The sequence below is a fragment of the Bombina bombina genome, chromosome 1 (assembly GCF_027579735.1).
Source record: "Bombina bombina isolate aBomBom1 chromosome 1, aBomBom1.pri, whole genome shotgun sequence".
Taxonomy (NCBI): domain Eukaryota; kingdom Metazoa; phylum Chordata; class Amphibia; order Anura; family Bombinatoridae; genus Bombina; species Bombina bombina.
The window spans coordinates 96,167,520-96,311,698 of record NC_069499.1 but is presented as its reverse complement, the minus strand read 5'-3'; the positions used below and the strand labels follow the sequence as shown (position 1 = coordinate 96,311,698).

General features: G+C 39.3%; 1 protein-coding gene across 5 annotated transcripts; it reads right to left on the bottom strand.

Moving 5' to 3' along the window:
* Nucleotides 1-40,175: 40,175 nt before the first annotated feature.
* SPC25 (SPC25 component of NDC80 kinetochore complex) lies at nt 40,176-112,754 on the bottom strand. Of its 5 annotated transcripts, none has more exons than XM_053697525.1 (8): nt 112,670-112,749; nt 66,568-66,764; nt 63,706-63,863; nt 62,751-62,816; nt 55,785-55,931; nt 55,593-55,697; nt 41,894-41,992; nt 40,176-40,446 (listed from the first exon to the last, which is right to left on the bottom strand). In XM_053697525.1, exons 3-8 carry the CDS (start codon nt 63,854-63,856, stop codon nt 40,316-40,318), a joined length of 699 nt encoding a protein of 232 aa, XP_053553500.1. In that variant the 5' UTR covers nt 63,857-63,863; nt 66,568-66,764; nt 112,670-112,749; the 3' UTR covers nt 40,176-40,315. The 5 variants fall into 5 exon arrangements, with proteins under 5 accessions (XP_053553500.1, XP_053553502.1, XP_053553503.1 ...); XM_053697527.1 differs by having other exon boundaries at nt 112,674-112,734; XM_053697528.1 differs by lacking the exon at nt 112,670-112,749 and adding an exon at nt 92,336-92,353.
* Between the last annotated feature and the right edge of the window lie 31,425 nt (nt 112,755-144,179).

The window sequence follows — 144,179 nt, the reverse complement described above, 5'->3', positions numbered from 1 at the left end:
CAACTATCTGACAAATTAGAGGACCTGGACAATCGAGGGCGCAGGAACAACCTGCGAATCAGGGGGGTCTCGGAATCTGTACATCCCCCTGCAATAGAAGGATATTTGCAGAGTTTGTTCCGTACCCTGAAAGGCACCCCTTCCTCTCCAGAGATAATGTTGGAATGCGCTCACAGAGCGCTTAGGGCGAAACCACCCCCCAAAGCGCCCCCCAGAGACATCATTGTCCGTTTCCTTAATTACAAAGACAAGGAAGAAATTTTAAGGTACACCCGTACCAATCACCCGGTACAACATGCGGGTGAGGAGCTCCAGATATTTTCAGACCTATCCCCAACAACCTTACAGAAAAGGAGAGACATGGGACACATAACAACTAATCTGAGGGCCCACAAGGTCCCTTACCGCTGGGGCTTCCCAGTCTCTATAGTGGCAACACATAACAATAAGACAGCAATATACAAAGCAGGAGAAGATGTCCAATCATTCTACGACTGCCTAGCATTGGAAAACTTGCAGCATACCCAGGATGTGACCCCTGGGTCCTCCAGCCGGGCCTCCTAGTCTATGAGACTCTGGTTTAACATTTGCTCTGAGAAGATTTCTGGTTTACCCGCCCAACTTGTTTAACCAAAATGTTACTCAACCCGTAGTTAGAATATTGTTTAGTTAAGCTAATTGCTGAGTTTAAATGTTTGAGAGGTGGTTCCGGGACATTGGGTAAGCTCCTCTTTACACTTATGTTTTCATTGCTATGTATCTCTCCCTAATTTTCAGGATCAAAATAACTGCATGTCAGTGCTGAGAACTAACTGTTAACAATAATTAACTGGCTGATAATTTTCAACTCACTCACCCTGCCAGTCTATTCAAAATGTTATTTAACCTGTTGATATAATGTTATTTAGCTTACTAAACTATCTGTGGCCTTCTAGAAATATCCCTCTTGGCACTGGCGCACTTAATGTCATCTTCCTGATTAGCTGCAATGTCATAACGTTAATATGTACAATGTTTAAATTTAGAGGTGTATAACTGACTTGCGATCACCCACGGCACCTTCCTTGCATTCACTCATACAATGCTTTATCTCTGTGAAATTGGAGGAACGTGGCATCAGAGGGTTGTTACTGAGACTTAAAGGCTAACAATAGTTAACTGGCTGGCAATTTTTCAGTACGCCCATCTTACCAGACTATCCAAATCCTTATTCAACTAGTTGATACACTGCTATTTAGATTAATAAACTACTGTACCCTAGCAGTTAGACAATATCTGTTGGCCACTAGAAATATCCCTTCCGGTACTGACATACCTACTACCATCTCCCTGATTACTTACAATACCCCGATGTTAGTGTGTTCAGTGCTGAGATTTAGATGTATATAATTGGTTTGCGGGCACCTATTGCATCTCACCCCCACCATCTACCCCCCCCTTCATCTGAATCACCCCACCCTACCCTACCTCATCCTCCTCCATCCATGCCCCACTGTTCTGTGCCTACTGTACGACAACTCTTGAAAACGTGGAAAATCCGCCACCAAGAGTTATTATATATTTCAATTGTTGCATTTGCCTGGGGGTTACAACCCCAATTTCTTTTGTTTGTTACTTGTTATTTAGAAGGTTACTAAATCTATGTAGACAACCATTAACGGACCTTCCGTGTTTTGTTTGTTCGCTACAAGACACCTGCTTCACTTACTCTTTACCTCTAATCTATAACTCCTACTTTTCCCTTTCCCCTTCACCCATCCTCCCCCTCCAAAACTTTCTCCTCCTCCCTTTTTTTTTTTTTTTCTTTCTTTCAGAATGAACCACCAATATAGCAAGTTCGGATCTCACGGCCTCACATTAACCACTATTAATGCCAAAGGTTTGAACAACCCAGGTAAGCGGTCTATAGCTTTCAGAGCCCTAAAGAATTTACATAGCCATATACTCTTCTTCCAAGAGACACATTTCCGCAGGGGCAGGGAGCCAAAGTGGTTTAACGCCCAATATCCCACAGCCCTGTTTGCGTCAGGCCTCTCTAAAAAGGGGGGAGTGGGGATACTGATACACCATTCAGTCCCATTAAAAATTGCACATGTGGAAAAGGACACAGAGGGCAGATACCTGTTGATAACGGGAACATTATATGATCACCCGATCACCCTTATTACTCTCTATAGCCCGAACACAGAACAGCACCTATTCTTGCACAAGATTGCGAGGCTCATTTTGGACTTCGCGAAGGGACCAGTGTTCCTTTCGGGTGATTTTAACATATCCATGGAAGCGTCATTAGACACATCCAATGGGTCAGACAGTACCCCTACTAAAACTCTCAAATCAGTCAAATACACAATCTCAAGTCTCGCCCTACACGATATTTGGAGGACACTACATCCATCAACTAGGGACTACACATACTACTCCCCTCCACATAACAAATACTCTAGAATAGATTATTTTCTTACGGACTCTATCGGACTTGATATGGTAACATCTTGCACTATAGGCCCGATTACTTGGTCAGACCACCCCCGGTCACATGTGAAGTTCAGTGGCCCGATCTTCCGCCCACGACATATATATGGAGACTTGACGATACACTACTAGACAACCCTGCAATAAGCTCTGAAATCCAAAAATCCCTTACAGATTATCTACGACATAACGACCCCTCGCAGACCTCAATAATAAACTTTTGGGAGTCCCATAAGTGTGTTATCCGGGGAGAATTCCTTAAACACAGAGCCCGCCTTAACAGACAGTACAGACTAAAATGCACCCAACTTTTGAACACTGTTACACAGCTTGAAGCGGCACACAAAAATGCCCCATGGGACATGGAGGCTAAGAATAAATTAGAAGACACTAAGAGGGAACTTCAGGCCCACCTAAGAGAGTCCTTTCAGCGTAAATTTTTAGCAATAAAACAACAGTACTATGAGGGAGGCAATAAACCGAGGAAACTGCTAGCTAGAGCGACCCGTAGAAAACAGCTCAAAACATATATTCACAGTCTCCAGAACCCTGATGGCACAACATTGAAAAGTAGCAAACAAATTGCAAATTCTTTCCACACGTATTACAAAGCATTATATAATATCCCACACAAGCTTAACCATGGGGAATGCGCAGTCACAACAGACGCTAAAATCCAGCTCATAGATCAATACTTAACAGACCTTGAACTACCAAGACTAGACCCCGATCAAAAGAACAGCTTAGACGAGCCCATCACTGCCTTAGAGCTTTCTAAAGCCCTTAAAGACTTCCCCAGCGGTAAATGCCCAGGCCCAGATGGCTACTCACTAAAATACTATAAATTCTACAGTAAAACACTAAGCCCACTGCTGCTTCAATTGTTCAACAGCCTGATAACAGAGCCCATTTTGGCTGGCACAATGCTCGAAGCACATATCTCACTTATACCCAAACCCGGTAAGCCCCCTACCTCCCCAGCGAATTTTAGACCCATATGCTTGCTGAACATGGACATCAAAATTTTAGCAAAAATTTTAGCGAATCGCCTCAATAAGTATATCCCTTCTCTTGTCTCTTCTGACCAAGTGGACTTTGTGCCCGGTAGGGAGGCAAGAGACAACACCACCAAAGTCTTTCAAATTATTAATTTTGCCCAAACTGAAAGAGTACCAATGGCCCTTCTAGCGACTGATGCGGAGAAGGCCTTCGACCGGGTCGATTGGCTCTTCCTGCGTCGAGTCATGTCAACAATGAATATCGGTCCAGCTTTCACCAACATGGCATTTGCATTATACTCTGCCCCGAACGCACGTATTAGAGTGAACGGTATTCTGTCGGATAGATTTGACATTTCCAATGGGACCCGACAGGGTTGCCCCCTATCCCCCTTATTATTCGCTCTCTCGATAGAAGCGCTTGCTCAAAAGGTTAGAAATAATGCAAACATCAAGGGAGTACACATTGGAAATGAGGAACACAAACAGGCCTTATACGCCGATGATGTTCTCTATACACTCACGAATATTGAAACATCTGTCCCTGAACTCCTGAAAGAGATTAATGAGTATGGCAAGCTATCTAATTTTCACCTAAACTTAACTAAATCAGAGCTTCTTAATATAAATGCCCCTACAGAACATATAGACTTCCTGTCCAATAGCTATAAGATGACAATAGCTCCCACCAAATTGAAATACCTTGGTATATATCTTTCTGCAAGCCCCTCTGACATTATTAAAAACAATTACTTGACCCTACGTAAAGAGATAGTCAATGACCTGTCCTCTTGGAGTAATAAATCACTTTCATGGTTAGGGAAGATAGGCCTCATTAAAATGAATATTCTACCACGAATATTGTATGTAATGCAAACATTCCCGATTCGACTACCAAACGACTTCCTGCCCCATCTCCAAAGCACCATAGAACAGTTTATATTGAAGGGTACGAGACCGAGAATACCCAGAAGGACACTGTATCTCCCTAGAGACAAGGGAGGACTTGGCTTCCCAGACCTAGCCTCTTATAGGAGGGCCATTTTTTTACAAAGACTGACTGAATGGTCTCAGAACACCATGCAAAAAAAATGGGTCGGAATAGACGGGCAAATTCTACAACTAAATAATGTTGGATCCTTGGCGTGGATCACTACAAATAAATGCCCCAGGCCAATACAAAAATACTACATAATACATGAAACACTGACTGTGTGGGACAAATTGATAGCTACGAGTCCACACATGTCGTCCCCTGTCTCGCCAATGCTTCCCATAATAGAAAACCCAGAGTTACCATACTATGAATTCAGTAGACGCGTGAGCTCTCCCTACAGATTAAGAGTAGGAATCTTGCATTACGCACAAGAGGGTGGCAGATTACTATCACAGCAAAAACTACGAGAACAGATTGGCCCTGTTTTCTCCTCCTGGTTAAGATACCACCAACTTTCTCATTTCTTACTCACCCACAAACAAAAACACAATTTTCTTAGAAACCTGACGCCTTTCGAATCCCTATGCACCGAAAACACTCCACCTAAAAGACTGATCTCAAAGATATACAAACTCTTACTCATTCCACCAGACATTCAGTTGCCTACATATACTAGGGTATGGAATAGAGAGCTTAGCAGTGTAGTTGAGGAGGACGATTGGCTTAGAGCCTTTGCCCTGACCAAGAGGTCATCGGTATCAGCCACTGTACAGGAGATACACCTTAAACTATTGACCAGATGGTATTATACCCCTGCAAAACTTCATCAGCTCTTTCCTGCGGTTAGTGCCACATGTTGGAGGGGGTGAGGAGAACAGGGTTCCATTGTCCACATATGGTGGTCTTGCCCCAGCCTCTCCAGTTTCTGGGAGGCGGTTATGAAGGAAATATCAGAAAAATTGAACACAACCATACCCAACACCCCCGAGACCCTGCTATTCTTACATCTCCCCAGTATCAAAGCCACACATAGCCGCGCTCTCCTTTTACTTATGCTTACCGGTGCGAAGAAGCTTATCCCCAGATTGTGGAAGTCAAAAGAAGTACCTGCTTTGGCTGATTGGCGTGCCGCTGTCAATGACCTATTGGTTATGGAAAAACTGCATTATTTCAAGTGTAACCAAATGGTGACATATGAACTAATGATGGCCGTTTGGTCTCCTGCCCCAGCGTGAAATTTAAGGGAGTCTATCCCTCTCTCTGAAGGCTATGTCCAGACCCTTGCTATTCCCTATTTTTTTTTTCTTTTTCTTTCTCCCCTCTTTCCCCCACCCACCCACCCACAACTTCTTACTCTTCTACCTTTCCCAAGAGTGTCTTGATAGATTGAGACGGTATATCACGTATTATTTTATATTACATAAAGAATTGACCAACAAATAATTATTAAAATGTCAAGCTTTCCATCTTTGTACTAAGATTTTTGTAATGTGGTTCTGCGCGTTGCGCTCCCACAAATTGTTTTCTTTGTATTATTGCTCAATGTACAATGTCTTTATTTATTTCCAATAAAGCTTGTTTTGAAAAAAAAAAAAAATAATAAAAAAAAATATTTGCTATGGAGTTATCCATTACTGGCGTCAATTGTTGCATAGTAACAAGCATTGGCGCGCTAGAAGTACTAGGGGTCTCCTGCGTGGGCAAAACTGGTGTAGACACAGAAGGAGATGATGTAGAACTATGTCTACTCCCTTCATCTGATGAATCATCTTGGGCAACTTTACTATCTGTGGCAGTACTGTCCTTACTTTGTTTGGACGCTATGACACAATTATCACACAATTTTGAAGGGGGAGACACATTGGCTTCCATACATACAGAACATAGTTTATCTGAAGGCACAGACATGTTAAACAGGCTTAAACTTGTCAATAAAGTACAAAAACCGTTTTAAAACAAAACCGTTACTGTCTCTTTAAATTTTAAACAGGGCACACTTTATTACTGAATATGTGAAAAACTATGAAGGAATTGTTCAAATTTAACCAAATTTTCACCACAGTGTCTTAAAGCATTCAAAGCATTGCACCCCAAATCTTAGACCTTTAACCCTTAAAATGACTTTACCAAACCCAGGGGGGAATACGATACCAAATGAAGCCTTCTAGGAACCTTTTCAACTACTTTCAGACCCACACACATGCAACTGCATGTCCTGCTCTCAAAAGTAACTGCGCAATAATGGCGCGAAAATGAGGCTCTGCCTACTACAGAGAAGGCCCTTCCTGACTGGGAAGGTGTCTAAACCAGTGCCTGACGTAAAAAAACGTTCCCCAAAGTTTATAAAGTGTGAATTTCAACATCAAGCTGTATAAAATGCCCAAATAAAGCAATCGATCTAGCCAATAAAAGTGTCTACCAGTTTTATAGCCCATATTAAGCCCTTTATTCTGTTTGAGACTAAGAAAATGGCTTACCGGTCCCCATGAGGGGAAATGACAGCCTTCCAGCATTACACAGTCTTGTTAGAAATATGGCTAGTCATACCTTAAGCAGAAAAGTCTGCCAACTGTTTCCCCCAACTGAAGTTATCTCATCTCAACAGTCCTATGTGGAAACAGCAAACGATTTTAGTTACTGCTGCTAAAATCATACTCCTCTCACAAACAGAACTCTTCATCTTTTTCTGTTTCAGAGTAAATAGTACATACCAGTACTATTTTAAAATAACAAACTCTTGATAGTAGAATAAAAAACTACAACTAAACACCACATACTCTTCACCATCTCCGTGGAGATGCTGCTTGTTCAGCGGCAAAGAGAATGACTGGGGTGGGCGGAGCCTAGGAGGGACTATATGGACAGCTTTTGCTGTGATCTTTGCCATTTCCTGTTGGGGAAGAGAATATTCCCACAAGTTATGGATGACGCCGTGGACCGGACACACCAATGTTGGAGAAAATCTATCTTATTCACAGTAAAAGTTCACCCTGTTAGTACAATGAGATTTTAAGATCTTTAACAGCTAAATACCCAACCAATACAATTCTAACAGCGCTAATTTAAACAATAGGACAGTCTATACTTTTTTACCAAGCTCATAAAAGATTACCTTTAAAGCTAGCCTGATTTACAATATCCTTTCATTCAAAATGAACACAACGAGACTAAAATATCACAGCTACTAATCTCCAGAAATACAATTCTAATTAGGGTACTAAAGTACATGTATTCTTACAGTGGACAAATGCTTTAAATGAATTCCTTAGCATACAAAAATAAACTTTTAACACTACACAGGCTTATGAAATATTAACTTGAAATACAAACTGCTTCTTTAAATCTGCTTAACTACAATTTCTTAATACATTACCAAAAAGAGTACCAAATCGATATCCAAAATTCCTTGATAGGAATATTTTCACCTCAGAAAATACCAATAAGTATAATTTGCAGTCAATTTGGCTTGAGTAAATGGTATTTCACGCCCAACAGGAACCAGTTACAAGTTTAGCTCAGCAGAAATCTGTCTTTTCTCTATCTTGCATTAAGCTTATATAAGTTTTTCAATCACTGGTGAGTTTGGAAACGCCCAAGCGGAAACCTTGTCTCGGATTGGCCCTCGTGCTTGTCCCTGCTGATTGGTTCACCTTGTGAATGTATGTTGTCAAGGAGATGCATCCTTGCAACAACCAATCATCTCTTGGCTGCAATTCTCGCATCATAACATCGGGTGGCAGCAGACACACAACACAGCAATACATTTAAACATTTCTAGCATTGAAAAAAAAATATTTCTTCAAACTATGTAATAACTGTCATAATTTCCTTACATCAATAAGTTCTATGTTTATATGTAAAGGTAGCCCTCAGTTTACGCTGGGGTTAGGTTCCAGAAGGAATGGTTGTAAATCGAAACCATTGTAAATTGAAACCCAGTTTATAATGTAAGTCAATAGGAAGTGAGGGAGATAGGTTCCAGGCCCCTCTCAAAATTGTCATAAGTAACACCTAATACATTCTTTTTAAAGCTTTGAAATGAAGACTTTAAATGTTTAACAGCATTATAAACCTAATAAAATAATCACACAACACAGAATATATAATTAAACTAAGTTAAATGAACAAAAACATTTGCTAAACAGCATTATAAACCTAATAAAATAATCACACAACACAGACTTCACTTGCATTTTTCTGCAAACAGTTCTTTCTATGCATTCCAATCTGGACTGATTTATAGACAGGAAGATCTTGTTCCTTTGAAATCTACTCAATAGCTCAGGTCTGGTTAAACTGATTAATTTCAGCTTGCTTGACTTTGCTGCAACACAAGCGGACAGCTCCACCTATTGGCTATTTTAATAAATGCACTGCTTCTCAATGCTTTTCAATAGCAGTCACATGACTGGAAAAAAAAGGTTGTTATTCTGAAACGGCGTAAATTGAACCGTTGTAAAACGAGGGCCACCTGTACTGTATTATATCACATTATTTATTCTGATCAATTTGACATGAAACACAGTATGCCTTTAGCATTATACTATATTAAAGCAATTTAATACTATTAATTATTTTTAAATTAATGGCATTTATACATCTGTTATATTTGTGTTCACACAAATATAGCATGTTTCACATTTCTGTGCATTTCTCCCTGGATACATGAATCCTGTCTGAGTAGATCTGAAACAAAAATAAGTGTAATTAATTATTTCTTTCCAGGTCCACAAATATCTATTCATATTCTTAAAAACACAGAGGTTGACATATTTTATGCTTTCAAAATAAATATATATATATATATACACATTCACTTCTATGCAGTATCTTGTATTTATCTTTTTTTTTTTTTTAGCTCCATCTGGAAAATAGGAAAGCATGTTATATATCATCCAAACATGGGATTATCACAATTGCTATTCAATCTATACAGATTTCAATCTATCTCCCAGATATATATTCAATATAGTCTGGGGCATTATTTGATATGTTTATCTGCAAAATTATCAATGTAGTTATTATTTCTTTTTCAAAATGTATTTATCTTTATTTATGCTGTCTTTTAGCAATGGTTCCCAAGAGAGAGGGGCCATTTAACAGGCAGCCATGATTTCCTTAATATGCCTGTATCTTCAGCTCTTTTCCCCAGACACTTCGTCTTCATACACTGCGTGGGGCAGAGAGTGTTATGCAATGTTGCATACTAAATGGGGAAGAGCTGAACATGAGTTTGCACTTCCAATTAAGAGCAAATGTTGCCTTTCGAATAACTTTACATGCTCAGTGGAGGAGAGTTTAAACATGATTGAAGTCAGTTTGTCTGAAAGAAATGAATCATTTTCTACTGACCAGTCAGATTTGAATAAATATATATGTTTAATAACCTTAAAATATATGATTAAAATATATATATTTATTAACCTTACAGATACATTGACATAAATCCCCCTTCCAATTTTAAATAGATGTAGGACACATGTATTTAAATTGGCTTGAAGTCAATGGTATTCGGTTCGGATATTGATCGTACACACCATAGACAGTCTTATATGTAGATAGTCTGTCACTTTTGAGCCTTCATGTTTATCAGCTAGTCATCTTTAAACTACAGTAGGTCTTTAGTGCATTTGGGGATATGACACTTCATTCTCCCTCTATGCCTTGTAGTTGGGATCTGGGATGACATGCCCGCAATTGATTGATATGGACCCATTTATCTATGAAACTTTCATTTTTGGGGATCCTTATTTTATAGGCCACTGGAGATATTTTGTCAGCAATGACAAAAGGACCTTTCCATGAGGGAAGAAATTTACTTTCCCTAACCTGGTCTCTTCCAAAGTTATAAAGATAAACTTTATCATTTATTTCATATTCTTTTTTGGACGTTTTGAGATCATAATAGGTTTTAGTGGCAGTTGCAGCTATTTCTAAATTCCTTTGAGCAAATGCAAAGGCATATTGCAGGTGCTTTCTTAGGTTCTCCACATATTGATGTGTATTGGCAGCGTTTATCAAGTTTTGGTCTGATGTACGGTACAGCAGATGCTGAGGTAGAACGATTCTTCTACCAGTCATCAGTTCAAAAGGTGACATCTTGGTAGCACTACTTGGAGTTGCTCTTAATGCCATTAGGACTAGAGGTAGTTTTCTATCCCAGTCTTTACCCATTTCACTCACAAACTTTTTGAGGATTTTCACAATGGACTGGTTGTAACACTCTACAACACCACTTGAGGCAGCTCTATAAGCAATATGGAGCTTTCTTTTTACCCCTAGTATTTTCCACATTTTGGTCATCACTTCGCTAGTGAAGTGGGTTCCCCGTTCTGATTCGATTCTTTGGGGCAAACCAAATCTGGAAAATACATGGTTGATGAGCAATGCTGCACTCTACCTATTTAGTGAACAGACATGTCACGGTTAACATGTATTTGTTACCTCTTGATGACCTAGTTAAAGAACCAATAAAATCAATTTGTATATCTGACCATGGCATTACCATCCCCCTTTTCTGCAATGGCGCTCTATGTGTTGGCGCAGTGGGTTGAAACTGTGGACAGATTAGACACCCTTGACAGTAGGTTTGAACATCTTTCAACATGTGTGGCCAAAAAGCATAATCACGCAATATTTCATACGTGAGTTTGGCACCACGATGAACAGATGTGGGAGCATCATGGGCATGTTGAAGCATTAGACCTCTGAACTTGGTGGGCACTACCCATTGCTGAATGGGTAACAAACAAACCATCCTGTAACTTGAATTGTGATCTGGAATTTATTAAGATTCTAAGATCTTCTTTGTCAATACAGTCATCTTTTGATATGGGGTTGCTTTCTGGATCTTCTATGTGTTTATAGAAGATGCCTACAATGGGGTCTTCTTTTTGACTAGCGATCAGGTCCTCACTAGGCGAATCCTGACTCCATTGTACCAGGTTAGGTTCACTCTGTTGTTTTGCCTGGTTCCTGGTAATGGCTTCTACCTGAATTGTACACATTAAGTGGTCAATATTAAGGAGTTCTCCAGTTATGGCTCCTTGTTTGGCTAAAGAATCCGCAAGATCATTGCCTTCCTTATCTGGGCCTAGAACCCTGGAGTGACCCTTGGTCTTTTTCCAGTGTATGGTTAAATCGTTGGATACCACCAGATTATCAATCTCGCAGAACAACTTGCCATGCTTGACTGGTTTGTTATTGCTTTTCTGCATGCCATTTCTTTTCCAAGTTGGCAGGTATTCAACAAAACTGTCACGCACATAATTTGAGTCAGTTATGATCACAAATTCATGAATACCATGTTCAATAGCCATTTCAATGGTTTTGAAAACAGCAGTTAGTTCTGCAACTTGACTGGATCTTGGTCAAATGTTGAAATCTACAGATATATTTGAGAATCCATTTGTCCACGTTATACCAATGCCAGCGACTAATCTGCGCTCATTATCAATAGTGGCATGGTAAGAACAACCATCAACATATACCCAAGGTAATGTTTGACAATGGTTCTCATTGTACATTTTATATGGGGAAAGCAATTGCTCCTCCAGAAAATCATCTTCTGATAATTCTTCCCTAGGATCTCTAGCAGTACAGTAGTACAGTAGCTCAGCAACTGGATTGTTTTTATTCTGCTTGTAGTGAATTTCTAATGGCCAGCCTTGTAAGGAAAGAGTCCACGCTGTTATGCGGCTATTTGACAAGTTCCCATTTCTTATTCTCTTTCAAATATAGCAAAGGCTGGTGGGACGTTTCTACAATAATTTTCTCGCCCTGTATATAGGTGCGGAAATTTTGTAGAGCCCATACAGTAGATAAAAGGTCTTTTTCGCAATCGCTAAACTTTATTTCTACTGGGGATAGATTTTTGCTCGCAAAAGCAATGGATTTGTTTAAATTATCATGCTTTTGGTATAAAACAGCACTCATGCTTACATCTGTGTACCCTGTTTCTAAGTAGAAAGGTTAACCACCTTCAGGGTATGCTAAACAAGGTGCTTGTGTGAGTTTTCTCTTCAGCTCTTTGATGGCTGTCTCTTGAGACTCACTCCTGTGCCATTTCACATCCTTCTTTAGAAGAAGTAGTAGTGGTTTAGCTAATTCTGCATAATTATCAATGGATTTGCGAGAATAATTCGTCATACTCAGGAATGATCTCAATTCCTTTAAGTTAGTTGGGTTTTTAGAATTTACTATAGCTTCCACCTTTAACCCTTCAGAAGTAACTTCATGTCCCAAGAAGTTTACACGAGTGTGGCACCATTGAGCTTTTTGTAGGGCTAATTTGACACCTGCCCTTTTAAGTTGGCTGAGGACGTGTTTAAGCTCTGCGATGTGTTTTTCAAAGTCTGTGCTTTTGATTAAAACATCATCAACATAAGATAAGGTCCCCGTTTCCAGTGCATCAGGCATAGCCTGATGCATGAATATAGCAAATTCATGTCCAGAATTTATGTATCCAAAAGGAAGTCTCTTAAAAGCATACTGGACCTTTTGGAATGAGAATGCCAGCTTATACTGGTCCTCCTCATGTACCTTTATGGTCCAATATCCCTGCACAAAATCAATTGCAGTGAATATTTTAGATCCCTGCATCTGCGCTAGGCACTGGTCAATATATGGCACAGGCCAGCCAGACATGTACACTCGTTTGTTTAGCTGTCTTAAATCAGCACACAAACGCCATTGTCCATTGGGCCTAAGAACACCTAAAAACATAATTTATGTAAGAACTTACCTGATAAATTCATTTCTTTCATATTAGCAAGAGTCCATGAGCTAGTGACGTATGGGATATACATTCCTACCAGGAGGGGCAAAGTTTCCCAAACCTTAAAATGCCTATAAATACACCCCTCACCACACCCACAATTCAGTTTAACGAATAGCCAAGAAGTGGGGTGATAAGAAAAAAGTGCGAAAGCATATAAAATAAGGAATTGGAATAATTGTGCTTTATACAAAAAAATCATAACCACCACAAAAAAAGGGCGGGCCTCATGGACTCTTGCTAATATGAAAGAAATGAATTTATCAGGTAAGTTCTTACATAAATTATGTTTTCTTTCATGTAATTAGCAAGAGTCCATGAGCTAGTGACGTATGGGATAATGACTACCCAAGATGTGGATCTTTCCACACAAGAGTCACTAGAGAGGGAGGGATAAAATAAAGACAGCCAATTCCTGCTGAAAATAATCCACACCCAAAATAAAGTTTAATGAAAAACATAAGCAGAAGATTCAAACTGAAACCACTGCCAGAAGTACTTTTCTACCAAAAACTGCTTCAGAAGAAGAAAACACATCAAAATGGTAGAATTTAGAAAAAGTATGCAAAGAGGACCAAGTTGCTGCTTTGCAAATCTGATCAATCGAAGATTCATTCCTAAACGCCCAGGAAGTAGAAACTGAACTAGTAGAATGAACTGTAATCCTTAGAGGCGGAGTTTTACCCGACTCGACATAAGCATGATGAAATAAAGATTTCAACCAAGATGCCAAAGAAATGGCAGAAGCTTTCTGGCCTTTTCTAGAACCGGAAAAGATAACAAATAAACTAGAAGTCTTACGGAAAGACTTAGTAGCTTCAACATAATATTTCAAAGCTCTAACAACATCCAAAGAATGCAACGATTTCTCCCTAGAATTCTTAGGATTAGGACATAATGAAGGAACCACAAATTCTCTACTAATGTTGTTGGAATTCACAACTTTAGGTAAAAAATCAAAAGAAGTTCGCAACACCGCCTTATCCTGATGAAAAATCAGAAAAGGAGACTCACAAGAAAGAGCAGATAATTCAGAAACTCTTCTGGCAGAAGAGATTGCCAAAAGGAACAAAACTTTCCAAGAAAGTAATTTAATGTCCAATGAATGCATAGGTTCAAACGGAGGAACTTGAAGAGCCCCCAGAACCAAATTCAAACTCCAAAGAGGAGAAATTGACTTAATGACAGGTTTTATACGAAGCAAAGCTTGTACAAAACAATGAATATCAGGAAGAATAGCAATCTTTCTATGAAAAAGAACAGAAAGAGTAGAGATTTGACCTTTCAAGGAACTTGCGGACAAACCCTTATCTAAACCATCCTGAAGAAACTGTAAAATTCTCGGTATTCTAAAAGAATGCCAAAAAATGATGAGAAAGACACCAAGAAATCTTCCAGACTCTATAATATATCTCTCTAGATACAGATTTACGCGCCTGTAACATAGTATTAATCACAGAGTCAGAGAAACCTCTTTGACCCAGAATCAAGCGTTCAATCTCCATACCTTTAAATTTAAGGATTTCAGATCCTGATGGAAAAAAGGACCTTGCGACAGAAGGTCTGGTCTTAAAGGAAGAGTCCACGGTTGGCAAGAGGCCATCCGGACCAGATCCGCATACCAAAACCTGTGAGGCCATGCCGGAGCTACCAGCAGAACAAACGAGCATTCCTTCAGAATCTTGGAGATTACTCTTGGAAGAAAAACTAGAGGCGGAAAGATATAGGCAGGATGATACTTCCAAGGAAGTGAAAAATGCATCCACTGCCTCCGCCCGAGGATCCCGGGATCCGGACAGATACCAGGGAAGTTTCTTGTTTAGATGAGAAGCCATCAGATATATTTCTGGGAGTTCCCACATTTGAACAATCTGAGGAAATACCTCTGGGTGAAGAGACCATTCGCCCAAGTGCAACGTTTGGCGACTGAGATAATCCGCTTTCCAATTGTCCATACCTGGGATATGAACCGCAGAGATTAGACAGGAGCTGGATTCCGCCCAAACCAAAATTCGAGATACTTCTTTCATAGCCAGAGGACTGTGAGTCCCTCCTTGATGATTGATGTATGCCACAGTTGTGACATTGTCTATCTGAAAACAAATGAACAACTCTCTCTTCAGAAGAGGCCAAGACTGAAGAGCTCTGAAAATTGCACGGAGTTCCAAAATATTGATCGGAAATCTCACCTCCTGAGATTCCCAAACCCCTTGTGCCGTCAGATACCCCCACACAGCTCCCCAACCTGTAAGACTTGCATCTGTTGAGATTATAGTCCAGGTCGGAAGAACAAAGAAGCCCCCTGAACTAAACGATGGTGATCTGTCCACCATGTCAGAGAGTGTCGTAAAATCGGTTTAAAGATATTAATTGAGATATCTTTGAGTAATCCCTGCACCATTGGTTCAGCATACAGAGCTGAAGAGGTCACATGTGAAAACGAGCAAAGGAGATCGCATCTGATGCGGCAGTCCTAAGACCTAACATTTCCATGCATAAGGCTACCAAAGGGAATGATTGTGACTGAAGGTTTTGACAAGCTGATATCAATGTTAAACTTCTCTTGTCTGACAAGGACAGAGTCATAGACACTGAATCTATCTAGAAACCTAAAAAGGTTACCCTTGTCTGAGGAATCAATGAACTGATTGGTAAATTGATCCTCCAACCATGAACTTGAAGAAACAACACAAGTCGATTCGTATGAGATTCTTCGAAAATGAGAAGACTGAGCAAGTACCAAGATATCGTCCAAATAAGGAAATACCAAAACCCTGTTCTCTGATTACAGAAAGAAGGGCACCGAGAACCTTTGAAAAAAATTCTTGGAACTGAGGTTAGGCCAAACGGTAGAGCCACAAAACTGGTAATGCTTGTCTAAAAAGAGAATCTCAGACACTAAAAGTGATCTGGATGAATCGGAATATGCAGATACACATCCTGTAAATCTATTGTAGACATATAATGCCCTTGCTAAACAAAAGGCAGGATAGTCCTACAGTAACCATCTTGAATGTTGGTATCCTAACATAACGATTCAATAATGATAGACCCGGAACTGGTCTGAAGGAATTGACCTTCTTTGGCACAATGAAGAGATAAAATAAAACCCCAGCCCCTGTTCCAGAACTGGAACTGGCATAATTACTCCAGCCAACTCTAGATCTGAAACACATTTCAGAAATGCTGAGCCTTGCTGTGTTAACTGGGACACGGGAAAGAAAAAAATCTCTTAGCAGGAGGCCTTAACTTGAAGCCAATTCTGTACCTTTCTGAAACAATGTTCTGAAACCAGAGATTGAGAACGGAATTGATCCAAATTTCTTTGAAGAAAACGTAATCTGCCCCATACCAGCTGAGCTGGAATAAGGGCCGCACCTTCATAGGTACTTAGGAGCTGGCTATAGGTTTCTATAAGGCTTGGATATATTCCAAACTGGAAATAGTTTCCAAACTGATACCGCTCCTGAGGATGAAGGATCAGGCTTTTGTTCCTTGTTGTGAGGAAAGCAACGAAAATGATTATTTACCCTGGAAAGAAAGGGAAAGCAAAGTTGACTTAGAAGACATATCAGCATTCCAAGTTTAATCCATAAAGCTTTTCTAGCTAAAATAGCTAGAGACATATACCTGACATCAACTCTAATGATATCAAAAGATGGTATCACCAATAAAATTATTAGCATGTTATAGAATAATAATAATGCTATAAAATTATGATCTGTTACTTGTTGCGCTAAAGCTTCTAACCAAAAAGTTGAAGCTGCAGCAACATCCGCTAAAAATATAGCAGGTCTAAGAAGATTACCTGAACATAAGTAAGCTTTTCTTAGAAAGGATTCAATTTTCCTATCTAAAGGATCCTTAAATTAAGTACTATCTGCCGTAGGAATAGTAGTACATTAGCAAGAGTAGAGACAGCCCCATAACCTTAGGGATTTTTGTCCCAAAAAACTCTAATCTGTCAGATGGCACAGGATATAATTGCTTAAACGTCTAGAAGGAGTAAATAAATTACCCAAATTATTCCATTCCCTGGAAATTACTTCAGAAATAGCATCAGGGAGATTAAACACTTCTGGAATAACTACAGGAGATTTAAAAACCTTATTTAAACGTTTACATTTAGTATCAAGAGGACCAGAATCCTCTTTCTCCAACATAGGTGTGTCCGGTCCACGGCGTCATCCTTACTTGTGGGATATTCTCTTCCCCAACAGGAAATGGCAAAGAGTCCCAGCAAAGCTGGTCACATGATCCCTCCTAGGCTCCGCCCACCCCAGTCATTCTCTTTGCCGTTGCACAGGCAACATCTCCACGGAGATGGTTAAGAGTTTTTTGGTGTTTAATTGTAGTTTTTATTCTTCTATCAAGTGTTTGTTATTTTAAAATAGTGCTGGTATGTACTATTTACTCTGAAACAGAAAAAAGATGAAGATTTCTGTTTGTAAGAGGAAGATGATTTTAGCAGAAGTTACTAAAATCGATTGCTGTTTCCACACAGGACTGTTGAGATGAAGTAACTTCAGTTGGGGGAAACAGTTAGCAGACTGCTTAAGGTATGACTGGCCATATTTCTAACAAGACCATGTAATGCTGGAAGGCTGTCATTTCCCCTCATGGGGACCGGTAAGCCATTTTCTTAGTTAAATAAAAGAATAAAGGGCTTCAAAAGGGCTTAAAAAACTGGTAGACATTTTTCTGGGCTAAAACGATTGCTTTACTAGGCATATTATGCAGATTCTAACTATTAATGGTTATTATAATCTTGGGGATTGTTTAAAAAAAACGGCAGGCACTGTGTTGGACACCTTTTTCAGATGGGGGCCTTTTCTAGTTATAGACAGAGCCTCATTTTCGCGCCACTAATGCGCAGTTGTTTTTGGAGAGCAAGGCATGCAGATGCATGTGTGAGGAGCTAAGAATCACTGAAAAAGCTTATAGAAGGCGTCATTTGGTATCGTATTCCCCTCTGGGCTTGGTTGGGTCTCAGCAAAGCATATAGCTGGGACTGTATAGGGGTTAAATGTAAAAACGGCTCCGGTTCCGTTAATTTAAGGGTTAAAGCTCTGAAATTTGGTGTGCAATACTTTTAATGCTTTAAGACACTGTGGTGAAATTTTGGTGAATTTTGAACAATTCCTTCATACTTTTTCACATATTCAGTAATAAAGTGTTTTCAGTTTGAAATTTAAAGTGACAGTAATAGTTTTATTTTAAAACGTTTTTTGTGCTTTGTTGACAAGTTTAAGCCTGTTTAACATGTCTGTACCATCAGATAAGCTATGTTCTATATGTATGAAAGCCAAGGTGTCTCCCCATTTAAATTTATGTGATAATTGTGCCATAGTGTCCAAACAAAGTAAGGACAGTAATGCCACAGACAATGATATTGCCCAAGATGATTCCTCAAATGAGGGGAGTAAACATGATACTACATCATCCCCTTCTGTGTCTACACCAGTTTTGCCCACACAGGAGGCCCCTAGTACATCTAGTGCGCCAATTCTTATTACCATGCAACAATTAACGGCTGTAATGGATAACTCCATAGCAAATATTTTATCCAAAATGCCTACTTATCAGAGAAAGCGCGATTGCTCTGTTTTAAACACTGAAGAGCAAGAGGACGCTGATGATAACTGTTCTGACATACCCTCACACCAATCTGAAGGGGCCATGAGGGAGGTTTTGTCTGAGGGAGAAATTTCAGATTCAGGAAAAATTTCTCAACAAGCTGAACCTGATGTTGTGACATTTAAATTTAAATTAGAACATCTCCGCGCACTGCTTAAGGAGGTATTATCTACTCTGGATGATTGTGACAATTTGGTCATTCCAGAAAAGTTATGTAAGATGGACAAGTTCCTAGAGGTTCCAGTGCCCCCCGACGCCTTTCCTATACCCAAGCGGGTGGCGGACATAGTAAATAAGGAGTGGGAAAGGCCCGGCATACCTTTTGTTCCCCCCCCTATATTTAAGAAATTATTTCCTATAGTCGACCCCAGAAAGGACTTATGGCAGACAGTCCCCAAGGTCGAGGGGGCGGTTTCTACTCTAAACAAACGCACTACTATTTCTATCGAAGATAGTTGTGCTTTCAAAGATCCTATGGATAAAAAATTAGAAGGTTTGCTTAAAAAGATTTTTGTTCAGCAGGGTTACCTTCTACAACCAATTTCATGCATTGTTCCTGTCACTACGGCAGCGTGTTTCTGGTTCGAGGAACTAGAAAAGTCGCTCAATAAAGAATCTTCGTATGAGGAGGTTATGGACAGAGTTCAAGCACTTAAATTGGCTAACTCTTTTATTTTAGATGCCGCTTTGCAATTAGCTAGATTAGCGGCGAAAAATTCAGGGTTTGCTATCGTGGCGCGCAGAGCACTTTGGCTAAAGTCTTGGTCAGCGGATGTGTCTTCCAAGACAAAATTGCTTAACATTCCTTTCAAGGGTAAAACATTATTTGGACCTGATTTGAAAGAGATTATTTCAGACATCACTGGGGGAAAGGGCCACGCCCTCCCACAGGATAGGTCTTTTAAGGCTAAAAATAAGCCTAATTTTCGTCCCTTTCGCAGAAACGGACCAGCCTCTAATTCTACATCCTCTAAGCAAGAGGGTAATACTTCACAACCCAAACCAGCCTGGAGACCAATGCAAGGCTGGAACAAGGGTAAGCAGGCCAAGAAGCCTACCACTGCTACCAAAACAGCATGAAGGGATGGCCCCCGATCCGGGACCGGATCTGGTGGGGGGCAGACTTTCTCTCTTTGCTCAGGCTTGGGCAAGAGATGTTCAGGATCCTTGGGCGCTAGAGATAGTTTCTCAAGGTTATCTCCTGGAATTCAAGGAACTACCCCCAAGGGGAAGGTTCCACAGGTCTCAATTATCTTCAAACCAAATAAAAAGACAGGCATTCTTACATTGTGTAGAAGACCTGTTAAAAATGGGAGCGATTCATCCAGTTCCAATAAGAGAACAAGGGATGGGTTTTTATTCCAACCTGTTCATAGTTCCCAAAAAAGAGGGAACATTCAGACCAATTTTGGATCTCAAGATCCTAAACAAATTTCTCAAGGTTCCATCGTTCAAAATGGAAACTATTCGAACGATCCTACCTACTATCCAGGAAAATCAATTTATGACTACCGTGGATTTAAAGGATGCGTACCTACATATTCCTATCCACAAGGAACATCATCAGTTCCTAAGGTTCGCTTTTCTGGACAAGCATTACCAGTTTGTGGCACTTCCATTCAGATTAGCCACTGCTCCAAGGATTTTCACAAAGGTACTAGGGCCCCTTCTAGCGGTTCTAAGACCAAGGGGCATTGCAGTAGTACCTTACTTGGACGACATCCTGATTCAAGCGTCGTCTCTGTCAAGAGCAAAGGCTCATACGGACATCGTCCTAGCCTTTCTCAGATCTCACGGATGGAAGGTGAACAAAGAAAAAAGTTCTCTGTCCCCGTCAACAAGAGTTCCCTTCTTGGGAACAATAATAGATTCCTTAGAAATGAGGATTTTTCTGACAGAGGTCAGAAAATCAAAAATTCTAAGCTCTTGTCAAATACTTCATTCTGTTCTTCGTCCTTCCATAGCGCAGTGCATGGAAGTAATAGGATTGATGGTTGCAGCAATGGACATAGTTCCTTTTGCACAAATTCATCTAAGACCATTACAACTGTGCATGCTCAGACAGTGGAATGGGGATTATACAGACTTGTCTCCGACGATTCAAGTAGATCAAAAGACCAGAGATTCACTCCGTTGGTGGCTGACCCTGGACAATCTGTCACAGGGAATGAGCTTCCGCAGACCAGAGTGGGTCATTGTCACGACCGACGCCAGCCTGGTGGGCTGGGGCGCGGTCTGGGAACCCCTGAAAGCTCAGGGTCTATGGTCTCGGGAAGAATCTCTTCTCCCGATAAACATTCTGGAACTGAGAGCGATATTCAATGCTCTCAAAGCTTGGCCTCAACTAGCAAAGGCCAAATTCATAAGGTTTCAATCAGACAACATGACGACTGTTGCATATATCAATCATCAGGGGGGAACAAGGAGTTCCCTAGCGATGGAAGAAGTGACCAAAATAATTCAATGGGCGGAGGATGACTCCTGCCACTTGTCTGCAATCCACATCCCAGGAGTGGAAAATTGGGAAGCGGATTTTCTGAGTCGTCAGACATTCCATCCGGGGGAGTGGGAACTCCATCCGGAAATCTTTGCCCAAATAATTCAATTATGGGGCATTCCAGACGTGGATCTGATGGCGTCCCGTCAGAACTTCAAGGTTCCTTGCTACGGGTCCAGATCCAGGGATCCAAGGGCGACTCTAGTAGATGCACTAGTAGCACCTTGGACCTTCAACCTAGCTTATGTATTCCCACCGTTTCCTCTCATTCCCAGGCTGGTAGCCAGGATCAATCAAGAGAGGGCCTCGGTGATCTTGATAGCTCCTGCGTGGCCACGCAGGACTTGGTATGCAGACCTGGTGAATATGTCATCGGCTCCACCATGGAAGCTACCTTTGAGACAGGACCTTCTTGTTCAGGGTCCATTCGAACATCCGAATCTGGTTTCCCTCCAACTGACGGCTTGGAGATTGAACGCTTGATTTTATCAAAGCGTGGGTTTTCAGATTCTGTAATAGATACTCTGATTCAGGCTAGAAAGCCTGTAACTAGAAAAATTTACCATAAAATATGGAAAAAATATATCTGTTGGTGTGAATCTAAAGGATTCCCATGGAACAAGATAAAAATTCCTAAGATTCTATCCTTTCTACAAGAAGGTTTGGAGAAAGGATTATCTGCAAGTTCTCTGAAGGGACAGATCTCTGCTTTATCTGTTTTACTTCACAAAAGACTGGCAGCTGTGCCAGATGTTCAAGCATTTGTTCAGGCTCTGGTTAGAATCAAGCCTGTTTACAGACCTTTGACTCCTCCCTGGAGTCTAAATCTAGTTCTTTCAGTTCTTCAAGGGGTTCCGTTTGAACCCTTACATTCCGTAGATATTAAGTTATTATCTTGGAAAGTTTTGTTTTTGGTTGCAATTTCTTCTGCTAGAAGAGTTTCAGAGTTATCTGCTCTGCAGTGTTCTCCGCCCTATCTGGTGTTCCATGCAGATAAGGTGGTTTTGCGTACTAAGCCTGGTTTTCTTCCGAAAGTTGTTTCCAACAAAAATATTAACCAGGAGATAGTTGTACCTTCTTTGTGTCCGAATCCAGTTTCAAAGAAGGAACGTTTGTTACACAATTTGGACGTAGTCCGTGCTCTAAAATTCTATTTAGAGGCTACTAAAGATTTCAGACAAACATCTTCCTTGTTTGTTGTTTATTCTGGTAAAAGGAGAGGTCAAAAAGCGACTTCTACCTCTCTTTCCTTTTGGCTTAAAAGCATTATCCGATTGGCTTATGAGACTGCCGGACGGCAGCCTCCTGAAAGAATCACAGCTCACTCCACTAGGGCTGTGGCTTCCACATGGGCCTTCAAGAACGAGGCTTCTGTTGACCAGATATGTAAGGCAGCGACTTGGTCTTCACTGCAGACTTTTGCCAAATTTTACAAATTTGATACTTTTGCTTCTTCGGAGGCTATTTTTGGGAGAAAGGTTTTGCAAGCCGTGGTGCCTTCCATTTAGGTGACCTGATTTGCTCCCTCCCTTCATCCGTGTCCTAAAGCTTTGGTATTGGTTCCCACAAGTAAGGATGACGCCGTGGACCGGACACACCTATGTTGGAGAAAACAGAATTTATGCTTACCTGATAAATTACTTTCTCCAACGGTGTGTCCGGTCCACGGCCCGCCCTGGTTTTTTAATCAGGTCTGATGAATTATTTTCTCTAACTACAGTCATATGGTTTCTCCTATATATATTTTCTCCTGTCCGTCGGTCGAATGACTGGGGTGGGCGGAGCCTAGGAGGGATCATGTGACCAGCTTTGCTGGGACTCTTTGCCATTTCCTGTTGGGGAAGAGAATATCCCACAAGTAAGGATGACGCCGTGGACCGGACACACCGTTGGAGAAAGTAATTTATCAGGTAAGCATAAATTCTGTTATTTCTAATGCAAATAATACTTCTTTAAGTAAAGAACGAATAAATTCCATCTTGAACAAATACAAAGATTTATCAGCATCAACCTCTGAGACAGAAACCTCTGAACCAGAAGAACCAATATCAGTATCAGAATGATGATGTTCATTTAAAAATTCATCTGAAAAAAAGAGAAGTTTTAAAAGACTTTTATGTATACTAGAAGGAGAAATAACAGACATAGCCTTCTTAATGGATTTAAAAAATAAAATCTCTTATGTTATGAGGAACACTCTGAAAATTAGATGTTGACGGAACAGCAACAGGTAATGTAACAGTACTAAAGGAAATTTTATCTGCATTAATAAGTTTGACATGACATGCAATACAAACAACAGCTGGAGAAACAGATACCAAAAGTTTATAGCAGATACACTTAGCTTGGTAGCTCCAGCACTGGGCAGTGATTTTCCTGAAGTATCTTCTGACTCAGTTGCAATGTGGAAAAAAAAACAACATATAAAGCAAAATTGATCAAATTCCTTAAATGACAGTTTCAGGAATGGGAAAAAAATGCCAGTGAACAAGCTTCTAGCAACCAGAAGCAATAAATAATGAGACTTAAATAATTTCGAGACAAAAATGACGCCCATATTTTTTAGCGCCAAAAAAGACGCCCACATTATTTGGCGCCTAAATGCTTTTGGCGCCAAAAATGACGCCACATCCGGAACGCCGACATTTTTGACGCACAAAAACGTCAAAAAATGACGCAACTTCCGGCGACACGTATGACGCCGGAAACAGAAAAAAAAATTTGCGCCAAAAAAGTCCGCGCCAACTTGCTGCGGAGCGCATATCAACGTAGAATCTAGCACAAACTTACTTCACCACCTCCATCGGAGGCAAAGTTTGTAAAACTGAATTGTGGGTGTGGTGAGGGGTGTATTTATAGGCATTTTAAGGTTTGGGAAACTTTGCCCCTCCTGGTAGGAATGTATATCCCATACGTCACTAGCTCATGGACTCTTGCTAATTACATGAAAGAAATAGGATTATTATAAGAGCTGTGCACCTGTCGTATGATACCCCTTTCTTCCAAGTTCCTTATGATTTCTGCAAGAGAATCACATGAGGCTAAGGGAAGTCTGTATTGTTTAACAAAGACAGGTGGTGCATTGGGATCTGTTTGTATCCTTGCAATGTGCAAGTCTGTAGTACCACAGTCGTAAGAATCCCTAGCGAAAATATCCTTGTACTCCAACAGGAGTTCTCGCAGCAGTTGGCGTTCATCATCGCTGGAACAGCCATTAGCTAAGGATATTTGCTCTTCGACTATTTGTTGAAATCCTGGAAAGATTTCAGGCTGTCCTATTTCATAGGCTTCTTCCAACCTAGAGGTGAGATCCCCTTGATTATAGTTTACATTGCCCCCATGACTCTGGGAATTGGGGTAATCTTGCTGTTTGATTGGCTGATCAAACACTAGAGAGGCTTCTTCAATTTTACAGATGCCTTCCTCTGAGCTGAAGGGATAAATAGACTGAATATTAAATAGACCCTCTGGCATAGATGCAAAGGATTGTTCTATTAATTGTTCGTTAGTTAAGTATCCTTCAGGGATCAGCCCAATTACATTATTCTGGAATCCAAAAGTGTAATAACTTGATTCCAGTGCATATCCTATGGTAGTTCCCTTGGATAATGTTATATCCTGTGGGGTCATGTTATGCACAATAATATGTATTGGAACAGTTCTAATATTCACCATAGGAGTGTAGGTCACTGTGACACCCAGATTTTGTATTCTATGGGAGAGGCAAATTAGTGTTTAAGAAGTTTTTAATTTCTGACCTCTCTTTACCTGTAAGGGTAAAAGAAATTTATCAGCCCCGGCAGGAATTACAACATCGCTAGACACCTGCATATTCACAGCATATGGCAATTGCTGGTTTGATTTCAGGGCTGCACTTTCATCCTGAAATACTTCAGGGTCCCCCTTTAACCTACTCCAGAGCCAAGAGTTAATCAGATCTATTTGTATGGCATATCTATGTAAGATATCATTGCCAATGTATATTTGATTATGAGGAGTATTTAAAACTAAAAACAGGTGCTTCACTGACTTATTTCCTATAGAGATAGATAATAAGCACTTAGCTGTGATGTTATAGCTTTCAGACCTGTTATCCAGGTCGTTGACACAGTGGTCTTGGGGAGAAAGATATTTAATCACTTTAGGTTCAGCTATCTGCGCTAATAAGCCTTCGCTTATATAGCTAGCTTCCTGTTTTAAGTTTAATTTAGCATACTTGGTTTTACCAAGGTCATGCACTTGTATAGGGATAAATAGATCCTCTTTAACTCTCTCAATCCCTGTGAGGTATTGAGCGTGGCCTTCCCCCTTAGGGATTTTATAACCCCCCTTGTGGAGAGATATGGTTAATACATCGTCATCTAGGGAAATATTCGCTATCTTTCCAGGCGGAATTTTAAAAGTATTACCATCAGAGCCACTTAAAGGAGTATGATCATCTATCTGTAAAATAGTGATTTCAGGTACAGTTATTCCTGAAATGAATCTCCACAGCATCTGGTTTCTCTTCCACTATGTGACAATTATGTCGGGGGCGAGATATACCAGATTTCTCATAATTGATAGGCCTTTTAACTTGTGACCAAATTACATTATTTATGCAATCAATTATGGTGCTTAACCGCTTCAGGAGATCACTACCAATAATTAAACGATCAGTTGGCAGATCCACTATAATGACAGGGTGTCTTATGACCCTGTTCCCCAATTTCAATTTTAACCAGGCCGTACCGTACACTTTTAGAGAATCACCCCCAACTCCTATTAGAGAGCCATCAAATTCTTTTATTTTAGGTTTGTGGGGTGTTAGCTCATTTAGCTGTGTGTAGTACCTGTGGGATAAAATAGTTGCCTGAGACCCAGTATCGACTAATCTCACGATAGGGTTGGAGACTGAATCTTCTAGTTCAGCCAATACATCATATCTCCCTGCAGTTTCTACCATTTCACACATAAAATTGGCATTCTCATACATCTGTGGGCGTCGGCACGTGTTATCTGAATTCGCCACGTTTTCCCGTGCAGAGGAAGCTTCATACCTACCGGCCTCCTCCATGACAGGGTCGGCTGGATTCTTGTGTACTGCATCTGTGGAAATAAGGTTAAGAGAGTGCTGCAAAGGAAGAGATTTGTTAATTTTTCCCGGATGAGGTTGCTTGTCATCACGGCTAAATCGTCCGTTTCCGGTCTGTGGGGAGAGAACATGATTAGTATCATTGATATTTATTATTACACTTCGTATATCTCTCCCCTCCCTTTCAGGTGATACCGCAGTATGTATGACTGTGCCTGTGGTCCACTGCTGACCACTAAAAAAGTATTGTTCGGTTGCTGAGCCGTAAGTTTTTTACTCATATTAGCGACTTGTTCGCTCAACCGAATTAGCTGGGTACTAAGCTGATCTACTTGATTGTACAAGTCACCCCTACTCCTGGGCCTATCCCTTGATGCCCCATAATAATGATTCTTGGACCATCGGTTCCCCTCAGAATCAGAGCCGCTATTTCTTTCTTGGCGTGGTTGCCCCTGGGGTGCAATTTGTTCAGCATTATTATTTTGGGGAGCATTATTTACTTGGGGTGTCTGGTTATCCTGAGAATACCTTTGCCGTCTATTGTATCTACCTTTGCGGGGGTACCCATTATTCTGTGGGTATTCTCTTTGGGCGCAATTATTCGCCTGATTATGTCCCCCGCTTTGGCTATAGTCTCTCTGCGCCTCATCCTGTGTTGGGAGAGGGGTAGAGTTAAACCTTTGTGGAGATGGCCCGTTTTCTCTGGCCACTTCCACGTAGGTTTTCTTTTTAGACTCCAAATTTAGGGGGTTAGGTGACATCTTAGTTTCGGCCACTATTTTAGGATTGGGCTTTTTCTCCCTTCTATCCCCCTGTTCGCTTGACTGCTGAATAGAGTATAATTTCGTACTCTCTTTGATCAGCCATTCCAATGAGCAGTTCTTGTCAAAATCTCTAGCTAAGTTAATTTTGATGGGTGTGGGCAGTGCTTCAAAAAATAAATTGACAAATTCTGAGCCTTCAAATATGGGATCATCTTCAGCCATGCTGTACGCATTCTTCAATACAGAAAGGAACTAGATTAGACTTTGATTCGCACTACATTTTAAACCGTAAACAGCTATTCTCGCTGCCGTTTTAATGCGATGTTGTCCGAATTCTTTTCTGCATTGTCGTTTTGTTTCACTCCAGGAATGAATATTCATATCCTTTAGTGAAGCAAAGAATTTGTGATGTTTACTTTCAAAGACCCAGGGTAGAAATTCAATTTTTAACTGCTCGTTTGTAACACTTATTATAGATAAAGCGTTTTCAAAGGCCTCTAAGTGGTCAATTATGGAAGTGACCCCCCCTTTAGAAAATGGGCGTACTGTATTCTTTAGGAATTTAATTATTGTGGGAGTGTCATACACTTTATTTGGTACATCACTGGATCTTACTGGGGACTTATTGTTTAAGCTAGAGTGCCTTTCATCTGAGGCGTAATTTTCTGGTCCCCCAGAGTTATGTAATTGCCTAGGGGAAAAAGTTACCTCTGGGCCTGAATTAGGGCTATAGTTTGGGTATCTTTGTCTATCCTCCCGCCTGGTATCTTGAAACTCATTTCTGTCCCAGTCCTTATAACTGCTAATTTGTCTCTGTAATTTATTTATTGCCTGCTCGTATGCTTTTTCAGCCTCATGATATCTAGCTTTTAAAGTTTTATTTTCATCTTGGCACTTTTCATTTTCTTCTTTGAAAGCTTTAAAATCAGCCACTAATTCCTGATTATATTTATTTAAGTTAGAAGTCTTTTGGTTAGCGTGGAAAACCTCTACCTTTGCCTGAATAAAGGCATCTTGAAATTCTCGTAATGAATCATTTTCATCCCTTAGCCGCCCTAATTGTCTGTTCTGTCCTGCCATTTGGTTAGACATCTCACAGCTCAAATACATTAGGATCGGCCAAGTTTCGAAAATTAATTCATCACGCCCCCTAAGTTCCGTGCATTTATTAAGTTGCAGTAACATTTGGTATAATTCCCCATCTTTAAACCACATATCTTTAACTAAATCTTTGGCCTTGCCTTATCTTTACACTCATTAATATACATGGAGACATCGTCCTCAATGTCAAGTCTATTTATGATGTGGTTCATGGCTTCTAATTTGAGCGTTTTTTTCTGAACCACTTCATTGACAGAGGACCTTGGGGAGGGCACAATTTCGTCTTGTACAGAAATGCTAGCATTACTTTTTGCTGAAGACATCGTTATTTGAGTGTTGTACTTAATAAGATAAAAACACAAATACAATTTTGACCAATAAGAGAGAGGAATTTTTTTTTTATATATCTTCAAAAGATCAATATCAATTTTGAAATATGACAAAATTAATATTTTTGACCAATTTTGAAATATGAAAAATATTTTTATGAATTTTGAAATATGAAAAATTAATATTTTTATGAACTTTGAAATATGAAAAATTTATATTTTTAATTATTTTTTAAATATGAAAAATTTATATTTTTATTAATTTTTCAAAAATGTAATTTTTAATAATATTTCAAAATATTAATACAGGTAGCCCTCAGTTTACGCCGGGGTTAGGTTCCAGAAGGAATGGTTGTAAATCGAAACATTTGTAAATTGAAACCCAGTTTATAATGTAAGTCAATTGTAAGTGATGGAGATAGGTTCCAGGCCCCTCTCAAAATTGTCATAAGTAACACCTAATACATTTATTTTTAACGCTTTTAAATGAAGACTTTAAATGCTAAACAACATTATAAACCTAATAAAATAATCACACAACACAGAATATTTAATTAAACAAAGTTAAATGAACAAAAACATTTGCTAAACAGCATTATAAACCTAATAAAATAATCACACAACAGACTTCACTTGCATTTTTCTGCAAAACAGTTCTTTCTATGCATTCCAATCTGGACTGATTTATAGACAGGAAGATCTTGTTCCTTTGAAATCTGCTTGATAGCTCAGGTCTGGTTAAACTGATTAATTTCAGCTTGCTTCGCTTTGCTACAACACAAGCGGACAGCTCCACCTACTGGCTATTTTAATAAATGCACTGCTTCTCAATGCTTTTCAATAGCAGTCACATGACTGGAAAAAAAGGTTGTTATTCTGAAACTGTGTAAATTGAACCGTTGTAAAACGAGGGCCACCTGTATTAATCTTGAACACAAAAATCAATATTTAAATTTTCAAAAAAAAAAACCTATATTTTCAAAATATCAATTCGAAATATGAAAATGTTTCTCTCTTCTATAATAATTTCTATTTACCACAAATATACTATATCAATATGATAATTATTTATAATATCTCACGCAATGCCTCCATATAATATGTCAGTATATTTATAAAAATCTTAGCAGTATTCTCCAAACAATGTGTGAGTATATGGCAGGGAATATATTTAACAATCTTTCTTTAGACTGAACCCACAATCAATATACTTCTACTAAGACAACGAAATTAATATAAATATCTGAATTCTTTATTATTAGTAAATAACTATGAACATGTTGATACATAACATTTGTGAGAATTAGAATATGAGTCAACACTATATGTGTTTAAAACCGTTCAAATAGGCTATGCAACATTCATAAAAAAAAATCTATCTTATTCACAGTAAAAGTTCACCCTGTTAGTACAATGAGATTTTAAGATCTTTAACAGCTAAATACCCAACCAATACAATTCTAACAGCGCTAATTTAAACAATAGGACAGTCTATACTTTTTTACCAAGCTCATAAAAGTTTACCTTTAAAGTTAGCCTGATTTACAATATCCTTTCATTCAAAATTAACACAATGAGACTAAAATATCACAGCTACTAATCTCCAGAAATACAATTCTAATTAGGGTACTAAAGTACATGTATTCTTACAGTGGACAAATGCTTTAAATGAATTCCTTAGCATACAAAAATAAACTTTCAACACTACACAGGCTTATGAAATACTAACTTGAAATACAAACTGCTTCTTTAAATCTGCTTAACTACAATTTCTTAATACATTACCAAAAAGAGTACCAAATCGATATCCAATATTCCTTGATAGGAATATTTTCACCTCAGAAAATACCAATAAGTATAATTTGCAGTCAGTGAGAAGAATAGATCAGCTTTGCTTGAGTAAATGGTATTTCACGCCCAACAGGAACCAGTTACAAGTTTAGCTCAGCAGAAATCTGTCTTTTATCTATCTTGCATTAAGCTTATATAAGTTTTTCAATCACTGGTGAGTTTGGAAATGCCCAAGCGGAAACCTTGTCTCGGAATGGCCCTCTTGCTTGTCCCTGCTGATTGGTTCACCTTGTGAATGTATGTTATCAAGGAGATGCATCCTTGCAACAACCAATCATCTCTTGGCTGCAATTCTCGCATCATAACACCGGGTGGCAGCAGACACACAACACAGCAATACATTTAAACATTTCAAGCAGTGAAAAAAAAATATTTCTTCAAACTATGTAATAACTGTCATAATTTCCTTACATCAATAAGTTCTGTTTATATGTACTGTATTATATCACATTATTTATTCTGATCAATTTGACATGAAACACAGTATGCCTTTAGCATTATACTATATTAAAGCAATTTAATACTGTTAATTATTTTTAAATTAATGGCATTTATACATCTGTTATATTTGTGTTCACACAAATATAGCATGTTTCACATTTCTGTGCATTTCTTCCTGGATACATGAATCCTGTCTGAGTAGATCTGAAACAAAAATAAGTGTCATTAATTATTTCTTTCCAAGTCCACAAATATCTATTCATATTCTTAAAAACACAGAGGTTGAGATATTTTATGCTTTCAAAATACACACACACACACATATATATATATATATATATATATATATACACATTCACTTCTATGCAGTATCTTGTATTTATCTTTTTATTTTTTTAGCTCCATCTGGAAAATAGGAAAGCATGTTATATATCATCCAAACATGGGATTATCACAATTGCTATTCAATCTATACAGATTTCAATCTATCTCCCAGATATATATTCAATATAGTCTGGGGCATTATTTGATATGTTTATCTGCAAAATTATCAATGTAGTTATTTCTTTTTCAAAATGTATTTATCTTTATTTATGCTGTCTTTTAGCAATGGTTCCCAAGAGTATAATTTAAAGCATGTGTTTTCACTGTGAGTTATCCTCCCCAGACGCAATATCTACATTTTGTATATTTCAGTGTTAGCATTGCACAGCAGGGGCCATTTAACAGGCAGCCATGATTTCCTTAATATGCCTGTATCTTCAGCTTTTTTCCCCAGACACTTCGTCTTCATACACTGCGTGGGGCAGAGAGTGTTATGCAATGTTGTATACTAAATGGGGAAGAGCTGAACATGAGTTTGCACTTCCAATTAAGAGCAAATGTTGCCTTTCGAATAACTTTACATGCTCAGTGGGGGAGAGTTTAAACATGATTGAAGTCAGTTTGTCTGAAAGAAATTAATCATTTTCTACTGACCAGTCAGATTTGAATAAATATATATGTTAATTAACCTTAAAATATATGATTAAAATATATATATTCATTAACCTTACATATACCTTAACAGTATGTACAACCAAATTTAACACAGGAAAATATGTCTCTCTAAATTTTAAAAAGGATAACATTTTTCCTCTATATTAACTTGCAGAAATAAAAAGAGTGTAATATTTAAATCCTCTTATTTCTGTGTCAGAAATTATTCAAGTATTATGTTAACCTTGCTGTAAATAGACATGTGTACACTTGTTCCCTTTTAAGTGCCAAGCTGTATTATACAGTAAACAGTGGAATATATCAATAAAAGGAACCCCACAAAAAAACGGTACTGTCTCTTTAACTGAAAAGGAACGATATTTTAGATGTACCTTTGTTCCATTCCAAGTCATAATGAATGAAAGAAAAACACTACTGTCTTTTTAATGAGTAGAGATACCCCATATTTGAGCCATTACAGTAAATATGAAACCCAATGCAGTAGGGCTGTTAATATGTTTAACTACAAACCAGAGGATACAGTAAACAGCGTATCAACTGCAGACTATGATTGCAACCGATGACCCTTGTGTCAGCTAAAGTAAGACTGACCGAAAAGGTACGCAATACTTCCAGCTAATAGCCCATCAGATTCACAATGCGCTCCTGGAACAGCATAAAAAGGGCGGGCAAAGCTTTCTGTAGCATAGCCTAGCTCCGCCCATCGTGGGCGTATCAGGCTGAAACACTCGGACGGCAATTTAACAAAAATGGAGCCGCCTGCATAGAACTACACCAAGTCCCGCCCATCGTGGGCGTATCAGACCATAACTCCCGGACGGCCAACTCCAAGATGGAGCCCTTTATCTCATGTATTTTTCTAATGTTATAAACACTATAAACCGCATGTGGCCTAAGACATCGCTATGACCCTCTGAAAAACATACCTCCCAATCGGCCAGAAGTATAATACCGATATCGGGAGAGGTGAGTTACGCCATTCTTACTTATGTTTCCATAACATAAAAACTAGCCATCACCCGGTTTGCCTATTAGATAATACCACTACCGGGAGTAAAATAACAATGTTGAGTCCCATCCCCAGTGTATGTGAAACAGTCCCAACACAATCAGAGCCCTTTCACATATCTCAGCTCTTGAGAAGTGACTAATGAAGCAGACGTTTGTAAGAAATGCAGTGCTCACTTTCTTCTGAGAGAATGTGTCCCCAGAAATAATAAAGTTAGCACTTACCTGGAATGCTGCGCGACAGCATGGCAGTCCAGCAAGTTTTCAGAGGTCTTCGCCCTTCCATTTCCCTGTGGACAAAGATCAGCCTGAGTTAAATGTGCTTAGGCTATCTGGATTTAGGGCAGCAAATATGTATAGGAGGCGCAGTGAGAATTATGTCCCACCAGTTCCTATTGCTTTAAAGCCACCAAATGCCCTACTGTAGAGACTGATCTGGTTTAGGCTACACCCCAGAACAAAGTAGCACTCACTGGCACTACTTTAAAAATAATAAACTCTTGATTGAAGAATTTAAACTAACACCTCACTTTACCTCTTCCTATCACTAACACAGGCAAAGAGAATGACTGGGTTGGGAGGAGCAATTTATACAGCTCTGCTGTGGTGCTCTTTGCCTCCTCCTGCTGACCAGGAGGCGTAATCCCACAAGTAAGGATGAAATCTGTGGACTCATCGTATCTTGAAAAAGAAAAACAAAAAACTCCAGTCCTTTCTTGAAGAGAACATACCCATTACAGGGCTATCCAAATCTTCTGACACTTCTCTGCCACCTCCTATAGTGACGAAAGGCAAAGAATGACTGGGGGATAGGGGAAGTGGAAGGGATATTTAAGCCTTTGGCTGGGGTGTCTTTGCCTCCTGCTGGTGGCCAGGTGTTGTATTTCCCAACAGGAAGGAATAAAGTCGTGGACTCTCCCTGCCTTATGGAAGGACAAGATCAATTCATGACTTTTCCTTTTAACTACCTTTTTCGTAAATATGACATTTTTTTTAATAATACCTAAACAAGTATTTTAACATTCTTAAGATTAGATTTATTTTTGTATATTTCACAATTTGAAAGAATGATTTGTGCACTGTTTTAAGATTTTAGGAAAATTCGTATGCAATTATGGTTATTTTTTTTTTTCCGTTTTAAGCAAACAAAACCATCAAATAGCCAAAATAAATCAGTCTGAAAGGGTTGTCAAGTGGTAAAAGGTTTTGAAATGTGCTGCTGGGGGGTTTCATTAGTGCGTAAAATTTGACACAGTTGTGTCTCTTTTGAGAAACCTTAAAGGGACATTAAACACTAAATACATGCTAGATAGAATGATGCATTCAAAGAAAAGATTAGTCCATGAGTAACATGTAGATGTATTTTTTAAAGTTTCATTAGTTGTTTAAAAAGTGACAAAATAAGTGTAAAGTTTTAGTGTCTAAAAAACACTGGGAGCTGCCATGTTGTAATTTGTGTTACCTTCTCTGCTGTGGCCAATTAGGGACCGTTATAAATAGGTCACTAGAGTGTGCAGCCAATGGTTGTGCTGGATTTAACAGTGTTCTGCACTTCAATTTCTAACAGGAACTGAAAAGCTCACAATTTCAGAATGGAATTACAGGCAAAGAGGATAAAATAAAAAAAAGAAAGTATATTGCAGAGTTGTTTTATATATACAATTTATCATTTTATATTACCATCTCAAAGTGTTTAATGTCCCTTTAAGTGCATTTACAATTATATGGCATCTATAAGGACGGGAAACCCCCTCTATTTGATTCACAGGATCTTGCACTTTCAAATGAGGGGGTCTTATGCCATATTTCTTTATTAGGGGATAGAGAGGCTTTGGGTAGTGTCACTGGATTCCCCTAAATAGGACCATTGTTGTGAAGTAATTGTGATTTAGGGCAGCTGTAAAGACGAAAAGTGTCTCGTTTGAAAAAAAAAAAAAAAGGTCTATCAACAAGGGGACTAAATACATATGCTATCAGGTGACTGCCACTTTAATATTAGACTCCCCTTGTGCTCCATTTTGATGTTGATAGGGGAACTATGGTCTATTTTAGAACTTTGAGCACAGCAAGTCACCCAAAAGACAGGTGAATACGGATCTACAGGAATCACCTACTATCTCGAGAACCATCCTTTGAATGAGGGAAACCCTCTCTTTCATTTAAGAGATTCTGTATGCCATATATACAGTGAATACATTACATTGTATTGCAGTCATCAAAAATCAGGAATGATGAAGCCCCTTGTTAGAAAAGAAGGATCTCTCTCTTTCAAAATAGAAGATATTGCAACGTGATTTCACTTGGGTGAAAACTTAAATTATGCTTACCTGATAATTTTCTTTTCTTCAGATGGAGTCCACAGCTGCATTCACTATTTTTGGGAAATAAGAACCTGGCCACCAGGAGGAGGCAAAGACACCCCAGCCAAAGGCTTAAATACTCCTCCCACTTCCCTCATCCCCCAGTCATTCTGCCGAGGAACAAGGAGCAGTAGAAGAAATACCAGGGTGAACCCAAGAACTACTTTGAAAAAGAAAAGGCCCAAGGACCCTGACCGCAGATAGTCCAAAGCCTTGCTAGAGACCGCAGGAACTAGACTTGACTGAGTCAACAGCCTCCAAGAGACACCGTCCTCAGCAGTCGGTCTCCAAACAACACACCCCTTACTAAAGAAAGGGAACAAACTACCGGATTCTTCCACAAAGAAGAAAAAGGCACAGAGAAAATATGATTGTACTTGTAAAGCGCGGCTAATCCCCCTTAAGGGACTCAAGGCGCTGCTTATTTTATCAACCTCGAAAGGAGGAAAGGCTGAGTAGACCTCGCCATGGATCAAACTTGCAACCCTCGGTTTGCTACAGTACAGAGTAGCAACAGTGCATTAGAATGCTGAGCTAGCTTCCAGCTAGCATAAGGAACTCCAGAAAAAAAACCTAAAAAGGGCACAACGAGTCCTAAATAAAAACACATAACAAAAACACGAAAAAACGAGTCAGGCTAACAGAGACCCAACCAGTCACGTAGAAACAAGGGGAGGCAACGCCCAGACCCCAGAAATACAGAAACCACGGGATAAGGCCAGGAGTCTGAAACAGAGAGAGGATCTTCCCCTAACACAGTGCAACCACACTCTAGAAAGAAACTGAAGACGAAGGTTCCCAAGTCGCAGAAAAGGTATCTCAGAATACCGAAATATTCAGAACGAAACCTCGTGCAGCAAGCTCAGATAGGTCTGACGAACAACACCTGAAGCAAAAACACTGCACGCTGCAGTCATCTAAAAATGACTCTGAAACTTAAATACTTGCAGGGCAAGTAGAAAGCAGCTGAAGATAGGATCCTTCAGATTGCTAAGCATCCACTAACCAGCGGATAACGTCGCAGGCTAAGAGCCGCCAGTCCTTCCCACAAATCTTGAATGTGGAGAAAGGAGAAACCTCAAAAAGGCTTACTGTACCTCGAATGCTCCGAGGACGAAATAGCAGAGCAACAGATCTCAGATCCTGCTCCAACACCAGCCCAGCCCAAACGACAGACTGGACAGAAAGACCCCAACCACAAGCCCCCAGGGAATTGAAAGAAAAAGGGGGGGGGGGACTCACCCACCCCAGCAGAGCTCAGGTGCCAACCCAATACGCTCTTCCAAAATAAGGCACTCCCAAGGAGAACCCCCTAGGACCTGGAAAAGGGAAAAGTGCAATAGATCCGTAGGAAGACCTGTCACAACTCTTAGACAGTCTCTACGTAGAGAGATCAATTTCCAACAGGTGGAACAGAGCCCACAGAGCAGCAGATGCTGCCCCTTACAAAAATAAGCCACCTAATGCAACCTCCTACACACAGGGCAAGACAAAGACCCTCCAGAGAGAGGAAACCCCAACTCATAAGGAAGATAAACTATCCCCTCCAAAGGGAAGGGCACAGATAAGAACAGTGTACATGTCCACAAAACATGAAGCCATAGTATAATCAAAATACGGACTGAATGAAAAATCATCCAGACTCCACTGTTGACCCAACAGAGAAAAAAAACTCCCCATAGAGGAGCACACTCCGTCCGAAGTCAGTCCTTAAAGTTTATAACCAGTACCCGAAGGTGGATGTGAACTCTGGCCTACCTGCTTGCAAGCCCAATGAGCTAGCCCCTATGTCGCAACATAGGGTCCCTGAAAAAAACTGGGTCGTCCCGAACCAGTCCTCAAAAAAAGTCTCCAGACATCCAAGAAGGATCCAAGACAAGAACTCGGGACCCAGAATCGTCCTAGAACGAACGACACCCTCAGGGAACACAAGATACCCCGTCTGAAGCAATCAGACCTCACGGGGGATGAGAACCGGGAAACCCGGAGATCGGGTAGAGGACTCACTCGTAATTCCCAGCCCAAAGGGAAGAGAACACCCTTAGCTGGAGGTCAACACCCCCCAGCAAGATATTAATCCACAACAAAGTCACACAATTTCTCTAGCGCCCAAAGGCCCCAAGGGCAGCACTAAGGGAAATTAAAATGAGAACAGAGTCACCCGAAAGAGAGTAGAAAGAAAGGCTAGTCTCCATAATCCTTTCAGATTAACGTTCCAGAGGACCACACCCAAGGGAGAAAAAGGCAAAGCATCCCGAACCCAGGTAGAAAAATATCCCCTAAGCAAAAAGCTTGGAAAAAGAGACAACACCTCCTATCGCCCCTGATAAGGAGACGACTAACTCCCGAAGGAAGACAGATCCTCATGGCCTTCACTTCCTACTTAAGCGGCCAAAGCCGCCAGAAAAACCAGACGAAATCCAGAAAGTCTTGACCCAAAGGAAAAAAAACTCTAAAAGGAACAAGTCCTAAAAGGACACTTCCAAAGAGACCATGAAAGGCAAAACCATAAGAATGGCGGTATGAAGGACCTAAATTCCCAAGCCTCCAACCCACAACGGGAAGGAACACTCTAGCTCCCGAAAAATTCGGAAACGACTGAGCATTTCGCTGCGGATCTCAACGGAGTCCCGGCCCACTAGATTGAAAGGCGAATGAGGACTGAACCAATCCCCCATGTCCCTAAGCAACCACGGACCCTTATGTCCTCTCAGGATGCTAGTTGAAGCTTGTAAAATAAAACAAGACAACCACACACTAAGCGCCCTCACCGGACCAACCGGACATAAAAAGGTGCCACGTGTCTGAACTAGGCCTCAAAGAAAGAAGGATTTGCCTGAAACCAATGGCCCCAGCACTGTCAAGGCCACATAGAGTCTCCCCCGATAATGGAGGGCTAAAGAACAGTCAGACAGACTTTTATAAACAGTGCGACTACAAAATCGCGAGTATCAATACCAGAGAGGAAAGTTCCCAAAGGAAACATCACACCACAACATGAGCTTTAGACCAAATAAAAATCATCCTCACCGGATGAAAATAAAAGATAAGGCAACCCGTAGGTTATCGCCCAGGAAGAACAGACAGGCCCGCAGGACCAGCCCAACAGTGGTCCGAGACTTCCAAGCTCAGAACTGGAAAAGTATACACAAATAACAAAGACTATAAGAAGGCTACTTCATCCCCTTATGTCTATGTATGCAAGCCAGTCAAAGAGTAAGACTCAGTATCCCCAGATTCATTAAGAGTGGGATCCTCCAGCAACGCCAAAAACCTGCCTTCGTAAGACACGAAGGAGCGCCAGTCTATAAGGAAAGGTGCAACATACCTCCACCGGGACAAAAGAAAACACCCGCCCCAAAGGTTGACCCCCTGAGGCCTCAGGGGCAGTCGCTCCCCCGGAAGGCTGAACTGGACCAGGGGATTCGATGCCTGACGAGGCCCGGTTAACGAAATGCGGACAATATCGTAAGCACACTCCTGGGAGGTGCAGATGTGCCAGGGCCAAAAATATAGCCATGCGGAACCGTGTCATAACCTCCGGTGGAAACAGGCCACACTCCCTAGAAAGGATAAGTATTGTTTGGTACCTGCATGCGTAGTGAGAGTTGATGGTAAGGAACTCGTTTCATGAGAAATAGAATCCCCAGAGACGGATGGCTCAGTGGGCACCCGATTCCCTGATCCCGAGGAACAGAGCACTCTAAAATGGCATTCGGAACATAACTGATGGGCATGTATCACCCGGGCCAATTCATATTCTTCGCAAGAAGTAGAGTCAGAATCAGAGACATCCGTCTCCAAGAATCCTCCATAACTGGGACACTGCCGTCTCCAGAGAACCAGACACCAGCGGACCAGGATTTCTCCATCGCCATGCGGTTAGGAAAAAGGAAATGGAGTCACAAGGTAAACCGTGCAGTCCATGCAAAAGCGCACCCGACTGAAAAGGCTGCGTCACTAGACATAGTCCGTTATGTTCCAAAATAGCCATGAGCCGAAGCAACACTACACAGTAGCAGACAGAATCACATAACAAACATGATTATAAACCCCCCCCTGTTTAATAATCCCCCTCAGGAGATATTAACCCTTGATTCCTAGATACAAAAAGGAGCCTCACTGAGACCCTATGTTAAAGTTATCCCCGAAAAGGTTGTAGCCCCTCTCAGATAAACAGTTGAAATTACAATACATCCATGATGAAAGTAAAATGAAACGATCTTACCAGAATCTACGCCATGGAACACGGCCCTTCAAGGGTGACAGATAGTAGCGTCGCTTCTGCCATGGACTTGAGAGAAAAAAGCAGGCAGTGAAATTCGTCAACGCTGATTGCTTGTGGAGCTGTTAATATGAGTCGGGATGGTTTCGCAGAAAGACTCTCCCTGCATCTCCGGACTCTAACTTTCACCCATGCTCTCACTGAGAGGCTGACAGGACTACTTAAAACTCTAGTCCCATGCGGAAGAGCACTACTCTCCATAAGAAACCATCGAAAACTTCTGACACTTCTCTGCCAACCTCCTGGGACGGAAGACAAAGAATGACTGGGGGATGAGGGAAGTGAGAGGAGTATTTAAGCCTTTGGCTGGGGTGTCTTTGCCTCCTCCTGGTGGCCAGGTTCTTATTTGCCAAAAGTAATGAATGCAGCTGTGGATTCTTTCCATCTATGAAGAAAACATAATGTTACCTCAAAGTGAGTTTTTAAACATGAAGAATAAAACTTAGTTCACAGTGTATATGAGTCTGATTGGCTGACAGCTGTCAAGAGACAGAAAATTGAAGTAAATTTGGAAAACTTTCAAAAACTTTTTGTTATGCATTTCTACTGTATTTAATGGTCCTTTAAATTGTAACTTTTGAATAAATACAGTAATTACCAATGCTAACCCACCCCCAAACCACACAAAGATGGACACAAAACATGCTAAAAGTGTCAGATTTATTTTTACAATAGTAAAATACAGATATTTGCTACCAAATACTTGAGCATTTTATAGCATTATTATATTATTTATAAGAGTAAAAAGAAACAATAAAACAATAATAGAGAACAATAAATAAGTTATTTAACTTGAGAAACCAATGTGGTGAAAGCCTTTCGGAGGTTGGCAAGTAATCCAGAGAAGTTTTTTGTCTCTCTCACTTTCTCCTGAAATTCTGCTAGGCAATCTAACGGCGGGTCAGACGCTGTGACTGAAAAACAAAAGCAAAAATACATTCTACAAATGGGATTGCTGTTTCATAAAGTTTGTTTAAATAACCACAATTCTATTCAGAGGCAAGAAACAGAAGGAATTATATATAATTATTTATTTGCAGATTGCCAGCGTAGTCTGCAGCTTTATCGGCTATGTGGAGCTGGCTCACCTAAAGATGTATTTAAGAAGCTAAAAGCGCTTCTTTTTTTCTTCTCCGTTACCTCAGGAGTGGCGAGATCAATCACCCTGACACTCGCTCGGGGTGATTGATATGCCCTGCTCTAGTGCAATTGGTTGTGCTGCAGCAGGGCTGACATTGCATAAGAATCCTCTTGAGCAATGGTAAATTTCACCCTGCAATTAAACATCACAAGTGGTGATTGCAGTTGGACAGGTTCATTATTTGTGAACCTGTTTACCTGCAGGGATAATAAATGTACCCCTATATAGTATTTCAGTCACACCATGACATCCCCTAAGACAAACATTGGCAGTACAAACATGCATGTCTGAGGAGAACCAGTTTTATACAAGTTTGACAGTGCTTTAAAGGTCAGTTTTCTGGATAGGGCTCTGTTGTGATTAACAGCCTTATAGACTGACACTTAGCATGAAATAAAGTTGAAAATGTGTAATAGATAAATGTAATACCCAATAAATGGCATTTGTTGTGTGCTATACAATATCTCACCCAGAATATAATTAGAACAAGGGTACTCTGCATTCTTGTAGCTCAGATAAAAACAGCCCACTCCTTATAAAGATCAGTAGAACATCAATGCACTTTTATACTGTGCAGAAACCGCACAATATACTACAGTATAACAATATACTGAAACATTGTTTTCTGCGCAGCGAATGTGGGATAAGGTGTCCCTGAACCTTATGAGTGTGGGCTGTATACTTTGTGCTACACTGAAGCACGTTAAAGCCGTATTACAGAACATGGTATAATAACAGCACATTTTTGATAAGTATTGATAATACGGTTTAATGTTTTTTATAACCAGTGGTTAGATTATTCACTTTATAACCTATACTTAAAGGGACATTCTCCTGTAAATGTTCCCCCCTTTTATGAGTTCCCAATGATCCATTTTACCTACTGGAGTATAAAAAATTGACTACAAATAACCTTTATTGTAGCATTTTAAATAGCTGCAAATTTCAGAACAGTAGTAATCACTATAGAAAAGCTTTTACAAAAGAGGCAGCAGAAGAAATAAACCTAGTGTTGGAGAGAGCCTATCCCAATTAAAAGGGTATTTTCTGCTGCAGTTTTGAATACAAAGATCTAATATAATATACTATAAATATTTAAAAGCTATTTAAACTAACAGATACAGCTTTATTCAGCACAAAATGAATTCTTAAAGAATGTAAAGTTGTATTTACGTAAAGGAAGCTCATGTTTGCATGTTCCTTAAATAACATCAAATTACCTTCATAGTCTCCTTGTTCATTTAATGAAATTATGCATGAGAACGGCTGATCGGGGTCTTTAGGGTTAATGCATCTGAAAACAAACTGCAGCTTTTCACCTGTTGGAAGATAAAGACGTACTTATGTTTAACGTGTGATAAAGTCATAATAATACATTTGCTAAAGCTTACACTGTAGTAAATCATATAGAATACTACTACTTCCATGTTTTGTCTATCCTGTATGTGCCAATGTCAAAGAAATCAAGTGGTCGGCACTCCTCACCACTGATAGTCCAACACAGGAAAACAATCAGCATTAGGCCAGGTAAAGACTATTTTGTATTCCAAAAATGTTGAGAACTTTTTTTTTTTTGGACACAAATCTTTATTTTGCCCAAACACCATTTAAACATGTTTTGCTTATTTTTTATTTTCTTTTCTTCTTTTTTATTGAGAGATAATGCAACCATTTTAGTCAAAATTAAACTTTAATGATTCAGAAAGGGAATATATATATTTTTTTTTAAAATAAATTTCTTTATTTAGAGTCCAACAGAGTATACACTTTGATTTATACAGTACATATATGATCACATAAAGACAAGCAGAGAAAAGCAAAAGGGAGCACCTCGCAGGGTGCCTAAAAAATTTCATTGAACCAAAAAAGAAGAAAAAAAAAAAGAAAATGCACCTGACGATGAGGGCAATTACTACAGTGCAGAAATCCTCAAAGTCTAAAGATTTTATAACATGACGAAAATGCATCCTTCTGTACTTTTAACCAAAGTACAGTATAATACCTCTCCTTGATACTCTTCCTCTAAATAGAAAACAGAGCTCCACATGAAAGTTATTTATCTAACCTGCATAAAGTCCTAGTCATTATATAAACTCAACTGTGTCTCCAATTATCTTTATAGTACTCTGTTGGAGTATTTTATTGTTTACTTAATACAACATCATAAGACACTTGGCCAAAGTCCAGAAACAGCAATGAAACAAAACCAGACCAGGCCCAATAAGGCCAGACTGGAAGGTCCGGACTAAGCCAAACAGAGAGACAAGATATAATAAATCATAACCAAAAGAGACGAGACACAAAAAAAAAACCCAACTCAACCAAACAAAACCAAACAAGACAAGAGACAAAAAAAAAGGGGTGGAAAGAAGGGATGGGGGGAGCAGACCTATTACCATAGACCCAGCAGCACAAGTTCTGAATTTCTGAATGGGTAGATTAAATGGCCGATTTCACTAGGAGGGAGAAATTTAATAAAAACTGACAATTTCAAGAAAAATGCAGTAATGTCATGTTCATCATTTAAATTGGTATCCATCTGTTCAAGAATGCATTGTTTTTAGAGACAATTCTTAACCTCTGGAATACTGGGGGTCGCTCTCCCTTTCCATTTTTTTAGGATTACATATCTAGCTGCTAAAATAGCCATATTGACAATTTTTATATTTACCTGCCGATTCTTCGGGTTCTTCTATAAGTACAGTATATGTGTCATTGTTAACGTCAAAGGGGAGATCCCTAAAGTTTTACTAAGCCAGTATTTTAAGTAAAAAATGTTTAATCCTTGGGCAATCCCATAACATATGTACAAGTTTAGCCAAGAGCAAGGAACACCTGGGACAGCAGTTATAGTTGGAATTTCCACACCTAAAACCTCTCTCAGGAGTGAAGTAGGTCATAAGAAGTAATTTAATATGGGATTCTCTCCAAGAGGAGGAAAGAGTGGTTCGCATTACTTCAAGAATTGAGGATTGGGTAAGACTAGTATCCACATCATTTTGCAATATAGCTGTGGCCCATATGGAAGAGATCTTTTCCAAGTTGAGGGTACCCTTTAAGGAGCTCAGGGCTTGATAACAAGGGGAAACTGACATGAATCCATTTTTAACTAAAACAAGCCATTTCTCAATGCTCCCCAATGTCCAGTTCCAGCCGAAATTACTTGTTAATTTAAGTGCAAGATGCCTTGCTTGTAGATACGCATAAAAATCTTTTTTGAGGGAGATTAAACTCCCCCCTAAGGGAACCAAAGGTTTTAATGCACCTCCTATCAAAGTCTAGCAATTGGGAAACATTACCTAGACCTAGACTATTCCACCTCTGAAAGGGTGATAATTGGAGTCCTGCTTGAAATTGAGGGTTACCTGACAATGGCATATATTTGGATATCCTGTGGTCTAAGTCAAAGAGTTTACAGACTCTCCACCAGACCTGGAGTGAGTTAAATATAGTTCTCAATTTTTTCACTTCTTTAGGTAATGAGCTAGAGTTACACTTCTCTCAAGTTCATTGTCAGTGACATAGTCTCTAAAGAAAATCCAATGCATAACTAGACGCACAGTATTCTGAAGAACATAGAGAAGTTTAGGAAGACAGACCATCTTAGACAGGGCTATTCGGCCTGTCAGAAAGAGGGGGAGGTTTTGCCAGTTTTTCAAGCTCTCTTTGATTTTATTCAACACTGGAAAAATATTAAAACTGTACCAAGTATCCGGGTTAGAAGAGCTTGTGATGCCCAGGTACCTAAAAGATCCAGAAACTATTCTGAATGGTATATTTGCAAGAGACTCATTGGATTGCTTAATCCACAGAAATTCAGATTTTGTATTCCCCCTATATCCAGAGAAAGAGCCAAACTGATCAATAATTGAGAGAAGTTTTGGGATGTTAATGTGAGTATTTGTAATATATATAAGAATATCATCAGCATATAAAGCTATTTTCAACTCCTTTTTGCCTATCCTAATCCCTTCAAGGTGGTGTCTGACAAAAATAGCAAAAGGTTCGATGGAGAGGTTGAAGAGAAGAGAGGGGGCATCCCTGCCGGGTTCCTCTTCTAAGTGATATCTTTGAAGAGATCATACCATTAACTAGCATCCTTGTGGAGGCTGTATTATATAAATTATCAATCAATTTAAAAAAACTACCATGGAGGCCAAAGCGTTGAAGGGAGTGAAGTAAATGATCATAGTGAACTGAATTGAAAGCTTTTTCAGCATCTATTGAAATAAATGCTGAATCGGAGATGTCCCCTCCCCCTCCACTCCCCAACCTTTCCCTGGTTTTAAAGTAGTCTATGGTAAGAAAAACTTCCCTTATTTTAGCTGAGGATTTTGTTTGAACATAAATCCTGCCTGGTCCTTATAAATGATACTAGGTAGAAGAGATTGAAGCATCAATGCTAATGCTAGAGGTAAATATCAGCAAGGCTATGGGCCTATATGATTCCTTCTTATCAGGATCCTTCCCTTGCTTAAGGATTAGAGTAGTGCAGGAAGCAGCAAAGCTGGGGGAGGGCGGGTTGCCCTTAATGTACATATCATTATAAAGTAAGGTTAAGTGTGACACAATTACCGGGGATAAGGGCGTCCGGGCCCGGGGCTTTATTCAAAGAAAAATCTTGGATTGCTCTAGACACTTCGAGCTCAGAGATAGGAGAGTTGAGAGTTTCAACTAGTTCAGATGCTAGTGTCGGATAGGATATTTTACTCCAGAAATCCTCGTGCTCAGAATTATTTGAGTTTTTAAGGGAGTACAGGTCCTGGCAATAGTTTGAGAAGATGTTCAGAAGTTCTTCTGGCATTGTTAAAGTTTTACCTTCTTCATGTAGGGAGTCAATCAAGGATGAGCCTTTATCCCTCTTGACTAGACTAAGTTTTCCGGTTTTATTTCAAATCTAAATAATTTAGCCTGAAATCTTTCTGAGATGACCTGTGAAGGAGAAAAGAGTCCCTTTCCTTTAATGCTCGGGTATATTGTGCCCAACTCTCAGATGTTTTCTCTAAATGGTGATAATTGTATGAGTTAGATACTGACTTCAAGATTTCCTTTTCCCTAAGTTTGAATTTCTTTGTCCTATTTATGCAATAAGCTAAAATCTCCCCCCTGAGAACTGCCTTCGCAGTTTCCCAAAAAATAGTGGGGCAGTTGAAACTTAGATTTTAGACAGTTTTTAAACTTAAAATCCAGAATATCATCCAAGTATGGGGCTACTGCAATACCCTGAGTTCTGGTAACGGCTAGAAGAGCCCCCAGAACTTTCTTAAGATTCTTGGAGCAGTAGCTAGGCCAAACGGAAGGGTAATAAACTTGAAGTGCTGGTCTAGGAATGCAAACCTCAGGAACTGAAAGTGTTCCCTGTGGATTGGAACATGAAGGTAAGCGTCCTTCAGATCTATAGTGGTAATAAACTGGCCTTCCTGAATTAAAGGAAAGATGAACCTTATCGTCTCCATCTTGAAGGAAGGGACACTGAGAAATTTGTTTAAGCATTTTAGGTCCAGAAATGGGCAGAAAGTTCTTTGGGATCATGAGGCATCCCTCTTTTCTGGTCTGGTAGACAGATTCGAGAGAAGGAATCTGCCCCATGGCGGATGAGATTTGAAACCTATCTTGTATCCCTGAGATACCACCTCAAGGACCCACGGATCCTGTACGTCCTTGAACTAGGCGTCTGAAAAAAAGAGACAGTCTGCACCCTACATGATTCGATCCCGGGTCGGGGGCCGCCTCATTTTCTTATTCATCGGCTCTCCGAATGAAGAACTATCCTCAAGAGGTATAGTAGTACGTTTAGCAAGTGTAGAGATAGCACCATCCACCTTAGGAATGGAGTCCCACAAATCCAGTTGAGAGTCCAGGACCAGGAACAACTTTTTAAAAGTAGACGAGGGGGAAAAGGAACAACCAATTCTTTCCCATTCATTCTTAAAAATGTTTGCCATCTTAACCGGCACAGGAAAAGTCAAAGGAACTTTCCTGTCTTCGTAAACACTGTCTAATTTAGGTATCATAGGTTCTTCAGGCAGCACGGCCTCTGGAACCTCTAATGTAGACAAGACCTCCTTAAATATAAAACGCAAGTGCTCAATTTTAAATCTAAAGGACGGTTCCTCCACAGCAGGAGGCTTAGACGCTAAGGACTCCGACCCAGAAAGTTCACCCTCTTAGGCTACAGAGGTTAACGCATCATCGGATAACTGGGACATAATAGCTAAATCGGATAAATATTTAGATGAATCAGGGTCAGGAGAGCTATGTTGAACCTTTCTCTTGCGTTTGTTAGAGCGAGGTAATGCCCTGAGGGCCGCAGACACCGCCGTTTGTAATTGTGCGGCAAAGTCCGCAGGAAGAAGGCCCCCTCCGGATGGAGGATTAGATATGGTACGGGGAACTGCATGTGTAGCAAGGGTAGTAATCTCACGGGACGCTGAGGGACTAAGAGCCTTAGCAAGCTTGTCTCCCTTCTTAGACTTTAAAATGCTGTTAGGCATGTGGAACATAACTGAGTGGATAGGAAAACTGTGGCCTCTTCACAATATAAATAGGTATGATTTTGTACAGAAGGAGTACCTTCTAACATGTGCAAGTCCTCCATAGCTCAGGTTATACCCACAGGAAGACACAAATAAAAATGTTTTTTATTATAGAAAACTGCACCTTCATACTCCCAATGGCTGGGGCACTCACCACCTCCTAGACCCAGACAGTTAACAGAGGAAACGCTCTCCTCAGGTTCAAGTTTCAGTCGGAATGGAGGAAATGAACATTGACCATACTCGGTCACATGGAGTGCAAGACAGTACTTCCCCTGTTATTACAAGTACAGCAAGTAATAGGAGCTGTGCAACACTTATAAAAACGAAAGTGAAACTTAAAAGTGAAACCTGTTTGTTCCAGCCAAAAACACACAGTCTATCAGCCCAGGAAAAAATCACACAAAGCAGCATGTAAATAATTAATACACTGATTAATTTACCCCAACTGTTCAATAAACTCCCTTCAGAGGATATTAACCCTGTATCCTATCAAGGTACAAAGGAGCCACGCTGTGACCCTGTTATAGTGTTTTATGTGTAAAAATTGAAACGCTCTTACCTCGAGGATCCATGCTGTGGAACAGAACACAGCCTCTCAAGTGTGACAGTGTTATAGAAGCGCTCCTGACAAGGACTTGAGTGAGAGAAAGCAGGCAGTGAAACTCAGCAACACCGATTGCTTAGGAGCTGTTAGCAGTAGTCTGGATGGTTTCGCAGAAAAACTTTCCCTGCATCTCCAGACTCTAACTTTCATCAATACTCTCACTGAGAGGTTGACATGACTACTTAAAACTCCAGTCCTCTCTCAAAGGACAGATACCCTTTTAAGGATTCTCTGAATCTTCTGCCACTTCTCTGCCACCTCATAACGTGATGAAAGGCAAAGAATGACTGGGGTAATGATAAAGTGGGAGGGATATTTAAGCCTTTGGCTGGGGTGTCTTTGCCTTCTCCTGGTGGCCAGGTGTTGTATTTCCCAACAGTAAGGAATGAAGCCGTGGACTCTCCCTATCTTAGGAAGGAAAGTTTCATTTTGAGTTTACTGTCCCTTTAATTATAAAATAATGAGTTAGTTAAATTAAAATAGTACTATTCTGATAAGAGAATATTAAAACTGATGGAAAGTATAAACAAACCTGCTTTTAACAAGGTATATTTATCAAGCTTATCTCAGGGATGTGGAATTTTAAAATTTTAGATTTTTTTTTAAAACTACTTGTCCAATGGACTAAAGGAGCCCAATCTACTTATCCTGATTCACAAAATAATTTTAATCAGGTTTTTCTCTAAGGGACAGTGTCTGACAGTATACAGTATACTGATACAGAATACATGTACACTGATACAGAATATGTGTGCACTCATACAGTATATGTTTGCACCTATACAGTATATGTGTTCACTGATACAGTATCTGTATACATGTATTAATTGCAACCAAACTTATCTTAAAACACAGGATTTGGCAGGAGCTAGAGGAGGAGCCTTATGCTAACAGCCTGTAGCAGAAACTGATGGGCCAGAAATATATTAAAGGGACAGTGAATTCAAATATTTTCTACTTTCATACAGAAAGTACAGCATTTATTCTATTTGGCAATGTGTATTTTTTTTTTTTTTAAAAACTGCTTAATGTATTTTTTTTTTTTATTATTTTAAAAAAGCAATTGACCTATCAAACCACTATCTCAGGTAAGAGTTTAAGTACGGTCGTAATACATTCACACTTATCTACATCTATTCACACACACACACACACACGCACACATACATACATATAGTATACATACACATGCATATACATAAAATACATACAGATACATACACCACACACACACTCATACATGCATACACACACATACATAAACTCATTTATACATGCATATAGAGTACATATATAAATAAACACAAAAATATATATACATACACACATATGCACACACATACATATATAAAACACATTTCAGACAGAAGTACATATATTATTTGTGCAAAGAGGGTGTACATAATGCTAAATAGCCTGCATTTGCAGGGATTCCTGCTTCCTGTCTTCACTTCTATACAGGACTATAGAATGTGCAGGTCCTGCAGGAGCGAGTTGTTTATCTGACGAACACGACAATGATCTTATGACAACTTGTGTTTTAGTCTGATTAAATAATTTTCTTGTTCCTGAATATATTTACCTCTATGTCCCTCAGTGATGTTACTACCGGTTAGAAGCGACTTGCTTTGTGTAAAAATAGCGACTCAACTTCTTTAAAGAGTGTAGAAACTTAAGCTCTATTGTCAGCACTGCTGGAAGTTTTTATAAGATCATTGTCGTGTTCCTATGAAGAAACGCAGGCTTCTGTAGAGAGGGGTGGGCGTTAGTTAGCAATTCTAAGCGGCCACTTTAATTTCAAGCATCTGTTTTAAGCACGCCTGCTCTGAACATGCAGCAGATAAAGTCTGCCAGGATGCCGAGAAAGCTTGAAATTAAAGTGGCCGCTCAGAATTCCTAACTACCGCCCACCCCTCTCTACAGAAGCCTGCGTTTCTTCATAGGAACAACTCGCTCTAGTAAAGTGTGTCACATCCTTTATTAACCTCACTCTGTTTAATATCTGCATATTTTTTCCCTCAACTTCTTGCTAATGAATTCCCTGATTTCTACATTCTACTCTTACCCGGGGCCAGAGAGCAGACACTTCTTTCATGATCGTTGTATACAAACTCGTTTCCTTGTGTTTTAGTCTGATTAAACCATTTTCTTGTTCCTGAATATATTTACCTCTATGTCCCTCAGTGATGTTACTACCGGTTAGAAGTGACTCGCTTTGTGTAAAAAGAGCGACTCAACTTTTTTAAAGAGCAGAAGAGCATAGAAACTTAAGCGCTATTTTCAGCACTTCTGGAAGTTTTTATAAGATCATTGTCGTGTTCCTTAGATAAACAACTCGCTCCTGCAGGACCTGCACATTCCATATTGTATATTTACCCTGTCTGCTGACTGTCACAGAGTTGTACGCAATTCACAAAGGCTGCAAACATTTGCTGTACGAGGGCTTTTTCTCCCGTTCTCACTCTGCCCTCAAGACACTCAGTTCACTTCTCCCCACTACCGCAACACCCCCGCTGGCCGCTATTAAAATTACATTAAAAAAAAAACTTTACCCATGCTGTGGTCGGCTTGCCCACAGCAGGGCTAATTGTAAAAAAAACAACAACAACAAAAAAACACATGTCCGGCGCACAAAACTGCATGTCCCGGGCGTCGGGAGATAGGAATTGCGCATCCCTGTTATCTTTCTGGGCATTTAGCCATGGGTATTGCATAGTTAGACACATAATTTTTATACAGACAAAGAATATGACAATCAAAAAAATATATCAGCAATCTGTGCATGAAAGGTACATTAAACACTAAATGCAGATTTCAACACTAAAATCCCCATAACAAGATGGAGTAGGGGATTAACTTGAATACTATGCTATAAAATGTATCTAATATTTAAAGTTCCCTTTACATACCAAATATATATATATATATATATATATATATATATATATATATATACAGGGAGTGCAGAATTATTAGGCAAATGAGTATTTTGACCACATCATCCTCTTTATGCATGTTGTCTGTAAAGCTGTAAAGGCTCGAAAGCCTACTACCAATTAAGCATATTAGGTGATGTGCATCTCTGTAATGAGAAGGGGTGTGGTCTAATGACATCAACACCCTATATCAGGTGTGCATAATTATTAGGCAACTTCCTTTCTTTTGGCAAAATGGGTCAAAAGAAGGACTTGACAGGCTCAGAAAAGTAAAAAATAGTGAGATATCTTGCAGAGGGATGCAGCACTCTTAAAATTGCAAAGCTTCTGAAGCATGATCATCGAACAATCAAGCGTTTCATTCAAAATAGTCAACAGGGTCGCAAGAAGCGTGTGGAAAAACCAAGGCGCAAAATAACTGCCCATGAAGTGAGAAAAGTCAAGCTTGCAGCTGCCAAGATGCCACTTGCCACCAGTTTGGCCATATTTCAGAGCTGCAACATCACTGGAGTGCCCAAAAGCACAAGGTGTGCAATACTCAGAGACATGGCCAAGGTAAGAAAGGCTGAAAGACGACCACCACTGAACAAGACACACAAGCTGAAACGTCAAGACTGGGCCAAGAAATATCTCAAGACTGATTTTTCTAAGGTTTTATGGACTGATGAAATGAGAGTGAGTCTTGATGGGCCAGATGGATGGGCCCGTGGCTGGATTGGTAAAGGGCAGAGAGCTCCAGTCCGACTCAGACGCCAGCAAGGTGGAGGTGGAGTACTGGTTTGGGCTGGTATCATCAAAGATGAGCTTGTGGGGCCTTTTCAGGTTGAGGATGGAGTCAAGCTCAACTCCCAGTCCTACTGCCAGTTTCTGGAAGACACCTTCTTCAAGCAGTGGTACAGGAAGAGGTCTGCATCCTTCAAGAAAAACATGATTTTCATGCAGGACAATGCTCCATCACACGCGTCCAAGTACTCCACAGCGTGGCTAGCAAGAAAGGGTATAAAAGAAGAAAATCTAATGACATGGTCTCCTTGTTCACCTGATCTGAACCCCATTGAGAACCTGTGGTCCATCATCAAATGTGAGATTTACAAGGAGGGAAAACAGTACACCTCTCTGAACAGTGTCTGGGAGGCTGTGGTTGCTGCTGCACGCAATGTTGATGGTGAACAGATCAAAACACTGACAGAATCCATGGATGGCAGGCTTTTGAGTGTCCTTGCAAAGAAAGGTGGCTATATTGGTCACTGATTTGTTTTTGTTTTGTTTTTGAATGTCAGAAATGTATATTTGTGAATGTTGAGATGTTATATTGGTTTCACTGGTAAAAATAAATAATTGAAATGGGTATATATTTGTTTTTTGTTAAGTTGCCTAATAATTATGCACAGTAATAGTCACCTGCACACACAGATATCCCCCTAAAATAGCTATAACTAAAAACAAACTAAAAACTACTTCCAAAACTATTCAGCTTTGATATTAATGAGTTTTTTGGGTTCATTGAGAACATGGTTATTGTTCAATAATAAAATTAATCCTTAAAAATACAACTTGCCTAATAATTCTGCACTCCCTGTATGGCTGTCTACACCAAATGATTAATTTATTTATGAAACTGGTTACAGCAGTTATATTTTCTCTGCCAAAGAATTCTTGGCTGTATAAACCAACTCCCCTCTCTCATTCATAAATTAAATTGTTTGCATAGTTATCGCAAAAAGAACAAAGAAATAAACATTTGTTTCAATTAGAAAAAGGCAAGTTATTTTAAAGAGAAGCATATGCCAAGAGACATGATGTCTGAGGATTACTTTTGATGAATTATCAGATTCAGAAAGGCCAGTTTGGAAGAAATGAAGAAGTGTGTTAAATTGCCCCTGCCGTGTTGAATCCACAAATTCTAGACGTTACGTCTAGATGTAAAAAAAAATAGCTAAATAGCTAAACATGTTACATTGTAGCTGTTTAAATTCATTTTTGAAATACATATAATTTTAAATACTGTATAAAAATGTATAATTCTCAAATATTTAATATGTGCCTCAGACTATCAAATAATAGGTACAAAATAATGGATAAGAGATTATATATTTGTATAACATTAAATATGAATACTTGCTGAATTTAATAAGTAGCAATACAGTCACTGTCCAATTTTAATAACCTATTTCTTTATATTTTTCAGGCATCTAATAAGTACATATATAATTGGTATTTTAAATAATATCCCATGTTTTATACACTCAAAAAGAAATATACAGATATGAAAGTAGTAATCCAATGTAGATATAATTATATGAAAATGACATATGTTTGCCGATCTTAAGGTATGTATGTCATATTAAGATAATAACTTAAAATGTAATTAAATCCATGATGTAGATAGTATAATCCTTTTAAATCGTTTCATAGAAAATATGATTTAAAACGCATTTTAATATATTATAAGTGGATTATATTCACGTTTGGTCTTAAAATGATCAGTGAAGAAGTGGGCAAATAAAGGCCTGTACCGCATTGCAGATACCCTAGTAGGCACCAAGCTATTAACATTCCACCAATATGCCGATTTAAATAAACAAGAGAGAGAGAGCTGGTTTCATTACCTGCAATTAAGAGCGAGAGTAGATGAAATTTTAGGACAAAACCAGCCAACCGTTAGTTCCTATCTAGAGAGACTATGTTTAGCCACTGAACGGATGAGAGGGGCGATCTCCAACTTATATATACTATTTAATACCCCACCCAAGCTTAATAAATTACCATTTATGATAAAATGGGAGACGGAATTTAATTTTACATGGACCGCTGAAAAGTTTTGAAGTCTGGCACTTCCTTTTCTATTTGTGCGCATTTAAAGGAAAACTTTATCAAGGTAGCTTATAGATGGTACTTCCACCCTTCGAGAATTCATGCAGCGTGCGCGAACACAAGTTGTTTACGCGGTTGTAATGAAAGCGGCACATATGCACATATGTGGTGGAACTGTTGTCATGTTTCACGCATTTGGTCCCAAACATCAGAGCTCCTGGGTGAAATCCTGGATAGGCAAATTAATTTAACTCCATCTCAGGCACTGTTACATGAGCCTCTATCAAATTTATCCCGAAAAGCAAACAAATTAGTAGCGCTGATTTGCACTGTAACCAAGCTAACTATTGCAAGGTACTGGAAGACCACAGTACCCTCTTTTTTGATAATCAAGAATAAAGTTGACTATTATTACTAATGAGCAGCGCCTCCGCAGATATTTTAGATAATAAAGAACAGTTTTTACTAATGTGGGAGCCCTGGATAATGTACATCGAGGCCAGAAATAGATAGAAGGGCCAGGGGATCTGGAGATGATTTACAGGTCGTACATGCTGAGCCGGGTCCTCCTTCATGGAGGTTCTAAATAGAGTAATAAAGGGTTTTAAGGATAGGACTGTCAACTAACGGTCGTGCTGAGCTTATCTACTCATTACTTATTGTCTGCTGTATGGTGGTCTTTTTGTTACATACCTTTAGTCAAAGTATTTAGTGGTAAGAAGAATTGGAAATCAATTGAAATTGTAACACAGTTGGTCTGATTTTATACATGTAAAATGTTGAAAAATCAATAAAAAACTTTTTTTCATTAAAAAATGATCAGTGAAGATGACACTGTGCGGACCATATATGAAACATATGATTCATTAATATAAGAGATATGTTGGATAAACATTTTAAGGTTAAATAATTAAACTGTTAGAAATATTTGATGGTGGGGCTGCATTCCTGGGTGTCTGCTGCCACCTATAGATCAGAAATGGTATTACAGCCAAAAGGCATTTGGCTGCTCAGGGAGGGGTTTCACAAAATAACCTATGAGATGTTCAGATCCAAGGGCGAATCAGGGACAAGCTCCGCAAGGGCAAATCACAGACAAGCTTCTGAAAGGCCTATCATATTGTTTCACAGATGATTAAAAGAAGATGGAATGCAAAGGATAGAAACTGTCTGGCTGACTATTTGCTGAACTGGTGACTGAATAACTGCTGCCAAATTGGGACACAGTCACTTTAAGCAAATTGGGCTACTTTTTATTATCCATATTGCAATACCCTTATTTCATATGAGGTGAAACAAGAAGTTCCGCAAGCTGAAATATTGATTTGGTTATTTTTGGTGAAGTATACGCGATTGATAAATATATGTATAATTTTTAAATCAAAGGTATTTGGTAACTAGAACTAATTGCAGTTAGTAGATTTAAAAGGGCACTTTGTATTTTAGCTAGCATTCATAGTCCTGTGTAGTCTTAACTAGTCACTCTTATATTCTAAGTAATTTATTTACTAGATAAATATCATTTGTGTTGCATATTTCTTAGTCAGGCCCATTATTGTAAGTCAATCTTTCTGGTGTGCATTAAGTTATTTGTAACTATATTATATTTTAGAGCTTAAATAATTGTAGCTAAAAAGAGTTTATTTCAGCTCAGAGAAATTGGCTGCTAAAGCATCTTGTTATATAGTTTAACTAGGCACTCTTAAGTTAGTGACCAATACTGTGATATTTCATTGTGGTGATGTAATGCAATTCAATTGTGAATAAGGTTAATTCTAAAGGTATATTTGGTTTGCTTTGTAAAGAATATTGTAACAGTTTAAACTTGTATAGTTTGAGTCATAACTGGTTTTCTAGAAATATAATTCAATGTGTCTATAAATTTAACTAATATAAAGAATTTAGGAAGTTATATTAATTTTAATTGTTTTGTATATGCATTTTATTGGGGGTTTGTTTCAAAGAATAATTATTAAATATATTGTATTATAACCCGGCCATATACTGACATCTAACAGTTACTCACCACGCAATTTTCTGATCTCCAGTCCAAGCCGGTCCTTGAACATAGTTGCGGATTTCTGCAGCTCCTTCAGCCGGTCCCTATTAGCCCGTTTATTGGCTAGGGCAACTAGAATATGGATACATTTGTTTTACATTATTTATCAAACATGCTTTTGTAAAACCCTTCACTACAATAAAGCACAACGAGACTTACTTTCTCGTTTGTGATTCAGTTCATCCTTTAAACTCTGCAAGTGCTTAGCCAGGTCTGCTTCCTCGTTTTCATTGTCCTTTATCCGTGTGAAGATTTGTAAAACCTCATTCTGCTTTTCTTCTATGCGTTTATTCTGCAACTGGATATCTATATTGAAGGGGAAAAAACATAATTTATGTAAGAACTTACCTGATAAATTCATTTCTTTCATATTAGCAAGAGTCCATGAGCTAGTGACGTATGGGATATACATTCCTACCAGGAGGGGCAAAGTTTCCCAAACCTTAAAATGCCTATAAATACACCCCTCACCACACCCACAATTCAGTTTAACGAATAGCCAAGAAGTGGGGTGATAAGAAAAAAGTGCGAAAGCATATAAAATAAGGAATTGGAATAATTGTGCTTTATACAAAAAAATCATAACCACCACAAAAAAGGGCGGGCCTCATGGACTCTTGCTAATATGAAAGAAATGAATTTATCAGGTAAGTTCTTACATAAATTATGTTTTCTTTCATGTAATTAGCAAGAGTCCATGAGCTAGTGACGTATGGGATAATGACTACCCAAGATATGGATCTTTCCACACAAGAGTCACTAGAGAGGGAGGGATAAAATAAAGACAGCCAATTCCTGCTGAAAATAATCCACACCCAAAATAAAGTTTAATGAAAAACATAAGCAGAAGATTCAAACTGAAACCGCTGCCTAAAGTACTTTTCTACCAAAAACTGCTTCAGAAGAAGAAAATACATCAAAATGGTAGAATTTGGTAAAAGTATGCAAAGAGGACCAAGTTGCCGCTTTGCAAATCTGAACAACCGAAGCTTCATTCCTAAACGCCCAGGAAGTAGAAACTGACCTAGTAGAATGAGCTGTAATCCTCTGAGGCGGAGTTTTACCCGACTCAACATAGGCAAGATGAATTAAAGATTTCAACCAAGATGCCAAAGAAATGGCAGAAGTTTTCTGGCCTTTCTAGAACCGGAAAAAATAACAAATAAAAAAGACTTAGTAGCTTCAACATAATATTTCAAAGCTCTAACAACATCCAAAGAATGCAACGATTTCTCCTTAGAATTCTTAGGATTAGGACATAATGAAGGAACCACAATGTCTCTACTAATGTTGTTGGAATTCACAACTTAGGTAAAAAATTCAAAAGAAGTTCGCAACACCGCCTTATCCTGATGAAAAATCAGAAAAGGAGACTCACAAGAAAGAGCAGATAATTCAGAAACTCTTCTGGCAGAAGAGATGGCCAAAAGGAACAAAACTTTCCAAGAAAGTAATTTAATGTCCAATTAATGCATAGGTTCAAATGGAGGAGCTTGAAGAGCCCCCAGAACCAAATTCAAACTCCAAGGAGGAGAAATTGACTTAATGACAGGCTTTATACGAACCAAAGCTTGTACAAAACAATGAATATCAGGAAGAATAGCAATCTTTCTGTGAAAAAGAACAGAAAGAGCAGAGATTTGTCCTTTCAAGGAACTTGCGGACAAACCCTTATCTAAACCATCCTGAAGAAACTGTAATATTCTCGGTATTCTAAAAAAATGCCAAGAAAAATGATGAGAAAGACACCAAGAAATATAAGTCTTCCAGACTCTATAATATATCTCTCTGGATACAGATTTACGAGCCTGTAACATAGTATTAATCACAGAGTCAGAGAAACCTCTTTGACCAAGAATCAAGCGTTCAATCTCCATACCTTTAAATTTAAGGATTTCAGATCCTGATGGAAAAAAGGACCTTGAGACAGAAGGTCTGGTCTTAACGGAAGAGTCCACGGTTGGCAAGAGGCCATCCGGACAAGATCCGCATACCAAAACCTGTGAGGCCATGCCGGAGCTACCAGCAGAACAAACAAGCATTCCTTCAGAATCTTGGAGATTACTCTTGGAAGAAGAACTAGAGGCGGAAAGATATAGGCAGGATGATACTTCCAAGGAAGTGATAATGCATCCACTGCCTCCGCCTGAGGATCCTGGGATCTGGACAGATACCTGGGAAGTTTCTTGTTTAGATGAGAAGCCATCAGATCTATTTCTGGAAGTTCCCACATTTGAACAATCTGAAGAAATACCTCTGGGTGAAGAGACCATTCGCCCGGATGCAACGTTTGGCGACTGAGATAATCCGCTTTCCAATTGTCCATACCTGGGATATGAACCGCAGAGATTAGACAGGAGCTGGATTCCGCCCAAACCAAAATTCGAGATACTTCTTTCATAGCCAGAGGACTGTGAGTCCCTCCTTGATGATTGATGTATGCCACAGTTGTGACATTGTCTATCTGAAAACAAATGAACAACTCTCTCTTCAGAAGAGGCCAAGACTGAAGAGCTCTGAAAATTGCACGGAGTTCCAAAATATTGATCGGAAATCTCACCTCCTGAGATTCCCAAACCCCTTGTGCCGTCAGATACCCCCACACAGCTCCCCAACCTGTAAGACTTGCATCTGTTGAGATTATAGTCCAGGTCGGAAGAACAGAGAAGCCCCCTGAACTAAACGATGGTGATCTGTCCACCATGTCAGAGAGTGTCGTAAAATCGGTTTAAAGATATTAATTGAGATATCTTTGAGTAATCCCTGCACCATTGGTTCAGCATACAGAGCTGAAGAGGTCGCATGTGAAAACGAGCAAAGGAGATCGCATCTGATGCAGCAGTCCTAAGACCCAACATTTCCATGCATAAGGCTACCAAAGGGAATGATTGTGACTGAAGGTTTTGACAAGCTGATATCAATGTTAAACTTCTCTTGTCTGACAAGGACAGAGTCATAGACACTGAATCTATCTAGAAACCTAAAAAGGTTACCCTTGTCTGAGGAATCAATGAACTGATTGGTAAATTGATCCTCCAACCATGAACTTGAAGAAACAACACAAGTCGATTCGTATGAGATTCTTCGAAAATGAGAAGACTGAGCAAGTACCAAGATATCGTCCAAATAAGGAAATACCAAAACCCTGTTCTCTGATTACAGAAAGAAGGGCACCGAGAACCTTTGAAAAAAATTCTTGGAACTGAGGCTAGGCCAAACGGTAGAGCCACAAAACTGGTAATGCTTGTCTAAAAAGAGAATCTGAGACACTAAAAGTGATCTGGATGAATCGGAATATGCAGATACACATCCTGTAAATCTATTGTAGACATATAATGCCCTTGCTAAACAAAAGGCAGGATAGTCCTACAGTAACCATCTTGAATGTTGGTATCCTAACATAACGATTCAATAATGATAGATCCGGAACTGGTCTGAAGGAATTGACCTTCTTTGGTACAATGAAGAGATAAAATAAAACCCCAGCCCCTGTTCCAGAACTGGAACTGGCATAAATACTCCAGCCAACTCTAGATCTGAAACACATTTCAGAAATGCTGAGCCTTTGCTGTGTTAACTGGGACACGGGAAAGAAAAAAATCTCTTAGCAGGAGGCCTTAACTTGAAGCCAATTCTGTACCTTTCTGAAACAATGTTCTGAAACCAGAGATTGAGAACGGAATTGATCCAAATTTCTTTGAAGAAAACGTAATCTGCCCCATACCAGCTGAGCTGGAATAAGGGCCGCACCTTCATAGGTACTTAGGAGCTGGCTATAGGTTTCTATAAGGCTTGGATATATTCCAAACTGGAAATAGTTTCCAAACTGATACCGCTCCTGAGGATGAAGGATCAGGCTTTTGTTCCTTGTTGTGAGGAAAGGAACGAAAATGATTATTTACCCTGGAAAGAAAGGGAAAGCAAAGTTGACTTAGAAGACATATCAGCATTCCAAGTTTAATCCATAAAGCTTTTCTAGCTAAAATAGCTAGAGACATATACCTGACATCAACTCTAATGATATCAAAAGATGGTATCACCAATAAAATTATTAGCATGTTATAGAATAATAATAATGCTATAAAATTATGATCTGTTACTTGTTGCGCTAAAGCTTCTAACCAAAAAGTTGAAGCTGCAGCAACATCCGCTAAAAATATAGCAGGTCTAAGAAGATTACCTGAACATAAGTAAGCTTTTCTTAGAAAGGATTCAATTTTCCTATCTATAGGATCCTTAAATGAAGTACTATCTGCCGTAGGAATAGTAGTACATTAGCAGGAGTAGAGACAGCCCCATAACCTTAGGGATTTTTGTCCCAAAAAACTCTAATCTGTCAGATGGCACAGGATATAATTGCTTAAACGTCTAGAAGGAGTAAATAAATTACCCAAATTATTCCATTCCCTGGAAATTACTTCAGAAATAGCATCAGGGAGATAAAACACTTCTGGAATAACTACAGGAGATTTAAAAACCTTATTTAAAACGTTTACATTTAGTATCAAGAGGACCAGAATCCTCTATTTCTAATGCAAATAATACTTCTTTAAGTAAAGAACGAATAAATTCCATCTTGAACAAATACAAAGATTTATCAGCATCAACCTCTGAGACAGAAACCTCTGAACCAGAAGAACCATTATCAGTATCAGAATGATGATGTTCATTTAAAAATTCATCTGAAAAAAGAGAAGTTTTAAAAGACTTTTATGTATACTAGAAGGAGAAATAACAGACATAGCCTTCTTAATGGATTTAAAAAATAAAATCTCTTATGTTATCAGGAACACTCTGAAAATTAGATGTTGACGGAACAGCAACAGGTAATGTAACAGTACTAAAGGAAATTTTATCTGCATTAATAAGTTTGACATGACATGCAATACAAACAACAGCTGGAGAAACAGATACCAAAAGTTTATAGCAGATACACTTAGCTTGGTAGCTCCAGCACTGGGCAGTGATTTTCCTGAAGTATCTTCTGACTCAGTTGCAACGTGGAACATCTTGCAATATGTAAAAGAAAAAAACAACATATAAAGCAAAATTGATCAAATTCCTTAAATGACAGTTTCAGGAATGGGAAAAAAATGCCAGTGAACAAGCTTCTAGCAACCAGAAGCAATAAATAATGAGACTTAAATAATGTGGAGACAAAAATGACGCCCATATTTTTTAGCGCCAAAAAAGACGCCCACATTATTTGGCGCCTAAATGCTTTTGGCGCCAAAAATGACGCCACATCCGGAACGCCAACATTTTTGACGCAAAAAAAACGTCAAAAAATGACGCAACTTCCGGCGACACGTATGACGCCGGAAACAGAAAAAAAAAAAAAAAATTTGCGCCAAAAAAGTCTGCGCCAAGAATGACGCAATAAAATGAAGCATTTTCTGCCCCCGCGAGCCTAACAGCCCACAGGGAAAAAGTCAAATTTTTTAAGGTAAGAAAAAATGATTGAAACAAATGCATTTATCCCAAATATGAAACTGACTGTCTGAAAAATAAGGAATGTTGAACATTCTGAGTCAAGGCAAATAAATGTTTGAATACATATATTTAGAACTTTATAAACAAAGTTCCCAACCATAGCTTAGAGTGTCACAGAAAATAAGATTTACTTACCCCAGGACACTCATCTACATGTTGTAGAAAGCCAAACCAGTACTGAAACGAGAATCAGCAGAGGTAATGGTATATATAAGAGTATATCGTCGATCTGAAAAGGGAGGTAAGAGATGAATCTCTACGACCGATAACAGAGAACCTATGAAATAGACCCCGTTAGAAGGAGATCACTGCATTCAAATTGGCAATACTCTCTTCACATCCCTCTGACATTCACTGCACGCTGAGAGGAAAACCGGGCTCCAACTTGCTGCGGAGCGCATATCAACGTAGAATCTAGCACAAACTTACTTCACCACCTCCATCGGAGGCAAAGTTTGTAAAACTGAATTGTGGGTGTGATGAGGGTGTATTTATAGGCATTTTAAGGTTTGGGAAACTTTGCCCCTCCTGGTAGGAATGTATATCCCATACGTCACTAGCTCATGGACTCTTGCTAATTACATGAAAGAAAGAGAAATATGTACAGTATATAAACATATAATAGATACAAACAAATTCCACAAAATGTCATATTATGTAGTTATTCATATTTGCATCTCTTCATGGAAATTGTGATTTACCTCCCCCCCCCCCTCCCTCCCCAGTATCCCCAGAGAGACTGAAGCTGAACCTGCAGATTTCAGAGCTCTGACCGTGCTGCCAAATTACTGTTTACACAGCGCAGGATCCTATTTATTTATTTATTTATCCCAGACTGCAAAACAATGAAAATTTTGCTAACAAAATAAATGTTAAAAGCATGTTAAACAGTACTTTTGTGTTCAAAGTTAACGGGACATAAAAACCTTTTTTTTTGTTTCACGATTCAGATAGAGCATGTTATTTTAAACAATGTTCCAATTTACTCATTTAATTTGGTTTCTTGGTATCCTTTGTTTAAAATGATACCTAGGTAGGCTCAGAAGCTGTTGATTGGTGGTTGCTCCTATGTGCTTCATGCTATTGTCTTATCCTGTGCTTCCAACTAGTTCCCAGCAGTGGGAATACCAAAGGAATGAAACAAAGTAAATAGTAGAAGTAAATTGAAAAAGTGTTTAAAATTGTACATTTTATCTGAACCATGAAAAAGAAAAAACATTTAAAATAAATCTTATACCTATATATAAAAAACAAACAAACATTGCAACATACATTAATGAACCCTTTTTGCCCTTAATCCCTGAGCAAGAATACTCTGTTACAACTAAACAAAGTGTGTGTTCGAGAGATGAGTAAAGGGAGCAGTGAAGGGGTGGTGGTGATTTATTGGGAGTAAAAATGAGAAATATTTGAAGCTATAAAAGAAAGAATGGGGGGCTGCATGTGACTCACCACTGAATTACCCTGTTAGAAGGATTGACTACTGGAAATACCACGTAAGATGTTTGCAGGATAACAGAGCCTTGATCCACTTACTGCTGGGGTCGTATTCAACAAGGTTTTTACAGCATAAAACAATTACATTTTACACAAAAAAGTGCTGACTTCTTGTTTAGCTATAACATAACATACCGTTTCTAAATTCTAGGATTTTTTCCATCATTAGTTCCCCATCTCTGTATTTCTTAGACCAGGCATCTGCAAAACAAAAATAAAAACATATACGTAATGACAACTGTTATTCAAATATGTATGTAATAAAGGGACACTGCATGCTAAAATGTTTTCCCAATTATCCATTTTACCTGCTGGACTGTATTAAAATTGTTTACAGATAGTGTTATTTCTTTTATTTGAACATTTGAAATAGATGTGTTTACCCATAGACTCTGCCACTGAAACTGAAAATGTCAATACTACAGTAATGGTTGTAAAAAAACATGTATAAAGGAGGCAGCAGTAGAAATGAACCTTCCTTTGGGTGGTGGTTGATAGGCACCCCAGCCCTTTTAAATTGATTGTTCCTGCAACAGTTTACAATTAAAAGGGACAGTCAACTCCAAACATTTTATTGTTTAAAAAGGTAGATAATCCCTTTAATACCCATTCCCCAGTTTTGCACAACCAACAAACACTGTTATAGTAATATACTTCTTACCTGTGATTACCTTGTATCTAAGCCTCTTTTGACAGCCCCCTGATCATAGTACTTTTTATTCATTATCTATTGACTTGCATTTTAGCCAATTATTGCAGTATCAGGCACATGAACTAGCAGTCTCCTGTTGTTGAAAGCAAATAAAAAAAAATATGTGATAAGAGGCTGTCTGTAGTGGCTTAGAAACAGGCAGAAATTTAGAGGTTTAAATGTTATAAAGTATATTAATATATATATATAACAATATTGGTTGTGTAAAGCTGGGGAATGGGTAGTAAAGACATTATCTATCTTTTTAAACAATAACAATTTTGGTGTAGACTGTCCCTTTAAGTCTGCTTGCCTGAAAATATTTCCCTTTTTAATGGAGACAATGTATTGGCACCAGCCACGCCAATGAGTAAAATGAGGCAGATCACAAATACGTACCAATTTGGGCTTTCCTTAGCTGTTTGCATAAATTTATTCGCTGTGCTATATGACTTGTCCTTTCCTCACTGCTTTGATTGACAAATTGATGACGAAACTCCTGCATGTACACATACAAGCTCTGCTCACTATCCAGCTTGGAAGTAGACATTGTGATACTGTAAAAAAAGAAATATTGTTAATAATCATCTATAACACAACTCCAGTCAATGTACTCCTTAAAAGTAGGTTTTGAGAATAGCCCTATCTGGGCATAATCAACTTTGCTGGTTGTCCAATTAGCCACTTGTGCTCAAGTATAGATATGTAAATAAATTGCAGGTGTGATGAGAGGCTATGGGTGACAGATGACTGAAGTTTATCAGTTTTTTTATAGTAACTACTTGCAGCCACCAATCAGCAAGCGCTATCCATGGTGCTGAACAAAAAATGTGCCGGCTTGTAAGCTTAAAGTCCTGCTTTTTCAAATAAAGATACCAAGAGAACAAAGAAAAATTGATAATAGGAGTAAATTAGAAAGTTGCTTAAAATTGTATGCTCTATCTGAATCATAAAATAAAAATGTTGGGTTCAGTATCCATTTAATTATTGTTTTTGGAATGAGATGGTCAAATTTTTATAACGTAGGTGTTTGGATGGTGTCACCCATTTTCTATTTCACTGGTAGCATAGTCAACTTGTCTTAAAAAGGGTAAATCTATAACTTCAGACCAAATGTGCGCTGGCTTATACATTGAATGACAAGTGCCTGGCTGTTCACTTCATTCTACTTTGTTAACAGTATTAGAAACAATTTGAGGTAGTTCCTATGCTGTTTTACCATTATTCACATCAGCCTCATAAAAATGTGTGATGTCCCATCTCTTCATATATAATACTGCTCTATAGTTTAATGTAGATTTTATTGTTTGATATGCTATGCTGTTTATTTTCTGTTTTGTTTGTGTTTTCAACCAAGTGAGAGGACCTATATAGTTAACATCTCTATATGGCGCAATGAGAATAAGGTGTCTCCACTTAAAGTAATAGAGCGCCATGTACTAAGCTTCGAAGTGACCGTCTGTATTTCCGCGTCAAAATTCGCTCACGATCTGCTTTTCGTATGTACCAATCTGCAATCTGGTCGAAAAAACACTATTTTCATCAGCGATCGTAATTTTACGCAACTGATCGTTCCGAAGCCTTTTTCCACTTACTAGATGTTCGATCGCACGTAAATTCGCTGTAATCGGAAATTATGAATGTTACAACTAATCCGTCCGCTCCAACTTTCACTGTAACTTCGCGTGATTTGCTTCGCGACCATTTAGGTAGCGAATACAATAGAAAACTATAGGGCGTCTCAACCTGACGCCAGGTAGAAGTACTTAAGTGAAAGGACTAGACTACTATTGTAGCATTATTGGTTTTTGGATCACTGAATGAAGATGGAGACACTTTTACACATGTTTCTTTTCCGATTAATTCAATTACGAGGAAGAAGGGCTATACAGGCACCGGTTGACAACTTGCAAAGAAGGAGAGGTAGAAGAATCAGAGTCCCTAGAGTTTTCCTTACACGTATGGGTTTGGAAAGCATTTCTGATCGAGAGATTATCCAGAGATTCCGTTTGGACAGAGAAGCTATTATGGAACTTTACTATGAAATAGCAGAATACCTGGAACCTATGACAGCGCGTTCACAAGCCATACCCGGACTATTAAAACTGTTGGCAGCCTTACACTTTTTTGCCACCGGTTCATTCTTAGAAGTAGCAGAATCTCCGGAGCAAGCCCTCTTGTCAAAGTGAATACCGAAAAGATTTCTGGGAAAATGCACATTCTTATACATGTCAACAGCCAGATGTTGCCGCTTGTCTGACGATTATGACACCTAGATCGTCACGTGGGTAAAGAACTAAACCAATCAGGTCGCAGACTGCTTCTTAACTTTGCTCTTTCGCGCCGAACGAAGCTTCAAAGTTATCAATAATCCGATTGTCTTCGACACACAATAGACGCGAAATTTTACGGCTTGGTTTTTAGTACATTCATGTAACGAAGTGCCATCCGCATGGTGCGAATGCCGGCAGGTTATTTTGATACGGTCTGTGCGAAAAAATTGACGCCTTAGTACATGGCGCCCAAAGTCTAGTCAAAATTAAACTTTCATGATTCAGATAGAGCATGCAATTTTAAGCAACTTTCTAATTTACTCCTATAATCAATTTGTCTTCGTTCTCTTGGTATCTTTATTTGAAAAAGCAAGAATGTAAGCATAGGAGCTGGCCCATTTTTGGTTCAGAACCTAAGTAGCACTTTCTGATTGGTGTCTAAATGTAGCCACCAATCAGCAAGCACTACCCAGGTGCTGAACCAAAAATGGTCTAAGCTTACATTCAAATAAAGATTTTTTTTCCCCTCAAACTCTTTGTTTTGTAACTCATGCCATGAACATATTGGGTGTACTGCTTGTGTTGTATGTTTCCTCAATAAATATAAATTTAAAAAAATACAGAGATCAAGTAGCTAAGTAATTTCCTCATTCATATCACACGATGTAAAATCACTACAATCCAGTGATTTATAAAATTAAAAGAAATTAATAGAAAAAAATAAACTAAGATTATCTGAGGGATAATTTAGGAATCCTAAAATTCTCTAATATTAGCCCAAAGTGAGTAAAAAAAATAATACAGCGTTACAGAACCTGCCCTGAGCAGAGGCACAAAAATAATGGAGAAAGAGTGAGCTTTTTAAACCTGGTGAATTGTGTATTTTGCTCCTGTCTATCAACATAGAGGTGCTTCTAAACTCAATGTGATCAACAGCAATTCTATTTCCTTTTTGTTTAAAAACAGTTTTGGGAGGTCAATAACTTACTTGTGAATCCTTAAGTAACTTCAGTTTTGCAAAAAATTTAAGGTACTTTACAGTACAATATCAGGGCTTGGATATGTCACGTGCAGTCAATGAACCTATATCATCAATTTAAGTCATTTGCTCCTCTTCATCGTCTGGAAAGTATTTCTTAAAATGAAAAATAGATTCTGCTGCCTTCAGCTTCAAGAGGCCATTTTCTAGAAAACAATAGATAATTGTGTATTTTATTAAACTAAAACTATACTTATTACACACACATTATATAAATTATATAAAAATATGTATTTAAGTTTTATCAAGCATTTAAATGGACAGCAATGTCTAAAACAAAATTTATGCTTACCTGATAAATGTATTCATTTCTTGACACGGTGAGTCCACGGATCATCTAATTACTATTGGGAATATCACTCCTGCCAAGCAGGAGGCGGCAAAGAGCACCACAGCAAAGCTGTTAAATATCACCTCCCTTCCCTCCAACCCCAGTCATTCGACCGAAGCAAAGGAGAGCAACAAGGTGCATAGGTGTCTGAAGTTTATAACATACCAACAAACCTGTCCTTAAGAGAACAAGCATAAATATTGTTTTATTTCTAATGACACGGTGAGTCCACGGATAATCTAATTACTATTGGGAATCAATACCCGAGTACACAGATGATAAGGGAGGGACAAGACAGGGAACCTAAACGGAAGGCACAACTGCTTGAAGAAAGTGTGAAGAGAGGCCCAAGTTGCAGTCTTGCAAATCTGTTCCACAGAAGCTTCATTTTTGAATGCCCAGGAAGAGGAAACAGCCCTCGTAGAATGAGCCGTAACTCTCTCAGGAGACTGCTGTCCAGCAGTCTCATGGGAAAAGTGGATGATACTCTTCAGCCACAAAGAAAGAGAAGTAGCCGTAGCGTTCTGCCCCTTACGTTTCCCAGAGAAGACAACAAACAGAGCAGAAGATGAAAATCCTTAGTCGCCTGTAAATAGAATTTCAATGCACGCACCACATCCAGTTTGTGTAGCAGACGTTCCTTTTGAGAAGAAACATTAGGACACAAGGAAGGAACAACAATCTCCTAATTAATGTTCCGATCTGAAACCACCTTAGGGAGAAACCCTAACTTAGTACGCAAAACTACCTTATCTGAATGAAAAATAAGGTAAGGAGACTCAAACTGTAATGCCGAGAGCTCTGAAACTCTACGAGCAGATAAAATAGCAACAAGATAACAACTTAATATCTAAGGAATGCATAGGCTCAAACGGAGCCTGTTGAAGAACCTTAAGAACCAAGTTAAGACACCAAGGAGGAGTAGCCGGCTTAAACAGAGGCCTGATCCTGACCAAGGCCTGGCAAAATAATTGCACATCTGGGACGTCCGCCAGATGTTTATGTAGCAAAAAAGATAAGGCAGATATTTAACCCCTTAGGGAACCTGCCGATAAACCCTTCTCCAAACCTTCCTGGAGAAAGGACAGAATTCTAGGAATCCGGACTCTACCCCAAGAGTAGCCTCTGTATTCACACAAATACAGATATTTACACCATATCTTATGGTAAGTATTTCTAGTCACAGGCTTACGAGCCTGAATCATGGTCTCAATGACCGATTCTGAAAATCCACGCTTGGAAAAAATTAAGCATTCAATCTCCAAGCAGTCAGCTTCAGAGAAACTAGATTTGAATGAAGGAAGGGCCCTTGAAGTAGAAGGTCCTTTCTCAATGGAAGTCTCCAAGGTGGAAGAGATGACATGTCCACCAGGTCTGCATACCAAATCCTGCGAGGCCACGCCGGTGAAAAGAGGATCACCGTCGCCCTCTCCTGTTTGATTTGAGCAATGACTCGAGGTAGAAGAGCGAACGGGGGACATAGGTATGCGAGACTGAAAATCCAAGGTACCGCCAGAGCGTCTATCAGTACAGCCTGAGGATACCTTGACCTCGACCCATACCTCGGGAGCTTGGCATTTTGCTGAGATGCCATGAGATCCAATTCCGGCTGTCCCCATTTGAGAATCAGGCTGGAAAACACCTGGTGTTCTCACTCCCCCGGGTGAAAGGTCTGTCTGCTCAGAAAATCCGCCTCCCAGTTGTCCACTCCTGGGATGTGGATCACCGACAGACAGCAGTTGTGGGTCTCCGCCCACTGAATTATCTTGGCTACCTCTGTCATGGCCAAGGAACTCTGAGTTCCCCCCTGATGGTTGATGTAAGCCACTGAAGTTATGTTGTCTGACTGGAACCTGATAAACCGGGCCGAGGCTAACTGAGGCCAGGCCAGAAGAGCATTGAAAATTGCTCTCAGCTCCAGAATGTTTAATGGGTAAAACAGACTCCGACCGAGTCCATGTCCCCTGAGCCTTTAAAGAGCCCCAGACTGCTCCCTATCCCAGTAGGCTGGCGTCCGTTGTCACAATCACCCTGGTGGGTCTAAGGAAGCAGGTTCCCTGGGAGAGATGATCCCTTGTCTCCTGTTCCAGATGTAATCGTGGAGACAGATCCGCATAATCTCCGTTCCACTGTCTGAGCATGCATAACTGCAGAGGTCTGAGGTGGAAACGGGCAAACGGGATGATGTCCATAGCCGCTACCATTAGACCGAGGACTGAATCGCTAGACAAGAATTGAAAATCTTTAATTTCCTGACTTCTGTCAGAAATATCTTCATTGATAAGGAATCTATTATGGTTCCCAAAAAACTACCCTTGTAGTTAGAACTAAGGAACTCTATTCCAAATTCACCTTCCATCCGTGAGATCGCAGGAAGGATAAAAACATTTCTGTGTGGGATTTTGCCTGTTTAAAGGATGGCGCCTGAACCAAAACGTTGCCCAGATAAGGTGCCACTGCAATGCCCCGCAACCGGAGCACCGCCAACAGTGATCCCAGAACCTTTGAAAAAATTCTGGGAGCTGTGGCGAGGACGAATGGAAAAGCCACAAACTGGAAGTGTTTGTCTAGAAAAGCGAACCTCAGAAACTTGTGATGGTTCTTGTGGATGGGAAGATGCAGGTACGCATCCTTTAAATCTACCGTTGTCATAAATTGACCCTCTTGAACCAAGGGAAGAATGGAACGAATAGTTTCCATCTTGAAGAACGGTACTCTGAGGAACTTGTTTAGGCTTTTGAGATTTAGAATTGGTCTGAAAGTTCCCTCTTTTTTTGGGAACCACGAACAGATTGGAGTAAAATCCCAGACCCTGCTCCTGTCTTGGAAAAGGAACTATTACTCCCAGGTCGGAAAGGTCTTGAACACAGTGTAAGAACGCCTCTCTTTTTGTCTGGTCTACAGATAATCTTGAGAATAGAAACCTGCCCCTGGGAGGAAAGGTCTTGAACTCTAGTTTGTATCCCTGGGACACGATGTCCACCGCCCAGGGATCCTGAACCCAAGCCTGAGCGAAGAAAGAAAGTCTGCCCCCCACAAGATCCGGTCCCGGATTGGGGGCAGAACCTTCATCCTGAGTCAATAGCAAGCTTCTTGGATTGTTTTCCCTTGTTCCAAGACTGGTTAGGCCTCCAGGAAGGCTTAGACTGTTCCAGCTTGGAAGAAGGAGAGGAAGGCTTATTCTTGAAGTTTTGAAAGGAACGAAAATTACTCTGACGTCCCTTCTGCTTATTCCTCTTGTCCTGAGGGAGGAAATGACCCTTTCCTCCCGTAATGTCAGAAATTATTTCCGCCAATCCCGGCCCAAACAAGGTCTTCCCCTTGTAGGGAATAGCAAAAAGCTTAGACTTAGATGACACATCCGCAGACCAAGATTTTAACCCCTTAATGACCAAGGACGTACGCCACACGTCCTCAAAAAAAAGTCAGTTAATGACCGAGGACGTGTGGCGTACGTCCTTGGTCTGGAAAGCAGCGGGAAGCGATCATGCTCGCTTCCAGCTGCTTTCCGGTTATTGCAGTGATGCCTCGATATCGAGGCATCCTGCAATAACCCCCCATGGCCATCCGATGCAGAGAGAGCCACTCTGTGGCCCTCTCTGCACCGGACATCGGTGGCCGGTATCGTTGGTGGGTGGGAGCAAGCCTGGGAGGTGGGTGGGAGCAAGCCTGGGAGGCGGGTGGGCGGCCATCGATGTGCAGAGTAGAGGGAAGGGGGGCGGGATCGGGGGCGGGTCAGTCGGGAGTGCGCACGGGAGCGCGCGCGTGCACGGGGGGCGGCGGGCAGGCGCGTGCACGGGGCGGGAGCGGACCGCTACACTGCTGAAAAATAAAGATGTAAAAAGCAACAAAATTTTTTTTTTTAAAGTTTAAATTAACAGCTAAGGGATCTGGAAGGGGTGGGGGGTTGGTCTTGGGGGGGGGGGGGAAGCTACACTACAGAAAAGGGAATTTTTTTTTAAAAAAAGGCAACTTTTTTACTAAACTGGGTACTGGCAGACAGCTGCCAGTACCCAAGATGGCGCCCATTAAGGCAGAGGGGGAGGGTTAGAGAGCTGTTTAGTGGGGGATCAGTGAGGTTGGGGGCTAAGGGGGGATCCTACACAGCAGCATATGTAAATATGCTATAAAAAACACAAAAAAAGCCCAAATATAGCTTTTCTTTTAGTACTGGCAGAGTTTCTGCCAGTACTTAAGATGGCGGGTACAATTGTGGGGTGGGGGAGGGAAGTGAGCTGTTTGGGAGGGATCAGGGGGTCTCATGTTTCAGGTGGGAGGCTGAGCTCTACACTAAAGCTAAAATTAACCTTGCAAGCTCCCTACAAGCTACATAATTAACCCCTTCACTGCTAGCCATAATACACGTGTGAAATGCAGCAGCATTTGGCGGCCTTCTAATTACCAAAAAGCAACGCCAAAGCCATATATGTCTGCTATTTCTGAACAAAGGGGATCCCAGAGAAGCATTTACAACCATTTGTGCCATAATTGTACACGCTGTTTGTAAATGATTTCAGTGAGAAACCTAAAATTGTGAAAAATTTAACGTTTTTTTTCATTTGATCGCATTTGGCGGTGAAATGGTGGCATGAAATATACCAAAATTGGCCTAGATCAATACTTGGGGTTGTCTACTACACTACACTAAAGCTAAAATTATACCTAAAAGCTCCCTACATGCTCCATAATTAACCCCTTCACTGCTGGGCATAATACACGTGTAGTGCGCAGTGGCATTTAGCAGCCTTCTAATTACTAAAAAGCAACGCCAAAGCCATATATGTCTGCTATTTCTGAACAAAGGGGATCCCAGAGAAGAATTTACAACCAATTAAGCCATAATTGCACAAGCTGTTAGTAAATAATTTCAGTAAGAAACCAAAAGTTTGTGAAAAAATTTGTAAAAAAGTGAATGATTTTTTGTATTTAATCGCATTTGGCGGTGAAATGGTGGCATGAAATATACCAAAATGGGCCTAGATGAATACTTTGGGATGTCTACTAAAAAAAAATATATACATGTCAATGGATATTCAGAGATTCCTGAAAGATATCAGTGTTCTAATGTAACTAGCGCTAATTTTGAAAAATAATGGTTTGGAAATAGCAAAGTGCTACTTGTATTTATGGCCCTATAACTTACAAAAAAAGCAAAGAACATGTAAACATTGGGTATTTCTAAACTCAGGACAAAATTTAGAAACTATTTAGCATGGGTGTTTTTTGGTGGTTGTAGATGTGTAACAGATTTTGGGGGTCAAAGTTAGAAAAAGTGTGTTTTTTTCAATTTTTTCCTCATATTTTATAATTTTTTTTATAGTAAATTATAAGATATGATGAAAATAATGGTATCTTTAGAAAGTCCATTTAATGGCGAGAAAAACGGTATATAATATGTGTGGGTACAGTAAATGAGTAAGAGGAAAATAACAGCTAAACACAAACACCGCAGAAATGTAAAAATAGCCTTGGTCCCAAACGGACAGAAAATGGAAAAGTGCTGTGGTCATTAAGGGGTTAACCATAAGGCTCTGCGGGCCAGCAAAGCAAAACCGGAAATCTTTGCTCCCAGTTTAATAACCTGTAGGGAGGCATCCGTGATAAAGGAATTGGCCAACTTTAAGGGCCTGTATCTCTTCAAGGGTAGTGTCTGTCCGAATAGAATCTGACAACGCATCAAACCAGTATGCCGCCGCCGCATTAGGGGCACTAGCAATACACACCGCAGGTTGCCATTGTAAACCCTGGTGTACATACATCTCCTTGAGTAACCCCTCTAATTTTTTGTCCATAGGATCTTTAAAAGAACAACTATATTCTATGGGAATAGTGGTCCTGTTAGCAAGCCTAGAAATTGCCCCCTCCACCTTGGGTACTGTCTGCCAAGACTCCTTGATAGAATCTGCTATAGGAAACATCTTCTTAAATATAGGGGAAGGAGAAAAAGGGATACCCGGTCTCTCCCATACCTTAGCAATAATCTCTGTAGCCCAGAGGCAGAACTTTTTTCACTTTCTGTGATGAGTTTTTTTAGTTAAAAATTTGCTGCAGATCATAATTTTAAATAAAAATAAACTTTAAATTAGGCAGTTACACTAAAGCACCAGTTTAATTGCAATGCGTTGGTTAATTGGAGGATAAAGTAATTTTTAAAGTTTTATTATATAGTGCAATAGTTGCAGACAAAAGAAATTGTAAAAAATGTCTCTTAAATAAATGTTTCCTTTTCTTTTGGTCTAACATAGAAATATAGCAATAAAAACGTGCATTGCTCATAAGAACGTCTTAGATTCAGAAAAAAAAACAGCTTTGCAGACTGGGAAAGGCTAAGGGTGGGTTTGAGCTAGAAAACAAATGCACTGCTGCTTTGCAGCGCTACTGCATATTTGACTGTTCTCTTCAAACAGCACTTTGCTCTGGATGCACTGTGATAAGAAAAACATACACAGTACAGCCAAAGCACACCCCTGTTTGAAGAGAACAGCCAAATGTGGAGCAGCATTGCAAAGTTAAATTGTTGACATTTCCTGCATGTGTCCTTTTCTTCCTGTAGACATGCTGCATTTTCTGCGATGACATCTCAGATCACTGCATGTTCTGCCTTGGGGCTCTGTAGCTCGATCTGGTACAGGAAAAACCTCCACCATGGAAGGTACATCAAAATATTTGTTTAGCTTACTGGATTTCTTAGGATTGACTACGACAGTGGTGTTGTCGTCGTCCAGTGTAGCTAAAACCTTCTTAAGTAACAGACGGAGGTGTTCTAGCTTAAACCTGAAGGATACAACTTCAGTATCAGTAGAAGGAATTACACTGTCTGAGTCTGAGATTTCACCCTCAGATGCTACTGAAGTATCCTCCTCCTCAGGCTTCTGGGAGGGGGCATTCAAAATAGCAATGACTCACTTACTGATTCTTTACATTTCCTCTTGAGCTTTCCCTGCAGCATGGGAAAAGCAGACAACGCATCAGAAACCGCAGAGGACATGAGGGAAGAGATGTCTTGCAACTTAACTTCAGGTGAAGTAAGAGAGGAAGCGCAGGGCACTAGAAGTGTGGACGATAAATTTTCGGACATATGAGGAGAAAGCTGCGGCATATCTTGAACATTGTCAGAAGACTCCTGAACAGCATCCGCCCTAGACAATGTTGGCTCAGAAAAAAGTCTATCCCTGTAATGTAAAGTTCTCTCAATACATGAGGAACAGAAAGGGATTGGTGGTTCCACATTAGCATCAAAACATAAAGAACATGTAATATCTTGCAGGGCCTCTTGGTCCATCTTTATTCACCAATAAACAGAATAAATAGATAAATAACTAATATTTTATTAAGAAAATACCCCACAAACAAAAACGTTACTGTTCCTTTAAATTTTAAAAATAAACTGCTTTATTTTTCTGCAAAATAATAAAGTAACACAAGCAAAAACAAACACTCTGGACACCTCTACACCTTAACTTTGCTGAGGTGCTTACCTGCCTGACTGACACCGGAGTGTATACTCTGTTAGATGAACCGGACTCAACCTCTTTATTCCTGTCAATTGAAGTCCCTTATCCGCAACCCTGACAAAAACTGTGACGAAGCTACGGAACACAGGAAGTGTATGGGAGAAAGCGCACAACAAAATTTGCTGCTTCTGTTAACCCCGTCCATCGTGGGCATTACAAGAAAAACCTCCCATTCGGCCAAATGTATAGTAATGCCCTCGGATTATTACTGAAGTAAAAAACACCACCTCTGAGCCTGCTCTACTCGTCCCCAGTGCCTGATATTAGTTCCCGTAATAAAAGATCCTCCAAGTCATAGGGGAATTTTTCTTTTGCCCCAGTAGTTGTTTAACTTACTTTAAAGTGCCATCTTTTATTCTGTATAACGTTCCCAGAAAATAAAAAGTCAGCACTTATCTTTATGAATCTGCCCGGCAGCAAGGCAGATCACTAGGTTTGAGAGACATGATCCCTCACATGGACCTGTGGAAAAAAATGCAAAGACTGAATAATCTTACTCAAGCTTTAGAAGTTAGGGCAGCACTAATATATGGGAGGCGCAGTGACGATTATACACCACGAGTTCACATTGCTCTAAAGCCACCACTGCTCGACTAAAGATACTGATATAGACTACGGCTACACCCTAGGACAAAGCAGCACAATCTTTCACTACTTAGAATGAAGATTCTTCAAGCAAGATTTTATTATTTTTAACACCTAACTTTACCACTTCCTTGCTCTAACGTAGGCAAAGAGAATTAGAAATAACAAAGAGGGCGCCACATAGCGTGATATTGTAGATTCAAAGCCAAAATAGGTGAATAATGTAAAGGCTTACCAGAGGTAATGGCACCGTATGATAACCGGTGCTGACAGGCAGGCTAACACTTTCAGTGGCTAGCACACTGGGTGGTCTCCGGCAAGCTGTACACAGGTGATGTTCAGCGTTTCTTTGATTGGCGTCTGTGCGGCTGAAACCTGAGACGCTGCGGTAGAGCAGATACTTTGATGCCTTATCCAGGAAGGCTCAAAGGGAGAACCAAGGCAAAAAACAAATGGACAACTTCCGTATAATTAAAATCAGTAAATTTTAATCCATAAAAACTGCTACGCGTTTCTAGACCATAAACCGGTCTTTTCTTCAGGCATACAAACAATGGATACAAATTTTTTAAAAATGTTTACCTAATATACAATTAAAAACGGAAGTTGTCATAGTTTTCAAAAAAGGACCAATGGGACATGAGTGAATGTTCTGAATCTTATTAATGTTGATAGGGCTCAATAGCCTGTGTGCTTCATTAACATTCGCAGCTGATATCCCAATGGAATGTTTTTGACTTGTACATCTTTGTCTGCTACATAAACTTGAATGTTTCTAAATAATACCTGCATTAAAATGTACAATAAAATGTTTGATTTTCAGATCTAAATACTATATGAATCATGTATGATTATGTTCATGCTTTATGTGATGTCATGTGAAAAAGAACATAAAATAGTTAAATAACAAATGTTTTGTATTTAAATTGACAGTGAAGTGGGTTAGGTTGTTCCGATTTGAACTATAAAAGGATATGCGTGGGAGTGTATAATGAAAAAAAGGATGGGATGGTATGTATTGATCATGAACCAGCAGTGTTGTTAAGGAAATAAAATAATAAAATTTGTGTCATATAGAATTGTAACATCTACGTCAAAATTATGCTCAATTTTGGCGTGACAGGCTATAAAAATTGGATATGATTGCAGTTTGCTGAAAAAACAAAAAACAAAATCCTGGCAATAAATGGCAACAAATGAATTATATTCTATCTATCACTCCGATTAGTGTGAGGGGCTAAAAATTGATATAATATAGACTTGGATAAAGCAAGACCTACAGCTGTGGAAATCAATACACAGAGGTTCTTAGGCATGCATGTTTAATAAAAACATGTACGTGTAAATAACTAGTATATGTATCTGGTATTACACTTCTGTAATAAATAATTCAAGCGAAAACTTTTCTTTGTTTGACTATTTTTGATCTCGTAATGTCTGAGCTTCTGTCAACCTACAGCTGTGGATATCTATACACAGAGGTTCTTCGGCATACATGTTTGATAAAAGTAAGTATGTGTTAGTATGAATAGCTAGTATTTCTGTGTGTGTCTCTGATGTTATGCTTCTATAATGGATAATTAAAGCGTAAAACTTTTCTTTGTTTAACTAATTTTCATCTCGTAATATCTGGGCTTCTATAACTAAAAAGGTGGATGAAAAATGTCTATTGAATATGTTCTTATTTTTTGTTTTTTGTTTGGAAAATTAATGACCAGTGAAAGTTAAGGATACTGTTGTTAAAAACAGAATTTATGTTTACCTGATAAATTACTTTCTCCAACGGTGTGTCTGGTCCACGGCGTCATCCTTACTTGTGGGATATTCTCTTCCCCAACAGGAAATGGCAAAGAGCCCAGCAAAGCTGGTCACATGATCCCTCCTAGGCTCCGCCTACCCCAGTCATTCGACCGACGTAAAGGAGGAATATTTGCATAGGAGAAACCATATGATACCGTGGTGACTGTAGTTAAAGAAAATAAATTATCAGACCTGATTAAAAAACCAGGGCGGGCCGTGGACCGGACACACCGTTGGAGAAAGTAATTTATCAGGTAAACATAAATTCTGTTTTCTCCAACATAGGTGTGTCCGGTCCACGGCGTCATCCTTACTTGTGGGAACCAATACCAAAGCTTTAGGACACGGATGAAGGGAGGGAGCAAATCAGGTCACCTAAATGGAAGGCACCACGGTTTGCAAAACCTTTCTCCCAAAAATAGCCTCAGAAGAAGCAAAAGTATCAAACTTGTAAAATTTGGTAAAAGTGTGCAGTGAAGACCAAGTCGCTGCCCTACATATCTGATCAACAGAAGCCTCGTTCTTGAAGGCCCATGTGGAAGCCACAGCCCTAGTGGAATGAGCTGTGATTCTTTCAGGAGGCTGCCGTCCGGCAGTCTCATAAGCCAATCTGATGATGCTTTTAATCCCAAAAGAGAGAGAGGTAGAAGTTGCTTTTTGACCTCTCCTTTTACCAGAATAAACAACAAACAAGGAAGATGTTTGTCTAAAATCCTTTGTAGCATCTAAATAGAATTTTAGAGCGCGAACAACATCCAAATTGTGCAACAAACGTTCCTTCTTTGAAACTGGATTCGGACACAAAGAAGGCACGACTATCTCCCGGTTAATGTTTTTGTTAGAAACAACTTTCGGAAGAAAACCAGGTTTAGTACGTAAAACCACCTTATCTGCATGGAAAACCAGATAAGGAGGAGAACACTGCAGAGCAGATAATTCTGAAACTCTTCTAGCAGAAGAAATTGCAACCAAAAACAAAACTTTCCAAGATAATAACTTAATATCAACGGAATGCAAGGGTTCAAACGGAACCCCCTGAAGAACTGAAAGAACTAAGTTGAGACTCCAAGGAGGAGTCAAAGGTTTGTAAACAGGCTTGATTCTAACCAGAGCCTGAACAAAGGCTTGAACATCTGGCACAGCTGCCAGCTTTTTGTGAAGTAACACAGACAAGGCAGAAATCTGTCCCTTCAAGGAACTTGCCGATAATCCTTTCTCCAATCCTTCTTGAAGAAAGGATAGAATCTTAGGAATCTTTACCTTGTTCCAAGGGAATCCTTTAGATTCACACCAACAGATATATTTTTTCCATATTTTGTGGTAAATTTTTCTAGTTACAGGCTTTCTGGCCTGAACAAGAGTATCAATAACAGAATCTGAGAACCCTCGTTTTGATAAGATCAAGCGTTCAATCTCCAAGCAGTCAGCTGGAGTGAGACCAGATTCGGATGTTCGAACGGACCTTGAACAAGAAGGTCTCGTCTCAAAGGTAGCTTCCATGGTGGAGCCGATGACATATTCACCAGATCTGCATACCAAGTCCTGCGTGGCCACGCAGGAGCTATCAAGATCACCGACGCCCTCTCCTGATTGATCCTGGCTACCAGCCTGGGGATGAGAGGAAACGGCGGGAATACATAAGCTAGTTTGAAGGTCCAAGGTGCTACTAGTGCATCTACTAGAGTCGCCTTGGGATCCCTGGATCTGGACCCGTAGCAAGGAACCTTGAAGTTCTGACGAGAGGCCATCAGATCCATGTCTGGAATGCCCCACAATTGAGTAATTTGGGCAAAGATTTCCGGATGGAGTTCCCACTCCCCCGGATGTAATGTCTGACGACTCAGAAAATCCGCTTCCCAATTTTCCACCCCTGGAATGTGGATTGCAGACAGGTGGCAGGAGTGAGTCTCCGCCCATTGAATGATTTTGGTTACTTCTTCCATCGCCAGGGAACTCCTTGTTCCCCCCTGATGGTTGATGTACGCAACAGTCGTCATGTTGTCTGATTGAAACCGTATGAACTTGGCTTTCGCTAGCTGAGGCCAAGCCTTGAGAGCATTGAATATCGCTCTCAGTTCCAGAATATTTATCGGTAGAAGAGATTCTTCCCGAGACCAAAGACCCTGAGCTTTCAGGAGTCCCCAGACCGCGCCCCAGCCCATCAGACTGGCGTCGGTCGTGACAATGACCCACTCTGGTCTGCGGAAGGTCATCCCTTGTGACAGGTTGTCCAGGGACAGCCACCAACGGAGTGAGTCTCTGGTCCTCTGATTTACTTGAATCGTCGGAGACAAGTCTGTATAGTCCCCATTCCACTGACTGAGCATGCACAGTTGTAATGGTCTTAGATGAATGCGCGCAAAAGGAACTATGTCCATTGCCGCTACCATCAAACCTATTACTTCCATGCACTGCGCTATGGAAGGAAGAGGAACGGAATGAAGTGTTTGACAAGAGTTTAGAAGTTTTGTTTTTCTGGCCTCTGTCAGAAAAATCCTCATTTCTAAAGAGTCTATTATTGTTCCCAAGAAGGGAACCCTTGTTGACGGAGATAGAGAACTCTTTTCTACGTTCACTTTCCATCCGTGAGATCTGAGAAAGGCCAGGACTATGTCCGTGTGAGCCTTTGCTTGAGGAAGGGACGACGCTTGAATCAGAATGTCGTCCAAGTAAGGTACTACTGCAATGCCCCTTGGTCTTAGTACCGCTAGAAGGGACCCTAGTACCTTTGTGAAAATCCTTGGAGCAGTGGCTAATCCGAAAGGAAGTGCCACGAACTGGTAATGCTTGTCCAGGAATGCGAACCTTAGGAACCGATGATGTTCCTTGTGGATAGGAATATGTAGATACGCATCCTTTAAATCCACCGTGGTCATGAATTGACCTTCCTGGATGGAAGGAAGAATTGTTCGAATAGTTTCCATTTTGAACGATGGAACCTTGCGAAACTTGTTTAGGATCTTGAGATCCAAGATTGGTCTGAACGTTCCCTCTTTTTTGGGAACTACGAACAGATTGGAGTAGAACCCCATCCCTTGTTCTCCTAATGGAACAGGATGAATCACTCCCATTTTTAACAGGTCTTCTACACAATGCAAGAATGCCTGTCTCTTTATGTGGTCTGAAGACAATTGAGACCTGTGGAACCTCCCCCTTGGGGGAGGCCCCTTGAATTCCAGAAGATAACCTTGGGAGACTATTTCTAGTGCCCAAGGATCCAGAACATCTCTTGCCCAAGCCTGAGCGAAGAGAGAGAGTCTGCCCCCCACCAGATCCGGTCCCGGATCGGGGGCCAACATTTCATGCTGTCTTGGTAGCAGTGGCAGGCTTCTTGGCCTGCTTTCCCTTGTTCCAGCCTTGCATTGGTCTCCAGGCTGGCTTGGCTTGAGAAGTATTACCCTCTTGCTTAGAGGACGTAGCACTTGGGGCTGGTCCGTTTCTACGAAAGGGACGAAAATTAGGTTTATTTTTGGCCTTGAAAGACCTATCCTGAGGAAGGGCGTGGCCCTTACCCCCAGTGATATCAGAGATAATCTCTTTCAAGTCAGGGCCAAACAGCGTTTTCCCCATGAAAGGAATGTTAAGCAATTTGTTCTTGGAAGACGCATCCGCTGACCAAGATTTCAACCAAAGCGCTCTGCGCGCCACAATAGCAAACCCAGAATTTTTCGCCGCTAACCTAGCCAATTGCAAAGTGGCGTCTAGGGTGAAAGAATTAGCCAATTTGAGAGCACGGATTCTGTCCATAATCTCCTCATAAGGAGGAGAATCACTATCGATCGCCTTTTCTAGCTCATCGAACCAGAAACACGCGGCTGTAGTGACAGGGACAATGCATGAAATTGGTTGTAGAAGGTAACCTTGCTGAACAAACATCTTTTTAAGCAAACCTTCTAATTTTTTATCCATAGGATCTTTGAAAGCACAACTATCTTCTATGGGTATAGTGGTGCGTTTGTTTAAAGTAGAAACCGCCCCCTCGACCTTGGGGACTGTCTGCCATAAGTCCTTTCTGGGGTCGACCATGGGAAACAATTTTTTAAAGTATGGGGGGAGGGACGAAAGGTATACCGGGCCTTTCCCATTCTTTATTTACAATGTCCGCCACCCGCTTGGGTATAGGAAAAGCTTCTGGAGGCCCCGGGACCTCTAGGAACTTGTCCATTTTACATAGTTTCTCTGGGATGATCAAATTCTCACAATCATCCAGAGTGGATAACACCTCCTTAAGCAGAGCGCGGAGATGTTCCAACTTAAATTTAAATGAAATCACATCGGGTTCAGCTTGTTGAGAAATTTTCCCTGAATCTGAAATTTCTCCCTCAGACAAAACCTCCCTGGCCCCCTCAGACTGGTGTAGGGGCATATCAGAACCATTATCATCAGCGTCCTCATGCTCTTCAGTATCTAAAACAGAGCAGTCGCGCTTACGCTGATAAGTGGGCATTTTGGCTAAAATGTTTTTGATAGAATTATCCATTACAGCCGTTAATTGTTGCATAGTAAGGAGTATTGGCGCGCTAGATGTACTAGGGGCCTCCTGAGTGGGCAAGACTGGTGTAGACGAAGGAGGGAATGATGCAGTACCATGCTTACTCCCCTCACTTGAGGAATCATCTTGGGCATCATTTTCAGTGTCACATAAATCACATCTATTTAAATGAGAAGGAACCTTGGCTTCCCCACATTCAGAACACAGTCTATCTGGTAGTTCAGACATGTTAAACAGGCATAAACTTGATAACAAAGTACAAAAAACGTTTTAAAATAAAACCGTTACTGTCACTTTATTACAGACCTAGGAATGAAATCTATGGGTGTGTATTTGTAAGTATATGGATTACCTTGGTGTTTGCTCAGGCAATGGTTTGGCACACTGTGTTTATATATGTAGGCCTCACCTGCAGAAAAGTAAAAACAAGGTGGGGGGAACACTTGCGGAATTGCAAAAACTGCAAGAAAACCAAAATTAAACACAGTGTGCCAAACCATTGCCTGAGCAAACACCAAGGTAATCCATATACTTACAAATACACACCCATAGATTTCATTCCTAGGTCTGCGGATTATAACAGAACGAACAAACTCAGACAACGAGAAACTTTCTGGATCTTTAAGTTAAAAACACTTTTTCCTGATGGTTTAAACGCGAATCTGGATCTGGCGGCATTTAACTAACAATCAAACCTTTGACCTATGACACATATATTTCAACAATTATGCAGAATATGGCTATCATTAGGGCACGCTAAGTTTTCTACAATACATATATAATGGAATTTGCTCACATTCAATACAATTTTTCATCACTCAAACATCAAACATATCCTATAGACCGATGTAACAGTTCAAATACATGTTCCATTTTATTAAACAATATATGGAAACATGGTTACATTAGGTGCACCAGATTAACACATTCCAGTTTACAATATTATTATCATGCAAATAGTCACCGACAAAAGGGACCACATTAGACATTAAACATGTTTAATTTTTTTGCACTCTTTATTTCAAAATACATCACATCAATTCTAATACCCTGAGATGATCTTTAAACCAAGTTTCTACTATATTGAATGGCTTCCATAAATTCTCACAACAGGAATTTCGAATGAATGACCTTATTCCATGCATAAACATTATAAACATTTTCACATAGAACAAGACCATCAAAATATTAATACCAATATTTTAACAACAGTATCCTTAACTTTCACTGGTCATTAATTTTCCAAACAAAAAACAAAAAATAAGAACATATTCAATAGACATTTTTCATCCACCTTTTTAGTTATAGAAGCCCAGATATTACGAGATGAAAATTAGTTAAACAAAGAAAAGTTTTACGCTTTAATTATCCATTATAGAAGCATAACATCAGAGACACACACAGAAATACTAGCTATTCATACTAACACATACTTACTTTTATCAAACATGTATGCCGAAGAACCTCTGTGTATAGATATCCACAGCTGTAGGTTGACAGAAGCTCAGACATTACGAGATCAAAAATAGTCAAACAAAGAAAAGTTTTCGCTTGAATTATTTATTACAGAAGTGTAATACCAGATACATATACTAGTTATTTACACGTACATGTTTTTATTAAACATGCATGCCTAAGAACCTCTGTGTATTGATTTCCACAGCTGTAGGTCTTGCTTTATCCAAGTCTATATTATATCAATTTTTAGCCCCTCACACTAATCGGAGTGATAGATAGAATATAATTCATTTGTTGCCATTTATTGCCAGGATTTTGTTTTTTGTTTTTTCAGCAAACTGCAATCATATCCAATTTTTATAGCCTGTCACGCCAAAATTGAGCATAATTTTGACGTAGATGTTACAATTCTATATGACACAAATTTTATTATTTTATTTCCTTAACAACACTGCTGGTTCATGATCAATACATACCATCCTTTTTTTCATTATACACTCCCACGCATATCCTTTTATAGTTCAAATCGGAACAACCTAACCCACTTCACTGTCAATTTAAATACAAAACATTTGTTATTTAACTATTTTATGTTCTTTTTCACATGACATCACATAAAGCATGAACATAATCATACATGATTCATATAGTATTTAGATCTGAAAATCAAACATTTTATTGTACATTTTAATGCAGGTATTATTTAGAAACATTCAAGTTTATGTAGCAGACAAAGATGTACAAGTCAAAAACATTCCATTGGGATATTAGCTGCGAATGTTAATGAAGCACACAGGCTATTGAGCCCAATCAACATTAATAAGATTCAGAACATTCACTCATGTCCCATTGGTCCTTTTTTGAAAACTATGACAACTTCCGTTTTTAATTGTATATTAGGTAAACATTTTTAAAAAATTTGTATCCATTGTTTGTATGCCTGAAGAAAAGACCGGTTTATGGTCTAGAAACGCGTAGCAGTTTTTATGGATTAAAATTTACTGATTTTAATTATACGGAAGTTGTCCATTTGTTTTTTGCCTTGGTTCTCCCTTTGAGCCTTCCTGGATAAGGCATCAAAGTATCTGCTCTACCGCAGCGTCTCAGGTTTCAGCCGCACAGACGCCAATCAAAGAAACGCTGAACATCACCTGTGTACAGCTTGCCGGAGACCACCCAGTGTGCTAGCCACTGAAAGTGTTAGCCTGCCTGTCAGCACCGGTTATCATACGGTGCCATTACCTCTGGTAAGCCTTTACATTATTCACCTATTTTGGCTTTGAATCTACAATATCATGCTATGTGGCGCCCTCTTTGTTATTTCTAATTTACAGACACCTTCTACCCGAAGTTCAGAGGAGCCTCGCCGCCAGCACATTTCTATTGTTTCAAAAGACATAGCACCATTTCTTCATATGGACTAATATGGTTTGTCCATAGACATTAATCACTTTTACTATCTGTTATCAACATATATATTTTGTCAGCGCACCCCGCTCACGGTTCCCCTAGGGGTTCCTATTTTTAGGCAAAGAGAATGACTGGGGTTGGAGGGAAGGGAGGTGATATTTAACAGCTTTGCTGTGGTGCTCTTTGTCGCCTCCTGCTGGGCAGGAGTGATATTCCCAATAGTAAGTAGATGATCCATGGAAAGAAATCATGATTCACAAATACAATCTGAATTATAAAAGTTTAATTCTGATTTTCCATTTATTTCTTTAAAGGGATACTAAACCCACATTTTTTTCTTTAATGATTCAGATACTTTCTAATTTATTTCTATTATCAAAGTTTCTTCATTCTCTTGCTATCTTTATTTAAAAAGCAAGAATGTAAAGCTTAGGAACCGGACCAATTTAGGTTCAGCACCCTGGATAGCGCTTGCTTATTGGTGGCTACATTTAGCCAACAATAAGCAAGTGTAACCCAGGTTCTGAACCAAAAATGGGCCGGCTCCTAAGCTTTACATTCCTGCTTTTTTAAAATAAAGATAACAAGAGAAAGAAGAAAAATTAATAGGAGTAAATTAGAAAGTTGGTTAAAATTTGAATGCTCTATCTGATTCATTAAAGAAAAATGTGGGTTTAGTATCCTTTTAAATATATCTAAATTAAATGTTATATTTCTCTACTTATTTATTTTTAAATTGTTTCAAATGTGCTATTATTCTATTAGAATAGAAAACTGTGTATTTTGAAGCTCATAGACCAATACTTCTTTGAATACAAATCTATGAGAATCAACATTTGAACTATATATTTCTCAATGTTTCTTTTTTGTCAAATAAAAGGGTTAATGTCACATAAAAACAACTAGAGATACTATGTAAGCACTTAAATGTTTCCTTCTTAGTGTTAGGTGCTTTAAAACATAACTATTAAAGGGACAGTCTACACCAGAATTTTTATTGTTTTAAAAGATAGATAATCCCTTTATTACCCATTTCCCAGTTTTGCATAACCAACACAGTTATAATAATATACTTTTAACCTCTGTGATTATCTTGTATCTAAGCCTCTGCAAACTGCCCCTTTTTTCAGTTCTTTTGACAGACTTGCAGTCTAGCCAATCAGTGCCTGCTCCCAGATTACTTCACGTGCACGAGCACAGTGTTATCGATATGAAATATGTGAACTTACACCCTCTAGTGGTGAAAAACTGTTAAAATGCAATCTGAAAGAGGTGGGCTTCAAGGACTAAGAAATTAGCATATGAACCTCCTAGGTTAAGCTTTCAACTAAGAATACAAAGAGAACAAAGAAAAATTGGTGATAAAAGTAAATTGGAAAATTGTTTAAAATTACATGCTCTATCTGAATCATGAAAGTTTATTTTGGCCTAGACTGTCCCTTTAAAGATTATTAAAAATGGGTATATCTTTAAAAACAACAATGCATAGGCAAATAGTGGTTTTATGATAACAATAATTTATCTCCTAGAAACTAATCCTTCTAATATCCACAATAGAAATTGGTTTGAAGGAGTTACCTTTGTTACTACACATAGTAGAAAACATACACAGATATGCTCTATTATTCATAAACATTTCCAGATTCTTAAAGCGGACAACAAATTGGTAGAGACTGTAGAAAAGGAACGGAGATGTTCCTATAAGAAGGGTCCAACTTTGGGATCCATTTTGTCTCCCACTATGCTGCCTGCTAAAGAAAGGAATGCAAGTTCATGGTTAAAGCATCAGGGCATGTACAGATGTGGTCATGCCAAATGCAAACCGTGTGACTATGCGAAAATTACGAATATGTTCTCTAGCTATGTTACTGGGAAAACGTATAGCATTAAACCTTGTCTCAATTGCACTTTTAAATACGTGATATACATGTTAGAATGCACACAATGCAGAGTCCAATACGTTGGGCTCACCTCAAGGGATGTCAACACCAGAATTAGAGAACATCTCTCTTCCTTCAAGGTGGTAAAGTCTACCACCCCGGTTGTACAGCACTTTGGGGTCCCACATGGTGGTAACCTTGCCACCTTTTCGTAGTGTGCCATCGAAAAAATTGTGAAGCCCAAAAGGGGTGTCTCCATCGACCGTATTTTGGAATTGAGAGAAGCATTTTGGATCTTCACATTGGGAACCAGGATTCCTAATGGTCTCAATTCCAAATATGATATAATGAATTTTTGGAAATAGTAATTTCTTAGCATAGTATATGAGCCATATAGCAGTAAAATATGTTTATTTATATCCCTCTGAATAATAATCTTTCTGTTCAACACAGTGTACAATATGTAGTAGGTATCTCCTATGTTGGGGTGGACCCACATATGTTTATATATTTATTTATATATATATATTTTTTGTATTGAGGATGGCCCTCCTGATTCTACAATAATTTCTGCACTATTATACTCTAGGCATTCTCTCAAAGTGGTTTGATTTCGGAATATGGTGATCTTCCTATTATATCATAGTACTTATCACTTGCTTGCATTGTACCATCAGTGTTTTTTCATTCCAGCTGGGAATTTCTATGTTAGGTAGTAATTACTCTCTATGCTGTATATTAACTTCATAGTATGACTTAGTACAGGGCTCGACAAACCCAGGAGCCAGGTAGCCACTAGCTCCTAGAATTTTACCCCTGGCTCATAACTTTTTCAGATTATTCTCCATATTTATTTATACAAATGCCACTGTCTGGCTCCTAAAAGTATGACTGTCTCCTAAATATTCTTACTGGCTCCTAAATTTTAAACAAATTTGTCGACCCCTGACTTAGTAAGTACTCTCTATGCTGTATATTAACTTCATAGTATGACTTAATGTCTACTATATTGTGGGTGATTAATTTTATGTCCTGATCTGCTCTAGTCGCTCTCTGTTTAGGTATTTAGTAGTCTAGTATATAGATGGTGATGTATGGGTTAACTTGCACTTAGGGAAGAGGGTGTTGTTTCTAATGGGATAACGTGTAATTATTTAAACCTGTGTGACACCAGGTACTGCAAGCTATGACTACGGTTCACTGCCGAAACGTGTAAGCCATCAGTGCCACACCACCTTTCTGTGTGCATGTTGCTGCCATTCTTCTGTATTTTATCGTTGTGAAAAATAAAGTTGGAATTTTAGAAGATTCTGCGGATGCCTTTATTTTATCTATTGCCTTGCCAGCTAATCCGCGGATATCGGCTCTGGGGAGGTACGATGTGTAAAGGGGCGTAGCACAGTGACGTCAGAGGTACGCAGCTGATCCACGAGGACGCCGAGCCACGCCGGTGAAGACCGAGGAGCACTTGGAGAGGTATACATACATACCCGTGCACTGGGAAGGCTAACTGAAGTCCGGTAAGATTGGCCACTAGGCTAGTGGACTGTGTTTGCTGCTGCATTATCTTCTGGGTATCCCGCTTGTGTATCAGACTTTTAGACTCTGGCATAACGCTGTAGTGACCCCTGTTCATACACTTTGTGGACTGGATGTCTGACCTGATTGTACACGACTAAGAAAAGGCTTTAGAACAGATGTACGATCCTTAGTACCTTTTTGTGAATGTGTTTATTCATAAAGGAAACATGGTTGTCCTTAATTCTAATATAAACTGCAGATCTTCAAAAAATCCACATAACTTAGAATTTCAATTTATTTCTATTAGTGTTAGAAATATAAAGTAAAAAACAAAAAATGATGGCTACCTGGTAAATTGTAAGTTAAACACAGAAATGCTGTGTCTACAATCTTATTGTGTCTGTATCGTAGTCATTATTTGCAAGATACAACTGAAAAGTTTTAGCAAACTTTTCAGTCTTTACTTGTAAATATCTTAGATTATAGTACACAAATTATTATTATGTGCTGATTCTCTCTGTATGTCTGTTACTGATATAGGTAATATAATAACTTTTTAACAACAATGTTGTTATCACTTTAAAATCGCTAATATCATTAGAAGCAGCAGATATAAAAACTATATTCAATGTTACTATACAAAGTTTCATCTACTTTATAAAAAACAAGATTGGGGGCTCCATTTACGAAGCAGCGAGAGCTGCTCCGGAGCAGGTTTGCATATGAGAACCTTCTTCCGCAATGTAAGAAGCAGCAGCTTTTTACACCCTACGCCATCTCTGAGGTGGAGAGGGAAAATCACTGAGAGCTCGCTTGCTCTAGGTGATTGACAGCCCCTTCAGTTGTGCGATTGGTCACGCGAATGAAGGGGTGGGCATTACACACTCCGATGAGTGTGTAATGATACATACGGGCCAGTGGATGAACAGATCCGTCTCCCGTATGTGGCGAAGGCGGGCGGACAGCTTCGCAAGTTGAAAAGCTGTCCGTCCGCCTCTTAGTTCATGGGGCCCTGGGAATTATGATAGTGCCCAGAAAACTTGGTTACAATTGTAACAATTGAGTGTTTATACACTTATTATTTTAAAGCAGTGCCCAGACTATGTCACCTTGCAGATTATTTATGTGTTAAAGTGAAGGTGAACTTTCCCCATTGTATTAACAGATCCGGTGTTCTGTCACAATTTGTTACTGCATTAAGATTTGCTACCTCTGTGCGCATAATTATGTAATCGCACTCCACATGTTTCAAAAGAATGTGTGGAATGCAACTACATAATCACACGCATACGCGCATGGAGGTAGCAAATCTTGACGGAGAAAATTAGACCAAGCATTTCTTCCATGGACATGCGCACAGCGTCCTTCCCATTCCCTTTCAATTACACATGTAATGAAAAATAAAACTTTTTACACTTCTTGAAGGGATACCAAACCCAATTTTGTTTTCATGATTCAGACAGAGCATGCAATTGTAAGCAACTTTCTCATACTCCTATTATCAATTTTTTTTTCGTTCTCTTAGTATCTTTATTTGAAAAAGCTTAGGAGCCGAACCATTTTTGGTTCATCACTCTGGGTAGCACTTGCTGATTGGTGGCTGCATTTAGCCACCAATCAGCAAGCGCTAACCCTTTAACAAAAAAAAAGATGTGTTATCAGCCCAGCCGCCGAACAGAGTACAACGCTAGTTGTTAGGGGGTTAAACACTAAATGCATTCCATGCACCCCCCTTTAAAGGGACATGAAAGCCAAAACAAATATTTAATGGTTCAGATAGAACATGCATTTTAAACAATGTTCTAATTTACTTCTATTATCAAATGTTCTTCATTCTCTTGGTATCTCTTGTTGAAAAGCAGGAACATAGGCTCAGGAGCATACGTGTGTCGGGAGGACTCTATGGCAGCAGTTTTGCAAGAATGTTATCCATTTACAAAAGCACTACATGGCAGAACTATATCCTACCATGTATTGCTCCAGAAACCTACCTAGGTAATCTTTAACAAATGGGAATTAAGCAAATTTGATAACAGAAGTAAATTGAAACTTTTTTTTTTTTTTTTTTTTTTTAAAGTTCTGCTATGACTGAATCAAAAAAGAAAAGTTTTGGGTTTCATATCCCTTTAATTGTGGGTGCTGCCATTTTGTAACCTAGGTTACACTGCAGGTATTTGAAGGAGAGTCACTGCACATGTGCAACAAATCAGCATCAGAATTGCAGTAAAAGGTAAATTTCAAAAGAATGACAACACCTATGACTAGGTGGAGGTGGGAATAACCTCAACATCTGTCTGTCACTTAAAATATTGGGAAGCTTGCAGGTTGGGGTCATTTCATTTATTGATGACGTCATCTGCACAGTTTAGTAAACAGATGGGGACGATGACGTGCGCAAACGTTATGTTAACGCCAACCTTTATTTGTTTACTACAGTGCTACTCTCTCACACAGTCTGCACACGCCATATAATCCGCTACCACTGCTTGCCTTGTCTAATAACTTTTGTCTCCACACACATTATTTTTATCCTGTGTCCGTTGTTACTTACCGATTTCAAATGTTTCTTCGCGCGCGCAGTCTCTCAGGATCTGTAATCAACCACCTACCCACCCCATACTGGACAAGGCTGAATACCGATCCAAGGATTCGAACCTCTTTTGGTAACCATGTTTCTTTTGGGCAAACTTGCCCTCACCTGACATGTATGCCTCCATTGTTTCATGATGAATTATAAACTCTCGACTTTACAAACCAAAATGCATTTTTATTTCTTGTAACCCCGTTGACTGTAATGCATTGTGCAGGCACGGCCCTGGAAAAATAAAGTACGGGCGACGGCTTGTATGTAATACAAAGTACGCAGTGTCTATACTGTAGAAATAAAAACACAGTTCTACGAACTATGAAGAGCATGTGCAAACGTCTACCCATATAAATACCTTTACACTAAATGTCCACAATCCTACCACTAAAACTAATTATTGAAAAATAGTTCCATTTTTTTTTTTACACTAGAGCTTCTAACTGCCCTGCAGTAAAGCAGTTCACACTATGAGAGTGTGACACACTACTTATGATCTCTTCTTTAGATCACACTATTGATGAGTAAAATAACAATATCAAATTACAAAATCAGATACCATTGCCCTGAGCGCCAACAACATCCGGGTTTTGGGATTTTCTAAATGTTGTGAAGTATGTTAGTTACCCTATTACACCAAATTTACAGTCTCAATGTGGCTGCAGCTCTAGAACCCTTTTTTAAATCTCTATTTTAAAAGAGCTCCCAATAGTACCACGTTGTACTGGATAAATACAACTTAGCACGTTTTTTTCCTCTTGCCTATATTTCTTTCACTAAAATTTGGGTCAACCCAGTAATGTACAAACTATTAAAAATGATTAAACTACTTGACTCCATATTTGCACCACTCAGTCTTGCTCTGAACAGCCATTTTCTGCCCTGGGAGATTTATCACCCCCCCCCCCCCTGATCTTCAGAGTTGCTTTATTTCAGTTAAAGGGATACTAAATCCAATTGTTTTCTTTAATGATTCAGATAGAGCATGCAGTTTTAAGCAACTTTATAATTTACTCCTCTCCTATTATAATTTTTTTCTTTGTTCTCTTGCTATCTTTATTTAAATAGGAATGTAAATCTTAGGAGCCAGACCATTTTGGTTCAGAACCTGGCTTATGCTTGCTTATTGGTTGGCTGAATGTAGTCACCAATAAGCAAGCGCTATCCAGGGTGACAATTGACAATACGAGTAAATTAGAAAGTTGCTTAAAGGGACAGTCTACCATAGAATTGTTATCCCTTTAATACCCATTTCACAGTTTTGCATAACCAACAGTTATATTAATATACTTCTTACCTTTGTGATTACCTTGTATCTAGGAACCTTCTTCCAGCCCCCTGATCACATGACTGTGACTGTTTATTATCTATTGTCTTAAATTTAGCATTGTTTTGTGCTAGATCTTAAATAACTTTCTGTGCCTGAACACAGTGTTATCTATATGGCCCACGTGTACTTTCTGTCTCTTTGTGTTGAAAAGAGATTTTAAAAGCATGTGATAAGAGGCAGCTCTCAAAGGCTTAGAAATTAGCATATGAGCCTACCTATGTTTAGTTTAAACTAAGAATACCAAGAGAAAAAAGCAAATTTGATAATAAAAGTAAATTGGAAAGTTGTTTAAAATTAAAAGTCCTATCTGAATAATGAAAGTTTAATTTATACTAGACTGTCCCTTTAAAATTGCATGTTTTATCTTAATTTAGGAAAGAAAAAAAAAATCAGTTTTAGTATCCTAAGGGGATGAAAAAATAAAATTAATTCCATTTATGTCTTTAACAGCTAGTGGTAAACTTTGGAGATGTTAACCCCTTCACTACTGGGAATTTCAAAGAACATTCCCAAACTACTAGCAAATTGTTAGCATGTTTGCTATCACTCCATTTAAAAAAAAATAGAGCCTCATTTTTTTATTTAGCTATCAAAACTATGATTTTTTTAAAAATAGAGAACCCAAAGTATTGATCTAGGCCCATTTTGGTATATTTCATGCCACCATTTCACTGCCAAATGCGATCATATAAAAAAAAAATCATCTTTTTCACAAACTCTGGATTTCTCAATGAAATTATTTACATACCACTTGTGCAATAATGACACAAATGATTGTAAAAGCTTAGTGAGGAAGAAGAGAAGTATCCTACCGCTCTAGCACCAAGGCTTGCTCCGTTCGGTAAACCCGGAAGTCTGTGCTCAATGAAGCCACCTTAGCTGCCCCTAGAGTGCTGTAGCTGGAAAGTGTAGAATCATGCCACCAGATAGTAACTTAGAAAAAAGAATGGCAGGCACTGCAGTCCAAGGTTAGTTGCAAATAAAATCCCAATTTTATTGGAGTAAACAACACAGTAAATACCAATCCAAAGGTAGGGACAAGAAGTCAATGTTACTCACAGTCAGGCTATAGTGTGGACACAGGTAACAGTCTGACGCGTTTTGCGCCCCCTACAGGTGCTTATTCGTAGACCTAGTACAAGTCTAAACTATGTGCTATTTATATACACACATCCAGCAAGTTAAAAATTAAATTAACCCTACAGTTCCCATACAAAGACAGGAATAGGAGTAAAACCAATGTATGCAAATGCTATAGCAAGAAAACTATTTGTACAAGCAGTATTATAACCAGTTTGAATGAATAATTGGACTCACTAATGACTAACAGAGGAAAAAGATAACTGAATAAACTTACTTTGTTTCATTTAAATTTGAAAAGGTAATAATAAACATTTCTTAAATTTCTCAATGTGTAACATGATAAGATATGTCATCTAACAAACATTAAATCTTTAAATCTCAAAAATAATAAAATAAAATAAATAGTATCCAATAGATCTCCTTTCTCTGCAATATAGTATATCTGTTCCCACCCCTAGGGGGTAGAGAGGCAACATCAATGATACTGATGGATAAATTAGCTATATTTGTAAAGTGTTTACTATTAAAGTGATTAGCTATAGCAGATTCCTTAACATAATTTTTAGTATCCCTGAGATGTTCACCAAATCTCTTCCTGACCTCTCTAGAGGTCTGGCCAACATACTGTTGCTGACATAAATTACATGTGAGCAGGTATACAGCAAAAGTAGTGCCACAATTAGCATAGACGTTGATGGTGTACCTACGTTGGGTAATCCTACTCTGAAATTGATTGCCCAATGAAACGGAAGTGCACATGCCACAGTTTCTGCTAAGGCATTTGAAATTCCCATATTTATTGAGCCAACGTGAACCCATAGGGCGTGCTCTAGTAATGTTGCTGGGAGAAAGACTACGTGCCAGTGTTTTTGTTTTTTTAGCCACAAATTTGCAATTCTTAATTATAGGAGCTAAAATTGTGTCTCCTTGTAAAACATGCAAATGTTTCTTTAAGATTTTGGCTATCTTATTATACTGACTACTATATTCAGTAGTCAAAACAACTGCTTCATGAAAAGATTTGTCTTTGGGCTTGCGTTGGTTAGTGTCATAAGTTTTTATCTAATTTCTGCACTTTTCAAGGGCCTGCGCATTATAACCCCTAGCAATTAGTCTATTTTTAAGATCTAGCAATTGTGTTTCATAAATCTCTAATGACTGGGTGTTCCTTTTTAGCCTTATAAATTGGCCTCTCGGTACAGCTTTAATGAGGTGACTTGGGTGCTGTGAGGTGGCATGCAGTATCGTATTGCCTGCAATTGGCTTACGATAGGTTTTGGTGATTACCTTATTTCCACTACTTTGCAGGGTAAGGTCAAGATAGTTGACCTCAACTGAACTAAAAATACCTGTGAATCTGAGATTCATAAAATTGTTGTCCAAAAAGCCAATAAACCTTTTAAATAAATGCTCATCCACAGGTCTTTTTAAGATAATCAAAAGGTCATCTATGTACCTTACAAATAATAGTATGTCCTCTAACCAAGGGTTGAGAACACTCTAGACATACGTTAGCTCCCACCAGGAGACATACAGATTTGCGAACGCGGGGGCAAATTTTGCCCCCATGGCCGTCCCGCAAATCTGTCTGTAAAACATGCCTTCAAACATGAAATAATTGTGTGATAACACAAACCTCAAAATGTCACCAATGTATTTTTTAGTCTCAAATTCTATGTTTAGTTCTCTGTCCAGGAAAAAATTCCACTGCCTCTATACCAAGGTGTTGTGGTATAGAAGTGTACAAAGAACTAATATCCACTACCAACCAAGTATATTGTGGTTCCCAGACTATAGAGTGTAACATGTGTATAAGATGGGAACTATCCCTCAAGTAGGATAACTGTTTGACCGCTAAAGGTTGTAAAATTCCATCTAACCATGTCCCCAAAGGCTCAAACAAGGACCCCACTCCAGAGACAATAGGTCTCCCCGGTGGATTGGTGAGGTCCTTGTGAACCTTGGGGACATGGTAGAAAATCGGAATAATGGGATTCCTGGGAACTAAATTCTCAATGTCAGTCTCTTTGAAGACACCTAGGTGTACACCTTCATTAACCCTTTAAGGACACAGCTTTCAGTTTGCTCAATTGTTTTATGACGGAAAAATTCGTCATAAGTCCTTAAGAGGTTAATCAATTTAACAAGGTCATTCTTATAATAAGCAGTAGGGTTACCTGTGAGTTTCTGGTACACCCTGGTGTCTGATAATTGAGAAACTGCCTCACTGAAATAAGCCTCTTTGTTTAAAACCACAATGCTGCCCCCTTGTCTGAATTCCTAATCACAATCTGATCATTTTCCATAAGAGACTTAATGGCCAATCTCTCCTTACGACTCAGATTTTGGGGGGCAGCACTGTTATTTGGCATATTATTCAACAAGAAAATGTCCTCTTGGACCAATCTCTGATATGCATTTAAGTGTGGTCCCCTAAATTGTATGGGATAAAAATCAGACCTTAGTCTTGCAGGTTTCAGAAGGTCAGTGGGTGCTGTTTCATTTCTCTCACAACTATAGAGCTCAGCTAGTTGAACTACTGAACAGGCTTCACTGAACAGTAGATGTATATCCTCTGTAATAAGAGGAGTGGAATGATCCACAGACTCTTCAAATGCACTTTCTGCTGTGTCTCTAGTGAGAGAGAAATATCGCTTGAGGGCCAACTTTCTAATAAATTTATTGAGGTCAAGTAGAGTGTTGAAACAAGAAAAGTTGAATGTAGGAGCAAAGCCTAGACCTTTAGCTAGCACTTTTTTTTCATCAGTACTAGATTGTATTGAGACAAATTAATAATGCTCAAACCAACTGTGTTTTTATTGTTTAAACAGTCCCCTTGAAGATTTGGCCTAGGGCCAATTAATGTCCCTTCTTCTTCTTTGTTTTTCCTGATCCTTTGTTTCCTCCATCTTTATCTCCTTCCCTTTCTGATAGGCCCATCTGTCTCGTTGTGGGTCTCACCACTGGGGTTACATTCTCCGATCTGTCCCTCGGTGCACCCTGTAAAAAAGCAGAAGATGGAGGGGAAAGAGAAGAAGAGACAGAAGAAGGAGAAGAAGAAGTATTACCCAACGTAGGTACACCATCAACGTCTATGCTAATTGTGGCACTACTTTTGCTGTATACCTGCTCACATGTAATTTATGTCAGCAACAGTATGTTGGCCAGACCTCTAGAGAGGTCAGGAAGAGATTTGGTGAACATCTCAGGGATACTAAAAATTATGTTAAGGAATCTGCTATAGCTAATCACTTTAATAGTGAACACTTTACAAATATAGCTAATTTATCCATCAGTATCATTGATGTTGCCTCTCTACCCCCTAGGGGTGGGAACAGATATACTATATTGCAGAGAAAGGAAATCTATTGGATACTCTAACTCCAAACCAGAAGTCCTTCTGGCATAAATAAGGAATGTGACATTGACTTTTTTTATTGATGATCCATAATAAGGGTTAATGCATTGAGGTGTCCTCCTTATTCTAATAATATGCTTTTTTTCCCCTTTTTTTCTGCTAACACATACTTGCTACAACAGAAATTAATCTGCCACGTAGTGGTAGTTAAGTCCAATGTCCCATTGTCCCTGCAATTCCATTCCTATTAAACATTAACGTCTTACTATTTATTTTATTATTTTTGAGATTTAAAGATTTAATGTTTGTTAGATGACATATTATCATGTTACACATTGAGAAATTTAAGAAATGTTTATTATTACCTTTTCAAATTTAAATGAAACAAAGTAAGTTTATTCAGTTATCTTTTTCCTCTGTTAGTCATTAGCGAGTCCAATTATTCATTCAAACTGGTTATAATACTGCTTGTACAAATAGTTTTCTTGCTATAGCATTTGCATACATTGGTTTTACTCCTATTCCTGTCTTTGTATGGGAACTGTAGGGTTAATTTAATTTTTAACTTGCTGGATGTGTGTATATAAATAGCACATAGTTTAGACTTGTACTAGGTCTACGAATAAGCGCCTGTAGGGGGCACGAAACGCGCCAGACTGTTGCCTGTGTCCACACTATAGCCTGACTGTGAGTAACATTGACTTCTTGTCCCTAACTTTGGATTGGTATTTACCGTGTTGTTTACTCCAATAAAATTGGGATTTTATTTGCAACTAACCTTGGACTGCAGTGCCTGCCATTCTTTTTTCTAAGATTGTAAAAGCTTCTCTAGGATCCCCTTTGTTCAGAAATAGCAGACTGTGCCATTCGTTTTTGGTAATTTGAAGGCCACTAATTGCAGCTGTGTACCACACTTCTATTATTCCAGGTAGCTTATTGCTTATAATTTTAGCTGTAGTGTAGAGATTACCCTCCTGCATGACACCTCCAACCCCCTGATCCCTAACAAACAGTCCCCCACACACACACTCATCCCCACCATCCTAGTTACTGGAAGACAATCTACCAGTATGCAGTTTAGGGCTTTTTTAAAATTATTATTTAAAATAAAAAATCTACAGTGTAGTGACTCTCTAACCCTCCCTCCACCCATTAATGGTGGTCATCTTTGGTACTGGCAGCTGTCTGCCAGTACCTAATTTATAGATATTTTTTATTCTTTTCAATTTTTATATATTTCTGTAGTGTAGTGGTCTGCCCCCCCCCCCCCCCCCCATTCCATCCCATCCCTTTTCTGTAGTGTAGCGCACCATCCTTCCAATTTTTTTCTGCAGTTTAGGACCCCTCCCACTCCACCACTGGGGTGCCCACCCACCTACCGCTTTCCCTCTCACACCTCCAGATGGTAATACACACAATATCACTGTCTAACTATCTGGCATTTGCCTTCATATGGTAACGGAGTAACAATCGTGCGCCATTACCATATGAAGACAGATGTATGCAGCTCAGGAACAGCAGCTCTCGCTTTGACAACTGAGACTGCTGGAGCTTCCTCAAGCTGACATACATCTACGTTATGCGGCTTCATAACGCATGACGTAGATTTACGTCATATTGGCTTAAAGGGACAGTCAAGTCCAAAAAAACCTTTTATTTTTCAAATAGGGCATGCAATTTTAAACAACTTTCCAATTTACTTTTATCAACAATTTTGCTTTTTTCTCTTGGTATTCTTAGTTGAAAGCTAGACCTAGGAAGGCTCATATGATAATTTCTAAGCCCTTTAAGACCGCCTCTAATCACATGCTTTGTATTTGCTTTTCACAGCAGGGGAGAGCTAGTTCAGGTAAACCCTATAGATAACATTGTGAGCATGCCCATGGATTGTGGCAGACACTGCACTAATTGGCTAAAATGCAAGTCAATAGATAACTAAAAGTCATGTGATTAGGGGTGGTCAGAAGATGCTTAGATACAAGATAGTCACAGCAGTAAAAAGTGTATTAATATAACCGTGTTGGTTATGCAAAACTGGGGAATGGGTAATAAAGGGATTATCTATCTTTTTAAACAACAAAAATTCTGGTGTTGACTGTCCCTTTAAGGGGTTAATCAAAGCAAAATTCCAAAAAAAGAAAGCTTGGGTAGGCAAGTTTATTTTTGACAAACCATCCCTTTAAAGCTATATTTAGTGCAAACTTAAGAAAGAAAAAAAAACATAATTTATGTAAGAACTTACCTGATAAATTCATTTCTTTCATATTAACAAGAGTCCATGAGCTAGTGACGTATGGGATATACATTCCTACCAGGAGGGGCAAAGTTTCCCAAACCTTAAAATGCCTATAAATACACCCCTCACCACACCCACAAATCAGTTTAACGAATAGCCAAGAAGTGGGGTGATAAGAAAAAGTGCGAAGCATATAAAATAAGGAATTGGAATAATTGTGCTTTATACAAAAAAATCATAACCACCACAAAAAAAGGGTGGGCCTCATGGACTCTTGTTAATATGAAAGAAATGAATTTATCAGGTAAGTTCTTACATAAATTATGTTTTCTTTCATGTAATTAACAAGAGTCCATGAGCTAGTGACGTATGGGATAATGACTACCCAAGATGTGGATCTTTCCACACAAGAGTCACTAGAGAGGGAGGGATAAAATAAAGACAGCCAATTCCTGCTGAAAATAATCCACACCCAAAATAAAGTTTAACAAAAAACATAAGCAGAAGATTCAAACTGAAACCGCTGCCTGAAGAACTTTTCTACCAAAAACTGCTTCAGAAGAAGAAAATACATCAAAATGGTAGAATTTAGTAAAAGTATGCAAAGAAGACCAAGTTGCTGCTTTGCAGATCTGGTCAACCGAAGCTTCATTCCTAAACGCTCAGGAAGTAGATACTGACCTAGTAGAATGAGCTGTAATTCTTTGAGGCGGAGTTTTACCCGACTCAACATAGGCAAGATGAATTAAAGATTTCAACCAAGATGCCAAAGAAATGGCAGAAGCTTTCTGGCCTTTCCTAGAACCGGAAAAGATAACAAATAGACTAGAAGTCTTACGGAAAGATTTCGTAGCTTCAACATAATATTTCAAAGCTCTAACAACATCCAAAGAATGCAATGATTTCTCCTTAGAATTCTTAGGATTAGGACATAATGAAGGAACCACAATTTCTCTACTAATGTTGTTGGAATTCACAACTTTAGGTAAAAATTCAAAAGAAGTTCGCAACACCGCCTTATCCTGATGAAAAATCAGAAAAGGAGACTCACATGAAAGAGCAGATAATTCAGAAACTCTTCTAGCAGAAGAGATAGCCAAAAGGAACAAAACTTTCCAAGAAAGTAATTTAATGTCCAATGAATGCATAGGTTCAAACGGAGGAGCTTGAAGAGCTCCCAGAACCAAATTCAAACTCCAAGGAGGAGAAATTGACTTAATGACAGGTTTTATACGAACCAAAGCTTGTACAAAACAATGAATATCAGGAAGAATAGCAATCTTTCTGTGAAAAAGAACAGAAAGAGCAGAGATTTGTCCTTTCAAAGAACTTGCGGACAAACCCTTATCCAAACCATCCTGAAGAAATTGTAAAATTCTCGGTATTCTAAAAGAATGCCAAGAAAAATGATGAGAAAGACACCAAGAAATATAAGTCTTCCAGACTCTATAATATATCTCTCGAGATACAGATTTACGAGCCTGTAACATAGTATTAATCACGGAGTCAGAGAAACCTCTATGACCAAGAATCAAGCGTTCAATCTCCATACCTTTAAATTTAAGGATTTCAGATCCGGATGGAAAAAAGGACCTTGTGACAGAAGGTCTGGTCTTAACGGAAGAGTCCATGGCTGGCAAGATGCCATCCGGACAAGATCCGCATACCAAAACCTGTGAGACCATGCCGGAGCTATTAGCAGAACAAACGAGCATTCCCTCAGAATCTTGGAGATTACTCTTGGAAGAAGAACTAGAGGCGGAAAGATATAGGCAGGATGATACTTCCAAGGAAGTGATAATGCATCCACTGCCTCCGCCTGAGGATCCCGGGATCTGGACAGATACCTGGGAAGTTTCTTGTTTAGATGAGAGGCCATCAGATCTATCTCTGGGAGCCCCCACAATTGAACAATCTGAAGAAATACCTCTGGGTGAAGAGACCATTCGCCCGGATGCAACGTTTGGCGACTGAGATAATCCGCTTCCCAATTGTCTACACCTGGGATATGAACCGCAGAGATTAGACAGGAGCTGGATTCCGCCCAAACCAAAATTCGAGATACTTCTTTCATAGCCAGAGGACTGTGAGTCCCTCCTTGATGATTGATGTATGCCACAGTTGTGACATTGTCTGTCTGAAAACAAATGAACGATTCTCTCTTCAGAAGAGGCCAAAACTGAAGAGCTCTGAAAATTGCACGGAGTTCCAAAATATTGATCGGTAATCTCACCTCCTGAGATTCCCAAACTCCTTGTGCCGTCAGAGATCCCCACACAGCTCCCCAACCTGTGAGACTTGCATCTGTTGAAATTACAGTCCAGGTCGGAAGAACAAAAGAAGCCCCCTGAATTAAACGATGGTGATCTGTCCACCACGTTAGAGAGTGTCGAACAATCGGTTTTAAAGATATTAATTGAGATATCTTCGTGTAATCCCTGCACCATTGGTTCAGCATACAGAGCTGAAGAGGTCGCATGTGAAAACGAGCAAAGGGGATCGCGTCCGATGCAGCAGTCATAAGACCTAGAATTTCCATGCATAAGGCTACCGAAGGGAATGATTGTGACTGAAGGTTTCGACAAGCTGTAATCAATTTTAGACGTCTCTTGTCTGTTAAAGACAGAGTCATGGACACTGAATCTATCTGGAAACCCAGAAAGGTTACCCTTGTTTGAGGAATCAAAGAACTTTTTAGTAAATTGATCCTCCAACCATGATCTTGAAGAAACAACACAAGTCGATTCGTATGAGACTCTGCTAAATGTAAAGACGGAGCAAGTACCAAGATATCGTCCAAATAAGGAAATACCACAATACCCTGTTCTCTGATTACAGACAGAAGGGCACCGAGAATCTTTGTGAAAATTCTTGGAGCTGTAGCAAGGCCAAACGGTAGAGCCACAAATTGGTAATGCTTGTCTAGAAAAGAGAATCTCAGGAACTGATAATGATCTGGATGAATCGGAATATGCAGATATGCATCCTGTAAATCTATTGTGGACATATAATTCCCTTGCTGAACAAAAGGCAATATAGTCCTTACAGTTACCATCTTGAACGTTGGTATCCTTACATAGCGATTCAATAATTTTAGATCCAGAACTGGTCTGAAGGAATTCTCCTTCTTTGGTACAATGAAGAGATTTGAATAAAACCCCATCCCCTGTTCCGGAACTGGAACTGGCATAATTACTCCAGCCAACTCTAGATCTGAAACACAATTCAGAAATGCTTGAGCTTTCACTGGATTTACTGGGACATGGGAAAGAAAAAATCTCTTTGCAGGAGGTCTCATCTTGAAACCAATTCTGTACCCTTCTGAAACAATGTTCTGAATCCAAAGATTGTGAACAGAATTGATCCAAATTTCTTTGAAAAAACGTAACCTGCCCCCTACCAGCGGAACTGGAATGAGGGCCGTACCTTCATGTGAACTTAGAAGCAGGCTTTGCCTTTCTAGCAGGCTTGGATTTATTCCAGACTGGAGATGGTTTCCAAACTGAAACTGCTCCTGAGGACGAAGGATCAGGCTTTTGTTCTTTGTTGAAACGAAAGGATCGAAAACGATTGTTAGCCCTGTTTTTACCTTTAGACTTTTTATCCTGTGGTAAAAAAGTTCCTTTCCCACCAGTAACAGTTGAAATAATAGAATCCAACTGAGAACCAAATAATTTGTTTCCCTGGAAAGAAATGGAAAGTAGAGTTGATTTAGAAGCCATATCAGCATTCCAAGTCTTAAGCCATAAAGCTCTTCTGGCTAAGATAGCCAGAGACATAAATCTAACATCAACTCTAATAATATCAAAAATGGCATCACAGATGAAATTATTAGCATGCTGGAGAAGAATAATAATATCATGAGAATCACGATTTGTTACTTGTTGCGCTAGAGTTTCCAACCAAAAAGTTGAAGCTGCAGCAACATCAGCCAATGATATAGCAGGTCTAAGAAGATTACCTGAACATAGATAAGCTTTTCTTAGAAAAGATTCAATTTTTCTATCTAAAGGATCCTTAAACGAGGTACCATCTGATGTAGGAATGGTAGTACGTTTAGCAAGGGTAGAAATAGCCCCATCAACTTTAGGGATTTTGTCCCAAAATTCTAACCTGTCAGGCGGAACAGGATATAATTGCTTAAAACGTTTAGAAGGAGTAAATGAATTACCCAATCTATCCCATTCCTTAGCAATTACTGCAGAAATAGCATTAGGAACAGGAAAGACTTCTGGAATAACCGCAGGAGCTTTAAAAACCTTATCTAAACGTATAGAATTAGTATCAAGAGGACTAGAATCCTCTATTTCTAAAGCAATTAGTACTTCTTTAAGTAAAGAGCGAATAAATTCCATCTTAAATAAATATGAAGATTTATCAGCATCAATCTCTGAGACAGAATCCTCTGAACCAGAAGAGTCCAAAGAATCAGAATGATGGTGTTCATTTAAAAATTCATCTGTAGAAAGAGAAGATTTAAAAGACTTTTTACGTTTACTAGAAGGAGAAATAACAGACAAAGCCTTCTTTATGGATTCAGAAACAAAATCTCTTATGTTATCAGGAACATTCTGCACCTTAGATGTTGAGGGAACTGCAACAGGCAATGGTACATCACTAAAGGAAATATTATCTGCATTAACAAGTTTGTCATGACATTTAATACAAACAACAGCTGGAGGAATAGCTACCAAAAGTTTACAGCAGATACACTTAGCTTTGGTAGATCCAGCAGGCAGAGGTTTTCCTGTAGTATCTTCTGGCTCAGATGCAACGTGAGACATCTTGCAATATGTAAGAGAAAAAACAACATATAAAGCAAAATAGATCAAATTCCTTATAAGACAGTTTCAGGAATGGGAAAAAAATGCCAAACATCAAGCTTCTAGCAACCAGAAGCAAATGAAAAATGAGACTGAAATAATGTGGAGACAAAAGCGACGCCCATATTTTTTGGCGCCAAAAAAGACGCCCACATTATTTGGCGCCTAAATGCTTTTTGCGCCAAAAATGACGCAACATCCGGAACGCCGACATTTTTGGCGCAAAATAACGTCAAAAAATGACGCAACTTCCGGCGACACGTATGACGCCGGAAACGGAAATGAATTTTTGCGCCAAAAAAGTCCGCGCCAAAAATGACGCAATAAAATGAAGCATTTTCAGCCCCCGCGAGCCTAACAGCCCACAGGGAAAAACTCAAATTTTTGAGGTAAGAAAAAATATGATAATTAAAGCATAATCCCAAATATGAAACTGACTGTCTGGAAATAAGGAAAGTTGAACATTCTGAGTCAAGGCAAATAAATGTTTGAATACATATATTTAGAACTTTATAAATAAAGTGCCCAACCATAGCTTAGAGTGTCACAGAAAATAAGACTTACTTACCCCAGGACACTCATCTACATGTTTGTAGAAAGCCAAACCAGTACTGAAACGAGAATCAGTAGAGGTAATGGTAAATATAAGAGTATATCGTCGATCTGAAAAGGGAGGTAAGAGATGAATCTCTACGACCGATAACAGAGAACCTTATGAAATAGACCCCGTAGAAGGAGATCACTGCATTCAATAGGCAATACTCTCCTCACATCCCTCTGACATTCACTGCACGCTGAGAGGAAAACCGGGCTCCAACTTGCTGCGGAGCGCATATCAACGTAGAATCTAGCACAAACTTACTTCACCACCTCCCTTGGAGGCAAAGTTTGTAAAACTGATTTGTGGGTGTGGTGAGGGGTGTATTTATAGGCATTTTAAGGTTTGGGAAACTTTGCCCCTCCTGGTAGGAATGTATATCCCATACGTCACTAGCTCATGGACTCTTGTTAATTACATGAAAGAAAAGGTTGACATTACACAATTTTCCTTCTAAATGTTCATTTAGTGAGCTTATAAAACATCTGTGCATAATTGTCTTAGTAGTAATGATGCAGCCTTAGTTTAGTAACCGCAAAGTTTAAAAGACACAACAGTGATCAATTTACAGGCGCTAACAAATGAGAGTATGTAATGTTTTCTCTATAATGGCCCTTTAAAAAATAAATCAACCCCTTGATTCACATATCTCTTTTACTACAATATTTCATAAATGTCATATTTATTTCTAGAAAAATCTAGTGTACAATGTCCCTTTAACTGGATATGGATGGGGGCACCACATAGTTGCTTTTTAAGATAAATAATGACAGCTTTGCATTTTTAAAGGGTCACAAGTCAAAATAGATCATGTAGTTTTAAACAACTTTGCAGTTTACTTCCACTAAAGGGATTTTGTACACTAGATTTTTCTTTGCATAAATGTTTTGTAGATCTATTTATATAGATAATCTGGGGTGTTTTTGTAAAAATGTATAGTTTTGCTTATTTAAAAAAAAATATTGTCATGATTTTTTTTTAGACTTTTTACCCAGCTCCAAAGTTTTAGATGCATACAGACTTCAGATTTCTTCTGTTTGTATAATGGGTCTTTTCAAATGCAGGGGAGGGTCTGCGCTCAGCCCCTTTTTAGTGGGCATCCCAGAATGACCTCATCAACAGTGCTAAATTGGGAGCTTCTAAGTACCTTTTTAAAAGGTTTTATACTGTATTTTTATATCTATACATATTCTTTATAATAGTGTCTATTACATGCAGTGAAATGCAAATTGGTGTATATTGTCCTTTTAACAAAATCTTGTCAGTTATTTACACTTTGAGTCACCAGATCCTACTGAACATGTGCAAGAATTCACAAGATATATGTACATGCATTTGTGATTGGCTGATGGCTGTCACATGATACAGGAGTAGAAGAAATAGACAACTGAAATCTATCAGGAAAAAAATAAAATCTACTACTCATTTGAAGTGCAGACTAAATGTAATTGCATTTCCCTTTTAGCATGCTTCTGCTGATTATGCAAATCTACAGATATCCTCCCTATTTTCAGAAAGCCTGAAATTTGGTAACCTTTTTTTATATTTTTCATTACCAACATTGGCCAGATTACAAGTGGAGCGCGATCAGGTTTTTGCATCAATTTCCGTGAAAGTTAATTTGCAGTTATATTACAAGTCGAAAGTAACGAAGATCGCTTGAGCACTACTGAAGTTAAACGCTCATCAGGTTAGCGAGTCTCAAAACTATGTGTAAAGTGGTAAACTTGAGCGTACTCTCTCAAGTCAGGATAGAATTTAAAATATGAGCTATACTTTAATTCATGAAATCTGTCATTTATACAGCTTAGATATTTACATTTTAATGCAGGAACGATAACCGCCGTTTCTCCGCCCACCATAGTCTTCAGTTGATTGACAGATGACTAATCTGCAATCAACTAACTTTTTTCCCACCGAGTCGTTCAGCCCCTTACCACAAACATCATGGCCCCGGGGGAGACTATTAGTTGACTGCAGATGAGTCATCTGTCAATCAACTGACGACTACGGCAGACAGAGGACATCGTTCCTGCATTAAAATGTAAATATCCAAGATCTGTATAAAACACAGATTTCATGAATTAAAGTCTAGCTAATTTTATTTAAAATTATATCCTAGGACTTGAGCGAGTATGCTCAAGTTTACTTTCCCTTTAACTGTTTTGTAAAACAAGTGACACATTAAATACACAACGCTCTTCTCCAATGAGGTGACATTTCCACTTCTAGTTGTGCTAGCATGTCAGTTGACATGTACGGCTATTGGTTTAGAGGTGGACACGTCACCTCATTGAAGACCACTGTGCCGTGGGTGGCCGAGTTAGCTATATACACTTGCCACAGATAGGGTGAGTTTAACAGTGTTTTTTAGTAGATGACAAACTATTTTTGGTGATGGTAAATCCTAGCATTTTTTATATGATTGGATTTACCATCACTTTAACCTTTCTGGTAGAAAGGTCAGGTGTTCATTTAATATCTGTTGATTTTTCAATGCCATGTAGCCTAACAAAATGTCCAGATCATTTTGCAGAAAAAACAGCCCCAAACATTAAAGAGCCACCACCATATTTAACCATGGGCATGAGGTTTATGTGTAACTCTGTTTTCCTTAAAAGAAAGTTGGGTTTCTTATTCCTTTAATGATTCAGATATAACGTGATTTTCCATTTACTTATTTTATGAAATTTGCTTCATTCTCTTGACGAGCCAATGAGAAGAGGCATATATGCGCATCCACCAATTGGCCGATAACCAGTAGTGCATTGTTACTCCTAACCTACCTAGTTATGCTTTTTAACAAAGGATATCAAGAGACTTGTGTAATAGGAACATTGTATAATTAGATGTTCTCTGAATCATGTTTCATTCTATGTTCCTTTAAATACAAAATGGCTACTCTGAAACTGTGGCGTTCACCAGCATACAATTATACCATTTTTAACTATACTAGAATCCTCTAAATCTGTTCTTGAGTAGTAGTAGTAGTACAACTTCCGCCTCATTGCCAAGCAGAGCAACCTCAACTAAGCTTGGGATCCTCAATACTGCTTTCCCTGGCCAGCTATGTCAGTTTGTGGACTTACTGAACAAGAGTAATATTCCTAAATTTAAAGGGATATGAAATTCAGAATTTTTCCTTTCATGATTCAGATAAGAGTAAACAACTTTCTAATCAACTTGTCTCCATTTGTCTTGTTCTATTGAGATCTTTTGTTGAAAAGTAGGGGTTATTGTTAGGAGCCTGTCCATTTCTGGAGTACTATGGCAGCAGTTTTGCATGAGCACTAGAAAGCACTATTTCCTGCCATATATTGCACCAGATGCCTACCTAGGTAGCTCTAACAAAAAATATAACAAAAGTAAACTGGAAACTTTAAATATCCTGTATCTAACAAGACTTTTTTCATATCCCTTTAACGGCCTGTGAAGCCAAATGACATGTAGCTTACAAAACACTGCTTCCTGCCAATTGTAAAATAGCTTCTAGGGTTACGTAAATGACTTGTTGAGATACACCAGGGGTCATCAACCGTATCCCTCCAGAGGTTTTGGAACTATTTTTCCCAGGGTGCCAGTTTAGAGTGTCTGGCATCAAGGGATGCATGATATTAAATGTGAAAAAAACCAGTGCGCCAAATACCTGTGTATAAAAAGTGAAGATGTCAACATATAGTGCAATACTATAATAAAATACCCCTATATATAAATACGGGAGTGAACATTTACAAAATAAATATACAGAGTGATAAAAAGTCCCAATCAAACCAATCTGGTAGATGGTGGAAATGTGAAATTTGGACAGTTCGTCTAGTCCATAATCCAGATTCAAATGTCTGGAACAGATGGCAGGCTGCTTCTTCGAAATTCTTGTTGGTGTCCCAAGATGTTATGATCTGTAGATGTGAAAGATAAAAAAAGAAGGCGCCACCATGGTGCACAATCAGATGATTCAAACACGCCAAATGTACAAGTAAGACCGTACTTACAAGCTGTATGACACTTGAGAAGTGTCACAAATGCCTTCTGGACTTTTTTCATATCCCTTTAACGGCCTGTGAAGCCAAATGACATGTAGCTTACAAAACACTGCTTCCTGCCAATTGTAAAATAGCTTCTAGGGTTACGTAAATGACTTGTTGAGATACACCAGGGGTCATCAACCGTATCCCTCCAGAGGTTTTGGAACTATTTTTCCCAGGGTGCCAGTTTAGAGTGTCTGGCATCAAGGGATGCATGATGTAGTCTTAAAACCTCTGGAGTGACGAGGTTGATCTCCAATGGGCTACAGCTTTTAAAACCAGGGCAAGTAAGTGTGTGCTTTGCTGTAAGCAGTATTCCTGCATATGGTGCTATGCTGCCATCTCGCTGCAGAGACTGGGGAGAAAGACCGTTTAATTACAGTAAAGACGCTCAACTTAATTCACACATTTATTTTTTCTTTTAAAAAGTAGGAAGCATTTTTGTTGTGTCCCTTTAAGGTTTATGAAGTTTCACAAACAAAAATACATTCAGGGCCAAGCAAGGTAAGAAACCAAAAAAATCCACACAGAAGATATAACAAAACTTTATTATAATGAACATACATAATACACGTTTAACAACTATTACATCATAAATCCAGCTATTTACACAGAATGCCTCAGTCTGGCCATAAATAGATATTCCCACTTCATTCTTCTGGTCTGGACAATGGCTTCCTTAGTACCCGTGTGCAAACCTGTTCATTTTCACTGTTCCCCCCATTGTATTTCTTACAATATTACCCATCTCCCAGAAAAAAAAAAAATCATGATTTATTGCTTTGTTTATTATAGAATGTAAATCACTTAAAGGGACAGTAGAATGTAAATTGGTTTTCTCCTTAAAGGGATAGTAAACCCCAACATTTTCTTTTATGATTCTGACAGAACATACAATTTTAAACAACTTTCCATTTTAATTCTATTATCAAATTTTCTTCATTCTCTTATTATCCATTGCTGAAGGGACAGCAGTGCACTACTGACAGGAAACTGAAAATATCTATTTAGCCAATCACAAGAGACAAATGTGTGCAGGCACCAATTAGCAGCAGCTCCCACTAGTGTATGATATGCGTGTATTCATTTTTTTAACAAGGGATACTAAAAGAACAAAGCACATTCAAAAATAGAAGTGAATTTAAAAAAAGTGTCTTACAATGACATGCTCTGTGAATCATGCACATTTAATTTTGACTTTCCTATCCCTTTAACGTTTACAATTACTTGGTATACCAGCTGCAGTTTAACCCCTTAATGACCACAATGTACCCTGTATGTCATTGGTCGTTAAGGGTTTTTTCAGGACATAATAGCACAAGTCTAGCAAGAACACACTATTAATGCCCTCCCTCCAGCAGGCTTTGTGGAATAGAGCAGTCTCAACGCTGGTGGCAAGACCGCGCTAAAAAGCAATCAAGTCCCAAAAAAAAGGCCAGTCACATACAGGGTACGTCGCTGGTCCTTAAGGGGTTAATGTATGGGAAATTGTTCCTTTAGGTATATGAAATAACTTTCTGCTAACTAAAACCACAACCCAATATAGTAATTGATCTTGCTGGGAGAAATAACTCATTATGTTATCTATAATTTGCTCTTTTTTATTACTGTTTACTCAGACTAATACTTTTAAGGGAATGTGATATTAACTAAAATGTTAATTTTCCATTGATCTCAAAGGAAGCATTATTTTAGCTAAACCTTTTCCAATTGGAAAAAACAAAATTAGAAAATAAAATCCATTTGTAAACAATTTAATACACCCCTGCAGGTAAATGGATTACAGGGGGGGGGAGGAGATTTTTCTTACAGTACACTAGTGTCTTTAAAGTGAAGATAAACTTTGATGAATGAAAGCCCGTTTTTTTTAAAACTACTATTAAAAACAGGGGCACTTTCAGTCAAATTTTAGAAAGCAGCTGTTTTTTGATAAAAAAGCCCCCACTTACCTTGTTTTTTTTTTTTACAGTCGGAGCAGTTTCCCCACGCGGAGATCCTCTCTTCATGCGTCAAATAATCCAGCTTCCTCCAATCACGGCATGGCCTCAGGCAATGACTACCCAGGGGGAAAGCCGTGATTGGAGGAAGCTGGATTAGTCATTGATGACGTGTGAAGAGAGGATCTCCGGGTGGGGGAAGCTGCTCTGGTTGTGCAAAGGAGAGTTAATTTTAAATCAAAACGGCTGCTTTATAAACTCTGATGAATGAAAGTGCCCCTGTTTTCAATAGTATTTTTAAAAAACGGGCTTTCATTCTTCAAAGTTTACCTTTACTTTAAAGTAAATTGAATTGTTATTTTGAACTTGTGCAGCATATGCTTGAGCACTCTTGTAAACCATTTACCAAGATTATGACCCCTGAAACCGCCACTGTCCCTCCCCATAAAATAAATAAGGAAAGATGCATCAATGGGGCTTTTAAGAGGGGGCCCTACATGCAATCAATGGGAGGTGGGGTGTGTTGAGTGACTCCTACACTAGGTTTAAGGGCCATAAAATCCAAACTTTTTCTTTCATGATTCAGATAAAACATACACTTAAACAACTTCCCTAATTTACTTGCATTAAAATTACTGTTTTCTTGTTATCCTTTGTTGAAAAGCAGGAAGGTAAGTTCAGGAGTGTGCACGTATCTGCAGTACTGTATGGCAGCAGTTTCGCAACAATGTTATTCATTAGCAAGAGCACTATTTCCTGTCATGTAGTGCCCCAGACAGGTGCACGCTATTCATCTGGATCTCTCTTCAACAAAGAGGAAAACAAAGGAAATTTGATAATAGAGAATCCCATTTTCATAAACGTTCCAGTTTATAGATATCTGAATCATGAAAGTAAAATTGTGGGTCTAAGTCCCTTTTAAGGACACTGGGTACTGGTACGGATCCTACACTGCAAAAAAAAATCATTCACAAAAAAGCCCTAAAACTTCATACTGGCAGACTGTCGACCAGTAAGGCAGTGGTGAGGAGGAAGAGCTGTCAGGGAGGTGTCAAGTGGGAGGGTAATACCTACATTACAATAGTGTTACCTTTGCATGTCTGCTATTTCTTAAAGGGGATCAGAGAGGCTGTTAAACCCATTTGTAATATGGTATATAAATAATTTTAGTGAGAAACCCAAAGTTTGTGATTTTATATAATCCCATTTGGCAGCATAATGGTTGCATGAAAAACCAAAATGGTTTATAACCAGGTTCTATTTCTGTTTAAATGGAGTAATGGCAAACATGCTAAAAAAATTCTGGTATTTTGCAGTAAGTTTATTCTGAAATTCCTAGTAGCAAAGGGGTTAAACATAGTAACAATTCTGTCAAGTTTTTTAATCACTTGACATTATAAAAACTTAAGGGATAGTAAACCCACATTTTTTAATGATTTAGATAATGCAATTTTAAGCAACTTTCTCATTTACTCTATGATCAATTTGTCTTTGTTAGCTTGCTATCTTTACTTGATAAAGCAGGAATCTAAATTAAGGAGACTGACCATTTTTGGTTCAGGACCCTGGATAGAGCTTGCCGACTGGTGCTGAACCAAAATGGCCAGCTTCTAAGCTTACATTCTTCCTTTTCAAATAAAGACAGCAAGAGAAAGACAAATTGATGAGTAAATTAGAAAGTTGCTTAAAATTGCATGCTCTGTGTATCATAAAAAAAAAAAATTGGGTTTACTAACCCTTTAACATTAAAGTGAAGGTCCATTTTGATGAATTAGTGCCCGGTTTTTAATAACTATTAAGAACAAGGGCACTTTAATTCATCAAAATTTACATTTCACTGTCTTCTTCAAAAACTTACCTTTTAATTCTGAATGCCGCTCCAGCAATTCCCCTGGCCGTCGGAAGCCTCTGCAGACGTCAGAAATGACGAATCAGGCTTCCTCCAATCACAGCTTCCCCCCCAGGAGGAATCTTGGCCTGATGCAATGCTGTGATTGGAGGAAACCAGATTCATCATTTTGGACCCACGAAGACAGCTTGCGACAGGCGGAGGAAGTGCTGGAGCGGCTGCCAGGATTAAAAGGTAAGTTTTAAGCACCTTTCTAATTTACTCCTATTATCAATTTCTTTGTTCTCATGCTATCTTTATTTGAAAAAGCAGTACTGTAAGCTTTAGAGCTGGTGTTCTGTTAAGGGAACAAACTTTTCAAAAGAGCGAACCATGTCACTTCCTGTGACGTTACATCAGCTGTTGTACACATTTTGCCCCTAATGCGCATGCGTACCAGCGTCCCATACCTGGCCGCATACATCACTGTGAAACTATTTAGAATTATGAAATTGAGAAGTCTTTCTATAGCGAATGCGTGGGATTTTCTATCACAAATGGGGGGGTTTATGGAACGCTCTTTATTGGTCCCTCCCTGCATGACTAACAGCCACTCTGCTATCGCCACTGCTTGTGTTGGATGATCCATTTTGCAATGTCGTATTTTTTATCCTTGCATTTATATCGGTTTTACACCATAATTCACATATTTGGCTGTTTGTCATGCAGGGACCAATAAACAGCGTTCCATAACCCCCCCCCCCCCCCCATTTGTGATAGAAAATCCCACGCATGCACTATAGAAAGGCTTCTCAATTTCACATGTCTAAATACTTTCACAGTGACGTATGCGGCCAGTTATGCGATGACACTGGCACGCATGCGCATTAGCGGAAAAATGTGTACAACAGCTGATGCAACGTTACAGGAAGTAACATGGTTTGCTTTTTTGAAAAGTTTGGTCCCTAAACAGAACACCGGACCATTTTTGATCAGCACCTGGGTAGCACTTGCTGATTTGTGGCTAAATGTAGCAAACCAATCAGCACCTCTATCAAAGTGCTGAGCTAAAAATGGGCTGGCTCCTAACCTTTTATTACTGCCTTTTCAAATCAAGTTAACATGAGAACAGAGAAAAAATTAATAATAGGAGTAAATTAGAAAGTCGTTTTAAATTGCATGCTCTATCTGAATCATGAAAGAAAAAAAGTGGGGTTAGCATCCCTTTAACACAACAGAAACAGGATATAGGTTTTACCGACGTCCGAAATATCTTCAGCCATCTTCACAGATCACTAAGGCACAGCATGCAGTAGATGGTTCAAGTTCTAAGCTTGGAACAGGCCTGCATTTGAAAGAATCAGACACTATTAGGACCTAAACATCTTAAAAGGGCATTAAACACTTTGAGACCGTAATCTAAAATGATAAATCTTATATAGAAAAAAAAAAAAAAAAAAACTCAGTTTCTGTTAGAAATGGAAGTGCAATCATATTCCACTCAGCCATTGGCTGCACTCTAGTGACCTATTTATAGCAGTCTCTAACTGGCCCCACATTAGAGAAAGCAACTTAAGTTACAACATAGCATCTCCCATTGTTTCATAGATACTAAAACACTTTTTATCAATATTTAAATAGGTAAAAAAAAACAAAAAACTTTAATACAATATATCTACATATTCTCTGACTGATGATCTTTGAATGCATCATTTTATCTTGCAGTTATTTAGTGTTTAATGCAATGTATTACCTTAATGCCACTGCCCACTGTAAGAGTAAAGCCAAATACCAGCACCTCTATAAAGAGATGAGCACTATCAGTGGCTCTGCTCTGGATACTATTCCTCCCGTCTCTTACGCGCAAGCAAACCAAAATGCAAGCACGCCTTTCAAAGAGGAGATGAGCACAAACGCAAATGAAACCTGTATATAACAATACATAAAATGGTGGTGCTGCGCACGTGTTCTGTGCACTGTACTAATCTTCAAACCTCGACCTACCCCATACATTTCTCTGATACAAAGTTAACAGAAATATAAATCATATCCCCCACCCAAACTGTATTTGAGCAACAGCAGGAGGACAGAACGCACTTACCGCACATCATGATCTGACTAAAAGAAAGAGAGAATGGAGAGCGGACTCACTATTTATATGTATGAAGATTAATCCCAGCATGCCATTGGCTGCAGGCGGCTACTCTTGATAGGCTAGCGGTCACGTGAACTGCATTGGTATTCTCGCTTGTCATAGCTCTATTTGGTAGGTATTAGGTGCCAGGTCTCCCTTTTTCATTGGGGCAAACCGCAAAACCTCGTTGTTTCTACACGCGCGGCATTAATTGAGTTCTAAATTCAAAACTAGATGCAACAGCATGTTAAAAATTAGCTAAAGCTATAAAATGTCATTTTTGTACCCGTGTAATAATTCAATGTACTGGCACCGTCGTTTGTAAAGTTTTTGAACGTATTAGCACATTATTACTGCACTTGAGAAAGAATTGAAGTCCCTGGTAGCCTCGGTAGATAATAATAATAATAATAATAAAAAGACATACAATACAAAAGAAAACAAAAAACACCAGTAAGACATACAAATCAATATTTTAAATTAATATATTCGTACTCATTAATCATGGTCTCCACAAAACCATTATCATCAACCTCACATTACACTCTTTCTATTTGAGGCACCAGTGGATAATCATTTTAATGGTGATTTCTTAAAAAAAGAAAAGAATATTTTGTACTGATGTTACTTAACCCTTTCATGACATTCCGATGTAAACAAATTGAAATCAAAATTTCAATGATGGGATAGGGTCAGGGAGGTGTCCCTGTGATGCTAAGCACACCCTCCTGACCGCAATCCCATTCACAAAGCGCAGTTGGCTTCACGAGGCGCTAGCAACAAACCTTATCCATTATCTGATTGGTTGTGCATCCGGTGACCTCACAGAGACACGGACCAATCAGATCATGCGGCCGAGGGCAGATACGCTACAGAAAGTTCTGTTCTAATCAGAGCCTCGGGCTCTGCCACCGCCTCTGGGAACCTAACCATCCCCCCACCCTCCCCCCACAACGTTCTTTTAAAGGTTCTTGGACAGAATGTGTGTGCGACGGATAATAATCGGACGGACAACAGTCCGGTTTGTCCGCAAATCTTTAAAAGCACGTTGTGGGGGGTGGGACCCACGGTTAGGTTCCCAGAGGCAGTTGCGGCGCCCAAGGCTCTGATTAGAACAGAACTCTTTGGAGCGTATCTACCCTCGGCTGTTAATGTATGATCTGATTGGTCCGTGTCTCCGTGAGGTCACTGGATGCACAAACAATCGGATAATGGATAGGGTTTGTCCCTAGCGTCTAGTGTTGGCTTCAGGACAGCCAAACGGCTAGTACGTTCCATGCTGTCCTAAGGGCGCTAAAGCCCAGTGCAGTAAGGAGGCATGGAACATCCTAATGTCAGTAAGAGGTTAAAAGAACAGTAATCACTTTGAGGTTGTAATAGAAAATGTTTCATTATATTTAGTTTTAAAAAGATACTTTCATTTTAAAGGAATAAGATTGCTGTCAAAAAAGCAAGCATGTGTGGTAAAAGTGATTCTTTATCAGTGTACTTAAATAATGACATGAATACAAATCTAAATGTTCAAATACAATTTTTTTTTTATAATACAAATCTTTAATTACAAATACAATTCCTTTTTTTTTGGAAGTAACATTTTGTTTTTTGAAATTATACTTGTTTTTTGGAAATACAATACAGTTTGTTTTTTTTGGAAGTACAATTCTCTTTTTGGAATAGCACTTCTAGTATGTTTTACCATACAACATGCTTTAACAGTTTGGGAAACTTTGCCTCCTCCTTGCAGTAATGCATATCTACCGCTCCTAGTCCTGTCTTTTAGTGCTCTGCTCTGCTGCTGTGCTTGGTCTCTGGCACTTCAGGTTAGTGTGATCTCTGCTTGTCTATCCTGAACCTGCTATATGAGCTAGTTATTTATTACTGCAGTCAATTTATTTCCTCTCTAAAGGACCATAGTAATTAGCAAAAAAAAAAAAGGAAAATGCTATTTGACAGAACCAGGACAACGTCTGCAGTCTGCATGCGGTCCTGTATATTAAGAGTCAATGCTAAAATGATCTTCCTCTCTATTATGCTTATTCCACTTATTTGATTATCCTCATCAAAATGGTTCTAAACATTTTCTACCATTCACAGCCTGATTATTGCCATAATTAGCTTTAAGGGAATCGCCAGTCCAAACAAAACTACCCATGTCACAACTTCTATTCTATCAGTAGATCAACTGTCCTCCCCACTAATTATTCTATCATACTGACTCACAGTTATAATTGTTGCAAGCCAAAACCATGTCAGAACCCCTAAACCGGCAACAAGCCTACATTACAGTTCTCACCTCCCCACATTTGAGATCACCCTTATTTCAACACTCATGCTTATTACACAATGGGGAAATCAAGCAGAACGCCTTAATGGCGTCATCTACTTTCTACACTAATAGGCTCACTCCCCTGCTTGTCGCCTTATTGTCTCTGCAAAACTCTTGAGGGAACAATATCCATGCTACTCATGTAGATAAACACCCCCCTAATGCCCTTAACTTGAGCTAATAAAGCCTGAGGATTTGCCTATCTAATTGCTTTCATAGTAAAAATACCCCTTTATGGAGTCGTAGCATATACAGAACATCATGCAGAGGTGTCCTGATGCTGTCTGATAGCTTTTTTTCCCCCTTGTTTGCCAATTACTATGTAGCTTTACTGACGCCATTTTGTCTTGAGTCATCCATTTTGTTAAGAATGGTTTATTATAGTTTATTATGCTGTGAGCAGAAAATATGCTGTTAGAAATATCAACAATGGCCTTGTAAATGTCCTTGGCGATGCTCCCGGATACACCGTTATCTTAAAAATGTTAGTTTCTCTGCATAATTTATTTTCTCTAATATTTTACTGTATCCTATTGTCCTAACAATGTATGCAGTGATCAAAAGATCCAAATGAGGAGCACCAGGCGATGTCAGATAAAATAAAACTTAACTTTTATTCCAGCACTGCGGCTTTCATTAAAACATATCACTTGTACAACATATAAAAAGATAGCGTAGCATTCTCTCGCTTACGCGTTTCGGCAATAGCCGTAGTCATAGCATGAGAACTTCACATATACAACACTCTTTTAAAATCCCCAACTCTTTCTGATTGGATCATTAAAAGTTACCTGCTAGCTACCTGATTGGTTGCTCGTTGTCTTATATTCTTTGTATCAAATGTCAAAAACATATTCATTAATTTATTAGTTTATTTATTTATTAGTTAGACGCTTTGTCCGTGTAGCTTCAATCCTATTTTCCCTTTTCTGTCTGTATTCGTAAGATGAGCTCAATATTCTGTTATTATCGCCTGTTAATTTCTGTTGTTCTAATCTGATTTATATGGACTTTACGATGTAAACTATTTATATATACCTTGATCTCATATGCACTTGGGTTCCCTATTAATCTCCATGTCTGTAAACATTGCATTCGAATCAACATATGGGCTAAAGTGTCTCTGTGACCCGCCCTCACGTCTAATACTTATTTGGACTGTATCCATTTCAAATGCTTAATTATGTTGTTAGTTCTGTCATTCTAACCACGTACATTTGTACATTGCATTACATTTCATTATATTTGTCTGTGTTAAACATGAGAGTGTGTTAATAGTTTATTTATTTTTTTGGTAATTTATTGGTTATGGGTATTCCTCTCATTCCTTTCTCTTTTTCATAAAAGTTAAGCACATAGTTAGAACACCTTATTATTTCATGAGAACATCTTTTCGTTTTATAAACTGTATGTATATTTTCAAGTTTTCAATTATTAGCGAATTGTAGAAACAGAACTCTGCTTATTCTCCTCTTATTATTTGCTTCCCCCGAAAGAAGTTAAACACATAGTTGAAGCAATTCATTTTTGTAATTCTTTGTGAGCATATTTGTTGGCCAAATGTTTTTTCTAACACTATGTATATCTTTGTTTGTATTTTATATCTGTTCTTAAAAAGAGAAAAGACTTTTTAGTTGTTATTTATTTAAAACACTATGTGTATTCTTACTTTCAAGATGTAGAGAAATTTCGGTTATAATACTTCTTTTTTTTATGTGAAATTTATATTTAAATTTAAATCTTAAGAGTGTTATTATTAGAATGTAGTAGCTAGTACAGCACTATTTCATTTCTGCCAAAAATTGATTAAATCAACCTTAGTATTTAAGCTTAATGGAGTCCTGGTTTTCAACTTATGTATCCAGAACACTTCTCTTAGTGCTAGATTGTTCTCTTTGTTTTGGTTATCTCTTTTTGGTTTTTCAATGATTGTCCATTTAAGTGAGGAGGGATCACTACAGTGTTTAATCTTGAAGTGTTGTACTAATGGTGTTGTAAGTGTACCACTCTTTAAATTTGAAACATGTTCCCTTATTCTCTCACGTACTTCCCTGGTCGTTAATCCGACATACTGTAAATTACATAGTGTTAGAAAAAACATTTGGCCAACAGATATGCTCACAAAGAATTACAAAAATTAATTGCTTCAACTATGTGTTTAACTTCTTTCGGGGGAAGCAAATAATAAGAGGAGAATAAGCAGAGTTCTGTTTCTACAATTTGCTAATAATTGAAAACTTGAAAATATACATACAGTTTATAAAACGAAAAGTACCTTTCCGTAAAAGAAGTTCTAATGAAATAATAAGGTGTTCTAACTATGTGCTTAACTTTTATGAGAAAGAGAAAGGAATGAGAGGAATACCTATAACCAATAAATTACCAAATAAATAAATAAACTATTAACACACTCTCATGTTTAACACAGACAAATATAATGAAATGTAATGCAATGTACAAATGTACATGGTTAGAATGACAGAACTAACAACATAATAAAGCATTTGAAATGGATACAGTCCAAATAAGTATTAGACGTGAGGGCGAGTCACAGAGACACTTTAGCCCATATGTTGATTCGAATGCAATGTTTACAGACATGGAGATTAATAGGGAACCCAAGTGCATATGAGATCAAGGTATATATAAATAGTTTACATCGTAAAGTCCATATAAATCAGATTAGAACAACAGAAATGAACAGGCGATAATAACAGAATATTGAGCTCAGCTTACGAATACAGACAGAAAAGGGAAAATAGGATTGAAGCTACACGGACAAAGCGTCTAACTAATAAATAAATAAACTAATAAATTAATGAATATGTTTTTGACATTTGATACAAAGAATATAAGACAATAAAGACATCCTATAAACACACCTCTCAGACTGAACACACACCTGTTCATTACATTTAGGAGGGTTTCACAGTTTACAACGAACAACCAATCAGGTAGCTAGCAGGTAACTTTTAATGATCCAATCAGAAAGAGTTGGGGATTTTAAAAGAGTGTTGTATATGTGAAGTTCTCATGCTATGACTACGGCTATTGCCGAAACGCGTAAGCGAGAGAATGCTACGCTATCTTTTTATATGTTGTACAAGTGATATGTTTTAATGAAAGCCGCAGCGCTGGAATAAAAGTTAAGTTTTATTTTATCTGACATTGCCTGGTGCTCCTTATTTAGATCTTTTGATCACTGCATACATTGTTACAAGTCTGGGTTTCGGAGTGAGCACAGGTTACAGGAAACAAGTCAGACCCTGGGTGAAAGAGGATTTCCCACAAGTCACAGAGGCGCAAGCAAAAACAAACCGGATGGAAAAAAGTTTGGAGAAAACATAATTTATGTAAGAACTTACCTGATAAATTCATTTCTTTCATATTAGCAAGAGTCCATGAGCTAGTGACGTATGGGATATACATTCCTACCAGGAGGGGCAAAGTTTCCCAAATTTCAAAATGCCTATAAATACACCCCTCACCACACCCACAATTCACTTTAACGAATAGCCAAGAAGTGGGGTGATAAGAAAGGAGCGAAAGCATCAAAAATAAGGAATTATTAAATATTGGAATAATTGTGTTTTATACAAAAAAATCATAACCACCACAAAAAGGGTGGGCCTCATGGACTCTTGCTAATATGAAAGAAATGAATTTATCAGGTAAGTTCTTACATAAATTATGTTTTCTTTCATGTAATTAGCAAGAGTCCATGAGCTAGTGACGTATGGGATAGCAGATACCCAAGATGTGGAACTTCCACGCAAGAGTCACTAGAGAGGGAGGGATAAAATAAAGACAGCCAATTCCTTTGAAAAATTAATCCACAACCCAAATCAAAAGTTTCAATTTTTAAAATGAAAAAAAACCCTGAAATTATAAGCAGAAGAATCAAACTGAAACAGCTGCCTGAAGTACTATTGTACCAAGAAGAGAAAACATCAAAATGGTAGAATTTAGTAAAAGTATGCAAAGAAGACCAAGTCGTTGCTTTGCAAATCTGATCAACAGAAGCTTCATTCTTAAAAGCCCAGGAAGTAGAAACTGACCTAGTCGAATGAGCCGTAAACCTCTGAGGCGGGATTAACCCGACTCCAAATAAGCATGATGAATCAAAAGCTTTAACCGAAATGCCAAAGAAATGACATAAGCCTTCTGACCTTTCCTAAAACCAGAAAAGATAACAAATAGACTAGAAGTCTTTCTGAAATCTGAGTAGCTTCAACATAATATTTCAAAACTCTTACCACATCCAAAGAATGTAAGAATCTTTTCAAAGAATTCTTAGGATTAGGACACAAGGAAGGGACAATAATTCTTCTACTAATGTTGTTAGAATTCACAACTTTAGGTAAAAATTGAAATGAAGATAGCAAAACCACCTTATCCTGATGAAAAATCAGAAAAAGGAGACTCACAAGAAAGAGCAGATAATTCAAAAACTGTTCTAGCTGAAGAGATGTCTCAAAAGAACAATACTTTCCATGAAAGTAATTTAAATGTCCAAAGGAAGCATATGCTCAAACGGAAGAGCCTGTAAAGCCCTCAGAACCAAATTAAGACTCCAAGGAGGAGAAATTGGTTTAATGACAGGATTAATACGAACCAAAGCCTGAACAAAACAATGAATAACAGAAAGATTAGCACATTTTTATGTGAAAACAGCACAGAAAAAGCAGAGATTTGTCCTTTCAAGGAACTTGCAGACAAAAACCCTTATCCAAACCATCCTGAAGAAACTATAAAATCCTAGGAATTCTAAAAAAATGCCAAGAGAATTTATGAGAAGAGCATCATGAGATGTAAATCTTCCAAACTCGATAATAAATCTTACTAGACACAGATTTACGAGCCTGCAACATAGTATTGATCACTGAGTCAGAGAAACTTCTATGACTAAGTACTAAGCGTTAAATTTCCATACCATCAAATTAATAATTTGAGTTCCTGATGGAAAAAAATGAATGTTAAGATATAAGGTCTGGCCTTAAATGGAAGAGACCAAGATTGGCAACTGGACATCCGAACAAGAACCATATACCAAAACCTGTGCGGCCATGCTGGAGCCACCAGCAACACAAAAGATTGCTCCCTGATGATTTTGAAAATCACTCTAAATAGAAGAACCAGAGGCGAAAAAATATAGGCAGAATGATAACTCCAAGGAAGTGTCAATGCATACACTGCTTCCGCCTGAAGATCCCTGGACCTGAATAGACCCCTGGGAAGTTCCTTGTTTAGATGAGATACCATCAGATCTATTTCTGGAAGCCCTCACATCTGAACAATTTGAAAATTCACATCTGGGTAAAGAGACCATTCTCCCGGATGTAAAGCTTGATTGACAGAGATAATCCGCTTCCCAATTGTCTATACCTGGGAAATGACCACAGAAATTAGACAGGAGCTGGATTTAGCCCAAGCAAATATCCGAGATACTTCTTTCACAGCCTAAGGACCGAGAGTCCCACCCTGATGATTGACATACGCCACAGTTGTGACATTGTCTGTCTGAAAAACAATAAACGTCTCTTTCTTCAAAAAGAAGCCAAAACTGAAGAACTCTGAGAAATGCACGGAGTTCCAAAATATCAAATGGTAATCTCGCCTCCTGAGATTTCCAAACCCCTTGTGCTGACAGAGATCCCCAGACAGCCTCCCAACTTAAAAGACACGCATCTGTAGTGATCATGGTCCATGTTGAATGAACCGAAGAGACCCATAGAACTATATGATGGTGATCTAACCACCAAGTCAAAGATAGTTAAACATTGGGATTCAAAGATATAAAAAGTGATATCCTAGAATCCCTGCACCATTAATTCAGCATAAAAAACTGGAAAAGTTTCCTATGAAAATGAGCAAAAGGAATCGAATCCAATGCTGCAGCCATGAGACCTAAAACTTCCATGCATATATAGCAACTGAAGGAAATAATAGAGACTGAAGGTTCCGATAAACGGAACCCAATAAAAATTGTCACTTGTCTGTTAGAGACAAAGACATTGATATAATCTATCTGGAAACCTAAAAAAGGTGACCCTTGTGTGAGGAATCAAGGAGCTTTTGATAAAAAGATCCTCTAACCATATCTTGAAGAAACAACAAAAGTTGAATCGTATGAGATTCCGTAGAACGAAAAGACTGAGCCAGTACCACGAGACCGTCCAAATATCGAAACACTGAGAACCTTGAAAAGATTCTTAGAGCTGTCGCTAGACCAGAAGGAAAAGCAACAAATTGTTAATGCTTGTCAAAAAGAGAATCTCAGAAAATGAAAATAATCTGAATGAAAACAGAAAATGAATATATGCATCTATTGTATCTATTGTAAACAAATAATGCCATCACTGATCAAAAAGGCAGAATAGACCATATAAACACCATTCTAAAAGATGGTACACTTATATGACAATTCAAAAAGATTTTCTGTCTTTGGGACAATGAATAGTTTTGAATAAAACCCCCAAACCCTGTTCCTAAAATGGAACTGGTATAAATACCCCAGAAAACTCCAGATCTGAGCAGCGCCTTGAGCCCCAACGGGTGACCAGCCGCGCTTCACAAGCACCCAATACATACAGGTCTGAAACACACTTCAGGAAAGTGTGAGCCTTACTGGAATAGCCGGAATATGTTAGAGAAAAAAAGACTTCTCACAGACGGTTTTACTCTGAATCCTATTCTGTACCCAAATCTAAGAAGTTTGGACCGAATTGAACCAAAATTTTAAAAAAGTCTTAACCTGCCCCTTACCAGCTAAGCTGGAATAAGAACCACACCTACATGCAAATTTGGGGAGCTGACTTTGATCTTTTAAATGGCTTAAATTGAATGAAGAAAACTTCCAATTATAAACATGTTACTTGGGGAAGAATTTAGGATTCCGTTCCTTAGTAAGAACAAAAACTAATATAAGCTTAAAATTTATTCTTAGAACTCAATCTTGAAGCCCAGAGTAACAGTTGAAGAATTGAATCCAATTGTGAACCAAAAAATTGATTACCTTGGAAAAAAAGAAATATGGAATTTAGAAATCAAATTAGCATTCCAAGATTGAAATCACAAAGTTCTTTTAGCTAATATAGCTAAAGACATAGATTAAACCTCATTTGCGAAAATATCAAAAAAATGACGACAAAAATGAAATTATAAGCATGTTGATCAACTTAAGAATGCTAAACAAATCATAATCCGATATTTGTTGCACTAAAGTATCCAACCAGAAAGTTGAAGCAGTTGCAACATCAGCCAAATAAATTACAGGTCTAAGAAAAGTACCTGAAAATAAATAATTTTCCTTAAATAAGATACAAGTTTCCCATCTGAAGGAAAAAAATAAATACTATTTGCTATAGGAATAATAGTATGTTTAGCAAGAGTAGAGATAGCCCCATTAACTTGGGGAATCTTCCCTCAAAACTTAAAACTAACTGCCGGCAAATAATACAATTTAAAAATCTTAAAGAAGGAATAAAAGAAATTCCTGGCCTATTCTATTCCCTAGTATCAGGAACTGGAAAAAAACCTCTGAAGAAACCACAGAAGGTTAATTAGCAGAATATAAAATGTTAGCTAGTCTTAAAATCAAAAGAACTAGTTACTTCAATATCCAAAATAATCAACACCTTTTCAACAAAGAACGAATGTACTCTATTTAAAAAATAAAAAAGTACATTTGTTAGTGTCAATATCTGATGAAGAAAATTCTGAATGAGAAAAAACACCATCAGAGAAGGATAATTCAGTATGTTGTTGGTCATTTGAAACTTCATCAACTAAATGAGAAGTTTAAAAAAAGACCTACAAATTTTATTAGAAGGCGGGATGTCAGACAAAGCCTTTAGAATAGAATCAGAAAAATATTCTTATAAATGCCTAAGTATATCTTGTACATTAGATGTAAAAAGAATAGCAATATATAATGCATAAATACTAATGGACTCTGCATGTAAAAGTTTATCATGATAACTTATTACAAACCATAGCTAAAGATAAACATTCATAACATTAAAATAAATGAACTTAGCTTTGGTAGGACTGATATCAGTCATCAGGAATCCCTCAGTATTTTCTGAAACAGGAACAGTTTTTGGAATATCTTGCAATATGTAATAGAAAAAACAACATATAAAGCAAAATTATCAAATTCCTTAAATGACAGTTTCAGGAATGGGAAAAAAATGCAAACAGAACAGGCCTCTAGAAACCAGAAGCAACTAAAAAATGAGACTTAAATAATGTCCACATATTTTTTGGCGCCAAAAACGTCTGCAACACGAGAGCCAAAAATGACGCAACTACGTGAAAACTTCCGGCGTCAACTACGACGCTGGAAATGACGTCATTGACGTCAGACAAACGTCAATCTCGCGCCAAAAAAGTCTTGCGCCAAAAATGACCCTTTAAGTTCTAGCATTTTTTTGCACCCGCGAGCCTAACAGCCCGCAGTTAAAAGGAAAAAAGTCAATTGAAAATTTAGGTAAGAAAAATATTGAATTCATATGCATTTTCCCAAAAAAATGAAACTGACAGTCTGAATGAAGGAATACTGAATATCCTGAATCATGGCAAATATAGGTTTAAACACATATATTTAGAACTTTACATATAAAGTGCCCACCATAGCTTTGAGTGTCATAAATAAAAAACATAATTTATGCTTACCTGATAAATTTATTTCTCTTGTGGTGTATCCAGTCCACGGATCATCCATTATTTGTGGGATATTCTCCTTCCCAACAGGAAGTTGCAAGAGGATCACACACAGCAGAGCTGCTATATAGCTCCTCCCCTAACTGCCATATCCAGTCATTCGACCAAAGACAAGCAGAGAAAGGAGAAACCATAGGGTGCAGTGGTGACTGTAGTTTAAAATTAAAAAATACCTGCCTTAAAATGACAGGGCGGGCCGTGGACTGGATACACCACAAGAGAAATAAATTTATCAGGTAAGCATAATTTATGTTTTCTCTTGTAAGGTGTATCCAGTCCATGGATCATCTATTACTTGTGGGATACCAATACCAAAGCTAAAGTACACGGATGAAGGGAGGGACAAGGCAGGTACTTAAGCGGAAGGTACCACTGCCTGTAAAACCTTTCTCCCAAAAATAGCCTCCGAAGAAGCAAAAGTATCAAATTTATAGAATTTTGAAAAGGTATGAAGCGAAGACCAAGTCGCCGCCTTGCAAATCTGTTCAACAGAAGCCTCATTTTTAAAGGCCCATGTGGAAGCCACAGCTCTAGTAGAATGAGCTGTAATCCTTTCAGGAGGCTGCTGGCCAGCAGTCTCATAAGCTAAGCGGATTATACTTCTTAGCCAAAACGAAAGAGAGGTTGCCGAAGCCTTTTGGCCTCTCCTCTGTCCAGAGTAGACAACAAACAAAGCAGATGTTTGCCGAAAATCTTTAGTAGCTTGTAAATAATACTTTAAAGCACGAACCACGTCAAGATTGTGTAATAGACGTTCCTTCTTTGAAGAAGGATTAGGACACAATGATGGAACAACAATCTCCTGATTGATATTCTTATTAGATACCACCTTAGGTAAAAACCCAGGTTTGGTACGCAGAACTACCTTATCTGCATGGAAGATCAGATAAGGAGAATCACATTGTAAGGCAGATAACTCGGAAACTGTATGAGCCGAGGAAATAGCTACCAAAAAAAGAACTTTCCAAGATAAAAGTTTGATATCTATGGAATGAAGAGGTTCAAATGGAACCCCCTGAAGAACTTTAAGAACCAAATTTAAACTCCATGGTGGAGCAACAGGTTTAAACAAAGGCTTGATTCTAACTAAAGCCTGACAAAATGCCTGAACGTTTGGAACATCCACCAGACGCTTGTGCAAAAGAATAGACAGCGCAGAAATCTGTCCCATTAAGGAACTAGCTGACAATCCTTTCTCCAATCCCTCTTGGAGAAAAGATAATATCCTGGGAATCCTGACCTTACTCCATGAGTAGCCCTTGGATTCACCCCAATAAAGATATTTATGCCATATCTTATGATAGATTTTCCTGGTGACAGGCTTTCGTGCCTGAATTAATGTATCAATGACTGACTCGGAGAAACCACGCTTTGATAAAATCAAGCGTTCAATCTCCAGGCAGTCAGCCTCAGAAAAATTAGATTTGGATGGTTGAAAGGACTTTGAAGTAGAAGGTCCTGTCTCAGCGGCAGAGTCCATGGTGGAAAGGATGACATGTCTACCAGATCTGCATACCAAGTCCTGCGTGGCCACGCAGGCGCTATCAAGATCACTGATGCTCTCTCCTGCTTGGTTTTGGCAATCAGACGAGGGAGCAGAGGAAACGGTGGAAATACATAAGCCAGGTTGAAGGACCAAGGGGTTGCTAGAGCATCTATCAGTGTTGCCTTGGGGTCCCTGGACCTGGATCCGTAACAAGGAAGCTTGGCGTTCTGGCGAGACGCCATGAGATCCAGTTCTGGTTTGCCCCAACGATGAATCAATTGTGCAAACACCTCCGGATGGAGTTTCCACTCCCCCGGATGAAAAGTCTGTAGACTTAGAAAATCCGCCTCCCAGTTCTCTACACCTGGGATATGGATAGCTGATAGGTGGCAAGAGTGAAACTCTGCCCAGTGAATTATCTTTGAGACTTCTAACATCGCTAGGGAACTCCTTGTTCCCCCTTGATGGTTGATGTAAGCCACAGTCGTGATGTTGTCCGACTGAAATCTGATGAACCTCATTGTCGCTAGCTGAGGCCAAGCCTGAAGAGCATTGAATATCGCTCTCAGTTCCAGAATGTTTATTGGAAGGAGTGTCTCCTCCTGAGTCCACGATCCCTGAGCCTTCAGAGAGTTCCAGACTGCCCCCCAGCCTAGAAGGCTGGCATCTGTCGTTACAATTGTCCAATCTGGCCTGCGAAAGTTCATTCCCTTGGACAGATGGACCAGAGATAGCCACCAGAGAAGAGAATCCCTGGTCTCTTGATCCAGATTTAGTAGAGGGGACAAATCTGTGTAATCCCCATTCCACTGACTGAGCATGCATAGTTGCAGCGGTCTGAGATGTAGACGTGCAAACGGCACTATGTCCATTGCCGCTACCATTAAGCCGATTACTTCCATACACTGAGCCACCGAAGGGCGAGAAGTGGAATAAAGAACACGGCAGAAATTTAGAAGTTTTGATAACCTGGACTCTGTCAGGTAAATCTTAATTTCTACAGAATCTATTAGAGTTCCCGGAAAGGAGACTCTTGTGAGAGGGGATAGAGAACTCTTTTCCTCGTTCACCTTCCACCCATGCGATCTCAGAAATGCCAGAACTATGTCCGTATGAGACTTGGCAATTTGGAAATTTGACGCCTGTATCAGAATGTCGTCTAAATAAGGGGCCACTGCTATGCCCCGCGGTCTTAGGACCGCCAGAAGTGACCCCAGAACCTTTGTAAAGATTCTTGGGGCTGTAGCTAACTCAAAGGGAAGAGCTATAAACTGGTAATGCCTGTTCAGGAAGGCAAACCTGAGAAACCGATGATGATCTTTGTGTATCGGAATGTGTAGATAAGCATCCTTTAAATCCACTGCAGTCATGTATTGACCCTCCTGGATCATAGGTAGGATGGTACGAATAGTCTCCATCTTAAATGATGGAACTCTGAGGAATTTGTTTAAAATTTTGAGATCTAAAATTGTTCTGAAGGTTCCCTCTTTTTTGGGAACCACAAACAGATTTGAGTAAAATCCCTGTCCTTGTTCCTCCTGTGGAACAGGATGGATCACTCCCATAACTAGGAGGTCTTGAACACAGTGTAAGAATGCCTCTCTCTTTATCTGGTTTGCAGATAATTGTGAAAGGTGAAATCTCCCTTTTGGAGGAGAAGCTTTGAAGTCCAGAAGATATCCCTGGGATACAATTTCCAATGCCCAGGGATCCTGGACATCTCTTGCCCAAGCCTGGGCGAAGAGCGAAAGTCTGCACCCTACTAGATCCGTTACCGGATAGGGGGCTGATACTTCATGCTGACTTAGGGGCAGCAGCAGGCTTTTTGGTCTGCTTACCTTTGTTCCAGGTCTGGTTAGGTCTCCAGACCGACTTGGACTGGGCAAAAGTTCCCTCTTGTTTTGCAGTAGAGGAAGTTGATGCCGTACTCGCCTTGAAGTTTCGAAAGGCACGAAAATTAGTCTGTTTGGCCCTTGATTTGGACATATCCTGAGGAAGGGCATGACCTTTTCCTCCAGTGATATCAGAAATGATCTCCTTCAAACCAGGCCCGAATAGGGTTTGCCCCTTGAAGGGAATGTTAAGCAGCTTAGACTTTGAAGTAACGTCAGCTGACCACGATTTAAGCCATAGCGCCCTGCGCGCTTGAATAGCAAAACCAGAATTCTTAGCCGTTAGTTTAGTCAAATGAACAATGGCATCAGAAACAAAAGAATTGGCTAGCTTAAGTGCTCTAAGCTTGTCAAGTATGTCATCCAATGGGGTCTCTACCTGTAAAGCCTCTTCCAGAGACTCAAACCAGAAAGCCGCAGCAGCAGTGACTGGGGCAATGCATGCAAGGGGCTATAGAATAAAACCTTGTTGAATAAACATTTTTTTAAGGTAACCCTCTAACTTTTTATCCATTGAATCTGAGAAAGCACAACTGTCCTCGACAGGGATAGTAGTACGCTTAGCTAGAGTAGAAACTGCTCCCTCCACCTTAGGGACTGTCTGGCATCTATTGGAAACATTTTCTTAAAAATAGGAGGGGGAGAGAACTGCACACCTGGTCTATCCCATTCCTTAGTAATAATTTCTGTAAACCTTTTAGGTATTGGAAAAACATCAGTGCACACCGGCACTGCATAGTATTTGTCCAATCTACACAATTTGTCTGGCACTGCAATTGTATCACAGTCATTCAGAGCAGCTAAAACCTCCCTGAGCAACACGCGGAGGTGTTCAAGCTTAAGTTTAAATGTAGACATATCAGAATCAGGTTGAATCTTTTTCCCTGAATCAGAAACATCACCCACAGAAAGAAGCTCTCCTTCCTCAGCTTCTGTATATTGTGAGGGAATATCAGACATAGCTCTTAAAGCGGCAGTATGCTCTGTATTTCTTCTAACTCCAGAGCTGTCTCGCTTTCCTCTAAACCCAGGTAGTCTGGATAATACCGCTGACAGGGTATTGTCCATGACCGCCGCCATGTCTTGTAAAGTAAACGCTATTGGCACACTAGATGTACTTGGCGCCATTAGAGCGTGAGTCCCTTGAGTGGGAGTCAAAGGGTCTGACACGTGGGGCGAGTTAGTCGGCATAACCTCCGCCTCATCAGATTCCTCTGGTGATAAATTTTTTAAAGACAGAATATGATCTTTATTGCTTAAAGTGAAATCAGTACATTTGGTACACATTCTAAGAGGGGGTTCCACCATGGCTTCTAAACATAATGAACAAGGAGTTTCCTCTATGTCAGACATGTTTAAACAGACTAGCAATGAGACCAGCAAGCTTGGAAAACACTTTAAATCAAGTTAACAAGCAAAAAATAAGAGAAACAAATTTTGTCAGAATTTGAAAAACAGTGAAAAAAAGCAGTAAATCAAACGAAATTTTTACAGTGTGTATAATAAGCTAACAGAGCATTGCACCCACTTGCAAATGGATGATTAACCCCTTAGTTCAAAAAACGGATCAAAAAAACGATATAGACATTTTTTAACAGTCACACCAAACTGCCACAGCCTTGCTGTGGGCCTACCTTCCCCAACAAACGATTTTGGAAAGCCTCAGAGCCCTTGAGAGAGGTCCTATAGCAATCAGGGGACTCCTGGGGGAAGCTGGATATCTCAGTCTGTAAAAGTTACTGCGCAAAAAAGCGGTAAATTAGGCCCCTCCCACTCATAGTAACACAGTGGAAGGCCTCAGGAAACTGTTTCTAGGCAAATTTAAGCCAGCCATGTGGAAAAAAACTAGGCCCCAATAAAGTTTTATCACCAAAGTATATATAAAAACTTTTAAACATGCCAGCAAACGTTTTATATTGTAAATATATAAGAGTATTACCTCAGAAAGTAAGCATGATACCAGACGCTATTAAATCATTGTATTCAGGCTTACCTTACATAAATTTGGTATCAGCAGCATTTTATAGCATTCACATCTTCTAGAAAAATCTTAACTGCACATACCTCATAGCAGGATAACCTGCACGCCATTCCCCCGCTGAAGTTACCTTTCTCTTCAGTCATGTGTGAGAACAGCAATGGATCTTAGTTACAACCTGCTAAGATCATAGAAATCACAGGCAGATTCTTCTTCTATTTTCTGCCTGGGACAAAATAGTACAACTCCGGTACCATTTAAAAATAATAAACTTTTGATTGAAGAAAAAAGACAACTACGTTATACCACTTCTCTCTTACTACCTCCATGCTTATTGAGAGTTGCAAGAGAATTACTGGATATGGCAGTTAGGGGAGGAGCTATATAGCAGCTCTGCTGTGGGTGATCCTCTTGCAACTTCCTGTTGGGAAGGAGAATATTCCACAAGTAATGGATGATCCGTGGACTGGATACACCTTACAAGAGAAATAAGACTTACTTACCCTAAGACACTCATCTACATATAGTAAATAGCCAAACCAGTACTGAAACGAGAATCAGTAGAGGTAATGGTATATAAGAGTATATCGTCGATCTGAAAAGGGAGGTAGGAAAAGAAATCTCTACGACCGATAACAGAGAACCTATCAAATAGATCCCCTAGAGGAAGACCATTGTATTCAAATAGGCAATACTCTCTTCACATCCCTCTGACATTCACTGCACTCTGAGAGGAAAACCGGGCTTCAGCCTGCTGCGAAGCGCATATCAACGTAGAATCTAGCACAAACTTACTTCATCACCTCCATGGGAGGCAAAGTTTGTAAAAACTGAATTGTGGGTGTGGTGAGGGGTGTATTTATAGGCATTTTGAGGTTTGGGAAACTTTGCCCCTCCTGGTAGGAATGTATATCCCATACGTCACTAGCTCATGGACTCTTGCTAATTACATGAAAGAAAGAGAAGTCACAGCCGTTACTGCATTGATCGAGGAGGGAGCCTGTGTCTAACAAAGGTACGGAAAACCGAAATTTGGAAAGGAGGCTTCTGTGGACCGACAAGCAGATAAGACGTTGAGTGACCTAACAACACAAGTGCCGCCAAGAGCGGGTAAGATACAAATATATGTAACAAGACTGTTGTTTGCTGCCACAACAAATTGACACTCGGAAATAGAGACATTTTATACAATTTGTAATGTATACTGCATAAATCGATAGAAGCGCTTTTAAAAAGTGCAAGTATATTGGGAAATCCTTGACCACAGGTTTTACAATAATTGAGAGATAAAGGTCTTTTGGTGCTTGGACTTTTTGTTTGTATCCCATTGTCCTAACTCAGGCTGTATAAAATGGTGTGATTATGATACGTCATCGTTTAACCCTATATGTTGTAAGCATTGCCTATATAAGTGTTGTACACCTTATAATAAACAGAACAGTGATTAGACTTACTTGCTGCATGTCTGATTTCTGTTCCCGAGATATCTCGTCAGGTAACCCATTCAGTTCCAGGTGAAGGTGTAGAATACTGCTCAGTGCTAACTGACACCCCCCCCCCCCACCCCCCTTTTAAAAACATAATTTATGTAAGAACTTACCTGATAAATTCATTTCTTTCATATTGGCAAGAGTCCATGAGCTAGTGATGTATGGGATATACAATCCTACCAGGAGGGGCAAAATTTCCCAAACCTCAAAATGCCTATAAATACACCCCTCACCACACCCACAATTCATTTCAAAGAATAGCCAAGTAGTGGGGTGATAAAGAAAGGAGTAAAAATCATAAAAAAAAGGAATTTGGAAATAATTGTGCTTTATACAAAAAATTATAACCACCATAAAAAGGGTGGGTCTCATGGACTTTTTCCAATATGAAAGAAATGAATTTATCAGGTAAGTTCTTACAAAAATTCTGTTTTCTTTCATGCAATTGGCAAGAGTACATGAGCTAGTGACGTATGGGTTAGTAATACCCAAGATGTGGAACTCCACAGAAGAATCACTAGAGAGGGAGGGATAAAAAAAATAACAGCCATTTTCTGCTGACAAAATGAATCTACAACCCAAAATATAAGTTTATTCTCATAAATGAAAAGAAAAAAAACTTAAACATAAGCAGAGGAATCAAACTGAAACAGCTGCCTAAAGAACTTTTCTACCAAAAACTGGTTCCGAAGAAGCAAATACATAAAAACGGTAGAATTTAGTAAATGTATGCAAAGAAGACTAAGTTGCTGCTTTGCAAATCTGATAAACTGAAGCTTCATTCTTAAAAGCCCACAAAGTGGAGACTGATATAGTAGAATGAGCTGTAATTCTCTGAGGCGGGGCCTGACCCGACTCCAAATAAGCCTGATGAATCAAAAGCTTTAACCAAGATGCTAAGGAAATGGCAGAAGCCTTCTGACCTTTCCTAGAACCAGAAAAGACAACAAATCTTTAGTAGCTTCAACATAATATTTCAAAGCTCTTACAACATCCAAAGAATGTAAGGATCTCTCCAAAGAATTCTTAGGATTAGGACACAAAGAAGGAACAACAATTTCTCTATTAATGTTGTTAGAATTCACAACCTTAGGTAGAAATTTCAATGAAGTCTGCAAAACTGCCTTATCCTAAAGGAAAATCAGAAAAGGAGATGCACAAGAAAGAGCAGATAATTCGGAAACTCTTCTAGCAGAAGAGATTGCCAAAAGGAACAACACTTTCCAAGAAAGTAGTTTAATGTCCAAAGAATGCATAGGCTCAAACGGAGGAGCCTGTAAAGCCTTCAAAACCAAATTAAGACTCCAAGGAGGGTAGATTGATTTAATGACAGGCTTGATACAGACCAAAGCCTGTACAAAACAGCGAATATCAAGAAGCTTAGCAATCTTTCTGTGAAATAAAACAGAAAGAGCAGTGATTTGTCCCTTCAAGGAACTTGCAGACAAACCTTTATAGAAACCATCCTGAAGAAACTGTAAAATTCTAGGAATTCTAAAAGAATGCCAGGAAAATTTATGAGAAGAACACCATGAAATGTAAGTCTTCAAAACTTGATAATAAATCTTCCTAGAAACAGATTTACGAGCCTGTAACATAGCATTAATCACTGAGTCAGAGAAACCTCTATGTCTAAGCACTAGGCGTTCAATTTCCATACCTTCAAATTTAATGATTTGAGATCCTGATGGAAAAACAGACCTTGAGACAGAAGGTCTGGTCTTAAAGGAAGTGGCCAAGGTTGGTAACTGGACATCCGAACAAGATCTGCATACCAAAACCTGTGAGGCCATACTGGAACTACCACAAACACAAACGATTGTTCCATGATGATCTTGGAGATCACTCTTGGAAGAAGAACTAGAGGCGGGAAGATATAAGCAGGTTGGTAACACCAAGGAACTTCTAACGCATCCACCGCCTCCGCATGAGGATCCCTGGACCTGGACAGGTACCTGGGAAGTTTCTTGTTTAGATGGGAAGCCATCAGATCTATTTCTGGAAAACCCCACATCTGAACAATCTGAGAAAACACATCTGGATGGAGCGACCACTCCCCCGGATGTAAAGTCTGACAGCTGAGATAATCCGCTTCCCAATTGTCTACACCTGGGATATGAACCGCAGAAATTAGACAGGAGCTGAATTCCACCCAAGCAAGTATCCAAGATACTTCTTTCAAAGCTTGGGGACTGTGAGTCCCACCCTGATGATTGACATATGCCACAGTTGTGATATTGTCTGTCTGAAAACAAATGAATGATTCTCTCTTCAACAGAGGCCAAACCTGAAGAGCCGTGAAAATAGCACGGAGTTCTAAAATATTGATTGGTAACCTCGCCTCTTGAGATTTCCAAACCCCTTGTGCTGTCAGAGATCCCCAGACAGCTCCCCAACCTCAAAGACTTGCATCTGTTGTGATCACAGTCCAGGTTGGACAAACAAAAGAAGCCCCCTGAACTATACAATGTAGATCTAACCACCAAGTCAGAGAGAGTCGAACATTGGGATTTAAGGATATTAATTGTGATATCTTTGTATAATCCCTGCACCATTGATTCAGCAAACAAAGCTGGATAGGTCTCATATGAAAACAAGCACAGGGTATCTCGTCCGATGCTGTAGTCATGAGACCTAAAATTTCTATGCACATAGCTACTGAAGGGAATGATTGAGACTGAAGGTTCTGACAAGCTGAAACCAATTTTAATTGTCTCTTGTCTGTTAGAGACAGAGTCATGGACACTGAATCTATCTGGAAACCTAAAAAGGTGACCCTTGTCTGAGGAATCAAGGAACCTTTTGATAAATTGATCCTCCAACCATGTCTTTGAAGAAACAACACTAGTTAATTTGTGTGTGATTCTGCAGAATGTAAAGACTGAGCTAGTACCAAGATATCGTCCAAATAAGGAAACACCGCAATACCCTGTTCTCGGATTACAGAGAGTAGGGCACCGAGAACCTTTGAAAAGATTATTGGAGCTGTCGCTAGGCCAAATGGAAGAGGGACAAATTGGTAATGCTTATCTAGAAAAGAGAATCTCAGAAACTGATAGTGGTCTGGACGAATCGGAATATGAAGATATGCATCCTGTAAGTCTATCGTGGACATATAATGCCCTTGCTGAACAAAAGGCAGAATAGTCCTTATAGTCACCAATTTGACAGTTGGCACTCTTACAAAACGATTCAAAATTTTCAGATCCAGAATTGGCCTGAATGAATTTTCTTTCTTTGGGACAATGAATAGATTTGAATAAAATCCCAGACCCTGTTCCTGAAACGGACCTGGTATGATTACCCCTGAAAGCTCCAGATCTGAAACACACTTCAGAAAAGCCGGAGCCTTTACTGGATTTGCTGGGATGCGTGAGAGAAAAAAATGTTCTCACAGGAGGTCTTACTCTGAATCCTATTTGGTACCCTTGAGAGACAATACTCTGAATCCATTGATTTTGGACAGAATCTGCCCAAATGCTTTGGAAGAATCTTAATCTGCCCCCTACCAGCTGGGCTGGAATGAGGGCCGCACCTTCATGCAGACTTGGGGGCTGGCTTTGGTTTCTTAAACGGCTTGGATTTATTCCAACTTGAAGGTTTCCTATTGGAACCAGATTCTTTGGGGGGGAAGGATTGGGGTTCTGTTCCTTATTTTGTCGAAAGGAACGAAAACGGTTAGAAGCTTTAGATTTACCCTTAGGTCTTTTATCCTGAGGCAAAAAAACTCCCTTCCCCCCAGTGACAGTTGAAGTAATCGAATCCTACTGAGAACAAAATAAATTATTACCTTGGAAAGAAAGAGATAGTAATCTAGACTTATATACCATGTCAGCATTCCAATATTTGAGCCACAAAGCTCTTCTAGCTAAAATAGCTAAAGACATAGATTTAACATCAATTTTGATGATATAAAAAATGGCATCACAGATAAAATGATTAGCATGTTGAAGCAAACGAACAATGCTGGACAAATCAGGATCTGTTTTCTGAAGACTCAAAGGTATTTCAACAGCGCAAACCAAAAACACTTCAGCCATAGAAATGGCAGGCCTGAGAAGATAGCCAGAATATAAATAAGCTTTATTAGATAAGATTCAAGTTTCCTATCTAAAGGATCCTTAAAGGAAGTACTATCTTCCATAGGAATAGTAGTACGTTTATAAACGTAAATAGCCCCATCAACTTTGGGGATCACAGAAGAATAACGAAAATAAATATCAAAGAAAATCCTCTGATTACATGTAAGGTCAAGAGACCCGGGTGTTTCACATATCGGTACAAAATAATATGTATAACAAATCAAGTCAATATTTTTCAAGCCAACATCTTTACAAGGGAACATAAAGACTTTGTACACAATAATGAAGTACAAAAGGGACTTGTGGGTCCCCACCTTTCTTGATTTATTGATTCGGAGGGGGGAAAGAGGGGGAGGAATAGGAATGATTTTTAACTCTCATGCAGGGCTTAAATGTAAGTCACCTCCGCTCTCTACATCATCTCTCTATATATATATTCCATGGTGTTACAAATTCCATCCCAGCTAGGGAGGGGGGGGACTCCTTTTTCCATGCGCAGGCTATAGCTTTTTTAACAGTCGTAAAAAGGTAAATACATATGAAGGAGTTGTGCTTTGGTAAAGTATGTACACCTATATGTAGCAGGGCCATGGACGGTGATCTAGAGAGGGATATTCCCAGCCTGGCTAAAACATGGGAAACATGTGCTCCATAGGGGCTGAATCTTAGGGCACTCCCACCAGATGTGCATCATGCTGCCCTTCTGATCACAACCCTCCAACATTCAGACGACGCGCTCGGGAACATTTTGGCCAACCTAGTTGGGATGTAGTACCAATGGGATAGAAGTTTGTAAAAGGTTTTGTAACGTGTAGTACAGTGGATAGCCTTCTGAGTAAGTTCTAGGGTAGTTCCCAAGTGTGGGGGAAACCGGGGTGTCCAGAAGGGATTCCCAGCACAGCAGGTGAGCAGGGGTTTCAGAGAGGGTGTCTCTGAATAACGAATAATGTAGGGATAATGGTCTACGTAGCCTATCACCTTGGATCCAGACAGTTTTCCAGGGGGTCATCAGGCGAGCCAAGCCTGGCTTGAACCCCCAGCTAAGTAGAAAACTTTTGATTCTATGGAATTCAAAAGGTAAGAATGATGGGGTTAGGGGTCCAGGGTCAAGCTGGGTAAGAAGTTTAAATGAGCCCTGAGGGGAAGAGGACCAAAGGTCCAAGACCTGATTGACTCCTAGTTGAGCCCATTTATGTGGGTGAGTGTCCTGTAATCCCGAAAGGAGGCCAGCGATAGAAGTTATAGGAGAGGGGTGCGGGGCTATGTGGGCATTATGCCGAAGCTTGTCCCACATATCTACGTAAACACTCACGAACCACCGGATTTATCAAGTCTAATTCCCTACGGCAGTGTGGGGGGGTCCATACTAGGTCTCGAAGGTGAACGTTATAGGGCAAGGAAGCCTGCTCAATTGATATCCATTTGGATTGGGAGAGTTTGACTCCCCATTGTGCAACATGGGTGAGCATCGCTCCCTCATAGTACCGAAGTACAGAAGGGGACGCTATACCTCCTAAGGTTTTAGGGAGGTAAAGTATTTTATGTGCCACTCTAGGGGGCTTACCCTGCCAGATATATTTTGTAAGTTTGCTTTGAAACTGTAGAAGTATATGCTTAAGAATCCTAATGGGGAGGCATCGAAATAAGTAAGTAAGCCTGGGAAGAAAGGACATTTTTAATGCAGCTATCCTACCTAACCAGGAGACGTGGTATAAGTTCCAATCCCGTTTAAGGGAACAAAGCACTGTCAAAAGAGGGAGGTAGTTGTCCCTTATTATCTAGGAAAAACAGCCGGAGAGCTTAACTCCTAGGTGTAGGACAAATTTCCCTGTCCAGTTGGAATCAAATCTGGATTTCAGGGAGGCTAACTGATCACTAGGGATGTCCTGTGTATATATCTCTGTTTTTGATTAGTTTAGCTTATAGAAAGAGTGGGCTCCAAAGGAAGCCAAAATATCCATGAGTCTGGGGATAGAGTGTGCAGGATCGGATGACAAAAGAGTAACATCATCCGCAAATAGAGCTAACTTGTGTACCGTACCAAACAAGGTGACACCCTTTATTTGAGAGTCCATTCTGATTTGTTCCACCAGAGGTTCTATGGCTAACACGCACAACAAGGGCTATAGCGGGCAACCCTACCTAGTGCCATTTGTTATGGAGAAAGAAGAGGAGTGGAAAACGAGACCGCTTACAGAGGCCGTGGGAGTAGAGTAAAGGGCTGTAATCGCAGTTACTATTTCACTAGGTAACCGAAAACGCTCAAGTACCTCCCACAGATACTGCCACGTAACACGGTCAAAAGCCTTCTCAGCATCAAGAGAGATAATCGATAAGGGCCTGTTAAGTTTGGAAGAGAGACTAAGAATATGAAGCAGCCTCCTCGTATTATCCGGGCCCTCTCGCTGCGGGATAAACCCCACTTGGTCCGGGTTAATAAGGAACGGCAAGAGACTTGCCACACGGTTAGCCAACAATTTAGAATAAAACTTTATGTCAGTGTTAATAAGAGATATCGGCCTATAACTGGTACATAAGGAGGGATCTTTGTTCAGCTTTAAGATAGTAACAATAGTGGCTTCCAGAAATTCCTCTTTAAAAAAGCCCTCTTCTCTAGCAAGATTATAAAGCCTAAGCAATAAAGGGGAGAGTTCCCGAACGAAGATTTTATAAAAATGAACTAGGAAACCGCCTGGACCTGGAGATTTAAAAGAAAATCGGCTAGATTACGAGTTTTGCGTTAGAGGCCTTGCGGTGCTAACGAGCAGTTTTCCCTCACCTCTCACTTACCTACAGCGCTGCTATTACGAGTTTTCTGAAACCCGTTGTTAAAAGACAATAAGTGAGCGTTGAGCAAAATTTTGTTCATTACCGCACTCCAATACCAGCGCTGCTTAAGTCAGCGGTGAGCTGGTGTAACATGCTTGTGCACGATTTCCCCATAGGAATCAACGGGGAGAGCCGGCTGAAAAAAAGTCTAACACCTGCAAAAAAGCAGCGTAAAACTCACTAACGCAGCCCCATTGATTCCTATGGGGAAATAAAAGTTATGTCTACACCTAACACCCTAACATGAACCCGAGTCTAAACACCCCTAATTTTACACTTATTAACCCCTAATCTGCCGCCCCGACATCGTCGACACCACATTACATTTATTAACCCCTAATCTGCCGCCCCCAATGTTGCCGCCACCTACCTACACTTATTAACCCCTAATCTGCCGCCCCCAACGTCGCCGCCACTATATTAAAGTTATTAACCCCTAAACATATGTCTAACCCTAAACCTAACACCCCCTAACTTAAATATAATTTAAATAAATCTAAATAAATATTCCTATCATTAACTAAATTATTCCTATTTAAAACTAAATACTTACCTGTAAAATAAACCCTAAGATAGCTACAATATAACTAATACTTACATTGTTGCTAGCTTAGGTTTTATTTTTATTTTACAGGCAAGTTTGTATTTATTTTAACTAAGTAGAATAGTTATTAAATAGTTATTAACTATTTAATAACTACCTAGCTAAAATAAATACAAAAGTACCTGTAAAATAAAACCTAACCTAAGTTACACTAACACCTAACACTACACTACAATTAAATAAATTAACTAAATTAAATACAATTACCTAAATTAAATTAGCTAAAGTATAAAAATCCCCCACTAAATTACAGAAAATAATAAACAAATTACAGAAATTTAAACTAATTACACCTAATCTAATAGCCCTATAAAAATAAAAAAGCCCCCCAAAATAAAAAAAACCCTAGCCTAAACTAAACTACCAACAGCCCTTAAAAACAAAATTTATGCTTACCTGATAAATTTCTTTCTTTTGCGATGTACAGAGTCCACGGATTCATCCTTACTTGTGGGATATTGTCCTTCCTGACAGGAAGTAGCAAAGAGAGCACCACAGCAGAGCTGTCTATATAGCTCCCCCTTAACTCCACCCCCCAGTCATTCGACCGAAGGCCAAGGAAGAAAAGGAGAAATTATAAGGTGCAGATGTGACTGAAGTTTACATAAAAAAATACTATCTGTCTTGAATAGACAGGGCGGGCCGTGGACTCGGTACATTGCAAAAGAAAGAAATTTATCGGGTAAGCATACATTTTGTTTTCTTTTGCATGATATACCGAGTCCACGGATTCATCCTTACTTGTGGGATACCAATACCAAAGCTTTAGGACACGGATGAAGGGAGGGACAAGACAGAAACCTAAACGGAAGGCACCACTGCTTGCAAAACCTTTCTCCCAAAAACAGCCTCAGAAGAAGCAAAAGTATCAAATTTGTAAAATTTTGAAAAGGTATGAAGCGAAGACCAAGTTGCAGCCTTACAAATCTGTTCAACAGAAGCATAATTTTTAAAAGCCCATGTGGAAGCTACCGCTCTAGTAGAATGAGCTGTAATCCTTTCAGGAGGCTGCTGTCCAGCAGTCTCATAAGCCAAACGGATGATGCTTTTCAGCCAAAAGGAAAGAGAAGTCGCCATAGCCTTTTGACCCCTACGCTGTCCAGAATAGACAACAAACAAAGAAGATGTTTGACGAAAATCTTTGGTTGCCTGCAAGTAAAATTTAAAAGCACGAACCACGTCCAAGTTGTGCAACAGACGTTCCTTCTTGCAAGAAGGATTAGGACACAGAGAAGGAAAACAATTTCCTGATTGATATTCCTGTTAATAACAACCTTAGGCAGGCTTGGTACGCAAAACCACCTTATCAGCATGGAACACAAGATAAGGTGAGTCACATTGTAATGCAGATAGTTCAGAAACTCTTCGAGCTGAAGAGATAGCAACCAGGAACAAAACTTTCCAAGATAAAAGCTTAATATCGATGGAATGCATGGGTTCAAACGGAACCCCCTGAAGAACTCTAAGAACTAAATTTAGACTCCATGGCGGAGCAACAGGTTTAAACACAGGCTTAATTCTAGCTAAAGCCTGAAAAAAAAGCCAGAACGTCTGGAACATCTGCCAGACGCTTGTGCAACAAAATAGACAGTGAAGATATCTGTCCCTTTAGGGAACTAGCTGACAATCCTTTCTCCAATCCCTTTTGGAGAAAAGACAAAATACTAGCAATCCTGATTTTACTCCAGGAGAAGCCTTTGGATTCGCACCAAAAAAGATATTTACGCCATATCTCATGATAGATTTTCCTGGTAACAGGCTTTCGAGCCTGAATCAATGTATTTATGACTGACTCAGAGAAGCCCCGCTTTGATAGAATCAAGCATTCAATCTCCAAGCAGTCAGTTGCAGAGAAATTAGATTTGGATGCTTGAATGGACCTTGAATCAGAAGGTCCTGTCTCAATGGCAGAGACCATGGTGGAAGAGATGACATGTCCACCAGGTCTGCATACCAAGTCCTGCGTGGCCACGCAGGCGCTATCAAAATCACTGATGCTCTCCTGTTTGATTCTGGCAATCAGACGTGGAAGGAGAGGGAAAGGTGGAAACACATAAGCCAGGTAGAACGACCAGGGTACTGCTACAGCATCTATCAGTACAGCCTGAGGATCCCTTGACCTGGAGCCATAACGAGGAAGTTTGGCGTTCTGACGAGACGTCATCAGATCCAGTTCTGGTGTGCCCCATAGCCGAAACAGCTGAGCAAACACCTCCGGATGGAGTTCCCACCCCCCGGATGAAAAGTCTGATGACTTAGAAAATCTGCCTCCCAGTTCTCTACACCTGGGATATAGATCGCTGACAGATGGCAAGAGTGAGCCTCTGCCCATTGGATTATCCTTGAGACCTCTATCATCGCTAAGGAACTCTTTGTTCTGCCCTGATGATTGATATAAGCCACAGTTGTGATGTTGTCCGACTGAAACCTGATGAATCTGGCCAAAGCCAGCAGAGGCCATGCGTGGAGAGCATTGAATATTGCTCTTAATTCCAGAATATTTATCGGTAGGAGAGCCTCCTCTCAAGTCCACAAACCCTGAGCTTTCAGGGAATACCAGACTGCATCCCAGCCCAGAAGGCTGGCTTCTGTCATCACTATAACCCATTCTGGCCTGCGGAAACACATTCCCTGGGACAGATGATCCTGTGACAACCACCAAAGAAGAGAGTCTCTGGTCTCTTGATCCAGATTTATCTGAGGAGATACATCTGCATAATCCCCATTCCACTGTTTGAGCATGCATAGTTTCAGTGGTCTGAGATGCAAGCGAGCAAACGGAACTATGTCCATTGCCGCTACCATTAGACCGATTACCTCCATACACTGAGCCACTGACGGCCGCGGAATGGAGGGAAGAGCTCGGCAGGTGGACAAAATCTTTGATTTTCTGACCTCCATCAGAAATATTTTCATGTCCACTGAGTCTATCAGAGTCCCTAGAAATGAAACTTTTGTGAGGGGGGAAAGAGAACTCTTTTTTATGTTCACCTTCCACCCGTGAGATCTTAGAAAGGCCAACACTAAGTCCATGTGAGACTTGGCTAGTTGGAAGGTTGACACTTGAATTAGAATGTCATCTAGATAAGGCGCCACTGCTATGCCCCGAGACCCTAGCACCTTTGTGAAGATTCGTGGCGCCATGGCCAACCCAAAAGGAAGAGCCACAAACTGATAATGCTTGTCCAGAAAGGCAAACCTGAGGAACTGGTGATGATCTTTGTGGATAGGAATGTGTAGATACGCATCCTGTAAGTCCACGGTGGTCATATATTGACCCTCCTGGATCAATGGTAAGATAGTCCGAATGGTCTCCATCTTGAAGGATGGAACTCTTAGGAATTGGTTTAGGATCTTGAGATCTAGAATTGGTCTGAAAGTTCCCTCTTTTTTGGGAACCACAAACAGATTGGAGTAGAAACCTTGCCCTTGTTCTGCTTTCGGAACTGGGCAGATCACTCCCATGGTAAAAAGGTCTTCTACACAGCGTAAGAATGCCTCTCTTTTTGTCTGGTTTACAGACAATTGAGAGAGATGGAATCTCCCCCTTGGAGGAGAATCTTTGAAATCTAGAAGATACCCCTGGGTTACAATTTCTATGCCCCAGGAGTCCTGAACGTCTCTTGCCCAGGCCTGAGCAAAGAGAGAGAGTCTGCCCCCTACTAGATCCGGTCCCGGATCGGGGGCTACCCCTTCATGCTGTCTTAGTGGCAGCAGCATGCTTTTGGCCTGTTTACCCTTGTTCCAAGGCTTGTTAGGTCTCCAGGTTGGTTTGGATTGAGCAAAGTTCCCCTCTTGCTTTGCAGCAGGGGAAGCGGAAGCGGGACCACCCTTGAAGTTTCGAAAGGAACGAAAATTATTTTGTTTGGTCCTTGTCTTATTCGACTTATCTTGAGGGAGGGCATGACCCTTCCCCCCAGTGATGTCCGAAATGATCTCTTTTAGTGCAGGCCCGAATAGGGTCTTACCTGTGAAAGGGATAGTCAAAAGCTTAGATTTAGTTGACACATCAGCTGACCAGGACTTAAGCCATAACGCTCTACGCGCAAAAATGGCAAAACCTGAATTCTTAGCCGCTAATTTAGCAAGATAAAAAGCGGCATCTGTAATAAAAGAATTAGCCAACTTAAGAGCCTTAATTCTGTCCAAAATATCATCTAGTGGGGTCTCCATCTGAAGAGCCTCTTCTAGAGCCTCAAACCAAAAGGCAGCCGCAGTGGTTACAGGAACAATGCACGCTATAGGTTGAAGAAGAAAACCTTGATGAACAAAAAATTTCTTTAGGAGACCCTCTAATTTTTTCTTCAATAGGTATAGTTGTACGCTTAGCCAGGGTAGAAATTGCTCCCTCCACCTTAGGAACCGTCTGCCATGAGTCCTTTATGGTGTCAGAAATGGGAAACATTTTCTTAAAAACAGGAGGGGGAGAGAACGGAATACCTGGTCTATCCCACTCCTTAGTAACAATGTCCGAAATCCTCTTAGGGACCGGAAAAACATCAGTGTAGACAGGAACCTCTAGGAATTTGTCCATTTTACACAATTTCTCTGGAACTACAATTGGGTCACAATCATCCAGAGTTGCTAAAGCCTCCCTGAGCAATAAGCGGAGGTGTTCTAGCTTAAATTTAAATGTCGTCATATCTTAATCTGTCTGAGGGAACATCTTTCCTGAATCAGAAATCTCTCCCTCAGACAGCAAATCCCTCATCCCTACTTCAGAACATTGTGAGGGAATATTGGATACGGCCACTAAAGCGTCAGAAGGCTCAGCATTTGTTCTTAACCCAGAGCTACTGCGCTTCCCTTGCAACCCAGGCAGTTTAGATAAAACCTCTGTGAGGGTAGTATTCATAACTGAAGCCATATCTTGCAAGGTGAAAGAATTAGACACACTAGAAGTACTTGGCATCGCTTGTGCGGGCGTTACCGGTTCTGACACTTGGGGAGAACTAGATGGCAAAACCTGATTTCCTTCTGTCTGAGAATCATCTAATGCCAAACTTTTATAAGTCAAAATATGCTGTTTGCAATTTATAGACATATTAGTACAAGTGGGACACATTCTAAGAGGGGGTTCCACAATGGCTTCTAAACAAATTGAGCAATGAGTTTCCTCAGTGTCAGACATGTTTAACAGACTAGTAATAAAGCAAGCAAGCTTGCCACAGCTCTGCTGTGGCCCTACCTGCCCTTAGGAACGATAATATGGGGTTAAAGCTT

What these genes read in the sequence shown, in the direction of transcription:
- SPC25 (XM_053697529.1), bottom strand. Translation starts at nt 63,856, where the DNA reads ATGTCTACTTCCAAGCTGGATAGTGAGCAGAGCTTGTATGTGTACATG. An exon ending in ACTGAATCACAAACGAGAAA is followed by an intron (nt 55,698 to 55,784) that starts GTAAGTCTCGTT and finishes TCCATATTCTAG; the next exon opens with TTGCCCTAGCCAATAAACGG. An exon ending in GGAGATCAGAAAATTGCGTG is followed by an intron (nt 41,993 to 55,592) that starts GTGAGTAACTGT and finishes ATCTTCCAACAG; the next exon opens with GTGAAAAGCTGCAGTTTGTT.